At 41.3% G+C, this 144,179-nt stretch overlaps 2 protein-coding genes, 2 long non-coding RNA genes and 6 pseudogenes across 4 annotated transcripts; 7 read left to right on the top strand and 3 right to left on the bottom strand.

Moving 5' to 3' along the window:
- The window catches only part of LOC131401983 (serine/threonine-protein kinase MARK2-like), a 17,686-nt pseudogene extending 14,315 nt beyond the window's left edge, over positions 1–3,371 (top strand).
- Positions 3,372–4,389: 1,018 nt separating this feature from the next.
- LOC131401997 (olfactory receptor 2V2-like) lies at positions 4,390–29,722 on the top strand (annotated as a pseudogene).
- Positions 29,723–42,727: 13,005 nt separating this feature from the next.
- Positions 42,728–43,863, top strand: LOC131401985 (uncharacterized). The gene is made up of 3 exons (XR_009218163.1): positions 42,728–43,167; positions 43,370–43,470; positions 43,777–43,863. It is a non-coding gene; the product is annotated as an uncharacterized LOC131401985 (long non-coding RNA).
- Positions 43,864–61,201: 17,338 nt separating this feature from the next.
- Positions 61,202–71,131, top strand: LOC131402037 (uncharacterized). Its single transcript, XR_009218210.1, has 3 exons — positions 61,202–61,219; positions 63,347–63,511; positions 70,985–71,131. It is a non-coding gene; the product is annotated as an uncharacterized LOC131402037 (long non-coding RNA).
- A 24,010-nt stretch (positions 71,132–95,141) lies between these two features.
- On the top strand, positions 95,142–96,075 carry LOC131401996 (olfactory receptor 9G19-like; annotated as a pseudogene).
- A 5,188-nt stretch (positions 96,076–101,263) lies between these two features.
- LOC131402033 (olfactory receptor 9G4-like) lies at positions 101,264–102,202 on the top strand. The gene has a single exon (XM_058537020.1). The coding sequence runs from the start codon at positions 101,264–101,266 to the stop codon at positions 102,200–102,202; it is 939 nt and encodes a 312-aa protein (XP_058393003.1).
- A 1,443-nt stretch (positions 102,203–103,645) lies between these two features.
- On the bottom strand, positions 103,646–104,780 carry LOC131402040 (olfactory receptor 9G19-like). The gene has a single exon (XM_058537022.1). It carries the CDS (start codon positions 104,626–104,628, stop codon positions 103,693–103,695), a length of 936 nt encoding a protein of 311 aa, XP_058393005.1. The 5' UTR covers positions 104,629–104,780; the 3' UTR covers positions 103,646–103,692.
- Positions 104,781–114,770: 9,990 nt separating this feature from the next.
- Positions 114,771–115,823, bottom strand: LOC131401969 (olfactory receptor 9G1-like; annotated as a pseudogene).
- Positions 115,824–130,361: 14,538 nt separating this feature from the next.
- On the bottom strand, positions 130,362–139,371 carry LOC131401995 (olfactory receptor 5AR1-like; annotated as a pseudogene).
- Positions 139,372–143,044: 3,673 nt separating this feature from the next.
- On the top strand, positions 143,045–144,006 carry LOC131402036 (olfactory receptor 5AP2-like; annotated as a pseudogene).
- The last annotated feature ends 173 nt before the right edge of the window (positions 144,007–144,179 follow it).

Genomic DNA, 144,179 nt, shown 5'->3' with positions numbered 1-144,179 from the left:
TAGTTTTGTCTTTTCCAGAATGTCATATAGTTGTGATCATACAGTATGTAGCCTTTCTAGACTAGCTTATTTCACTTAATGATATGAACATTCACATTTTTTACCACAGCTCTGTGCTTGATATACTACTGTTTACTTAATGATTTTCTTTCACAGTCAAGTCTGAGGACACCTGTGTACCTGAGTGTGGACACTTTGAAGAGGGGAAGAGGGATGTGCTCCTTAATGTAGCATCTCAAGAGGGCCCTATGTGGGGGGAGGTGCCCAGCCCATCAGCTGTCACTGTTCAAAACTTTCTGGCCTTGCCCAGGGAGTTACAAGGTGGCCAGGAGTGCAAATCCACAGAACCTTATCCAGTCCCCCCCCACCACCACCAATGCTGTACCATTGTGTCTAAAAGCAGCTATAGCTGGGATATACTAAGTAATAAAAAGGAACAACCTACTGATACACGCAACACTTTGGATGGATCTTAAGGACATTACATTGAGTGAAAAAAAGCCAGTTTCAAAATGAAATTATACTGTATGATTTCCCTTACATAACATTCTCAAAATAACAAAATTATAGAGATGGAGAATAGATAAGTGGTTGCCAGGCTTGGGGAAGGGGAGGGAGGGATGACAATAACGGGGCAACAGGCAGGTGATGGAACAGTGTCTTGATTGTTGCGGTGCTTGTGCACATCTACAATTGGAATAAGTTGCCTGCGGCTGCACATGCGCACACAACACAAATGACTGCATGTAGAAACTGGTGAGAGAATCAGGCCTGTAATCTAGGAACAGTATTGTCCCAGTGTCAGTCTCTGGCTTTTCATTGTACTGTAGTTGTGATGTCACCACTGGACAAGCTGCTTGAAGGGCACTCAAGAGTCTGTACTATTTTTGCAACTTCCTATGAGTTAACACTTATTTCAAAATAAAAAATACCTTTTAAAAAAGCAGCTTAAGTTTACAATTATTTCAAAATGAAAAGTTTAATTTAAAAAAGCAGTGATCAGCTGAGTTGCAGTTCATTGTATATGACAACTAAAATAAGGAAATGTTAAACAGTTTCAGAGATTCAACTAGTGTTAGCCCACATCAAATAATAATTTAAAAAATCCCTTTAGCTTCAAACATCAGAACAAATAACTTCAGCTTATCTAAACTGCAGGATGCCATCCTGTGCCATTCAAAGTAAATGAGGATTAAAGTCGTGAACAAGAAACTGTCAAAGATAAACAAAGCTGGACACTAGTTAAGATGGTAAAGACAGATTTTATTTATTATGTCTTTTAAATGGTAAATATAGATTTTATTCAGGAACTATTGCAATACAGGAAAAGAGACCTCAGTTTAGCACTGGGCTCCATTCCAAATAAAAGATAGGCAAATGGGGATTTATAGCCAAGGAGCAGGGTCGGGACACTGGAAGGAAATTACTAAGAGGAAACATCAGGGATAAGGGGTTCTGGTTAAAGAGACCCAACAGGATTCCTGCTGGAGGCAGACCAGGGTGATCAGATACCAAGGATTGGGATGAGGAGTTTGATCAGATATCAAGGGTGTGGGGTTCTCTCTAAACTGATTTGGCAAGATTCTTGCTACAACTGGACAATTCAGGCCGGACACTGACAGATGCCAAGGTTGAGGCCTCGAGGGCTTAGAGGAGCCTGACTAGAGTTTAGTCAAGGAGAGAGTCTCTGTCAATGGTATTGTGAAGCCAGTAAAATTGTGGTATCATTTTGACACTGCTCAGAGTTTAAAGAAAAAGGAATTGAATTATTTTAAGTGCATGCATTAGGAGCTCTTTTAAAGCCAGAAATTACTGTAGATTTTCAAACTTGAAATGAAAAGGCTAATGAAGCATCCCACAGGTTATAATTTCTAATAAGGTAAATATTAATCTCTACAACCCACATAAACAACAAGCTCTTTAGGGGTCCCTTTATGTTTTTAAAAAAGAGATCTTGAGACAAAAAGTGAGAAAACCACTGCTAATAATGCCTAGTCATGATAGGTCCATTTCTTGTTCTGAGCTCATAAAGACCCATTGTGAGGGAATCCCAAGCCCGTATGTAAGTCCCTGGCTAGGCCTACATTTTTGGTTCTTTTAGCCCAGGACAGTGGTTTTTGGTGACCTCAGGGACTTTGATCATAGTTGGCTTATTTCCTCTGTTCTTTTTTTTTCATTTGTTTATTTTTCTTTATTCTTTTTCTCTTTTTTTATATAGTTTGTTAGTATTGTTAGTTAATATTGTGAGTAGTGCTAGCAGTAGGTCACCATGCTGCAAGGCCTCAAGGCCATCTCTGCTGATAAGGAGACCCATATGGACAGTTACTGGTGCCTCAAGACATTGGCCAGTGCAGCTTTGCTAAAGTGAAGTTGGCCCAGCACATACATCCTGACTGAGACAGAGGTGGCCATGAAGGTTATCAACTAGAGTTAGTAGAGCTCTTTCAGCCTCCAGAGACTGTTCTGTGAATCACCTCAACATGGCAAAACTATGCGAAGTGATTGATTCAGTGGAATCGCTATACCTGGTCATGGAGTACATTAGCAAAGGAGAGGTGTTCCATCATCTATTGGACCACGATGACATGAAAGAGAAAGAGGCCTGAGGCAAATTCTGGCAGATAATGTCTTCTGTGCAGTACTACCACCAGAAGGGCATTGCCCACAGGGACCTAATGGCAGAGAACCTGCTTTTCGATGCTGACCTGATCATAAAAATGCCAGACCTTGGCTTAAGCAATGAGTTTACCTTTGGAACAAACTGGATTCCTTCTGTGGCAGTCCCCCTCGTGCTGCCCTAGAATGATGGATGTGTGAAGTCCGCAGTCATCTTCTTACACGTTCACTGGGTCCCTACCTTTCAATGGACAGAACTTCAGGGAGCTGCACTAATGGGTACTGAACAGAATATACCATATTTGTTTCTTCATATTCATGGAATGTGAAAATCTGCTCAAGAAATTCCTGATCCTCAACCCTAGTGAGAGAGGCACTTTAGCAGAAATTGCAAAGGACCCGCAGATGAATAGGGACCATGAAGAGGAACTGAAGCCTCATATCAAGCCACCTCCTGACTATAGGGACCCCTGGCTGAGTTGATGGCATTGACCTTATCCAAAGAGGCAGCCAGTTATGTCTCCAGCAAAAATGAGTTTATTCGCAATCAGCAAAGAATTACAATTTGAGGTCTGCAACCATGGCAAGCCATGTTCAAGACTCCAGCAGCAAAGGGAGGAGAAACTTGTATAGAGGGGAAGAAGAAGTTGGGAGGTCTATTGTAAACAAAGAGTCCATTGGAGGAGACTGGGAGTGTGAAGTGTAGTGGCTGAGTTGTGACAGTCTCACTGGCTGAGCTTCTTGCCAGTCAAGAAAGGAAGTTTCTTTTCTTCCTATTGGGCTCTGCTATCAACATAGGGTGTGAGAGCTCCCCCTTTTGACCTCCTGACTCCATTGTAATGAGGTTTCCATTAATTAATTTCCACAATGGTGTCTATGGGCTACACATGAGATGAGATCCAGGACTCATTGATGGGCCAGAAGTATGATGAAGTGATGGCCACTTATCTGCTCCTGAGCTACAAAAGACTAGAGCTGGAGGGCTACACCATCACCATAAAACCCCTGCCATCAGCTGGGCCAGCCAACAGCTGCAGTCCTTCCCATCCTGCAAGCCACAGCATAGGGTGTCTGCAAATCCAAAGCAGAGAGTTTAAGCCATTTCCACCTTTAATTCCTACTATAAGAGTTTGTTAGTGATGTTGAATGGATTCCGACTCCTAGTAACCCTGTGTACAGCAGAGCAGAACCCTGCCTGGTCTTTTTACACCCTACTCTTGCCTTCTGGAGCTATATCAGTCAATGCTCCACTGCTGTTCATAGGGTTTTCATGGCCAATTTTTTCAGAGGTGGGTGGCCAGGCCCTTCTTCCTAGTTTCTCTTCATCTAGAAGCTTTGCTGAAGCCTGTCCATCATGCGTGACCCTGTTGATATTTGAAATACTGGTGGCATAGCTTTCAGGATTGCAGCAACACCCAGCCACCACAGTATGACAATTGACAGATGGGTGCTGGGTTCCCTGACTGGGAAACAAACATGAGCCATGGTGGTGCACCAAATCTTAACCACTAGCCCACCAGGGCTGGCTACTATAAGAGAAGCAACACAGAAAATCAACAGCCTGGGGAGGGCCAGGAGTCAGGGCTGAAGTTCATCAGCATCACTTTTCAGAAAATCAGTGGCCTTCATAGGAAGACATCTGTGTTTCAGGTCAGCCGGAAAGACCAGGCAGGAAGCTCAAAGAGAGTGAAGCTATCAAACATCCAGTGGTGGTCAGCTAAGACAAGAAACAGTGTGGGGAATTCAAGCCATGCTTCCTGTACTTTGTGGAGCATGAATATCATAAGCTCCATGGAGCCCAACAACATGGTGCAGGAAGTCGACCAGGTGTGGGACACAAATAGTGTGGGTAGAAGCAGTGCAAGAAATATATGCTGCTGTTTGTGCATGGCAAGCCCAGCTGAGAGGACTTTGTACAGTGGAGGATGGAGGTGTACAAATACTGTGACATTCTCTCCATGGTTTTCAGACTAAGATGCTATCTGGCACCTCTATGGCCTTCAAAAGCATTGTGTCCAAAATAACTGCTGAGCTTAAAGGATGGCCAGGATCCACCTGGAAGATAAGAGGAGAGGTCCATTGGACCTAGGTGCAGGCCAGTCCCTCCACCCTCACCTGGGCAAAACTTCAGAGACTAAGTTGTTTTTCCTTCTCCCTTCTACTCTTGTCCCTCTTTTCTTCCGTGTTTATGGGTGAGAGGAGATGGTTCAGGGTTTCCTGCTAGGCAACTGAGAGGACACAGTGGAATGACCCCATAGGGGAAGGACTCATTACTCCTCGGCCTTAGGGAAGAGCTGGAAGGGAGTTAGCTTCACCAAGGACTTTCAACAGCTGACTCTGGTTCTGCATTCACAGCAGCTCCATGTGCAGGAGCAGGTTTCTGCTGTGTTCAGCCTCCAAGCTTCAAGAGTCCAAAAGAGCGTTTGGTTGCTGAAGAGTAGGAGTCACAAGCATTTCTGGTAGTCTATCATAGGGTACAGTAATCTTCCTACAGCTCAAAAAAGAGGTTTCAGGAGAATTCAAGGGCATGGGTGGATCATCTATTCTTCTTGAGAGCCATTTTTCCCATTTCAGCTGCTGATGCCAGTTTCCACTCTGCTATCTGAGGACAGTTTTGATCTTGTAGCCGACACTGATGGATTTGTGTGAGCTGCCTAGAACTCTAAATAGCTTTGTTTCTTCCAAATCTTATAGTAAAATTGATGCTCCAGAAAGATGTACTACAGATATTATGCTCTTTTGAATCCTCTGTGCACAGAATTGGGGATGTGCCTGTGTGGCTGAGTTTCCTGTCTGTATAATGTAGGAATTGGGCCTTCCACTGTGATGTTTTCTCCTTTTGATAACAGTGGCATGGAGCATTGGCTCTAAGAGGCCTGCAAAGGTATGGGTTATTCAGCTAGTCTGAGGGTCCAAGGAGCACTCTGAGGTAAGCCGGATGTCCTGGGGGTCCAGAGGGAGGATTTATGGTAAGAGACGGCAGCGTGGCTAGACTGAGGGGATAGAGGGAAAGGCGGCTTTGAAAGGGCAAGTTCTAGGTTCTCAGGTAGTGGGTATTTTCATTTTAGGCCATGAATTGATGGTTTCAGATGCCCATCAGGGAGCTTCTGCATGGGTTCATAAGAAGCCCAAGCAACCAAGACAGATTTTATTCAGTAATAACTATTGCAGTATGGAAGTGTGGAAATTAATAGTAGAAATCTTAACACAATTGGTGTTAAGGCCTGTAGGGGGAGCTCTCACACCCTATCACACATCCTCAATTAAACCAAACAGGAAGAGATGTTTGCATATTGGACAGCAAGTAAAACTACTTTACTATTGGAGGAACATTTCTCTCCCCACCTGGCAACAGCCCAGCCAATGAGAAATGCCACAGCTCAGCCAATGAGAAGCCATTGCTGCCTTGAACTGTTACTCTCCCCTAATGGACTTTCCTTTACAATAGCCCCTCCCTACTGCCCCCATTTTCTCTATAAAAGGAGCTCGCCTTTTGTGTTTTCTGGATTTGCCTACGGTTTGCCATAGCATGCAGATTCCAAATTGCAATTCTTTTGGCTATTCCCAAATAAATTCATTTTGAGATGAAATAACAGGCAAATTTCCTTTTTAAGTTGACAGAAGAGAGTCTAGTGTAAGTTCAGCCCAAATTCAACTAGTGCAGAGGTAACTACATGTTTTAAAGGGAGGATGAGGGAGTGGGGAGAGAAAGCAGGGAAGTGGAAATTTACAAAAAGCAGGAAGGAGGATTGGTCCATACGACTAGGCTATCTGGGTTTGCTAACTGCTTGTGGACACTGGCTCCCACTCTCCTAGAGAGACTGGGAGACAGGGACCCTATCGTCAAGTGTTGGCTGACACAGATGGTAAATTCCTTTGTGAGCTCTGAGTTTTCCCAGGTAGGAACTTCAAAGGAGAATGGGTCATCCCAGGGACACAGCCTTGAGTTGTTAGAAATGATGCCAGAGTTTGTTCAAGTCTCTTAGGCAGGGTGGTAAAAGAAATCATTTGTGCTGGGAAACTGCAGTCTTTATAGGCCAAGGTTGATGGTAGTGAAGAAGAGGGCTCAAAGGCACCTGATTTTTGTCAAGGAATCTTTGTCAAAACTTCATATGAATAGGTGAAAAAGTTAACATCAATGCAACATGGTAGTCAGATTAGAAAAATGGGTGCTAATGTGCACCTCCCTCCAAAAATCCCAACCACCACATGCTTTTCATAATAAAAATGAATAAAACAAAACCAGCAGCCCTGGCAAGGACAGCAGGCCCCAGGGGCTATTACTGGAGCCCAGGATGGTGTCGGTGTCCAGCCACCGCAGACCTCGGCTGCTGGAGGCTCAGGAGACCTCGCCTTCTGCGGCAGTCTTCTGAGCTTTCCCGCCTCAGGACAGTGGTGGGGAGCAGCGCTGGAGGTCCTGAGTCAGCAGCGAGGCCCACCGACTGTGCCTGGGGAGGAGGCATGTCTCCTGAGGAGCCTTAAGGAGAGGACACAGACTGGGTTGCAGAAGATGGACGGAGTCCAGGGGGCCGGAGGGAGCAGGGGGTCTCAGAGCACTGGGTGAGTGGCACATGTGAGGGCTGGTTCCCTGTGTGTCCTGAAGGGAGTAAGAAATATGAAGCCAAGAACTGGCAGAGGACCGTCATGAGGGATACGTGGTGGGCTGGGTCAAGGGGTTGTTATCTAGAAACAAAGTGGTCAGCCCAGAGGACACTGTGGAAGGAGATATCAGAAATTTACCTCCTGGTACGAAAGGAGAGAGAGAGCCAGCGAGGGGCTGGGACAACCAGGGAGGGCCTGGCTACACACATGCACATAGCCACTCACCCACACATAGAGGGGTGTGTGTGTGTGTGTGTGTGTGTGTGTGTGTGTGTGTGTGTGTGACCTTCTTTAAGAAAAAGAGGCAGTTCCAAGGCTTGTTTGTGTGTATGGTAGGAATGAACAATAGAGTGAAAATAGATTGATGTTTCCAGGAGCCGGGGTGTTCCTGTGGAAGATGGAGAAGGAAACTGGAATGGGGGGAAAAGGGAGAAACCTGATTGGATTGGATTAGAGGTATCAGTTAATTTGTATATTTTTTGTATATATTTTCTAGCTCTACAAACATCTAGAAGCAATGTCACTTCTTAAGCAGTGAGTTCATCTAGGGCTCAGATCCTAGTCTTAAATGTCAGTCCCCACTAAAATGAACTTGGAGAAAGCTGATCCCGGGGCTGGGGCAGAGAAAGCACGGTGTGCATCTGGAGCATCTTGTGCCAGAAAGTACAGATGTGCTCATAACTGATGGGGTCTAGCAAGAGGACAGAGAGGCTGGGCTGAAGAGGCTCCAACTCATCAATTGTGGGGCAATCTGAACATTAAAGTAGAGAATGACAAGAATTGCTCAACAAGCAAATGAGAAAATTCACCAAGCGTGCTGAGAGTCAAGTTTCTCTGTCAGAGAAAGGAAATTACAAAAAATACAGACAGGGGAAAGGAGAGAATGAAAGAAGAACTCTGTGACCTTGTGGTTTTTACTTTGTATAGATAGATGGAACACACGCATGATAGATAGCTAGATGATTGATGAATAGGTAGATAGATGGTGCATGATAGATAAATAGATAGATAGGGAGTTGGATATGTGTGCATACAGATGATTCCTAGCTCTAGCTGCTTTGAGAGCTTAAGAAACAATACTCCTGTACCAATGAGCACTCCTAGCACCCAGAACTTGGTTTTTAGTATTATTTTCCACTGAAAGGAACCAAGGCTCCTTACAGAAATGAAGGACTCCAGGGCTGGGTCAGAGAAAAGATGGGTGTGATATTCTCATTTATAATAAGAAATATATATTTAATCTTCAACCTAAGTTCTGGAACAGAGCTCCCAAAACCCTTGGAATTTCCTATGTGATAAGGGTGTCTTTTCATATTCATAACAAGCCCCTTTCAACCACACCCGAGTTTAAATTATGCCATAACTTCTGAAAAGTCCCTAAGGATGGGGCTGGTTGCCAGGGGAAGCAACTATGTGATTAGAGGGTTGTAATTTAGCCCCACTCCCCTCCCCTGGAGGGGTGAGGGGCTGGAGATGGAGTTCAATCTCTGATAGCCAATGATTTAATCAATCATGCCTATGTAATAAGGCCTCCGTAAAACCCAAAAGGAGTGGGTTAGAGGAGCTTCCAGGTTGGTGACCACTTGGAGATGCAGGGAGAGTGGCATTTGGAGAGAGTAGGGAAGCTCTGCACCCCATCCCACATGCCTAGCCCTATGCATCTCTTCCATCTGGCTGTTCCTGAGTTATATCCTTTTATAATAAACCAGTACTCTAGTAAGTAATCTGTTTTTATGAGTTCTGTGAGCTGCTCTAGCAAATTAATTGAACCCAAGGAGTGGATTGTGGAAACCTCTGATTTATCGTGCATTGGTCAAAAGCACAGGTAACAACCTGGACTTGCAGTTGGTGTGTGAAGTGGGGGCAATCTTGTAGGACTGAGCCCTTCACCTGTCAGATCTGACACTATCTCTAGGTAGATGGTGTCAGAATTGAGTTAATAGCTTGGTGGTGTTGAAAAGAACATACCGGAATGAGTCTCCAACATCCTCTACCAGAAAGTAAGGAAATGTTCAAGGAATGATGGGGAGATGCCAATTGTACAGAAAAGTCAGCTTTAAAGGACTCCCACTGGCCAAATTTGAACATCAAATAATTAATGGTGGTTACAGATTAAGGAAAATAGGAATCCAAGAGTATCTATATCTACACTGATATACATAAATAAATGAATGAATAAATGAAGGAGAAGAGAAAGCTCTACCCTACAATAGAAGTCTGAAATATTTCCCCACAAAATACTAATTACTTACTTATTAATTTAGAAGTACAAAACACTTATCAATCAACTTTATAGTGGAGGAGTCTGGCAGACACCATATTAACCAAGTGACGAAAGTTAACATTACCAGATATGACATAAATTTACACTATGTGCCTCCTGATACAATGCGGTGAAAAAAACACAGCAGCATCACTTTTGAGGTGTTCCTGCCCCCAACATTCATAAATCATGAGGAAACATCAGACAAACTGACTGATACTCTTCAAAAATGTCAAGGTCATAGAAAATAAAGGCAAGGTTAAGGAATTATTTCAGATTGAAGGAGACGAAAGAGTAAACACAACAGGTGATGGTAAACACAACAGGTGACCCTGGGTGGGACCCTAGACCTATAGAAGACATTATTTGGAGAAAAAGAGACATTTTAAAAAATGGCTGTGGATCAGATAGTAATATTGGACAAATGTTAACTTCCTGATTTTGATGTATGAGAATGCCCTTGTTTTAAGAAATACACTCTTCAGGAGTAATGGGCTGGCCCGGTGGTGCAATGGTTAAGTGCGCACGCTCCGCTTCGGTGGCCCGAGGTTTGCAGGTTAGGATCCTGGGCGCGCACTGGCGCACTGCTTGTCAAGCCATGCTGTGTTGGCGTCCCATATAAAGTGGAGGAGGATGGGCACAGATGTTAGCCCGGGGCAATCTTCCTCAGCAAAAACAGGAGGATTGGCAACAGATGTTATCTCAGGACTGATCTTCCTCACACACACACAAAAAAAGTATTAAGGAGTAATGGGACCTGATGTTTGTAACTTATTCTCAAATGGTTCATTCCAAAATATAGTAATATATAAAGAGAATGATAAAGGAATGCAGTGGTGTCTGGAAAATGTTTAATAACTGGCTGTCTGGGGAAAAAAGTCTGTAGCATTTGCTGATTTCCATGGTGTAAGTAGTCCCACCGTGGCTGACCTCTGGCTGCCAATGTGACATTGCTAGTGGAGTTGGAAGGAGATGCACATGGTTGGCTCTCGGAAGACACCAGCTCCCGCACAGGACTCGTTTTATACAATTCCAAACAGGGCATTGGGCCATCTATTGTGATTTGTTTCTCTAACAAATCAAATAAATGCATTTTTGAACTTAGGAAAGTATGCTTGGCCACCTGTTATGATAAAATTATAGCCTTATTAACATATTGTGTATGATATTCAGAAAAATGAAGTTTCATTTTCTGTAATGATTTGCATTAGTTTGCAAATATTTTGGGATCCTACTCACAAATGTTTTTGTGATAACATTAAAGATATGTTCCTTGACTGTATGCGACCATTATCTATTCCTTTGAGATCATTTTTGTGCATTAAATAAGAAAAGCAGGGGCTGGCCCCGGGGCTTAGCAGTTAAGTGCGCGTGCTCCGCTACTGGCGGCCCCGGTTCGGATCCCGGGCGCACACCGACTCACCGCTTGTCCGGCCATGCTGAGGTGGCGTCCCACATACAACAACTAGCAGGATGTACAACTACGACATACAACTATCTACTGGAGCTTTGCGGTGGGGGGAAGGAGGAGGATTGGCAATAGATGTTAGCTCAGAACCGGTCTTCCTCAGCAAAAAGAGGAGGATTGGCATGGATGTTAGCTCAGGGCTGATCTTCCTCACAAAAAAAAAAAGAAGAAGAAAGAAAGGAAAAGAAAAAGAGAAAAGAAAACATATAGCTGATACAAAAGGCAACATTAAATCATTTTTAAATGACCAGTAGCTCCATCAGCACATTTTAAATGATGGGAAGCCTGGCCTTAAATTGGAAGGGATCTTAGACATTCAGCTACATGTTTTGTGAGCCACAAAGACTGTGCTGGAGGCCGTTCAGGAGGCCAGAACATTCAGAGTAGACACCCATCTCCTTCCAGCCCATGTCCCATGACCCTTTTGCAAGTTTCTAAAAACAGGGCATGATATATTTAGTCCTCCCTACTGTTCACATTTTCCATGCCGTTATCCCTCAAGACTGGGAACCGGTGAACCCAGCACTTATGGGTGGATCCCAGTCCAGTGAACAAACACACCTGTGAGGAGTCTGCTTGTGAGGCTTCTCCTGCTTGAGGCAGCCTGGGGACACTAACTCACAAAGGCTGAGAGAGGACCTCAACCTCCACTGCAGGTGCAAGTCAAGTCATCATTGGCCACACAGGAATCTTACATGAGAAGACAAACATTCCCATGAATTAGGCACTCCCACACATTTTTGCCAGGCTTCTAAATTGGTGCAGCCATATTGAGGTCAATTTTGGTACTGTCAACCAATTTATAAATGTGAACATTCCTGACCCAACAGTTCCACATCCCGGAATCTGTTCTACAGAAATATTCACACCAGTACCTAAAGTTACTGAGGCTGCTCACTGCAGCAGTGTAAGGTTGGAAACCACCTACATGCTACTAGGAAACCAGATAAATAAAGTATGGGGTACTGTGGCACTGTAAATTTTTGTGGTGTACATAAATTTTTACAGGGATCATGTATTGCTTTTGTAATTAAAAAAGTAAGTCAGTGCTTCTTTTCTTTCTGCCTCATGTCGATGGGAAACAATCACAAAAAAATCTTTTTAAAATGTACAGTTGAAACCTTCTGATTTAACAGTCTTCCTACGAAGTAGTGACATGACATGTTTTTATGTCTTTTAGCGTTTTCACATCACTACCTTTGCTTGCCTCTGTGGCATCCTTCTTTCTTGTCCCTCAGTAGCATCTTGGGCAGGGCCCACAGTGTTCATATAAATTTAATTGTTAAATGATCTGTCCAGTTTGCAAACACTGAACTCACATCCAGTTCTGACCCCTGACAGGTTGGGGGCCTGCAATGGGGAGGGATTGTTCTGCCTCCAGAAACCTCTCCTTCCTCCCTCTGACAGGCTCTTGCTGTTCCCTCAGCACCAGAGGCAAGAGAGAGAGATGAGGGAAACATCGTGCAGCCACAGCCTCCTCTGGGTCCTCCCCATTCCTCAGTTCCTGCAGGTTTGGCTGAACCCCTAACCTCTGCTCTGCCTTTTCATTCCAGGACACCCCAATGCTCCTGTGATGCTGGACCTGTCACCGAGCAGAGAGCGTGCTTAGAAAGGATGCAGCAGGGCCGGCTCAGTGGCTTAGCGGTTAAGTGCGCGCGCTCTGATGCTGGCGGCCCGGGTTCGGATCCCGGGCACGCCCCAAGGCACCACTTCTCCGTCCAACCCGAGGCCGAGTCCCACGTACAACAACTAGAAGGATGTGAACCTATGACATACAACTATCTACTGGGGCTTTGGGGGGAAAAAATGAATAAATAAAATCTTTAAAAAAAAAAAAAAGAAAGGATGCAGCAAAATGGCTCAATATGGCCAGCTTTCCAGATGTTCTTTGACCCACAGGAAACTCACACCTTGTTGTGTGTGCCTTGTTGGGGGGCTGGGCAGATTCTCTCCAAGGGCTAAACCCCCAGTTTTCCTTTGGGCAGATCAACAGTCTTATCAAATAAGATGCCAAGCTCTTCTTGCAGGTATCCCCCAAAGTTACCTAATGTTCTTTTAGGGTTGGCTTAAGGGAGTGGCAGTACCCCCCTTCTCTCCGTGGAGGGCAGGAACTTGCCTCTCATGAGCATTACATTCCCAAGGCTGGGAGACCCTCACATCCACCCCATCTACAGTTTTCTTCCCACCCCGCCCCCATTCATCAAAGGAAATCCGCTCCTCTTTTAGCCACTTATTTCACACATTTATTTCTTTTATTTATAGCTTATGGTCAATGCAAATTAATTCTATAAAATGAGAAAGCATGAAGAATCAAAACATAATTATGCAAATTAAAAATAGATATTCAACACAAAAAATACAAGTATAAAAGGTTCTTTCATGCACACACAGCAGCGCGAGATTCACCAGCTGTTTCAAAGGACAGCAATGCTTGCTTTTTGTCTTGAAGACCATGGCCTACCAGTTTCTAACGTCAAAAAACTGACTGATACATAGTGTTCCAAATGTAGCCATTTTGATTCTTAAAGGTTAAAGTATTTTCAAAAATTATGTAAAAGAATTATTGCAAACTTAATGATGCTGGTGTTCTCCCAGCATTCCTCCACCATGGGCATCTCTGGTTTGGCATCTGTGGCCCTGGGCCCAGCCTTCGCCCTACTCCCAACACTCCACTTGCTTCCTTCCTGGGCTCTTCCACTAGCAGCTCTGGACTGACTTCAGGCCATGTCGTGTCTGGTGGTGATGCCTACTTCCAAAGTCCTGGCCTGGAACTCAGTCCTGGAACCCCCCCCCACGCTGATAAGACTTGGGGGACTCTTCTTCCAGCCACCGGACCCCTGTGTACTGGCTGCCACAGTCCACATGAGGCCAAGGAACTCTTACAGTCTTCCTCTTTCCCAGCAACAATTTGGAGAAGACTTTGCAGACCAAGGTCCAAAACCATGTCATTTCTGGGGCTCTGTGTATCTCTCACTGCTGCTGCCTCCCTGGGATGCTCTCCAAACCTCCCTTGGAGGGTGGATTTATAGAAGAACAGTCAGCGAGAGCCCTAGGACTGGGAAACAGAGAAGCAGCAGGTGACCTGGGCAGGATGGGGGCGCTGGGCGGAGTCTTTGCTCAGCCTGGAGCTGGTTTTGGCAAGATAAGCCCCACGCAAGCTGGGGCCCAGCTGTCATCTGCCTTCTAGTAACCTGGAAGCTTACAACCTCATTGTGGGGCCAGGTACTGACCACGATTTCAACTGTCACCTTCTTGCTGGACAAGTTGCTTTCAGTAGGTCAAAGAAGCAAGAGAAGAGACCAATAGCATGAAAAAAATCAAGTCAATGCAAGGAAATGGGTCATTTAAGTGGAATTAGGTCCCTTTGTTGGCAGCATGAGAGAGAACCTCAGGCACAGTAGAAAGGTAACCTAGACTTCAGGTTTCTGCTCTGCAACATTAAAAGCTTAGACGCATCACTCCCATCCTTACAACAGAAAACAACCGAATAAACTAAAAAACAATATCTCCTCTTAGATCTGTCAGAGAATTGAGGTCACAGGGCAGACAACTACCCTGAACACTGGAGAGAGGTGGATACAGAGAATCACAGGTTACCAGGAGCAGAGCCCAAGTGGAGAAGTCCGCTGGTGGACCCAGTACCAGCAGGAACACAAACTGTAGTTTTTCAACTGCTGGAGGCAGATTGTGGACTAGCTGGAGAGTTCCAAACTCCAGGGGACCCCTACACTTTCTTGAGTTTTACCTTCAGGAGCCTCACTGAGTTCTCACTGTGAAGACTGGAGGAAAATCCCCTCCTGCTATGAGCAGGGACAGAGGAAACGCCACCATTTTGAAATATGTTGGAGCACCCTGTTCTTCCTCCAGTTCTCTGTAACAAAGACCAGCACTCAAGGGAAACTATTTCCTCTGACCTGAGGAAGAACGATTAGCCAACTCCAGCTGCCTCTAGCCTTCCTGTCATAGGTAAGGCAGGAAAAAAGCTGAGAATCATTTGTGAAGGTCATATCTCAGGGGCACTGGCCCATAAGAAGACTGAGACCTAATCATAGAACCATAGGCCACTCCCCCTCCCAACACCTCACCACACAGCAACAGGACCCCTGCACAATAACAGCAGATTGCAGTTGAAAAGACTGCAAGGCTCAAACGCTATTTATGAAGGACTTTCTGGGGTAGATAAAAACAAGGACACGAGAGGAACCTGAGCTCTCAGAGAGCTACAGCCACAGCAAACACAGTGTAACTCCTAGCCAGGTCAACATAAATCATCACACTTAATCACAGCCAGTTTACCTTGGTTCCTAATACCTAATGCGTTATGTCCAGTTTTCAACCAAAATTACAAGGCACGCTAAAAGGCAAGGAAAAACAGTGTGAAGGGAAAAAGAAAGCAGCAGAACCAAATTCAAATATGGCAATGATTTTGGAATGATTAGACAGGGAATTTAAAATAACTATGATTAATAGGCTAAGGGTTCTAAAGGAAAAAGTGGAGAACATTGCAATACCAATGGATAATGTAAGAGAGAGATTGAAACTCTAAGAAAGAATCAAAAAGAAATACTAGGAAACAAAAAGAAATACTAGAAATCAAAAACACTTTAACAGAAATGCAGAATGCCTTTGCTAGGCTGACCAGTAGACTGGATATGGCTGAGGAAAAAATCTCTGAGCTTCAGGATATGTCAATAGAAACTTCCCAAACTGAAATACAAAGAGAAAAAAGTGAAAACAAAACAAAACAGAATAGAACATTCAAGAACTGTAGGACAATTACAAAAGATACAATATATACATAATAAGAATACCAAAAGGAAGAGAAAGAGAGAAAGGAACAGAAAAAATATTTAAAGTAATAATGACTAAGAATTTCCCCACATTAATAACAGAGAGCAAACCATAAATCCAGGAAGCTTAGAGAACACTAAGCAAGATAAAAAACTAAAAATCTACACCTAGGCATACCATATTCAAATTGCAGAAAACAAAGACAAAAAGAAAAATCTTGAAAGAAGGCAGAGGATAAAAACACCTTACCTATAGAAGAACAATGATAAGAATTTCATCAGAATTCCGTGCAAGCAAGAATTGAATGAAGTGAAATATTTAAAGTGTTGAAAGAAAAAAAATCGTCAACCTAAAATTCTGTATCCAGTGCAATTATCTAGTACAAGATAAGAAAAAAGAAATAAAAGGCATACAGAGGGCCGGCCCCATGGCTTAGCGGTTAAGTTCGCGCGCTCCGCTGCTGGCGGCCCGGGTTCGGATCCCGGGTGTGTAATGACTCACTGCTTCTCCGGCCATGCTGAGGCCGTGTCCCACATACAGCAACTAGAAGGACATGCAGCTATGACATACAACTATCTACTGTGGCTTTGGGGGAAAAATAAATAAAATTATTTTAAAAAAGGCATACAGATTGAGAAGGAAGACATAAAAATGTTCGTGTTCACAGATGACATGTTTATCTGTGTAGAAAATCCCAAAGAATTGACAAAAACTCCTGGAACTAAGAAGTGATTATAGTAAGGTTACAGGATACAAGGTGAACATACACAAGCCTATTGCTTTCCTATATACCAGCAATGAACAATTGGGATTTGAAACTAAAAACAACACAGTACCATTTACATTAGCGCCACACAAAATGAAGTACTTAGGAATAAATCTAACAAAATAGGTACAAGATCTATATGAAGAAATCTGAAGAAAGAAATCAAAGAAATTCTCAATAAATGGAGAGATATTCCATGTCCATGGATAGGAAGACTCAATATTGTTAAAATGTCAGTTCTTCCTACTTTGATCTATAGATTCAATGCAATCCCAATCAAAATCCCACCAAGTTATTTTTGCGAATATCAACAAAACTAATTCTAAGTTTACCTGGAAAAGAGGCAAAAGAATCAGAATAGCCAACACAGTATTGAAGAAGAACAAAGTTGGAGGACTGACACTTCCTGACTTCAAGACTTACTATAAAGCTACAGTAATCAAGACAGCATGGTATTGGCAAAGAAATAGACAAATAGATCAATGGTAAAAAATACAGAGGCTAGGAGAGTGACGTCAGCATCATGGCGGAGTGAGTTTTCCCATGAACTCTTCCCCCGATAAGATACAACAAAAGGAACAGTCACAGACCAACAACGGAATCCAAGACAGTGAAAAGCTAGATCAGAAAGATCCACACTACAGCACATCTGAGAGTGGAACGTGCTGGGCCCCTGGAGGAAGTGGGGAGAGAGGACTCAAAAGAGTCACAGGGCTACCATCAACATCTGAGCACCCCAGAGAGCGGATAATGAGGGGCAAAAGAGAAGCCCCCCACACCAGGGACCCAGAGGGCAAAAGAGAGAGCCACCCCCTCCCCGCAAACTGGAACCTGCAGCTCAGCTGACCAGACCAGACCAAGCGATCAGCGGCAGACTAGACCAAGCAATCTGACCCGTGGATCTCAGCAGAAAAACCAAGGCAGAGTGCAGGAGGCTTAGATTACACAGCCTTTTACCACCACACAGTGGTGGCAGGTGGAAATTGCAACCAGAGATTTCCAGGATGAGGAAAAACAAAGCCAACACAGGACCCACAGTGCAAAGATATATGAAATCACCAGACCAGAAGGAAAATGACAAACACCCAGAAACCAACCCTGAAGACATAGAAATCCATAATCTAAACGACAGAGATTTCAAAATAGCTATCATAAAAACACTCAACGAAATACGAGACAACACAGACAAACAATTCAGTGAGATTAGGAGTTTCTTCACAAAAGAGATTGAAATCATAAAGAAAAACCAATCACTGCTGATGGAGATGAAGAACACAATGGAGTAGATAAAGGAGAATCTGGAATCTTTAAAGAACAGAGCTGACAATATGGAGGAAAGAATTAGCATTTTAGAGGATAGGAATACAGATATGGTCCAGATGGAAGAGGAGAGAGAACTAAGACTAAAAAGAAATGAAGAAAGTCTCCGAGAAATATCTGACTCTATTAGGAAATGTAACATAAGAATTATAGGTATTTCTGAGGGAGAAGAGAGGGAAAGAGGAACAGAGAGCCTATTCAAGGAAATAATAGCTGAGAATATCCCAAATCTGGGGAAGGAGCAGGAAATACCAGTAAGCGAAGCCAACAGGTCACCTAAATATATTAACAGACAAAGGCCCTCTCCACAACACCTAGTGGTAAGCCTAGCCAGAGTCAATGACAAAGAAACAATATTAAGGGCAGCTAGACAAAAACAAAAAATAACGTACAAAGAAACTCTTATCGGGCTCTCAGTGGATTTCTCAACAAAAACTTTACAGGCTAGGAGAGACTGGAATGATATATTCAAAATACTGAAAGACAAAAACTTTCAGCCAAGAATACTCTATCCAGAAAAAATATCCTTCAAATATGATGGAGAAATAGTAACTCTCCCAGATAAACAAAAGCTAAGGGAGTTCATGGCCACGAGACCCCCACTACAAGAAATACTCAAAAAGGCCCTCAGGCCTTAACAAAAGAAGAGAAAGGGAATACAAAGCTTGGAGCAAGGAGAAAAATAGGTAAACAAACTCAGAAAAATAGTAGATCTTTACCGGAATAGGTTAGCAACTATTTAAATACTAAAATCAAGGTCAAAGGAAGGAATTCACCAAAAATAAATTTAACCTCATCACTGTAAACACACAGCCACAACACAAGATAAAATAAGGTATAACAAGAACGACTTAGAAGGAGAAGAGGAAAGTGATTGAATTGACTTAGTATAAGGAAATAGGAGGCCATCAGATAATGGAATATCTGATACACAAGATTTTTTACACAAACCTCAAGGTAACCACTAAACAAATAATCAAAACAAAATCACAAATGATAAACAAAGAGAAAACTAGAAGAGTCATAAGACAGAACAACCAAACTGAATTGGCAGTCCAAAACAAATGGGACAAGAAACAAAGGAAACACAAAAGAACCAGAAAATAAGTGACAAAACAGCAACATTAAGCCTTCATATATCAATAATTACCCTAAATGTAAATGGATTGAACTCTCCAATCAAAAGATACAGAGTGGCAGGATGGATTAAAAAGCAAGACCCAACAATATGCTGCCTCCAGAAAACACATCTCAGAACTAAAGCCAAGCACAGGCTCAGAGTGAAAGGACGGAAGACGATATTTGAAGCTAATGGCAAACAAAAGAAAGCAGGTGTTGCCATACTCATATCAGACAAAGTAGACTTCAAGATAAAACAGGTTAAGAGAGACAAAGAAGGGAAATGTATAATAATAAAAGGGGCACTCCACCAAGAAGACATATCACTTATAAATATATATGCACCCAACATAGGAGCACCAATATACATAAAGTAACTATTAACAAACCTAAAAGGAGACATTAACAACAACACAATAATAGTAGGGGATCTTAATACCCCACTTACATCAATGGATAGATCATCCAGACAAAAAGTCAATAAAGAAATAGTAGACTTAAATGAAAAACTGGATGAGATGGACCTAGTAGACATATACAGAGCACTCCATCCAAAAACAGCTGACTACACGTTCTTCTCAAGCGTGCATGGAACATTCTCAAGGATAGACCATATGTTGGGAAACAAAGCAAGCCTCAATGAATTTAAGAAGATTGAAATCATAACAAGCATCTTTTCAGACCATAATGCTATGAAACTGGAAATGAACCATGAAAAAAAACTGGGAACGTGACAAAAATGTGGAGATTAAACAAGACGCTACTGAAAAACCAATGGATCATTGACGAAATTAAAGGAGAAATCAAAAACTATCGGGAAACAATCAAAAATGAAAATATGCCATACCAAACCATATGGGATGCAGCAAAAGCGGTCCTGAGAGGGAAACTCATAGTGATACAAGCCCACCTTAACAAACAAGAAAAATCCCAAATAGGCAACCTTAAATTACACCTAACAGAACTAGAAAAAGAAGAACAAACAAAGCCCAAAGTCAGCAGAAGAAGAGAAATAATAAAAATCAGAGCAGAAATAAATGAAATTGAGACCAAGAAAACAGTAGAAAGGATTAATGAAACAAATAGTTGGTTCTTTGAGAAGATAAACAAAATCAACAAACCCTTAGGCAGGCTTACTAAGAAAAAAAGAGAAAAGGCTCAAGTAAATAAAATTAGAAATGAAAGAGGAGAAATTACAATGGATACCACGGAAATACAGAGGATTGTAAGAGAATACTATGAGAAATTATATGCCAACAAATTGGACAATCTAGAAGAAATGGATAAATTCTTAGACTCATACAACCCCCCAAAACTGAACCAAGAAGAAATGGAGAATCTGAATAGACAAATCACAAGTAAAAAGATTGAAATAGTAATCAAAAACCTCCCAAAAAATAAAAGTCCAGGACCAGATGGCTTCTCTGGTGAATTTTGTCAAACATTCAAAGAAGATTTGATACCCATCCTTCTCAAACTATTCCAAAAAATAGAGGAAGATGGAACACTTCCTAAATCATTCTATGAGGCCAACATCACCCTGATACCAAAGCCAAACAAAGACAATACAAAGAAAGAAAATTACAGGCCAATATCACTGTTGAACATAGATGCAAAAATACTCAACAAAATATCGGCAAACCGAATACAGAAATACATTAGAAAGATCATACACCACGATCAAGTGGGATTTATACCAGGGACACAGGGATGGTTCAACATCTGCAAATCAATCAACGTGATACATCACATCAACAGAAAAAAGAATAAAAACCACACGGTCATCTCTATAGACACAGAGAAGGCATTTGACAAGATACATCATCCTTTTATGATAAAAACTCTCAACCAAATGGGTATAGAAGGAAAGTACCTCAACATAATAAAGGATATTTATGACAAACCCACAGCCAACATCATACTCAATGTGGAAAGACTGAAAGCCATTCCTCTGAGAACAGGAATGAGGCAGGGCTGCCCACTCTCACCACTCCTGTTCAACATAGTACTGGAGGTTTTGGCCAGAGCAGTTAGGCCAGAAAAAGGCATAAAAGGAATCCAAATAGGCAACGAAGAAGTGAAACTCTCACTATTTGCAGATGACTTGATTTTATATATAGAAAACCCTAAATAATCCGTTGGAAAACTACTAGAAATAATCAACAACTACAGCAAAGTCACAGGGTATGAAATCAATCTACAAAAATCAGTTACATTTCTGTATGCTAATAATGAACTAACAGAAGGAGAGCTCAAAAAGATAATACCATTTACAATTGCATCACAAAGAATAAAATACCTAGGAATAAATCTTACCAAGGAGGTGAAGGACCTATACAATGAGAACTACAAGACATTACTGAAAGAAATCTATGATGACATAAAGAAATGGAAAGATATCCCATGCACATGGATTGGAAGAATAAACATAGTTAAAATGTCTATATTACCTAAAGCAATCTACAGATTCAGTGCAATCCCAATCAGAATCCCAATGACATTCTTCACAGAAATAGAAAAAGAAATAATAAAATTTATATGGGGCAACAAAAGACCCCGAATAGCTAAAGAAATCCTAAGAAAAAAGAACAAAGCAGGAGGCATCACAATCCCTGACTTCAAAACATACTACAAAGCAATAGTAATCAAAACAGCATGGTACTGGTACAAAAACAGACACACAGATCAATGGAACAGAATTGAAAGCCCAGAAATAAAACCACACATATATGGACAGCTAATTTTCGACAAAGGTGCTAAGAAAATGCAATGGAGAAAGGAAAATCTCTTCAATAAATGGTGTTAGGAAAACTGGACAGCCACATGCAAAAGAATGAAAGTGGACCATCTGCTATCATCATTCACAAAAATTAACTCAAAATGGATGAAAGACCTGAAGGTGAGACCTGAAACAATAAAACTCATAGAAGAAAATATAGGCAACACACTATTTGACATTGGTCATAAAGGAATCTTTTCTGATGAAATGCCTACCCAGACTAGGGAAACTAAAGAAAAAATAAGCAAGTGGGACTTTATCAGATTAAAGAGCTTCTACAAGACAAACGAAACCAGAATCAAGATGAACAGACAACCCACCAGCTGGGAGAGAATATTTGCAAAACATACATCTGACAAGGGGTTGATCTCCACAATATATAAAGAACGCACACAACTGAACAACAAAAAGCCAACAACCCAATCAAAAAATGGGCAGAGGAAATGAACAGACACTTCTCCAAAGAAGATATACAGATGACCAATAGGCACATGAAAAGATGTTCAACATCACTAATCATCAGGGAAATGCAAATCAAAGCAACACTAAGATATCACCTCATGCCTGTTAGAATGGCTATAATCACCAAGACAAAAAACAACAAGTGCTGTAGAGGATGTGGAGAAACAGGAACCCTCATACACAGCTGGTGGGAATGCCAACTGGTGCAGCCTCTATGGAAAACGGTATGGAGATTCCTCAAAGAATTAAAAATAGAGATGCCCTATGACCCAGCCATCCCATTACTGGGAATCTATCCAACGAACCTGAAATCAACAATCCAAAGAGGCTTATGCAATAAAATGAAGAGTAAAAATCACACGATCATCTCACTAGATGCAGAGAAAGCATTTGACAAGATACAGCACCCATTTATGATAAAAACTCTGAATAAAATGGGTATAGAAGGAAAGTACCTCAACATAATAAAGACCATATATGAGAAACCCACAGCTAATATCATCCTCAATGGTGAAAAACTGAAAGCTATTCCTCTAAGAACAGGAACCAGACAAGGATGCCCACTGTCACCACTCTTATTTAACATAGTACTGGAAGTCCTAGCCAGAGCAATCAGGCAAGAGAAAGAAATAAAAAGGATCCAAATTGGAAAGGAAGAAGTGAAACTGTCACTATTTGCAGATGACATGATTTTATATATAGAAAACCCTAAAGAATCCACCAGAAAACTTTTAGAAGTAATAAACAAATATGGTAAATTTGCAGGATACAAAATCAATGTACAAAAATCAGTTGCATTTCTATACACTAGTAACGAAGTAGAAGAAAGAGAAATTAAGAATACCATCCCATTTACAATTGCAACAAAAAGAATAAAATACCTAAGAATAAACTTAACCAAAGAGGTGAAAGAGCTGTACACGGAAAACTATAAAACATTGCTGAAAGAAATTGAAGAAGACACAAAGAAATGGAAAGATATTCTGTGTTCTTGAATTGGAAGAATTAACATAGTTAAGATGTCCATACTTCCTAAAGCCATCTATAGATTCAATGCAATCCCTATCAAAGTTCCAACAACATTTTTCACAGAAATAGAACAAAGAATCCTAAAATTTATTTGGAACAAAAAAAGACCCCAAATAAGTAAAGGAATCCTGTGAAAAAAGAACAAAGCTGGAGGTATCACACTCACTGATTTCAAAATATACTACAAAGCTATAGCAACCAAAACAGCATGGTACTGGCACAAAAACAGACACACAGATTAACGGAATAGAATCCAAAGCCCAGAAATAAACCCACACATCTATGGACAGCTAATCTTGGACAAAGGAGCCAAGAACATACAATGGAGAAAAGAAAGTGTCTTCAACAAATGGTGTTGGAAAAACTGGACAGCCACATGCAAAAAAATGAAAGTAGACCCTTACCTTACACCATACACAAAAATTAACTCAAAATGGATTAAAGACTTGAATGTAAGACCTGAAACTATGAAACTTCTAGAAGAAAACATAGGCAGTACGCTTTTCGACATTGGTCTTAGCAACATATTTTCAAGCACCATGTCTGACCGGGCAAGAGAAACAATAGAAAAAGTAAACAAATGGGACTACATCAAACTAAAAAGCTTCTGCACAGAAAAGGAAGCCATCAACAAAACGAAAAGACAACCTAACAATTGGGAGAAGATATTTGCAAACCATTTATCTGATAAGGGCTTAATCTCCAAAATATACAAAGAACTGATGCATCTCAACAACAAAAAAACTAACAACCCGATTAAAAAATGGGCAAAAGACCTGAACAGACATTTCTCCAAAGAAGATATACAGATGGCCAACAGGCACATGAAAAGATGTTCAAAATCATTAACTATCAGGGAAATGCAAATCAAAACTACAATGAGATATCACCTCATGCCCGTCAGAATGGCTATAATTAACAAGACAGGAATCAACATGTGTTGGAGAGGATGTGGAGAGAAGGGAACTGTCATACTGGTGGGAGTGCAAACTGGTGCAGCCACTATGGAAACCAGTATGGAGATTCCTCAAAAAATCAAGGATAGAACTACCATATGATCCAGCTATTCCACTGCTGGGTATTTATCCAAAGAACTTGAAAACACCAATACGTAAAGATACATGCACCCTTGTGTTCATTGCAGCATTATTCACAATAGCAAGACTTGGAAGCAACTTAAGTGCCCATCTACCGATGAATGGATAAAGAAGATGTGGTATATATACACAATGGAATACTAAAGTCATAAAAAAAGTCATAAAAAAAGACAAAATCGTGCCTTTTGTGGCAACATGGATGGACCTTGAGGGTATTATGCTAGGCAAAATAAGTCAGACAGAGAAAGACAAATACCATATAATTTCACGCATACGTGGAAGATAGTCAATCACATAGATAAGGAGAACATATTCATGGTTACCAGAGGAGAAGGGGGTGGGGTGAGGGTGAAAGAGGTAAAGGGGCACATATGTATGGTGACGAATTAAGAACTAGACTCTCGGTGGTAAGCACAATGCAGTCTACCCAGAAACTGAAATATAATGATGATGTACACTTGAAATTTACACAATGTTATAACCAATATGACCTCAATAAAATAATACTAAAAAAGAAAAACTATGAAGGACGAGTAGACTTATCAGATATTAAAATATACATAAAGTGTCTTTAAGTAAAAAAAAACCAAATAGGTAGGGAAGGAGATTCTATAGTGGTCCTAGCTAAAAGTAAAGCTGTTTCTTGGTTGTATGCAATCAAGTTTTACCCGATCAGAGGACTAGAGGACTTTGGAGGAGGATATGCCACGTGAATGGAACAGCATGAGCAAACCAAAAAGGTCAAACAAAAGCTGTATTTGGCAGCTGCAGGTGTCAGATCATTTGGAATATAGGGCTTGTTTAGAGGGAGTTGGGGATGAAAAGCTGAAAAGGGAGAGCGGGACCACATGGGAACTTCAATCCGTTAGAGGTGGACGTGGGCTCAAAGTCTGACCTGTGAAGGGACCCACAGAGTGGCTCTCAGTACACACTGCAGTACACTGCAGTACGCAAGGAGAGGCACAGTCAGGGCCATTACATGCATGCTGGCAACGGTGATGCTCTGAACATAGCGGTGACACCAAGGATGAAAACAGAGGGCTGGTTGTAAGAAGCAAGAGTCTGTGTTAAGACAAACCAACAGGACCAGGAGAGTGTTTGATTTGGGGTACATGGGGTACCCAGCATGGATCTTATTGAGCTTGAATGGGGCAATAGGTATCATTTTAAAGAAATAAGATGGGAATAGGAAATATTGTTTTTCTGGGACATGCAGGTAAGAATTAAAGCTTAAATCGTTTTCTGTTTGAGGTGTCAGCAAGAAATGTGATTGCATATATTCAGGCAGGCAATTGGAAGTTGGAGTTGGGGCTGAGGCTTGGGAGGGGTGTCTGGGATCCAATGGGGATTTTGGTCTCATTTGGAGAGACAGGTGGACAGAAAGATTCTCTGACTCCTCCACCTCAGCCTCATGGTCATCACCCTGAGATCTTTCCCTGAGTTTCACAGGGCCAGAAATGTAATTGTGATTTTCATCTATGATTACGAATTCCACTTCTACTAACCAACACAAAAAACAGAAACTTAACCATAAATGATCATGTATTCATCTGTGATGTTAAAAGATACACTGAGGCACATTAAAAATTTTAAGAGTTTATTTGAGCAAAAAGCAATTCCAATTGTGCAGCATCAAACTGGAAGTGCTTAGGAGTGCTCCACTGACAGGAACCAAGGGAAAGACTTTTATAGAGAAAAGGCAGAAGAAAAGCAAGGAAGTTATCTGATTGGCTATACTTAAGCATTTGACTTATTGGAAATCCTAGTTGGCTATTTTTGGTTGATTGTCCTTAGGTTTTGATATCTTTGTCTTGAGACATTTACAGGCTTAGGTTTGGGTTTGCTTGGTAGGATGGTAAGGCATTAAAGCCACTCAGCCTATTGGCCTCCTTGTTTAATTAATTTAACAGTGATGAGAGTTATATCCAAAAGGAAACCAGTACTGCCCTTCAGTAAAAGGATCTCTAATGTTTAAGAGTACAGATTATGGATCAGAAGCCTGCTGAGAGAGCTAAGAATTACAGAAAGGGAACTGTAATTTCCTATCTGAGAATTTCTCCAAGATAAGGTAGCTTGCCCTTCTAAAGATATTTTTCCCTCAAACAGCCAGGTATAAAGTATCTGGAACTTACATTCCAAAGGCCCCTTCTCAAGTTTTGGGAAGGGGCCCATACTTACTCACCATGTAACCTTGGACAATCCAGCCAGCTCCTCAGAGCCTCAACTTCCTCATTTGTAAAAGAGGGGCTAATTTAATAATCACTGTACCTTCATTGCAGGATCACTATGAGGTCAAATGAGGAATAGGTATGAGCACTGTGCGATGCAAAAGTCAAACATTATTTTTACTGATTGTGTATTGCCTGTCACTAGACCAGGCAGATGAGAAACAGACTGACAAACTCAAAATCTTTGATTCTTTGTTTTCTAGGCAACTTGCATGGCACCACCTTTCTTACATGACAAGATCACTTGTTAAAATTATCCGAGTCCCATTTATTTATATCAGCAATCAGGGTATGAGACTAGAACATGAAAGGCTGTGCAGACAGCCTCTAAGATGGTCCCATTGGTCCCCATTTCCTGGTATTCATGCCCTCGTGGGCTCCCTTCCCAGTGAGCATGGGCTGGATTTAGTGACTCACTTCTAAAGACTAGAACTCAGCAGAGCTCACAGAGTGTCACTTCCAATTCCAGGTTATAAGACCACAGCTTCTGTGTGGGGTGCTTTTGCTCTCCCTCTCTCTTCCATCACTCACCCTGGGAGAAGTCAACTGCCATGCTGTGAGGGGCCTTTGAAGAGGGCCTGAGTCTGCCAACAGCCGCACGAGTGATCTTGGAGTGGAGCCTCCTCCAGTCCAGCCCTGAGAGGACTATCATCTGGCCAACAGCTGACGGTAACCTCCTGAGAGACATAACACCAGAGGCAAACAACTAAGCTGCACCCACATTCCTGATGCACAGAAACTGTGAGATAACAAATGTTCCCTGTTTTATTCCAAGCTGCTAAATTTTGGAGCTATTTGTTCCACAGCAGTAGATAGCTCATACAAACTTAAGGAAAAAATATTCACTGCTGTGCTACCTTCAGAACCATGAAAATGCCTGATAGTTCAGCCCTGGATGGATCATGAGACAAGTGAAATTAGAAGGAGGCTGATGAGAGAGAAGAGAGAGAATCCTATAAAAACCGTAAAGGCCTTAGACAGTGAAAACAAGGTTCACTGGGTGAGTGTGAGGACAACAATAAAAGAGTTGTGCCTAAATAATGGCAGTGTTTTCCACTCAGTTGTTTATAATTATTTATTCTGTTATTTGCCTTGGGTTCAGATACTGCAACTATCATATCATCAAGGGAGTTTTATCTTTTTAAATATGCATGACTTTTATTCCTCGATTTAGCTTTGTCCGTCTAAAATCAGGCCATGCCTCCTGTTTCATTCCATAGTAACATATTTAGAAAAAATTCTTGACCAAAGATCAAGGAAAATCCCTTTTCAGTGACACGCTCCAAATAAATTGATTGAAACTTTTATAAGGCAGTGAGCAAAATGTTCAGAAAGCCAGGTGCAAGTTTTCAGTCAGAAGGTTTTTATAAAGAAGGCTCTTTGATTTCTACTAAAAGTAACTTTGTAAGTAGGTATTAACTGTACTTGATTCCAGCCCACTTATACTGAAGCCTTGATCCTGGAGTTATTTAAAAGTCTCAGCACAATTAAAGACCTCACTGTTCTTAAGAGGTTTGGGAACCAAGTCACTGTTGCTCCCCATTGGATTGTGACTTTTTGTCAACCCAATATTGACAACAATGGCATCCAACTGCAGCTCTTCCTTCTCATATGGGGCACTAGAGAGCACTTCCATAATTGATATTACAAACATAACAGAGTGGCCAGCATGATAAACTCTCAGCACATACAGAAAGATATACAGACTAAAGAGAAAATTATGCTTGATTCCCTTCCCTTTCTGTAACACATAAATTATCTCATGGGAGTGAAATGGCCTAAGCCCTCTTAGAGATAGTTTACCAAGTCCATGTGGTCTCAGACAGTAGACTCTGTATCATACAGTAAAGCCAAGACTTTGCCTGCTAAAGGGGATTCTCCAAAGGTCCCATGACACATAAAATAACTCAGTTTCTACTCATCTAGATAAGGATACACACCAGTCCAGATATGTGGTCCAATTCCATGAGCTGGGAGAACTCCTATTGCTGTGTCATAGGGATATGAAGGAGTGTCCTCTTCTATGTCCCAAAGCTTTTGTTGCTGAGGCCTCATGAGTTACAAACAAAACAGCTAGCTGAAGATGTGGAATGCAGAGGTTAAAGAAATGTCAGTCCAACCAATATTTTTTGTCCATGTTCACAGGTTACCGGAAACATCAACTGAGCCACGGAGACGTGGTTGAACCAATCATCCACAGATGACTTTGTCCCATTGGGCATCTTTTCCCACAGTCCAACTGACCTTGTACTTTTCTCAGCAATCATGATAGTCTTCACAGTGGCCCTCTGTGGGAATGTCCTCCTCATCTTCCTTATCTACACAGATGCTTGACTTCATACACCCATGTACTTCTTCCTCAGTTCTTCCTCATGGACCTCATGTTGGTCTGTACCAATGCGCCAAAGATGGCAGTCAACTTCCTGTCTGGCAGGAAGTCCATCTCCTTTGTGGGTTGTGGTATACAAATTGGCTTCTTTGTCTGTCTCGTGGGATCGGAGGGGCTCTTGCTGGGACTCGTGGCTTATGATCGCTGTGTGGCCATTAGCCACCCACTTCACTATCCCATCCTCATGAGTCAGAGAATCTGTTTGGGATTGCTGGGAGCTCCTGGGCCTTTGGGATAATAGACAGTTTGATCCAGACGGTAGTAGTAATGACCTTTCCCTACTGTGGTTTGAGGGAGGTGGACCACTTCTTTTGTGAGATGCTATCTTTGTTGAAGCTGGCCTGTATAGACACATCCCTTTTTGAGAATGTGATATTTTCTTGCTGTGTCTTCATGCTGTTCCTTCCCTTCTCCATCATCTTGGCCTCCTATGCTCGCATCCTGAGGGCTGTTTTCCAGATGCACTCTGCTCAGGATGGTGAAAAGGCTCTGGCCACCTGTACCTCCCACCTGACAGCTGTCTCCCTCTTCTATGGGGCAGCCATGTTCATCTACCTGAGGCCTAGGCGCTACCGGGCCCCTGCCATGACAAGGTGGTCTCTATCCTCTACACGGACCTTACTCCTATGCTCAATCCTCTCATTTATAGCTTGAGGAACCGGGAGGTGATGGGGACCCCGAGGAAGAGGCTGGACCATTGCAGGGTTGGCAGGCAGGCCTGAAGGTCCAGAGCATCCTGTGCCTGGTGCTGCCACCTCCTGGCTATGTGATGTTGGGTAAGTAATCTACTTTATGTGAGTTTCAGTTTCCTCATTAATAATCAGGATTATGACACCCAAGACTTGCAGAGGTCTTTTTAAACCCTAAAGCAGTACTCTATAGCTCTGATGAAAAACCAGCTTTTTCCCCTCAGTCTTTTTTGGACTAATTCTTTTGTAAAATACATTAAAATGGAATACAGGACTTTGTGAACTCAAGATCTGTGCAGAAGTAACGCATTGGGATTGCTATTACTTATTATTCAAAATTGGAACTACATCTGCTATCAGAGGATGCCCTGAGCTTAACTTCTTAATTCTTATTGCTAACGTCAATTCCTACATGCTTGGAGATTAATAAATACATTTGTAAACAACCCATGATTAATGAGTAAACTACGATGGAAATTAGAATGTATTTCCAATTAAAAATACTATTCATCAAATCTTTTGGGGTGGAATTAAAACTATCCTTAGAGAGAAATGTATAATCCTAGATTATATATATTTATATATTATTGTGTATAATATAGAAAAGTTGAATTTCTAAGTTCTAAGCATTCATCACAAGCTAGAAAAAGAGCAGAAAATTAAACACAAAGAAAATAGACGACACAAAATGATAAATATTAGAGGAAGGCTTCACAAACTAAAAGACAAACATCGAAAGGATAAATAAAACTAAATTAGATTCTAATAAATGACAAATATACTCAATAAAATCCTAGTAATAATGTTCAAAAAAAGAGAAAAATTGCAACAAATGAATACCAAGGCTTAAAAGGGAATGAATTAGGGTCACTCTTTGTGTTGTACATTCTATGGGTTTTGACAAATACATAGTAATATGTATCCGCCATTACAGATTCATATAGAACTATGGTTTCACTGCCCTAAAATCCCCTTTGCTCCAGGGCCATAGAGGTGTGTGTGACCTTTGTCAAAGTCATAGATGTTTGGGGTGATGGTGAATACAAAGATTCCTTCCAGCTAGTATCCTCTGCTTTAGGGTGAGGAAAGGGAGGAATTTCTCACAACGGCATTAATAATGGAGGAAACCAATGTTGAGGGTGCAGAAGTGGATCATCAGAACATATTGATCCCGGAATGAGCATGGTTAAAAGAACTGAGGAAAAGGAAAGGAGGTCAATTTTTAGAAAATCAAAAATGCAACTTTATTTCTGCATTGATCTTGAGTTACTGATTTGGAATCTTATAAATTCAGCATGACTTTTGCTTCCCCAGGCAGGGCCTCATGGGCTTGAGGTGTTTCTGCACTCATGATTGGTGTGCAGCCATGCATGGGTCACACACAGAATGTCCTGTGGCTGCCCTGGGCCCTGGGTGTGTGAGGCTGTCCCTCCCTATCTTGCACTTTGAAGGCTGTGATGCTGGAACGTTCTTGTCTGAGCCCTGAGTGACATGGGCCCTTTCTGACCCTTGCACCTTACACCTGACATTGCCTCCTCTGATGCAGCTCATTTGCATCACTGCAAATGATGTTCATGCAAGTGACTTGTTGACTCAGGCTTGGGACCCAATCTGGCCAAGAGCAGATGGTCCCTGGAACCTTGTTATCAATGGACATGGATGAAATCATAGTGCTTAGGGCTGCCAAATAAAGGAAATGTGCATACCTCACTAAGACTCTATACACTCGTCCTTGGAGATTACATCCTGTGAGAGATGCATAAACACAGTCTCCTCCTTTCTTCCTTTTCAGGCACCTGAGAATGGCATCAAAGTAGACATGGTTTCATGTCTCCCCGTCCCACACAGCCTTACCTGTGGAAATTTGTACAGTTCCAGCAGTGTTCCAATCTGGGCAGAAATTGCACATGTTGTTTCAGTAAGGACTGCTAGAGACTTGCTCTCTCTCCTACAGGTGTAATTTGGGTTGTCTTTGCCCAGCCCTGAGACCCAAATGAGGGAACTCTCCAGTGCCTTCTGTTCACTGTGCAGGACATTATAGAGATCAACTCCCAGAGATATGTTGGGTAAAAGATGGGAGTTTCTGTTGATTTCCTCAACGGCAAAAACCAAGGCCAGAACATACTGATAGTTCTTGTACTGAAACCTGCTGAGAGGGATGGGGCTCCTTAGGGAAAAGACTCAAACCACAATTATCTTCAAATCCAATGCAACCACTTAATGAAGGAAGAATGCCCAGCCAACTCATTCCATCTGTGGCAACAGCTCTCCTGAAGCCTTAGAATTTATAGCTAAATCAAGTAACATCACCTGGGCTCTGGAACGTCCTTACTGAATTCCACACACATGGAGAAAAGTGATGAAGTTTATGAGAAAAGTTTAATGAATGGAAAAGCAGATCACATTCAGAGTGCGTTTGGTAAATGCTTCTTTGGTTCAGGATCCAAAATGCTTGTTCATTTGAACACATCATCAAATGCTTCAGAGAACAGCAATAATATCAACATGAGATTGGAGATAGCCCTGGGGAGGAAGAGTAATTACAACTGAAGCCTCTGGGACAAGCAGAGAAGCACGGTGTCTGTGGGTTGAGAATGGTGCAGCAGAAGGCTGGCAATCAAACTGCCTAAACTCCTGCCCCATGAAACTCATGTATCTGCCACCATCAACAACCAGGCAGCTAGGATGAGCTTCAGAGCTCCGATGAAGAAGGAATCACCATAAGGCAGAAACATCCGGGAGAAGTTTGAAGGAGTTAAAACTGAAAACACTTAGGAGTCTAAGAGACACAGCCTTGTAAAGTTTAAAAATTGAAAATGTGATTACCAAAACTGATTCAAATAGAAAATAAAGAGAGAATATTATACAAATGTGGCCATGTGGTTTCAAGAGAACATGTGAGAAAAAAAATTCCAAATATCCACCAGGCCTGGAAGAATTTACATGGGGCGTTGCCTGCACGCCAACTTGGCCAGGAACAAGGTCTCCTGAGCTGGTGTGAATGGAGAGCAGAGGAAAAAAAGAAAAGCATTCAGCCTCTCGTCCTGCCATGAGCACAAGCTCTCCCTCCAGCATCCAGGTGCCTGAAGTTGCGGGGACACATGAGCTGAGCTTGACTTCCGCCCCCAAGATATTCACCCCAGACCTTCCCTGACAACACACGTGTCATTATAAATAACATGTCAATACATTTGAACATTTAGATGAAATTCACAAATTGCCAGGAAAATGAAAGTTACCAAAACTGTCTCAAGAAGAAATGAGAAATCTGAATAGTCCCATGTCTGAAGAAGAAACTGAATCCATAGTTTAAAACATTCCCACATTTCATTGTGGCTAACACCTCTGCTGGCAAATTCCAGCAAACATTCAGGAGAGAAATAATACACATTGACTCTAGCTCTCCCAGAGAACAGGAAAAATGGGAAAAACTTTTTGATTCATTTTATAAGAATAGCTTAACTTTGCTACAAAAATCTTACAAGGTCATTAGAGGAAAGGAAATTTACAAGCCTCTTTTTTTCTGGAACTAAACTCATGTATTCCTAAAAAAAATTAACCTTGCAAATCCAGCTATATTTTTGAAGGAGGCCACATCATGACCAAATTTGCTTTATGCATTGCCATTCAGTGTGCTACTTCCTGAAAAAGGAGGAATAATAATCTGGGTAACTGCGGTTATTATCTATTCTATATATCATGTATAATCTACTATAAATAGAACTGGTCATGTTCTGTTTGTTGGCCTGGGTGGTGTTAACATATGTGTACCCTTTTTGATAACTTATCAATCTTTACACTTGGATTTGTGCTCTATTCTGATTGTATGTCATATTTCAACAAATATGTTTATTAAAAAGAGAAAATGAAAGCACAACAATGAATGAAAACCATAACAGTTATCCAATTGAGAAGTGCCCAGAGGACTAACCAGAAAGTTTGGGGAAAACAAACCAAAACGGACCTAACAAGTTAAAATGCAGAGTTATTTAGAGTCAATACAAACCGGAAATTTAGCTTATTGAAGGTGAAATTGTAGAGATATACACATGTGTATGTGAGTATTCTGTCATGTATACATACATGTATATGATATACATAGATACATGCATTATATATATGTATAAGTGTTTGCCAGGCAAATAAAAGCCAACAAATTGGTTCTGGTTACTCTGCTGGGAACAGAGGGCAGTGGACGTCTCATACATTCTGGCTTGGAAGCAAGACTACTTGTTCTCTGTGGATGAATAAACAACAAGAAAAGAGAGCCTGTGGTAGGTAAATACATGATTGATTTATCTGAAAAGCTCATCTCCTCCCCTTCAACTTGAAGGTTAGTGTAGGGCGAGAGCACAGGTAGTTTCCACTGTTCACCTTCTCCCTTAATATTCAGAACAGAGAATCAGTTTTATTTTGGGTGGCAATTCAACAAACTAAAAGATAAAATTCCTAACCCTTCTTGCAGATAAGAGTGACCAGACCAAATTCAGGCCAATGATGTGTGACAAGAAGTATGGAGTGGGGGTTTGTGGAGGCTGCACAGATGGAACTGACATAGATGGGAGGTTCAGCATTAGACACATGTGACACCAATCCACAGGTGTCGTAGGTATTATCTCATATACACCTGACGATGTTCCTAGAAAGCTGTTTTTAGCACCATCCCCATTGTGCAGGTTGGGAGACTGGGGAGATCTTGAGAGGCACAGTGGCTTTTCCAGGACACAGAACTGGTAGGATAAAAGAGGTGTGACTTCAGCTCTGTCTCCTCAAAGCTGGCCACTGGTTCCACTCCCAAGGAGCTGTGGGGAGGGTGGTGATGGATATTTGTGTACAGTGATGGAGATGACATGGGCAAGGAGGGAGAGCAGCCAACAGCCTAGCGGGGGCTTTAGGTGGGTCTGATTGAAGGAAGGGGCCAAGTAATAGAACCTTGAAGAAGTGACCTCACTTCCTTGGTGACAGCCCCCAACAGAACTTAGAACTCTGGTTACCAGGCACCCACATTGTAACCACAGCCTCCTGTCCAGTTCATTTGAGTGGAGACACTCGACACAGCAGGATGTTCTCGTGTTGTCCTGTGACTTTCCGAGGCTCTGGCTCCCGGAAAGACAAGAATGAGAGCATGTTAAGTCGCTTTAGACATTGGCTCAGCCCTCACCTCGAATGTCTGTGGCCTTTTGGCAGGAGGAACCATCAGGTAACAGCGTAGCCCAGGGCAGGCCACTCTAGGTCAGGCCACAACTGTGATCCCAAATGGACAGCCCCACACCCCTTGACCCTCAGTGTGTGTGTGTGTGTGTACGTGGGAGGTGGAGTTAGAGAAGGTAGTATGAGGAGGAACCACCCTGAGCAGGAGCAGGTAGCTAAATGGTGGAGATCTGGTGGTGTGTCATGTTCATACTGAAGATCTTGGCTGCAGGAGAGGATGGTGAGTGCTGGGGACCAAGCTCTTCTACCCACATGTGAATCCCAGGCCGTCCAGGTGTCATCACATTCCTTCCCTGATGGAGACTATGCAGATGCCCCTCTGTGCCTGAACTCTGGTGGGGTTTCCCTCTGTGGCAAAGTCCAGGCAGGTCCCTGATGCCTCCTGGCCTGACTTCTGGGCACTGTCACTGCAGAGCTGCACCCAAGTGATGGTTGAGGAGCTGGTAGATGGTTTCCAGTTTGCCATCTCCCTGGAGAGGACACAGGTGCACCAGTCCATCAATGAAGAGGGCTGGTTTGAGGTGAGTGTGGGTGCAGAGGGGTCTTCATACCCAGGACTCTGAGATGACCAAGGCACTACTAGAATGCAGACTCAAATCTGAGTCTCCCCTGGAACCCCCCAGGATTTTCTCATTAGAGTGCTCCACAGCCCCACTCCCAAAGGAATCTGGACCTCCACTCCTTCCCACCAGCTACACAGGAGGGTAGAAAGTCACCTCAATCCTCCCGCTGGTTCACCATGATGTCATTGAGTGTATGTACCTCCTCCTCTCCCTCAGTGTGAGGATGAGTCCACCGTGAATTTCAATGAGGCCTGCAGGATGCGGGCCCTCCAGACAGGAGTGATGGAGAAGCTGACAGAGTCCATCGCACCAGCTTTCCTGAGGAGGAACATCTCTAGCTTCACCACCTTCATGGTCAACTACTCGGCCTTAGACACATCCCACCAGGTCCTGGACCAGCTGTTTACTAGGTGAGTGCCCACTCCCTCCTCAACACAGTGGTGACTGTGCCCCCTGCCAGCTGTATGTCCTGGGAGTGTCACCAAATCTCTCTGAGCCTCAGTTTGCTCCTCTGAAAAGTGGGGTGGGAGAGGATAAATTTCATGGGGATCTTGCAGGAACTCATGGGATCAGCCATGGTGGGTGCTTACCTGGTGCCTGGCTCTGCAGAGAGGGCTGTGGACGTGCTGTGGTTGTTCATGGTGTTTATTTCTCTCTTCCCCGTGACAAGTAGTCTGCCTCACCCATGTCTGAGATGCGGCCTTTCTGAGTTTGGAAAAGCACATGGAAACCACCCTGTCAAGGAGTTGGAGATTCCATCCAGCTGGTCCTGGTCCTTTTCCTTGGGGTAGCCAGTCAAGGATCTCTGGGGCAGCAGAGAGGCCCTAGGCCCACTCAGGTGTCTGGGATGGTTCTGGGTGGATTACATTCATTGAACCATGTAGATTAAGCACCTACTGCATGCAGGACATTTGGAGACAGTAAACCCAGTGAATGAAGGAGACACAATGTGTGGCCTCAATTTCCGTCTGAGAGTCAGACATTGACATTCGACATCATTCGCAGGTCTTGTCATCCACCGTCCATCCCAAGGGATGCCCTCATAGCCTCCTTTACCTCTGAAGGCATCTCCCCTTATTCCAGCCAGGAGGGCAGAGCGCAGGACCACCTAAAAAAGTGAGTGGTCTTTGGGTGCAGAAGGACGGCCTCCTGTCTCTAAAGAACAAGCTGTGGGGGGAGAGATGGAGGCTGTGGCTGAGGGGAGCCTGTCAGAAGCCGCATCTCACGCATCTTTTGATTCTCATGGGAAGGCAGAGGCCCGGTGGCTTCCACTCCAGGAGGACAGGAGTCAAAGAGCTATGGATGGGTGCCAGGACCCCTGGGAACCAGAGGGGTGGCTGGGCTGAGTTCTCCCCTAGAAACCCATTCCCACCACAGACCCATTTGAATCTGCCTCCCCTTCTCCACATCTACCTCTTCTGACCACCGCCTCCAGGCCCAGAACAGGAGGTGTGTGAGCAACCTGGTCACACATCTGTCTCAGTGCTCAATCCAGTTGCACAAGTGCATGGAGGGCTGGGGTGGGCTGTGTCCCAGACCTTCAGGAGAAGAGTGTCAGTGGGAAGAGAGTCACAACAGACTCTGTGTCAACCTGCTGGATAAGCAGGCCTGCCACTGCCAGGACAGCCTCACAGGGGTCAGGGCTGCCATGTGGCTCTCACCTGGATGGAGAGGGGCAGGCATAGGGTCCAGTCACAAGCCAGGGTGCCTTGGGTGAGAAGCGTGGAGGGAAAGGCCAGGCCTCTGACTCTGTTGCCCAATTGCCTCCCCCAGTGCCATCTCTTCTCTGGTGGGAACCTGCCCGAACCCAGGGCAGGATTTCTGCGAGCTCCTGCACTATCTCTGCTTCAGCATGAAGCTGGCCTCTCTGCATCTCAGCTTGCCTTACTCGGGGCTGCAGGGCCACGCCTACCTTCTCCAGGTCCAGCTGGAGCATCCACGGCCCATTGAGGCAGAGCTGGAAGGTGAGGCGACTGCAGTCTCGGATGACAATTTGTAGAATGTTCAGAGGCTTGGTTCACTTCAAGGCAGTGGGGTCTTTCCTGGCTTTGACAGGCACAGGGGAAGTCAGCTACTTGAGTGACACTGTTTCTTTCTCCTCCTGCAGTACCATCTCCAGAGCTCCCTCCAGCTCCAGCGCCAGAGCAAGGGCCAGCTCCACGGCTAGATCCAGCTCCAGCTCTAGTTCCACCACCTGTGCTAGAGCTGGAGCCAGTGTCACCTCCATTAGTCCCTCCAGGGCCAGAGCCACCAACACCATCAGCTCCAGCCCCAGTGCCAGCTCCTGAGCTGGAGCCAGCTCCACCATTGGCTCCAGGGAGAATCCTTCCTCCACCTGGAGAGATAACAGCAGAGCCAGATCCAGTCCCAGAGCCCGCCTGCCCCTGGGACGTGACCACCAAGAACCTGCTGAGGGAGGAGAAGCCTGACTTCTTGGAGTTCCCTCCCTGGCTGGTGGCAGAGCAGTTGACACTGATGGATGTGGTGAGCAGCGGGGCTCTCAGGGCAGGTGGGGCAGGCCTTCCCTGTGCCATCAGCTGCCCCAGACCTGCCATTTCCTGATCCAGAATCCCATGATCTCGGTCCAACCTCTTGCTTCCCCACATACCCTCATGTGACCTGAGCAGCCCTCTTAACTCTCGAGCCTTTGCTGTCCTCATGTGGACAGGAGAGATTGACACTGAGAGCAGCTGCCATGCAGAGTGGCTGTGCAGATGGATGAGGTGGAGCAGAGAGGAAGTTGGGCAGAGTCTGCGCTTTGGTGGGGGAGGGGAGCACACTGAAGTGCTGTCTTGTCCTTGGGTACTTCACTCATTTGCCCAGGAGGCCTCAACAGCCTCAACACTAATTAGGCACTTAATGTGTACATGACTACAAGGCAGACAAACAAAGCCCCTGGTTGTTGCTGCCTTGGGGGAATGTGCATCTGAAAGAGGAGTCAGACCCTAGGATGGTCAGAATGGGTGGAAGATGCCCCTAGAGATGGTCATGCAGGAGCCGAGTTCTGGTGTTTGGAGGAAGTGAGACTGGGCTGGGAGCAAATGTCACTATCCCGCGCCACAGTATCGGTTCCTGGGTCATCCTGTGCTGGGTGCCCTCAGGGAACACAGGCAACACCCAGGGACTCCCACAAGCCTCAGGCCACATTCTCAGCTTCCTGAGCTCCAGCTCTCACCACTGACCCAGCCTGGGACTGGGGGCTGTGGACACTGAGCTGGGCTGTGGCAGGGCTGGGTGACACTCCCTGTCCTCCCCAGGAGCTGTTCAAGACAGTGAGGCCCCACGAATTCCTGGACTCCATCTGGTCCCAGGGTGACAACAGGGGCATTCAGCACCTGGCACCGACCATCCATGCCACCATGACCCACTTTAACAGAGTGGTCGAATGTATCATCACCACCTGCATTGGGGACCCGAGCATGACGGCCCAGGACAGGGCCAGGGTGGTGGAGCTCTGGATCCAGGTGGCCAAGGTAAGATGTGGGAGCCCTGGGAGCCCCTCTCTGGAGTCGGGGGAACTGCCCCTTCTCCTTTCTCAGCTCTCATGTTTGAAGTCTGTGGTCTGAGCCTTTGCACAAACCTTAGGCCCCTCCTGCCAGGCCTCGATGACCTGACTCCTGGTCCCAGTGGTGGGAAGCTCACCCCTTCCTGGGCTCCTTTCTTGGCTTGAGCTAAAATCATCCTCCCTGGAAGTATTCCTCATCTGGTTCCAGCTGTGCCTTTTCCGGGTTCCCTGAGCCGCTGTCTCATCCAGGACAGGAGACGTCAATGAGGGGACAGAAGCCAGAAGAAGCAGGGCTCCAGCTCCCCCTCACAGCTCATTCTCTTCCCTTCCCCAGGAATGCCACGGACTGAGGAACCTTTCCTCTCTCCATGCAATCTTCTGGGCTCTGGAGGGCCCCTCCATTCAACGTTTAAAAGAGTCGTGGAGACAGGTGTCCAGGTGGGTAGGCCTCTCTCCATGCGAGCACCACCTGGGTGGACCAGACACCCCCCACAGGGCTGGCATTGCCCTTCAGTCAGTTGGGACCTCCTGGGAGACAGCAAACCCTGGGGTTAGGGTCTGACCTGGTTGGCAGGCTTCAAGTCTTTCTGAAAACTTAGGCCAGTGGTTCTGCTTCAGGAATCAGTTTCCCTAAGTGACAGATCATGGCTTGAACCAAATTGAAGATTTTCAAGTGTTTGCAGCAACAGAACTCTCTGTCCACGTGAAATTAAGACTGTTTAAAACACATCTGCTGAGAAAATAAGAGAATGGAGGCCCCAGGTGACAATAGGAGAGCCCCTCCCCAGTCCCAGACACCTCAGGGCTCAGAGGACACAGTGAAAATGCTCATCCAGGCTTTCTGGATCTTCTGGGTTTTCAAATAAAAGGGATTTACCCTAAAACCACTCCACAGTGTTTCTTTCGTTTTTTCCCTCCTCAGGAAGAACTGTAAAATAGTTGAAAAGATCTTCCAAACATGCCACCGGGAGAGCAGGAAGCTTCTCAAGGAGGTGAGTGGAGGCTGGAAATCTGGAAGGACGGGAGGTGAGGTGGGGAGGGACCAGGCAGGATGTGCTTTGGTAAGTTTTTCACTTAAGGTTCCCCGAGAAATAATGGTCTGTCTTGTCCAGCTGGACAGGAAGCGGGGGTGTGAGCTGCAGGGGCAGGTGGGGACTGTTTGGGGCAGGAGGCCTTGGTCACGGGATACAGTGGTGTCGCCTGGACTGTTCCAAGAGGTGAGGAGCTGGCAGAATGAGCAGGTGTCTGGCTTCCATGGGAACCCATCAGCTGGCCCTCATCATCCTCCAGGCTGGCGGGTGGATGGAATGAGTGGGGGTTCCTTTCTTCCTAAAGCAGCCCAGTCTGTCCTCAGGAAGCCAGGCCCCTGCTGCTCCTTCTGTCTTCACTGCACCTCACAGGGGAGGGCACTCTGCCTGTCCCAGGGATGGGCACTGTGAGGTCACACAGGCCTTGTGAACATAGGAGCTGCACAGCCTTGGGCCAAATGGTGGATCTGGGACAGAACTGTGTGCTCTCTGGGACTGTGCACTCTAGCCCGATAGTGGTCACTGCTGACAAACCAGTGAGTCTCCCCCAGGGCGTTGTCGTCAAGGATACGCCCCAGATGGCAATGAGAATTATCAGGGAACCTACAGATTCTTAATGGACCTTCCTGACAGATTCTTAATGGCCTCCATCGAGGCCCTGGCAGGAGGGGCCTAAGGATTGTGCAAAGGCTCAGACCACAGACTTCAAACATGAGAGCTGAGAAAGGAGAAGGGACATTAGAAGTTTCCAAGTGAAAAAGGATGCAAATGTCACCATTACACAGTGCCGTGGTCACCCCCTACACTGTCACTCAGATGTGGCACAATGGGGTCCCCTTCCTGAGTGAATGAAGGAGGAGTTCTGTGCAGGGACCATCCTGAGGGGATTCTAGGCAGCTGAGGCCTTTGGCATGGCCTCAGGTCCAGCCTGGTGTCAGAAAATCCCTGGGGGCTGGAAAACACAGAAGCCACTTGCATGGGACACCGAGAAACCTTGTGCCTCTCCATCCATGGCTCAGGTTGACTGAGGGCCTCAACACACCCCGAGAGTCCAGAGGACAGGACATTGGTCAGAGGTGTGTCTGGAGGAGGAGTGAAGGCCGGGGGCCAGGGCCTCTGGCTGCGAGGGGCAGCGGTCTCCTCTGTGGGCCCCTTAGCAATTCACTGCCCCTCTGTGGGCCTCGGTCTCCTCATCTGGGAAATGGAGGGAGATGATCTGTGGTGCAGGCCTCACAGGGGTGATGAGGTACAAGGGGGAGAGGAATGTGCAGCAGCTTTGTGCTCCTCCTCCTCGATGGGGGAGGGGACAGCACTGGTGACAGTCAGATGACACTGAGTCCTCAGGGGACCCTGGGAGGCATGGGGAGTCCTTGTCACACTTTCCTGATGAGGAGAGAGGCTTAGGGGCCTGGGCAGGCCTAAGGGCACAGAGGAGGGAGTGTTGGAGCTGGGAGTGATCTAGCATCAGGGCACCCTGGAATGGGAGCAGCCATAGACACCAGATGGCCAGGGTCCAAGATCAGGGCCCTGGGAGACACGGGGAAGGGAACATGGCCTCCCTGAGCCTGTCCTTGACCCTGCAGGAGGTGTCATCTGTGAGGGCCACCCATGAGATGGATCCGCAGGGAGCCCAGGAGAGGCAGCAGCAGCAGGTGAGGTGGCCTGAGGGGGAGGGTCCAGGTGTCAGAGGAGGGGTCACTCTCCTCACGGCTGGAGGCCTCCCTAAGAGAGGGGTCCCTCCTCCTCCAGCCCAGCTCCAGGAGCCCAAGAGCCTGAAATGCCTGCCCTTGAAGTGACCAGGAGGAGGCCTGGAAGGGCTGGGCCCAGGATGGGTTAGGGAGGGGAGGGGCAGGGACCACATACCCTGGGATTTGCCAAAAGCCGCCCCTGGGAGGTGACTGGGGAAGTTGGGTGGTCCTGGAGGGGGCAACTGGGGGGAGGCCGCTGAGGGTCCTAGGCTGTTCTCTGTGGGAGTCTGTGGTGGGCAGGAGGCTGGGGTGAAGGGATTTGGGGGAGGGTCCATGGGGGCACCTGAGAGGTGGGACTCATCTCACCACTCCCACCCTGATTTCACAGGGTGTCGTCCCCTTCCTGGGCACGTTCCTCAATCACCTGAAGCTGCTGGACATTGGGATGGAGGATGATCTGGAAGTGAGTGAGCCTGGAGGTGGGGCCAGGGAGCAGGATCCTGAGGTTTGGGAGGCGAGAGCCCTGCACTGGGACCTGAGCTCTCAGTATCTGGCAAACCTCCTCTCATGAGAGCCCCATAGCCACCCCTGGGAGCTGGGGAGTCAGGCCCATCTTAGCAATGCGTGAATAGATGCTCCGCATAAGCCCCCCACCAGTCTACCTGGGCTGGTGAAGCTCATAGCTGCCTGCCTGCAGAGCTGCAGGAGGCTGTGTCTGAGATGGATTCAGCCTCCCCCTCGGGTCCTGCCCCTGGGGGAGTGCCATCAGCCCCTGCAAGTGAGGAAGCACTTCTGTGTTCCAGCTGTCCCTTCCTCCCTGAGGCCTCAGTCTCCCCGTCTGTCATCAGAGAGGGTGTGCTACATAAGGTCTCTGGCCTCAGCTCCCCTGTTCCTCCTGCCCTGGAGCCCAGAGCCTGGCCCAGTGTCAAGTTCTCTTTGTGGAAGGTCTGCCCTCTGCTGGGCCCTGACATTCCTGCAGCCTGAGAAGGGGTGGGATGGGGGTTGGTTATGGGCTTAGGGGGCTGTTTCTGATGGACATTGGCTGTCTCCCTTCCAGGGAAATTGGGTCAACTTCCAGAAATGGTGTGACGTGAGCAGTTATGGGGAGGGTGGGGATGTGGAAATCAGAGACCTCCCCTGGCAAGACTTTCTCTGGCCTCATCCCTTGGGTCTTACATTTATTGGGAGAGTCAGATCCACAAAGCTGGGCATCCCATCACGTTGGCGGGTGCGGGAGGGGCTGGCATCAAGGACACCTTCCTGGATGAGGAACTAATTCAAGCCAACTGTGAGGACAGGCAAGTCCTGAATGGAGTGGGAAGGAAGGAGGGTTCCCGAGTGAGCACAGACCCCAGACCAGATCCTCACTCCGCACAAGTCCCTGGCAGCGTTCCCCACCCAAGCCCTGTCTGCATCCTGTCCTTCCTCCCAGAAATTCAAAGTCATCCATAGGATCCAGCTGCTCCAGCAGGCTGCAAATCAGTATGACCTGGAGCCCGATGAGCGATTTGGGGCCTGGTTCCAGGCCATGGAGCCCATCAGTGTCCATGAGAGGTGAGGGGGACAGGAGTTGGGTGAGGGCAGGGCAGACTCTCTCTGATGACCAGCTCCAGAGCCTGTGGCCTGGATCGCTGATCAGCCTCAGAACTCGTAGCGTGGTGACTCATGGGGCACCAGGACTCAGCTGCTGGCAGACTCTGGGAGGGGCACCTGAGGTGTGGCTCCTGGTAGCTCACAGGTCCACTCTGTCCTGTAGCTACTGGGTCTCCTGCCGGCTGGAGCCCGCACACCAGAAGGCGAGCAAAATGCGGCTCTTCAGGAGAAAGAGGAACCGGACATCCTCCAGTTTAGGGCCGAGTGAGTGTCAGGAGCAGCAGCGACTGAATCCAGGGGCTCAGTACAGCTTCGGGCTAAGCATGGGCCTAGATCCCAGCTCCAGTGCTGACCAGGCCTGGGACAGGCCGCTCCCCTCTTCTCTCTGGGACTCGGTTGCCTCCTCTGAAATGGGTGATGCTAAATGATGCCTCCTGCATCAGGGACAAACAGGGTGCTGTTGATGGACTGAGCACTCGGCACAGGGTTTGGATAAGAGTGAAGGGGGGCAGGGAGGTGTGCCGTGAATCTCAGAGAGGCACCCCAAAATAGTCTGTTTCTTCTTTTCAGCCACCGTGCCCTTGGCGATGAGCCATAACCCTCTGGAGACCACAAGTTCAGCTCCTCCTGAGCAGCAGGGCCACTGGGACCCTCGGGGTGCACCAGGTCAGCTCTTCCCCCCCCATCCCAAGTAAAGGAGGACATCTGAAGACTTTCCCTGGTTTCCACTAAAGCCCCAGATGGAGGGCACGACCCCCCTCCAAATCCCTGACATCTCCACCCCAGGGACTGTTTATCCATTGAGGAAGAGCATTAGTATATGTTTAAGAGTAAATATCAGATTTGAATGTTGTAGTAAGTTTTGTTTCTGTCACAGCCTGGGTGTTGTGGTGTGGTTCTTTCACTTCTCATGCTCATGTAAATGAGACACAGAATCTCACATTCTGCCTTGAATTAAGAACTCATGTATGGTCAGAGCTTATGGTATGTGGGAGAAGGGAGGACGGCCAGTCCCCTCCCTGGCTACTGAATGACACTCTCAAGTCCCCCTTCCTCAGAGGACAGGTGCATTTCAGTGTGGTTCACCTGGGCCAGGAGCAGAGACAGCCCCTCAGATCTCCCTGGATGTAGAGGTTGGAGGGACTTTCCCAGGCAGAGCAACAACCACTGAAATGTGGGTGTCTTTCAAATACCACTTGCCAGGACCATGTCCGTCCCCAGGACAGCGGCTGTCTTTCTACAGCTTTCCAGGAAGAAGGAATGTTTTCTGCTTCTCCCATTGAGGTTTCTTTTGATCAAATATTGGAAGTTACCGTTTTCTAATCAGTCTCTGGATTTGCATCAACACTAAATGAGGAAAAAATGTAAAAAGATAAAAGTTTGCATGTGGAAAGGACAAGGTCAGAGGAAGACCATGTGCTGATGGAATAAGGGCCGACAGGATATCCCCATCAGGACGCCTCTAGGGCTCCCTGTTCACCCTTCGCCTAGACTGGAATCCTCCTGGGATCCTGGCCCATGCCATGGAAGTCCTTTTCCCACTTGTTTCATATCCAGAGGAAAAGATTCATGATGCAGCTTTTAAACTTACAACAGGACTTTCTTCCATAAACCTCACCACTCCCCGTGAACTAGGATTTCCAGCATCCCCGCACTTCCTTATATGATTCTTTTTGGGCAGAAATTCCCTAGAAGGCCCCCAGCCTCTCTGTCAGGTACATCGTGGCCATTCCTCCCTGGCTGTGCCTGATGGATCAGGGGTGAGCTCTGGTTTGCCAAGATAACAGACCTTAATCCTGGCCACTGAATGACCCACACTGTCCATTGCTGCCTAGGGTGACATCTGGGACCCTGGTGTTCTGAGGTCCATGGTCTCAGACAATCACTAGTTTACACACTCAGTCGTGTTGTTACTGACTTGTCCCAAAGGGGCAGCTGGGCCTGAGCGCATAGAGCACGTAGCCCCTGGGATGACTGTGTTCTTTTCCCCAGTCTGTGCTGTGGTTATGTGGATGTGTGTTACAGGGCTGTGAATCTTGCCTGTTGGGTGTTTTGAAAGATGAGGCACGAGAGCGGCAGGTATAGGAGTGGGTCCAGCAGGGGAATGCAACCCATCTTAGACAACACAGACACAACAGACACAATCTTACCAATTAAAATACTGAAACGCTTCCCACATGGGTAGTAAACAGACACTACTCTGAGCTCACCCCAAGAACCCACCCTACGACTAGGAGCTAAAGGGTTACCACCCGCCATTTTGAACATCATGCCCTGGAAACACCCTGTAAGACAAGGGCCATTGTCTTGAATTCCTTGGTACTTCTTCCCTCTCCTTTCTGAAGGCTGCAAGTGTCACCCAGGGACGCCTTTTCAGTTCAGCCAGATGCAGAGTAGAAATCCTGGTTCCCACAGCCCAGGCCCTTCCTGCCAGGGCACTGCCATCCAGGAAAGAAAGAATTCACACCTCGGTGTAGACATGTAAACACACACAGGCATATCCCACCCAAGCATCAAGATGCATGAACTAGTAAGAGAGTAAAAGGCGCTTCAGAAACACATCAACCAATTGCAAAAAAAGGGTTTTTTAAAGATCCTGACTCCAATAAAATGCAAAACCAGGAAATCACCTTGAGAAAACTGGGGGACTTTGGATACTGACCAGATAGTTGATTATAGGAATGACACTTTTATTTTTGTGTGTGATAACATTAGTGTGTTTGTGTTCAAAAAATCCCTCATCTGTAAGAGAAACTGAAAATATTTACAGCTGAAATGATGTGCTCTCAGTCATCTCAGCTGGTTAACTCTAGCGGGGTGGGTGTGAGGATAAACGAAGCCAGATGGTATACGAGTTGATAATTTTTGAAGCAAGTGACAGGTTCACAGAGGTTGATTTTCCTCTACTCTGAGATTTAGAGATTTTTGAAAACTTTCAGAACACAATTTTGATACAAATAGTATACTCGGTGTTCACGTTACAATGTTACAAATTAAAACATTGATTGAAAATATAAAGGAGTGCTTCTCCTTCCTGACCTAAGGAAGCTCTCTCTCAGTCTCGTTCTGTGAATGACCTGATGATGCCACCAACTGTTCACTTACCACATGTTTGTGGAGTAATTCCTATGTGCTCTGTGCTGTGTGCAAGGTGAACACATTTCCACGACTCTGGATCTCGTGTGGGAAGGAAGGCAATGAGTCTGCTGCCAAGGTTCTCTATGGGGAAAATAATGCCTCCAGGGGGTATGCTCATTTTTAAGATTCCAAAATCAAAGCTACACAGGTTTGCCAGGTAACAAACAAGAGATACTTAATTCATGATACAGAAATGACCTATGTCTGAATTAACATGTGACAAAGAAGAGAAAGATTGATGGATTTTATGTTAAAATTAGATGCAAAATCATAGTTCTGGCCCCTGGCCTAGTGGTTAAGTTTGGCAAGCTCTGCTTTGGCAGCCCACGTTCTGTTCACAGGTGTGGACCTACAACACTCAGCAGCTATGCTGTGGCGGTGACCCACATACTAAGTAGAGGAAGATTGGCAACAAATGTTAGCTCAGGGTGAATCTCCCTCAGCTAAAAAAAAAAAAAATTACATGCAAAATGAGAATAATTTATGGAATCAGATTTAATATATATTAAAAGATAAATCTCATTCAAGTAGGTATCATCTCTTCATTGAGTTAACACTCAATGAAAAAACAGATATAAGTTCAAAACACTAATTCCTCAGCATCGATTATCCTATCAATTTTAATATAAAAAGGAAGAAAAATCATGGTAAATAAAAATTGATGTTATCATGAAAGGTAAAGATCACGATGGACGTGACAAAGAGATGCTGTGAGAGTCAAGCCTGTCTCATGGGGAATTTCTCAACCACATCACTCTCTTTTTCTTCAGCACCGATGTTGCTTTCCTCACTGTGTTTTCAGGATGCCTTTCTTGGCTCCTTGCTCTCTCTGCCTCCCGGGCAATCTCGTCTGTCCTCGAGGCCACAGTCACTCCCTCCCATGCTTTTCTTCACTTTCTGTGTCTGTCTCCTGATATCTCCAAAAGATGCTCGTTGCCTGCAGAGGGGCTATGAGAGACCCAGACCCAAAACAGGACTCATCTCTGCCCAATATGGACACTGGCCAGGGGTGGGCTCTGGGCTGGTGTGCAGACCCCTCAGCTCCAGCCACGGCCCAGGGATTCACCTGGACCCCCCAGTGCAACTGTTTTTAAGGTATTTGTGAATCCAAAGGACTTAAGAGTTCTCCTTCACTGCTGCAGGCCTGGAGTCCCTACAGTCTCCTGTATCCACAGACTTGCTGGGGATTCTCCAAGGTCTCCTCCCATTGACTGCACATGACCTCACTGCCAGGATGGGAAGTGATTCTAGTAACTGACCTCTGGAATATACAGCTGCTCAGCCTTCAGACTGTATAGAACTTCAGTTTTCTACTTGGTTTTAGTTTCATGGTCTCGTTGTTTCTACTATGAAGTTAGGACATATTTTTTGAGCTTTCTCTTTAAAAACAGAATAAAATGCAAAATTTGAACAAAGAGGAGGATGAAGACTACCATCCATGGAGAATGTTCGCAGCTCATTTGGATATTGCACCCTCTTTCTCTCCCTGGAGAAACGTGTCTCAAATCATACTGTCCATTACAATCATTGCAGAGTTTTTATAATTCAGATTGCTGGAACTCAACCCAAGTAGGTCTGGGGAGGCAACGGAGAATTTTCATTTCTAAGACGTTCCCAGCTGATGTTGATGCTGCTGATATAGGCATCACACGTTGAGATTGGGATTCTGGGACACTATCAAGCTGATGTGTCACTATCAGTGCAAATCCAGACCAATTTGCCTCCTCCATCTTGCTTAAGGATGTTATTCTCTTCCCTTCTCTATCATTGACAACTGTACACATGCTGGTACTCTGTAACCTACGTTATTGGGACACAGAGATCCAAGGACTCCATAACTCCTTTGAGTGTCCCATCTCTAATGAAATCACGCACTCTTCCACCCTTAGATACTCACTTCCACACCCAGAGCCTGTTTTCACCCAAAATTCTCCTGCTTGCAAATCAGTAACTCAGAAACACCACATTCCCACCACACATTTCCACATTTCTAGTTTTTACACAAAGAACTCTACTGTATATAACCCTTCTTTAAGAAAATAGATTACTCCAGTTAGAGTATCTTAACAAGGCTCTCTTCCTTCTCTCTTCCTACTCCTCCCTATTAATCTTGGATTCTGTGGTCCATCATTTCAATAACCCACTGACAACGCTCCCTAATTCTTTACTCTCATCATATCTGCCCTGCAAGCCTCTGACTTTGGATGATTCCAAATACCTGCCAGGCCATGTTGACACCTGCACTGAGGATCGCCGCTGAAGAGAGAGCACACGAGGAGCCTGGGGGTCCCAACAGAGAATCAACAGCAACCAATGGGCCTCCATGCATTCTCCAATGCTTCCTGAATGCTCTGTTAATTTCTTTCCATTTCCTGAGTTCCATACAACTATTTTCTCTTGACCTACTTCATATCTCACAGACAAATTGTTAACCACCACACAAGAACTATTTCACACTCTAGTCATCAGATCTAGAAATTTTCCGCATAAGCAATTCATTTATCACACCATTTCTGTTGTTTTATACAGATATATTTCTTTCTTAGCTAAAACCATTCTGATTTTCATCTCATCTTTCCATTTCAATGACCTTATGCTTTCAATATTCGCAGTACTTTCAATCACCTCCCTACTGGGATCATGCCTCATGTTTCAAATATGCACAAATCTCTACCATCTACAAACCAATCCCTCATCCATTGTTCCTAATGCCCCTCACCCTCGATGTCCTCCCTCTCCTCCTCCTGCCAGGGACTCATTGTGAAAAGTTCACTTACATCCCAATGCCTCTGTTTCCACACTGGCAACCGATCCCATGTCCCCATTCTGTGGATGCTTCTCTTGCTAAGCTCACAGGTCACGGCTCTTACTATTCCAATGTGGCCTTTTCATTATTTGTCTGACATGTCCTGCAGTAGCATGTGACTTTGTGGCCTTCAAGTTCCTTTAGAAAGCTCATTTGTCCTTGGGATCCACCAGTGCTACACTGTCCTTCTCCTGCTCCAAACTTCCTGAGTCACTTGTTGGCTTCTCTTTATAACCAACCCACAATGCCTGATGCTTCCCAGAAGTCAGCCCTGCTCTGACATCTGCTGTCCACCTGCACCCTCCTACTAGGCAATCATATCCATTTCCCTGGCTTCAAATACCACTAATGAGCTAAAAATGTTCAAAGAATCAGCACAGATCTGACTCTGCCCCCCAGACCCAAATATCTACCTGCCCACTCAGCCCATCAGTGATGACTCGACTCACAGTGTCCAGGTTCCAAATTGAAAAAAACACTTTCCCAAATAATTCACTTCTCTCTCAGTGTTCCCAAATTCACTTGTTTGTGCTAATATCCTGTCTGTCCCTGAGTGTCATTCTGGACACTCTGCCACCCCACATTCATATCAATGACCCATCCATCCACCCTCCTGAATCCTCCTACAGATTCTTCACTTTTGAATCATTTCTAATCACCTTTCAGAAATGACACAAAATACCATTCCCACACAGTGAACTCTCCTGCTCTAGCAACCTAAATTACAAAACTCCATTTTTCCTCTTTGTTGATATTTTGTTCTATTTTACTTATATGTGCATCATCTCTTTCTTTCAATATTCAGTTCTCACTAAATGGGATACTCCATATAGACATGACTAATGTAGATTTTCTAGATGTTTCCCTCAACAGTGTTCTCATATGGCTTGGCACACAAAAAGAGCTCGTATATTATATGTGTCTATCTACCTACCTACCTACCTAACTACCTACCTACCTATCTAATTCAAATACTAAAAGTTCACTTCCTGAAATATTTTAAACCCATCCACTTAACTACATTTATGCAAAGATATCAAGTTTTTCTGGTATACTGCAATAAATTGGCAATTACAGCTTAAGATTTCCAAATCCTCTCTCCCTGTAATCAGCCTACGAGATTCTACTTACAGTGATCTGTTTAAAATGTAAAACTGATCAGTTCACCTTACCTTTTAAATCCTCAATTTCTGTCTTCAGCAGATATTTTTCCTGTTGTCCTATCATAATTATTAATACTACCCTTTTCATTCCTCAATATGTTCCAGTTTGGAGAGAAAACTATTTGGTCGTTCTATTTATAGAGCACCTACTACATGCAAAACTCTGGTGTAAAACCTGTGATCTACAAAAAAGCTAAACAGACTCACCGCCCCTGTTTGACCTAGTCTTAACGCGAGGAAAGACATAATAAACTGCAAAGAATTTATAACATGCCATGTGGAAATAACCACTGCGATGACCTATAGGGCAGAGAGAGAGAGTTTGAGCTTGAGTACATTTCTAAAGTTAGCTGTGTTTGTGTGTGTGTGTGTGCGCGCGTGCATGTGCTGATGCATGCTGCCAGGATAGGATGAGTTGCTTTCTCCTGTGGGGTGGGGGAGCCTCCTTTGCTTTGCGAAAGTTCCTCTCTGTGCACCTACTATGGACTTTGTCATCCACGTGTATTAGTCACGGTTGTCTAGAGAAACAGAAATAGAATATATATAAACATAGAGATGTGGAGATGTATTACAGGAATTGGTTCACGAGGTTATGGAGGCAGAGAAGTCCCACAATCTGCCATCTGCAAGCTGGAGAACCAGAAAAGCTGGTGGTATAACTCAGCTGAAGTCTGAAGGCCTGAGAACCAGCACCTCTATTGTCCAAGGGCAGGGAACATTGGGCGTCCCAGGTCAGGAGGAGAGAGTGGACTCACCCTTTCTTTTCCTTTTTGTTTAAACTAATTCTGGCTCATATAACAGTATTTTTGATGTTTCATATAGGAATCTAGCTTCCTTTCACATTACTCAACTTACTTACCAGTTGTAAACTTTATAAGTTATGTCCCACTCAAATAATAGATTTTCTTCTTCTCTAATATTAATTACCTCTTATTCTTTTGATTCTCATTTTTTCATGACTGTGCTCTCCAGTGCCACACTGAATCACAATAATGTTTGCCAGGAGCATTTTCCTCTTCTTAAGTGTAGCGTAAACACCAGATAAATTCCTTGTCAGGGCAGAGCAGGCATCTAAGAGAAAGTAAAAACGTGCAGGGGAATCACTTCTACCTGGAAGTCAACAGACTTGCTTCTCTTGGCTGTTTGGAGCTGGAGATGCTATGACAATGTGGTCAGCTGAGAATCAGAGGATCTCTCTCTAGTCCCAGGAATTAGTCCTGGTCAAATCTCTCAACCTCTTTAGACCTCATTTTCTTCACCTGTAACATGAAGAGTTGGATGAGTCTTTTTGAGTTCTGAAATCCAGTGATTCCAAGATACCCTTCACCCAGATACACTTAACAAAGATCAGAGAGAATTTTTAGTTGTCTTCTTCTGCATCAACATTATTATCCATATCACCACTTCAAGACATACCAAATGTCTACTTTTGCATGACACTGATAAAACAGGTTCCATACCAAATCGCTGTTCACTGGGATAACAAATCTATAGTTAATTATTTAGAGGTAAGTATAGAGATGGGCCCTGCTGGAACCAGCAATCAATGGGCCACAAAGTCTTGCTTTATTTTACAGCAAGGCTGTGGAAACATTCCCTAATACACCAGAATTCTTCTGTACTTCGAAAGTATGAAGTAAATGGGAGCCTTGAATCCATGGTTACGAGTTAATAAGGATATGATTTTCAAAATTTTACTAATGATGCCATTTGCCTAGTATGGGGCTGTTCTCTGGTGAGTCAAGAGCAGATGTATTCAAGGCCACTTTCATTCCTTTAATAAATATTTACTCAGAGCCTACCACTTGCTGCAAGATAGCAGTGATCTACCCTAAGAACATTTATATTCTAGTAGGGTGACACAGACCATAAACAAAAAGAGAATCTTGAGGTGATCAATAAAGTTACATATACATCAAACATTTTTCATTCTGGACTGTTTTTCACCCTTTCCCTTCTTTTACTCTTTCCCAGAACTCTAAGCATGGACTTGAAAACCCAGAAAGCATGGGTCCCATGTTTCTTCTCGCAACACCCCTGTTTCAAAGACATAGTGTTTATCATCTGAGAGTATGTCTCTTTAAGACTAAGTTCCTATGAATCAGCATTATTTCATCACTTTCTTGAGAGGATGGATGATATTATGAAGGGAAAACAAAATATCATATGGGATTTATACTCGAAATGATGTTTCCACTCTAATTGTGTTATTTAATGTGGTGTGATTTGGAGCAAGTCAGTTACTCCTTCAGGGTCAGTGGTAATAATACCCTGAAAAGCATTCTATAGAGATTAAATGAAACAAAGTATGAGAAACTGCTTTGTAAATTGCAAAGCCATCTTTTTCAGCTTATTTTTTCTAATAATATTTTCATTTATCCAATCCTTTTTGACTCTACACAACCTGCCTAGACTGAGTTTTATCATTTATTCAACCATAATAATGGGTCAAAATGGGTGAATATTAGAAATTTCATATGGTTCAACTTAATTAATAGGCCATCACAATATTTAATTTGGTTATAATTACAGTGAAATTTTTCATGTTGCCTTACCATGTGCCAGGCACATTCTAGGCATCTGACATGTATTCACTCATTTAATCCTCACAACAATGCTATGGAGACAATACTAGTAACCCCTATTGTATGGATGAGGAACATTAGAGGTTATATAAACGTCCAAGGTCACACATCTGGTACCCAGGCAGCCTACCTCCAAAGCCTCTTTTAGGGATCCATTAGAGGTTGTGGCACTCACATTGTAAAAGGATCACCCTGGTTTCTGGTTGGCGAATGGACCAGAGGGGACTAAGCAAGAAAGCACATGACTACTGAAATGATCCGCGCAAGCAATTCTGAATACAGGATTTCTTTCCTTTTTAAGGCTGAATAATATTCCATTGTACAGATGCCCCAGATTTTCTTCATCCTTTCACCCACAGATGCACAATTAGGTAGTTTCCATCTCTTGGCTATTGTGAATAATATTGCGGTGCATTTTGTCAGACATTTTCCTGGCACTTAGTGAGTTTGAAAAAATTCTCCTTCTACACATTAGTTACTGTAATGAACTACTTTCTAAATGTATAAAGTTTAAATATTTGTCATTCTACAGAAATACCTTGCCTAATCATGATTTGTGTTGTTATCAGTTCATGAATGATCGAAGATTTTTGTACAAAAACTTGTTATAATGGCTTTTTTTGCATGTATTCAGGAACCTTGCATAATATGGGTATTCCCTGATTCTTGATTTTTAGTAGAGTTTTCTAGTAAGCCTTTAGGATAGGAAATATATTCCTAGATGTGAGGCAGAGAGCAGAAAAATAATAAAGTGATTGTTATATTTAATTATATCAAAAGAAAACTGTCGTTTTGCTAAATTGTTTTTACACACTCTTTGCTTATTTGTAAGAATGGCATATATTGTTTTATTAATGAAAAGAAAATTCAATAAACAATTTTAACATAAAACAACATCTATTGAGAAATTATATGAAAATTTTAGCAATATGCTGTCACCAATTTCCTCATCTGCAAAATGGAGATAGATAATACCATCTTCCTATGGGTTGCTGTGAAAATACTCAAGAGTAATGTATGTCAAATGCTTATCACCATGTCGGTTGGAAAGTGATGCCCCATTCATTTTTCTACTGGGATGATGAGAGCTTTTTTTATGCTTGAAGTCTGTAGTTTTCAAAATATGTTCTACTGTTGTAAAGTGAATCCTTTTTACAAATTATTTGTAGAGTTCGATGATCCCTTTGGAATGGAAATTCAGGCTCCCGTGTGTGCGTGTGTTTGTGTCTATACGCACATCTCTCAAATAATACTTCAAGCCTTTTAATGAAATCTACCTTCCCCACTCTTGACTCTCATTCCAAAAACAAGTTCTTTAATTATCTGGTTGAAAATCTGTATTTCTATATTAGCTACTCATACACTTTTTCATTTTTCATCTTTTGACTATTTATAGTTTCTTTCTTCTCTGAAAAAATCAGCATGAAGAGTTCTTACATACATTAAAAACATAATTCCCCTTGCCCAATATAACTATTTAATGAATTAGGATAAATCAAAATTCAATGTCTACTGTTTTATGACATAAGTGTTTACCATTTTATAGCATACGAATCTTATCCAGAGATGTGCTACATCAGATATTATGAACACATTTTCTTTCTCACTTTTTCCTTTGACCTTTTAAATGGTAAAATTCCCTTATTTCTTTCTTGTCTTCCTATGGATTCATCACTAGTTCATCTCCTTCCACCAGAAATTTAAATCTCTTTTCAGTAACTTCTGACGCATGAGACAATTCATGGGCTTCAGGTTTTGCTTGGGGACCTCCCTCTTGGGCTTGAACATATACACAGGCCCACATATACACAGTATGTCTGGAAGGATAGAGGAGAAAAGGATGTTTATCTCTGTGCAAAAGGACTGGGAGACAGTGGTAGAGTGAGAATATTTTACTGACTTTGCACCACTCTTTAAAGTTTTCCTATACGTGCATCTACGACGTAGTGGCCTCCCTCCCCCCAGATTTTTAAATTAAAATTAAAGTAGCGTTATATACTGCTTGGGACAGTAAGTTGTAGAGAAATGTGAATATATGATCCAATTTTTTAATGAAATTAAGAACAGCAAACACGCACAAAAAGTTTATAATTCTAAATATGGGCACATCATTCTATGAGGCTATATAAACGTGAGGAAAGGAATGAAGAAAAGCTATTCAACATCCAGCTACCTGTACAGTCTAGGGGTTCACGTAAAGCCCCGCCTCCAGCCCCGCCCCTGGAGCTGATTTCCTCCCACTGTGAAGTTGGCCAGACTTATTCCAGCCCCACCCCCGCCTCTTCCCGCCCCTGGAACTGGTCTCTGCACAACGCTCGGGCCTGGCTCCGCCCACAGCCTGCTCCCCGCCCCTTGCCCCGCCGCCCTTTGTCCCCGCCCACATCCCCGCCTCTAGACCTGGTTTCCACCCACAGCCCCGCCCCTAGACCTGGTCCCTGTCCCTGGTGCTGACCCAGCCCGCGGACCGGTCTCACATTAACTCTAGACACTGGAGACCTCCCCCGAGGCTGGGGTGCGCGGCCCCGCCCTGCCCCGCCCCCCTGCCCCGCCCCCCACGCCGCCTCAACCCGGAGCCCCCAAACGTCCGTCCTCCCCGAACGCCCGCCCGAGACCGGAAGCGGAAGCGCGGGCGGCGCCGTGGATGGAGCGGGAGGTCTGCGCGGTGTGTCCAGTCTTCTCGGCGCGGACGGGATTCCCCTGGACCTTCGGCCGAAGGGGCGACGCGCGGTAAGCGGCGGGCGGTCCCGGCTCCGGTCGCGGTCCAGGGAGGGGCCTGGGCCGCGGGCAGCCCCGTCACGGCCCGGCGTCCCCCCGTCCCCCCGGAGCCCCGTTTCCCCGGGCTGTTCGCTCAGGGCGCCCGAGGCTGCTGTTCCTCCCGGCTCCGGGCGCCGCCGGCCCCTCCTCAGAGTCCCCGTCACCGTCCTCCGTGTGATTTTGTCCCCAGGGCGCTTATCCGCGTCTGGAGGGGGTGTTTGGGTTGTTACTAATGGGGGCGCTCCTGGCATCTAGGGGGGGAGGCAGGGATGCTGCTCAGCGTCCTCCGGGGCCCAGGAGGGCCGACAGAGAATCATCCGGCCCCAGATGTCAATGGTGCGGAGGTTGGGAGACCTGCTCCAGGGCCTGAAAATCTCCCCAGCCCTGTATGAAGTGTGGGAAATGTTTACAAGTCAGCGAGCTACTTACAGGGGCCATAAATGACAAGCTTGTTTAAAGGGTCCAGAGTCACCAAAAAGTGTCTGTCCAGCCAAGTGAGTTGAGCGACACAAGTGCACACAGCACCAAGCTGCTTCCTCCCATCTTGGGGAGCAGGTGACTGGATAGGAATCGGGAAAATCCAGTCACAGCCAACAGTTACAGTTAAATCAGTAAATACAAAAAAGAAAAGTGAATGGGGTGAACTTTCCATCCAACACCCTAGAAAAGGCCTCAAAAGCTTGTTTGCGCTTTTGTTTCCCCCCCTCAGACACGAAAACATCCGTGGAGCTCAAGTTTGAGGTGAAACCAGCCTCAGGGTCCACCTGTCCTCACTGATCCATGGATTTCTGTGTGACCAGGTGAGTACCCTGTCGACCTGGTACCAGCAGGTTCCGGCAGCCTCCGCTGTGCAGAAGACCTGCTAGTGGGCTTTCCTGGGCTCAGGTTGTCACCACATGGACACTGAGAGTGAGGGTATCTTGAGAAAAATTATCGATCTTGGATGGATTATATTCAAGGGAAAGACGGTAAGCTGTGTGTGGTTCTATGTGGTAAATATTTCAGTAAGTACAGTTATATGCAAATAAGAACATATAAAACAAGTGTAAATAACTGCAAATGTGTATTATAGTAGAAAATATAGATTTACTGGCATTGCATAATACTCAAAAATCAGGATTTATATGTAATATAAATACAGAAATGTTTTGCGTGTGTATGTAGTATTAGAAGACGTCCCATTAAATATTAGCAGGGATACTCAGCAACATTCCTTAGACCCATTCAACTTGACTTCTAAAGTCTTATAAATCCTCCACAAAAATTTGAAATATAGGAGCATTTAGGGAAAAAGATGATTGGAACTTCTTTGTATTAATAACAAATTTAACATTGAATTTGCCAGTAGCCAGATTTATTTTGAGCATTTTTTTCTTTATGCCATTTCAAATCATTGGGAGGAGTACTAAGCAACACTGTAGATTACAGGGCAGGGCACTAGTCTCTAAAAAGACTGTCCTCACCACTTTGCCTTCTAAAGGGAATTAACTTTGTTTCTTGAAACTTTTCTGAAATACCAGTCTGGTGATTCACGTTGCAGAGAATCTTGTTAAGTAATTTTGTATTTAGTTGTTGGCCTCTACTAATTGTGTGTGTATGTGTGTGTGGCTTTTTCATTCTAGCTTTCCTGTGATGTTCTTGAGGGGAATGTGTGCTTGTCATGTAATAGATAGTCTTTGAGTTTATAATTTATGGTGACCCACCATCCTCGTTTATTCAGGACAGAGGGGATTTCCAGGACACAGGACGTTTAGTGTTCAAACCAGGGCAGTCCTAGACAAACCGGGATGGTTCCTCATCTGACGAGCCAGGCCCTGGGCCACATGCATGGGGACCTGGAGAACCAGAGAGACCTTGTCCCACCTCCGTGGAATTTATCTTGTATTTGGGAATTTGGATTTTAGACAGTTCCTGATGAGAGTGATGTGGGAGTTTGGCACAAGGTGACTCAACCTGAGGGGGCAGGGAAGCCCTCTTGAGAAGGACTGATATTTAGTTTGAGAGCTAGAGTTGGGACTGGATTTAGCTAGTTGGAGGGTTAGACTGGAGTGAGGGTGTGGGAGTGTGTTCAAGAGAGCGTTTCAGACAGAGGGACCCGCATGAGGACACCCCTGAAGCAGAGAGCCTGGTGTGTCCGTGAACTGAGAAGAGGGATGGCTGAGCCGAGTCAACACAGGGGGAGGGGTGTGAGCCACGCCGGCGATGGGGGACAGGCAGGACCAGATCAGGGGTGACTTGGGACTCTGTTCCAAGACCAGTGGAAAGACTCTGGAGAGATGCGAGTAGAAGGATGATGTGATTAGCGTTTGGTCTAAGCACGTGGGTTCAGATGGACTTCATGGTTAAGAATGTAGACTGAAGAGGCAAGATGGGAGGTGCTGCGAATAAGATGAGGAATAAAGTGACTGTTCCCTAGGCCTGGGTGATGGCTGTGGAGCAGGAAAGAAGTAGAAAGAAAAGACCTTGGAGTGTGGAACCGAGAGAACGTTAACGGTACTTTCTTGCCTGCATGTGTCAGATGGCACAGGGCACTGACTGTGCTCCTCGCTGCTGTCCGTGCAGACCTGCAGGCGCCCCCTCACCCAGGTCTGTGTGTTCACCCCTCTTTGTCACTCACAGGCCCCCCTCCACATCCTAAAGGAAGTCAGGCCTTACTTGTGAGGGGGTTGTCTCACACGGGAGACACCGAGGAGAGCCCCTCCAGACATCAGAGCAGCCCCTTCAGCCTCTCCCTCAGCCTCCTCCCTTCCCCTCTCTCGCTTTCCACACCCAGAAGAACCCCTGCTCAGTATTCCATGTCCCCAGGTTCTCCCTCCCCCAGGCTTGAGAAGGGTGGGCAGCCACTGGGGTGGACATCATCTGCACCTTCCACTCTGACCCCCGCTGGTCCTGGGCTGGACAGAGAGTGACTCTACTGGGAGCCGCGCCATGAGACCCAGCGTGTCACCCACCTGGCCTCCTTCACCCTGGACGGGGACAGCCTCTACGTCAGTGGTGAGGGGCTGTGCTACAGCCACACTCTCTCTCCCAGTCAGAGTTCTGTGTTGCCTCCGTTGCTCTAAAGTGAGCTATGATCCATCTCTCTATGCTCCTGGTCTGGGATCAGTCTTCTCATCACTGTGTGATCACTGGGTCCAGCCACCTTCCATCTCGTTGCCTCCCCCCTGAACACCACTCCCCTCTTCCCCTCTGCTTTCCCCGCTGCTTTCCCCACAAAGCTCCCTACACCCTCCCTCTCCCTTAATCCTTTATGTTCACCCCAACTCTTGCTCAGCTCCTCTCGCCTTCTCTCCACAGATTACACCTATGGAGCCGCAGCCCTGACGACCACCGGTGAGTATTCCTGGCCCTGATGTCCTGGGTCCCGTCCGCATTTGGGGTTGGGGAGCACTTGTTCTCCTTCACCCACTGTCCTTGGTGAGGGAAGCACCTGGAAGGGCCCTAATTCATCCCTTCTCTCCCTCCCGGGTTCTGGTGGAGAGTCCCAGCCCAGTGTGAGAAAGCCTTAGACACAGACGTGTTCTCCACCACATTCTGACCCCACGTGGTTTTCACTTTAATTCTCCTGAAGCCCCGCCCTTGGTCCTCCTTTTCCAGGTATCCCATCCGTCTGTCCAGTTTTCTGCCCGTCCATCTGTCTCTCCTCCGAGTTCAGTCTCTCTTGTTCACCTATCTCTCTCTCTTGGGCTCCTCTCATCCACAGGCTTGCTCATCCCTCTACTCACACAGTCACCCCTCCGCTCACTCTCATGTATGCTTCACCTGTGAATGGTGGTCCTGGCACAGCCACTGCTGGAGCCCGGGTGAGCCTGGGGGCTCCTCCCACTCTGTCCCTCCCTGAGACAGCCCTCGCCACAGCTCCCGAGCCAGCCACCACGTCCCTGCATACTTCATCATCACCTGTGCCACCAGAAGCCACCACAGGTGTCTGGGGGCCCCTTTTCCTTCCCAAGAGAAGCTCTCCAGCCCCACACCTCCACCAGCCAGTTGTGATCCAGGAGCTGGGAAGCCAGGGTGTGAAATTCTGGTTTTAGGGCAATCATGCTCATAACAAGGATTATACCAACGATTCAGTCTAAGGCCAGCCCTCAGAGAGCCCCTAGCCTTGTGAAATTAACACACCAATATAACACTGTGTGGGAGGTTTCGGGAAGAGGCACCTGGCATAGTTTGCAGAGGAAGAGCTTGCTAGAGAAAGTTGCACCTGAATAGAGTCTTTAAGAATGAGCAGGAGAGACCCAGGCAGGTAGAGGATGAAGGGTTTTCCTGGCAGAGGGGATTCCATGAGCAAAGGCTGCGGCCAGAAACAACATGCCGTATGGGGATAATTGAAACGAATTTGGGTTGCGTGAAGCATGAAGTTTAACCCGCGGTACATGGATAAAATGAGACTGAAAGGTGAGCAGGAGCCAGATTGAGTAGAGCCTTGAGTGCCAGGTCAAGAAGGTTGAACTAGACACTGAAGGCCATAGGGAGCCATGGGTGGTACTAGAGCAGTGGTGGCCCTAGTGAGGTATTCATTTCAGAAAGATCCTTCTAGTGGTCCATGTAGAACATCCTTTAGACAGAGCATCCAGTGAGCCTGCTGGGGTGTTGGTCCAGGTGAAGGAAGTTAACACCTGAGCTGGGACAGGGATGGAGAGAGGGAGTGTATGTGAGGACCAGTGTGCAACTGGAATTTGTGTTACTGGGAGGGAGGAGGAGCTGAGCAGATGTGCTGGTTCTGACTTGGGTGACCACACGGGTGGGTGGTGGTGCCACTGGGAGAGAAGACGACAGATGATAATGAGTGCAGGACTCTGGTGTGGTCTCAGGCCAGCTCTCAGTGATGGCCATCGCTCTCCCTCTCGTCTTGCAGCTTTGGGGCACAACCTGAAGACCCTCACAGTCCCCTTCCCCATCTCCACCCTCCGGTATTCATAAGACAGGAGCAACTGCTCAGCCATGTTCAACTCCACTGAGAGGGTCCTGCAGAGCCTGGGGAGACCCTGGTTCCAGCAGCTCCTGTTGGGTTAAATCCCACCCAGCCCCTCCCCCACTCCCTGTCCCTCCTCTCATCCTCCTCCTCCTTCCTCCCCAGCTGGATCCTTGTTCAAGAAGAGCAGCCTGGGCCTCTTCTCCTTGAGTTGCAGACTGGTCTCCCTCAGGTGAGACCCTCCCCTGAGCATTTGCCCCTAATGACCACTTTTGTCACCACCCCTCTCTGTCTCCCCCCTGTCCTCCCATTTCCTCCTTCCTGTTCTGGCCTGCACCCCAGAGGTTTCAGGACCTCTCTCTAGAGTCCCCACATCCCTCTCTCCCCAGGCCTGAAAAGGATGGGGAAGCCAGCAGTGTGGACGCCGTCTGCACCTACCATCCTGACCCCGTGGGCCACCATGCCTCTGTGCTGGGAGCGGAGAGTCTCCACCTGTCTGCTCTTCCTCTCGGTGGCTCCAGGCTCTGCATCCCAGAGTTTATCCATCCAGAGAGAGCACCAGCTACATTTGCACATCATCAGCTGGAACCTCAGCAACTCGGAGCCCACATCCTCGGAGTACACCGTCTTGCTGAGGGACACCCAGGACCAGGTGGGGTCTCCCCTCTCGCATCGCTCCTTGCCCTGAGGGCACCGTCATTCCTCTGTCTGACTTACATCTGTTACGTGATTGTTTCAACCCTTCACTTTCCCTGCGTGCCTGGGTTCTCTCAGTGTCCAGAGGTGATGTCCTAGCTGCCTCCCCCATCTCTCACATGGGTAAACTGAAGCTCAGAAAAGGGATTATTGTGCCTAAGGTCACACAGTGAGTTAGGGGCAGAGCCAGGATTTGAAGTCAGGTCTCCCTTGCCCCAAGGTCTGTGATCTTTCACTGGCTCCAGTGGCCCCCTGCGTCTCCAGGAGACCTCCATCTCACCCACTCTCCCTCGCGTTTGTTCTAGGTCACCAAGCTCTACAGAGGCAGCCAGCTGTGAGACATATTCCACTCCTGTCTGGTCACCGACCTGATGTAGGTTGAGGAGATTGGAAGCATTGGTTGAGCTGGTGGCTGATGTCTCTGAGCTCCCGTGACACATCCTTGATCTGGAAGTCACTGACATAGTGCCCATTCTGCCCCACATCCCTGTCAGCTAATCCTACCATCTCCTTCCATAGGTTGTCGGGGGTTGAGAAAAGCATTAACATTTGGGGCCACCAACCTCCAGCATCCTCCTCCTCCTCCTCTTCTGGAAAAGTTCAACAAATATTAGTGGTCTACCTGTGCTCTCCAATATTGGAGCCACTAACCAGATGGGGCAATTAAAATTTTTTATACACCTATTGGGATACGATGCACATATTGTGTGTGTGTGGGGTGTATTTTTTAGGTTTTTCTAGATACAATATCTTCTCATCTGCCAAACAAATAGTTTTACATCTTCCCTTCCAATCTGGGTCTCTTTTATTCCTTTTTCTTGCCTAATTGCCCTTATCAGAGCCTCTGGTGCCTGTGATTAACATGCGAGATGAGGGCAGACATCAATGTCTTGTCCCTGGTCTTAGGGGGAAATTTTCAGTCTTTCACCATTGAATATGGTGTTATCCATGGGTTTTTCATCGATGCTGTTTATAGGTTGAGAAAGTTTTTTCTATTCCTAATTTGTTCAGTGTTTTCTGTTTTAGACATGAAGGGCGCTGTATTTTGTGAAATTCTTTTCTGTATATGTGGTCGAGATTGTGTGGTATTGGCCGTTATTCTATTACTATGGTGTATTACATAATCAAGTTGTCAGATATTAACCCAACTCTTCAACTAGAGGTGAGAGATTAAGATGTTCTCAATCTTTCCTGGGCGTGCCACAGGCCTGAGCCCTTGTGGCCTTCTAGATGCCCGCAAATACCCTGGAGATTTTCAAAGCCCCCTGTGGACATCTCATTCCCCCAGTTTTTCTTCTAAGTTGTTGGCTCACCTCTTGCCTGCCTCAGCTGGTATCACTCCCTCAGGCAGCTACAATAGAAAACAATTAGCGCTGATTGTTTTTAGCAAGTGCCTTGGGGACAGACTTTCCTCCCTGGGCAAGCTCTGAGTCTAGTAACGACAAGCCCTGAACATGGGGCGTTTTTGGGGAGCTGCCAGGCAGGTCAGCTAGTTGCAGTTGGGTGGGGAGGGGTCTTTTCAGAGCTCCACACCCATTATGGCTGCTGTGCTGCTGGTTGTCTCAGCCACCATGGTTCTGAGACTGACGGTTTTCACAGTTATGGAGGATGTTGTGAGAGCAGGATGGGAATAGTGCAAGTTATAGTGCCACGAAGTTTGCTCCCTTTATCAAGATTCCACCGTGTGTCTTCACTAAACCCTCCTCAGATTCTTACAAGCCTTTGATTAATTTCTAGACTTCTGAAAAGTTGATTTTGACCATTTTTACCAGTGTTCTCATTGTTTTTATGCATTTGCAGGCGTCCTTACTCCAGAGTTTCAAAAATGTTCTCCCTGTGGTTATTTATTTATAAATTAATTACTTGAAATGAAATTACATGAGAAATTCAGTTCCTCACTCACACACACTAGCCACATTTTAAGTGCTTGATGACAACATGGGGCTAATAATGAGTGTATTTGGTAGTGCAGGCAAATGTTGACATTATTGCAGAAAGTTCTCTTGGACAGGACCCAGAAGCAGGGAATCTAGAATCAGGGTAGAATTCCAGACACCCTTGTTCATCCCTTGTGTCCTTCCAGGTTGGTCCCCCATGGTAACCACACTGCAATGGATTCACTGTGTACCCAGCCGCCTTGGCACAGAGACTGGACAGAGTTGCCATCTATGAGGAATTCCTGCGGCTGACCAGAAGGGTACCCAGCTGCAGAACTTTACCCTGGACGGAAAGAATGTCCTTGGGGATGGTAAGGCTCCCTGGTCATTGGGAAAGGAAGTGAGGCCTTTCTGGGGACTCTGGAGGCCTGGGGCTGAGAGAACATTGAACTTTCTCAGGCTTGCAGGATGTGGCATAGTCCCCCAGTCTTTAGCCACCATTGAGAGAGAGAAAAGGACACCAGTGTAGTATGGGAGGCCCTCACCTTCTCCTAGACAGCTCTGTGACCTCAAGCTAGTCACCTCCCCTCTCTGGACTTTTGTTTCCTTATCTCTGCACTGAGAGCCACTGGGCCCGATGGTCAATGAGGGCCTCCAGCTGTGTGTGAAGCAGACTTACAGGTTTGGGAGTGGATGTGGTTTCTGATCCACAGGCTATAGTTTGCCAAGTCCCGCTCTAGATGAGCACCAATGCACTAGAACTTTCTGCAGTGGTGGAATGTTCTATATCTGTGCTGTCCAGTGCATAGCTGCATGTGGCTGTTGAGTGCTTGAAAGATGGTATTGTGACTGGTCTTTATTGTTACTGATTTTTAATGTTACTGAGGTTAGAATTTTTATTTTATTTAACTAAAATTAATTTTTTTTTATTTTTTTATTGATGTTTTAATGGTTTCTAATATTGTGAAATTTTGGGTTGTACATTTTTGTTTGTCCATCACCCCATATATGACTCCCTTCACCCCTTGTGCCCACCCCCCACCCCCACTGCCCGGGTAACCACAGTCCAGTTTTCTCTGTCCATGTGTTGGTTTATATTCCACATATGAGTGAGATCATACAGTGTTTGTCTTTCTCTTTCTGGCTTATTTCACTTAACATAATACGCTCCAGGCCCATCCATGTTGTTGCAAATGGGACGATTTTGTCTTTTTTTATGGCTGAGTAGTATTCCATTGTATATACATACCACATTTTCTTAATCCAATTGTCAGTCGAGGGACACTTAGGTTGCTTCCACTTCTTGGCTATGGTGAATAATGCTGCAATGAACATAGGGGTGCATAAGCCTCTTTGGATTGTTGATTTCAGGTGCGTTGGATAGATTCCCAGTAGTGGGATGGCTGGATCATAGGGCATCTCTATTTTTAATTCTTTGAGGAATCTCCATACCGTTTTCCATAGAGGCTGCACCAATTTGCATTCCCACCAGCTGTGTGTGAGGGTTCCTGTTTCTCCACATCCTCTCCAACATTTGTTGTTTTTTGTCTTGGTGATTATAGCCATTCTAACAGGCGTGAGGTGGTATCTTAGTGTTGTTTTGATTTGCATTTCCCTGATGATTAGTGATGTTGAGCATCTTTTCATGTGCCTATTGGCCATCTGTATATCTTCCTTGGAGAAGTGTCTGTTCATTTCCTCTGCCCATTTTTTGATCGGGTTGTTTTTTTTTTGTTGTTCAATTGTGTGAGTTCTTTATATATTATGGAGATCAACCCCTTGTCAGATGTATGTTTTGCAAATATTCTCTCCCAGCTGGTTGGTTGTTTGTTCATCTTGATTCTGGTTTCATTTGTCTTATAAAAGCTCTTTAATCTGATAAAGTCCCACTTGTTTATTTTTTCTTTAGTTTCCCTAGTCTGGGTAGGCATGTCATCCGAAAAGATTCCTTTAAACCCAATGTCAAATAGTGTGTTGCCTATATTTTCTTCTATGAGTTTTATAGTTTCAGGTCTCACCTTCAGGTCTTTGATCCATTTTGAGTTAATTTTTGTGAATGGCGATAGCACATGGTCCACTTTCATTCTTTTGCATGTGGCTGTCCAGTTTTCCCAACACCATTTATTGAAGAGACTTTCCTTTCTCCATTGCATGTTCTTAGCACCTTTGTCGAAAATTAGCTGTCCGTATATGTGTGGTTTTATTTCTGGGCTTTCAATTCTGTTCCATTGATCTGTGTGTCTGTTTTTGTACCAGTACCATGCTGTTTTGATTACTATTGCTTTGTAGTATGTTTTGAAGTCAGGAATTGTGATGCCTCCTGTTTGTTCTTTTTCTTTAGGATTTCTTTAGCTATTCGGGGTCTTTTGTTGCCCCATATAAATTTTAGTATTCTTTTTTCTATTTCTGTGAAGAATGTCATTGGGGTTCTGATTGGGATTGCATTGAATCTGTAGATTGCTTTAGGTAATATAGACATTTTAACTATGTTTATTCTTCCAATCCACGTGCATGGGATATCTTTCCATTTCTTTATGTCATCGTGGATTTCCCTCAATAATGTCTTGTAGTTCTCATTGTATAGGTCCTTCACCTCCTTGGTAAGATTTATTCCTAGGTATTTTATTCTTTTTGATGCAATTGTAAATGGTATTATCTTTTTGAGCTCTCTTTCTGTTAGTTCATTATTAGCATATAGAAATGCAACTGATTTTTGTAGATTGATTTTGTACCCTGCAACTTTGCTGTAGTTGTTGATTGTTTCTAACAGTTTTCCAACAGATTCTTTAGGGTTTTCTATATATACAATCATGTCATCTGCAAATAGTGAGAGTTTCACTTCTTCGTTACCTATTTGGATTCCTTTTATTCCTTTTTCTTGCCTAATTGCTCTGGCCAAAACCTCCAGTACTATGTTGAACAGGAGTGGTGAGAGTGGGCAGCCCTGCCTCGTTCCTGTTCTCAGAGGAATGGCTTTCAGTCTTTCCCCGTTGAGTATGATGTTAGCTGTGGGTTTGTCATATATGGCCTTTATTATGTTGAGGTACTTTCCTTCTATTCCCAATTTATTGAGAGTTTTTATCATAAATGGATGTTGTATCTTGTCAAATGCCTTCTCTGCGTCTATTGAGATGATCATGTGGTTTTTATTCTTTGTTTTGTTGATGTGATGTATCACGTTGATTGATTTGCGGATGTTGAACCATCCCTGCGTCTCTGGTATAAATCCCACTTGATCATGGTGTATGATCTTTTTAATATATTGTTGTATTCGGTTTGCCAATATTTTGTTGAGGATTTTTGCATCAATGTTCATCAGCGATATTGGCCTGTAATTTTCTTTCTTTGTATTGTCTTTGTCTGGTTTCGGTATCAGGGTGATGTTGGCCTCGTAGAATGATTCAGGAAGTGTTCCATCTTCCTCTATTTTTTGGAATAGTTTGAGGAGGATGGGTATTAAATCTTCTTTGAATGTTTGGTAAAATTCACTGGAGAAGCCATCTGGTCCTGGACTTTTATTTTTTGGGAGGTTTTTGATTACTATTTCAATCTCTTTACTTGTGATTGGTCTATTCAGATTCTCCATTTCTTCTTGGTTCAATTTTGGGAGGTTGTATAAGTCTAAGAATTTATCCATTTCTTCTAGATTGTCCGATTTGTTGGCATATAATTTCTCATAGTATTCTCTTATAATCCTCTGTATTTCCATGGTATCCGTTGTAATTTCTCCTCTTTCATTTCTAATTTTATTTACTTGAGCCTTTTCTCTTTTTTTCTTAGTTAGCCTGGCTAAGGGTTTGTCTATTTTGTTTATCTTCTCGAAGAACCAACTCTTTGTTTCATTAATCCTTTCTACTGTTTTTTTGGTCTCAATATCATTTATTTCTGCTCTGATTTTTATTATTTCTCTCCTTCTGCTGGCTTTGGGCTTTGTTTGTTCTTCTTTTTCTAGTTCTGTTAGGTGTAATTTAAGGTTGCCTATTAGGGCTTTTTCTTGTTGGTTAAGGTGGGCTTGTATCGCTATGAGTTTCCCTCTCAGGACCGCTTTTGCTGCATCCCATATGGTTTGATATGGCATGTTATCATTTTCGTTTGTTTCCAGATAGTTTTTGATTTCTCCTTTAATTTCATCAATGATCCATTGGTTGTTCAGTAGCATGTTGTTTAATCTCCACATTTTTGTCACTTTCCCAGTTTTTTTTTCCTGGTTCATTTCCAGTTTCATAGCCTTATGGTCTGAAAAGATGCTTGTTATGATTTCAATCCTCTTAAATTTATTGAGGCTTGCTTTGTTTCCCAACATATGGTCTATCCTAGAGAATGTTCCATGCGCGCTTGAGAAGAATGTGTAGTCAGCTGTTTTTGGGTGGAGTGCTCTGTATATGTCTACTAGGTCCATCTCGTCCAGTTTTTCATTTAAGTCTAATATTTCTTTATTAACTTTTTGTCTGGATGATCTATCCATTGCTGTAAGTGGGGTGTTAAGATCCCCTACTATTATTGTGTTGTTGTTGATTTCTCCTTTTAGGTTTGTTAATAGTTGTTTTATGTACATTGGTGCTCCTATGTTGGGTGCATATATATTTATAAGTGATATGTCTTCTTGATGGAGTGTCCCTTTTATCATTATATATTTCCCTTCTTTGTCTTTCTTAACCTGTTTTATCTTGAAGTCTACTTTGTCTGATATGAGTATGGCAACACCTGCTTTCTTTTGTTTGCCATTAGCTTGGAGTATTGTCTTCCATCCTTTCACTCTGAGCCTGTGCTTGTCTTTAGTGCTAAGATGTGTTTCCTGAAGGCAGCATATTGTTGGGTCTTGCTTTTTAATCCATCCTGCCACTCTGTATCTTTTGATTGGAGAGTTCAATCCATTTACATTTAGGGTAATTATTGAAATATGAGGGTTGAATGTTGCTGTTTTGTCACTTATTTTCTGGTTCTTTTGCATTTCCTTTGTTTCTTGTCCCATTTGTTTTGGACTGCCAATTCAGTTTGGTTGTTCTGTCTTATGATTCTTCTAGTTTTCTCTTTGTTTATCATATGTGGTTTTAATTTGATTATTTGTTTAGTGGTTACCTTGAGGTTTGGGCAAAAAATCTTCTGTATGAGATAGTCCATTATCTGATAGCCTCCTATTTCCTTATACTAAGTCAATTCAGTCACTTTCCTCTTCCCCTTCTAAGTTGCTCTTGTTATACCTTATTCTATCTTGTGTTGTGGCTGTGTGTTTACAGTGATGAGGTTAAATTTATTTTTGGTGAATTTCTTCCTTTGATCTTTGAGTTTAGTATTTAAGTGGTTGCTAACCTATTCCGGTAAAGATCTACTATTTCTCTGATTTTGTCTGCCTACTTTTCTCCTTACTCCAAGCTTTGTGTTCCCTTTCTCTTCTTGTTTTCGGGCCTGAGGGCCTTCTTGAGTATTTCTTGTAGTGGCGGTCTCGTGGCCATGAACTCCCTTAGCTTTTGTTTATCTGGGAGAGTTACTATTTCTCCATCATATTTGAAGGATATTTTTGCTGGATAGAGTATTCTTGGCTGAAAGTTTTTGTCTTTTAGTATTTTGAATATATCATTCCAGTCTCTTCTAGCCTGAAAAGTTTCTGTTGAGAAATCCGCTGAGAGCCTGATGGGAGTTCCTTTGTACGTTATTTTTTGTTTTTGTCTAGCTGCCCTTAATATTGTTTCTTTGTCGTTGACCCTGGCTAGCCTTACCACTAGGTGTCGTGGTGAAGGCCTTTGTCTGTTAATATATATAGGAGTCCTGTTGGCTTCGCTTACTGGTATTTCCTGCTCCTTCCCCAGATTTGGGAAATTTTCAGCTATTATTTCCTTGAATAGGCTCTCTGTTCCTCTTTCCCTCTCCTCTCCCTCAGGAATACCTATAATTCTTATGTTACATTTTCTAATAGAGTCCGATATTTCTCGGAGTCTTTCTTCATTTCTTTTTAGTCTTAGTTCTCTCTCTTCTTCCATCTGGAGTATATCTGTATTCCTATCCTCTAAAGTACTAATTCTTTCCTCCATATTGTCAGCTCTGTTCTTTAAAGATTCCAGATTCTCCTTTATCTCCTCCATTGTGTTCTTCATCTCCATCAGCCCTGATAGGTTTTTCTTTATGATTTCAATCTCTTTTGTGAAGAAACTCCTAATCTCATTGAATTGTTTGTCTGTGTTGTCTCGTATTTCGTTGAGTGTTTTTATGATAGCTATTTTGAAATCTCTGTCATTTAGTTTATGGATTTCTGTGTCTTCGGGGTTGATTTCTGGTTGCTTGTCATTTTGTTTCTGGTCTGGTGATTTCATATATTTTTGCATTGTGGTTCCTGTGTTGGTTTTGGTTTTCCTCATCCTGGAAGTCTCTGGTTGCACTTTCCACCTGCCGCCACTGTGTGGTGGTGAAGGGCTGTGTAGTCTAAGCCCCCTGCGCTCTGCCCCAGTTTTTCTGCTGCGATCCGCAGTTTTGTTTTGTTTTGTTTTGTTTCTTTTCCCCACTGCGATCCACGGGTCCAGTCCAATTTATTCAGGTCTGCCTCGGACCGCTAGATCTGGTCGAGCTGCAGACTCCGGGTTGTGGGGAGGGGGGAGCTCTCTCTTTTGCCCTCTGGGTCCCTGACGTGGGAGGCTTCTCGTTTGCCCCTCTTTATCCGCTCTCTGGGTTGCTCAGATGTTGATGGTAGCCCTGTGGCTCCTCTGAGCCCTCTGTGCGGGAGTTTCCCACTGGTTGAGAGCGCCCGAAGAGCTGCAGTTTCCCGCCGAGGGCCGCCCCTCCCCCCTCTCTGGGAGCCGCGCGGACCGGATCGCTGATCTGATGGGGAGGGAGCGGAGTTCTCCTTACCTCTCCCCACTTCCTCCGGGGGCCCAGCACGTTCCGCTCTCAGATGTGCGGCAGTGTGGATCCCTCCGCTCCAGCTTTTGACTGTCTGGGATTCCGTTGTTTGTCTGTGGCTGTTACTTTTGTTGTATTTTGTGGGGGAAGAATTCACGGGAAAGCTCACTCCGCCATGATGCTGACGTCACTCCTCTTAACTAAAATTAATTTTAATTCAAAAAGAGACTTGTTGCTGCTCCATATCAGACAGCACACCTCTAAGAGGTTGTCTGGCTAGAGGTACAAGTAGGGGGACCTGCACCCCTCCTCCCATGCCCATTGGGTGCTGCGTGTCCTACCCTCCTGGAGTTTACGTTGTAGCTGGCAATAACAAGAATAGAGAATTGAAAATTATCAATTATTTGATGTGAACAAACTCATACTTGCAGGTGCAAATCAGAGAAGACTTCCTGTAGGATATTACATTGTAGGTTAATCCTAGAAAATGAATATTAAGCAAATAGATAAGGGAGAAGGGGATGAATGTGTTTCTAGGCATGGAAGAACACTTTTGAGTGGGAATTTACAAATTTAGAGAGATCCCATAGGCTTGCCAACTGTGATGACCCATTCTCCCCCCGGCCGTCATAAGAAAGTCCAGCCCAAATTCAGGCCTCTGTGCCCAGAGGTATGAATTTGGTTTAATTTATTAAACTTTTGTTCTGTGATAATGGTCTTGGATTTTGTAGCAAAGTGTGCTCACTTTTTAGAGATGGAAACTAAAGTGGGGTGAAACATGATGATGTCTACTTGACTTTAATATTTCATTGAAAACATGGGATGAATCAAGGGTGGCAAGTGTTAATAATTTATACATTGATGAAATATTGTTTTAATTGGATGGAATATACATGGTTAAATTAGATGATGTATGTTTATGAGACTGTTTCCTTTATTTTTCTATGTGCAAAAAGTTTTATTAAAAAGAGTGAAACACACTCACATGCATTCTCCATTTCATTCACTTCCAGAATATTCTGCCAACAGAGATGACACCTTGACTGAGAAGCCTGGTAAACCTGCAGGAAGCCCCAGCCCATGGTAGGGGGCGAGTATCTTGATGCTGTGCCTCATTGAAGAGAACCATGCGCACAGGGTCTTGGATGATGAGGAAAGTTGGCCAACCCTTGTCAAGGACGATTGAGGCACAGTGGGGTCAGCAGGAGCCCTGGGGTGATGACAGGAGGTGGCTCACCCCAGCACTTGTCTCCCCAGACCACCCCGTCTGGGCCCTCATCCTGATCTGCTTGACAGGAATCCTGGTGCTCATCACAGGCCTGGTCTGCTGTCTCCTGGTAAGCCATGACGTGTTGCTTGTCTTCTTACTATTGGGTTGTAAGATCTCTTTATATATTATAAATACACGTCCTTTTCTAGGGATATGTTTTGCAGATGTTTTCTCCCAGTCTGTGTGTGGCTTACCTTCTCCTTCACAACATGAGTCCTTGGGTAAATGAAAGTGACAGTCATCATGAGATTCCACCACACTTGAGAATAGCTAAAATTAAAAAGACTGACTATAGCAAGTGTTGTTGAAGATGTCAATTCACTGAAACTCTCATCGAGTGCTGGTGAAAAATAGCTTGGATGTGTCTTTAATAATTACATACGTCTACCCAGCCGTATAATTCTTATGTTGCTTTTATAATTGAGTCATATATTTCTCCAAGAATTCCTTCATTTTCTAAAAATCTGAGTCCTTCCTCCTCGTCCACTGGAAGCATTTCTGTATTTCTATCCTCTAAATCACTTATTCTTTCAACCATGATATCAGCTCTATTTTTTAAGGATTCTAGATTCTTTTTTAGCTCATTAATTATGTTCTTTATATCCAGAACTTCTGCTTGTTTTTTTTTAATAGTTTCAGTCTCTTTGATGAAGTATTCCTTTTCCTCATTAATTTTATTCCTGAGTTCATTGAACTGTCTGAACATCCTTGTAACTTGGTGAGTTTCTTTATGACAGTTATTTTGAATTCTCTGTCATTTAGATTGTAAATTTCTCTGACTTCAAGGTTGGTTTCTGGAGATTTGTCATTTCCTTCTGCTCTGAATTGTTACTGTAGTTTCTTATGGTGTTTGATGAACTAATCTTTTGCCTGCGTATTTGTGGTAGTATCAGGTCGCAGATTCCACCTGCTACTGCTGTGGGGGAAGCATGAGCTGTGTTTCTGATCCCCCCATATGCTGGAAGTTGTGTGGGTACAGTGGGTGTTCTCACCCGCTGGGAAAGCATTCACACTGGGCTCAGAGCTGCCGCCACACGGAGGCAAGTACCCAGTTGTGAGACCGCAGCACTACTATGGGTGTGTGTGCATCTGGGAAAGCATCTGCATGTGCGCGTGTATCTGCTGCTGCCTTTTCTCATGCTCATGGCAGCCTCTGTGCTTGGTGGGTGGGGCTTCTTCATGGGTCTGAGCATTGGCCGATCATTGGGACTCCAGTGGCACGGTGGGCTTTCCAGCCATCCAGGAAAGCATTCATGTGCGGGTCCAGGGCTGCCGACAACCCCTCCCAGAGTTGCACCAGGCGCATTCCTACTTTTGGGGATGCAGCAGTACTATTGGCTCTCACGCCAACCTGGGAAGCGCTCGGGCGTGTGCACAGTGCTGCCAGGGAAGGGTTGGGGATAGGAATGACTTCATAGTACGTCCAATGACAAGCATAAATCTCAAAATAATTATGCTGAGTGAAAGAAGACAGTAAAAAATGAGTAGTATATGATCCCATTTATAAAAATTCATGGAAAATACAGGAAAATCTATAGGGACATATACCGGAACACTGGTTGCCTGGGAATCAGAATGTGTTTGCAAACGGCAGGGAAGGAGGAATTAAAATGAGCATGAGGAAATTTGGGGAGGATGGGCATTCCTTTTCTTGATTGTGATGATGGTTCAATAAGTTATAATCAAAAGGTATCACATTATTCGCTTTAAATGTATGCAGTTTACTGCATGTCGTTAATACCTCAATTAAGCTAGAACATGCAGGGGAAAGAGAGGGAGAGAGAGCCGAAAGAGGGAAAAGGCAAGGAAAAGAAGGACTGAGGGTGAAAATTAAGTGGACAAAAGGAAGAGGGAGACACAGGAGGCATCGGGTCTCTGTGGCTTTGGCATCTCCTTCCCCTGGAGTCTCCCATACTGGGCAGCTGACTGGACCATTCTGATGCGCTCTCCTCACCTCACAAGTCACTTGTCTGCTGGCGGAAGAAGGAGGGCGACTGTGAGGTCCAGTGACGACGCCTGGTCTATTACCTGCCTCATGGCGACCTACGGAAGCTGCGATGACTAGATCTGACTAGATCTGAGGTCCCCTTTTCCCAGACGGGGTCTGGAGAAGCTTGACTGGAACAGAACGAAACCACATTGGACGGACACAGGCTCCGAGCCTTTCTAGACTTGGCCCCTGACTGGCTCACAGGGGACTAAGCTGAAAGGTTTCAACTTTCTTAAGTCCTGAAAGTGACTGCAACTTCTGTCCTGTGGTGTCACACCAGTTCATCCCTCAGGGACACCAGAATTGGTGAAACCAGCACAGACATTGCCATCATGTAAAATCGAATCCCCACTTCAGTGCAAGTTTTCCCTTCTTAGGAAACTTTGGAACATCCCTCCCCTTGACTCTGTGCAGCCATCACACCCCTGTCGGTTCCTCCATATTCCTCCCCCACTGAAGCCCTGGCAGTCTCACGTTCCCCTTTTCTGCTTCATTCTCTGAAGCTCAGATTCACCAGGACTTCCAGATCAATCTCCCTCGATGTTTCCTCTCCCCACTCATGGGTCCTCCATGACGGGAAACAGGCCAAGATGAGAGAAGTGTGTGAGACATGACTCTGCAGTCACCTTGGACCTTGGGAGCTGAAATGACTAGGTGTCTGGAGACCCTGAATCCCAGAGTAACACCAAGGCTCTGGGAAGAGAGTATCTGCTCTGGATGTAAAAGTGAATAAAAGTCAGGCGGGGGGAAATCTGAGGAAAAAGAAAGAGTCTTTTTTCATCTTTCTCTGTACAGAGTCCAACTAGCCTCACAGCAGAGGCTCCCCAACAAGCAGCCCAGAGCATCCCAGGCATGAGGCAGGCTGCGCTGTTCTGCCGTGGCTCTGTGGGAACAGATTACATTATCTGTACACACTGTGCAGATGACCACAGCTGAAGATACCCAAGGGCTGAGAATTAAAGTCACAGTCATGACACTCTCTCAGACTTCTTGTGTGTGAGCTTCACATTCTCAATCTTAAGCTGTGATTCTCTGAGAATGCACACTCTGAAGCTTCTAATAATTAATAATATTAATATATTATTATTATACATTGCATACATTATACATTATACACTGTACATTATAATTATAAATTAATGTATAATTATTATACATTAATATATTATTACTATATATTACATTATTATAATAACATCATGATAATGATTAATAATAGTTACCATTATTGACTATTTAATTTCTGCTAAGCAGTGTGACTGGCAAGCTCTGCGTCTATTATCTCAGTTACAGTCACCATTTTTAGGGTTTTATTCCCATTTTAAGCTAAAGATATGGAGGCTCAGAAATATTAAATAACTTGACAAAGAAGGAAAAAAATTACTCCAAAGCTAAATTAAACACCTATTCAAACTGTGTCAAAGAAAGAAAGACGTTATCTGACCCACAAACAGACTCAAAGTTGACCTCCCACAGGCCTGCAGTGAAAGAAGCGGTAAAGAATGTGCATCAGGAAGAAGAAATGTGAACCCAGGAAAACATGACAGGAGTCAGGAGGAAAGGAACAAACAGTCTGTCTAATTTAGTATTAGTTTTAAACCAAGACATTAAAAACACATTCGAACCAAAATTCCAGATGATTACCACATGGAAGAATAGAGGAGAGAAGATTTAGCTAAAAAATAACTCATTTTTAGGGAAAATATAAATACTAAGATACTCTATTATTGTTTAACACATTGCTCTCAGAAACTGATAAATCTGTGGGGTAAAAGTAAGTAATGATAAAGAGGATTTGAAGAGTGCAACATGCTCGATCAGGCAAATAGACAAATCCCAACACACTGGCTTATTGTGAGACTTGTGATGCTGAAAACAGTCGTTCTCCTGACAGCATGATACCACAATGGCATATCAATTTTCATCAATCAAATTTCCAACACATATAAATCTAAAAACAGGGAAAATCCAGTATTTCATTATATGCAACTGTGATTCAACGTGCAACAAATACCAGAAAAATAGAGACCCAGAAGTAGGCGTCTTTTTTGAGAATTGTTTTAAGCCAATGAAATAGAGGTCTTAATTTTGGGCATACCATCCAGAGGCAAAATATCACACGTATATAACATACATAAAGACTCCATAGCTATTATTTTAAAACTTTAGGATAATGTATCGCACCTTGAAAAGTCTGCACAAATCATTTAACAAAGGCCCTCTTTCTAAGTGTGCAATTTAACCCTAGACAAATTTGCCCTGGGGGTTGGGGGTTTATTATCTTTTTTTTTAATCACCTGATATTAGCCTCTAGTTTTTATTTCATATCATGTGTGGGCTCAGACAACTCTATTGACTTTCTTTTAGTATGTTGAATTAACATCGTCTAAAGTGCAGATTTATATGCTGTCTTATAATCAGGCAGGGGAAACATTTGCCAGTGATACACTATGTCTATCACCACAATACAATCTATAATACAATCAAGCATAAACAGATGCAATCACTTCACATAAAGTCTAAAAATATATCAATTTACCTACAAACTTTTATCTGATTTCCATCAACTCTTATACCTCTAGTCATAGCTATCTTTAGGACTTTATCAATAGGTCTTGGTCTTATAATTTTGGATACGGGAAGCATTCTCAGCCAGACGTAATGTCCATCTTCAAAATGCATTCAGGCAAAGTTGATACAACCTCTTCATATAAAATGAGCTTAAGCATTCCAACCTTCATAATCTTATCAACACATTTTTATATTTTCTCAATTTAATTGTAACCTGAGTCAGAGTCTTAAAGTTAGTCATTATTTTATTTTTGTATTTCTTTATTAATTTAGTCTTTTTATAGGTACCAATAAAACAATTATGGTAAGAACTCTCAAATTTTTTTTTTTACAATTTAGAAGTTTTTCTAATTTAAATGATCCGTCATCTGACCACATTGACGAGTAGGATCTTAAGAGTGACTCAAACCAACAAGTCTTTTACAGCTTAACCATGGACATAAGAGCTGTCCCCAAAAGAGAGTGCAAAAGAAGCAGTCCTCATAAGATCCAAAAAGTTCACTGCCAAAAATAGTCTAAGAAAACAAAGGCCTGTATTGCACAGGCAGAGTGCACTAATAAGCAATGGAGGGTGAAACAACAAAGAGCCCTAATGAAAGAAATTGGGACCCCTTATGACAAACTCCCCTGAGAGCTGACACAGCCAGACAAAGAGAGTGCTTCCTGGAAACCCAGTATATTCAACTAGCCACCGAGATGTACGTGCATCCTCTTGATGGCAGAGATCAGAAAGGTCACAGAGCCAAGCTCTCAAGACATAGACGTTTCATTATTTTTTTAAGGATCATGTTATTACAATAAACAAAATACAAAATAGTAGGTAAGATGTTTTGAATTTATATAAAAATTACAAGGAAATTTTTTCCAAATTTTTGCGTGGGGAACTTGAATTTGCTTCCGTGAGCATAACAGTTTTACCTCAGGTTTTTGGCTGAAATTATTATGAACAACTTCTAACAAATAATTTTTAATAATAATCTGAAAATTAATTTTTACAGCATTTATATATTTAAAGGAGTTGAAATTAAATTTAAAGAAATGATAGTAAAGCTATTCTTTTGACAAATGTCGATATTGAAATTTCTTGTTAAAATGAAAATAGAATTCAAATCCAGTTGAATGTTTACGTTACATATTTCAAAATCAGATAAATCTCGAATTTTCTGAATGTTCATGCATTGTTGGATAGTCATGTTCCAGCCTACACATCAGTAAAATAACAATTAGCAGAAAGGTACAGACATATAGGATAAATATGAAGACAGATTTGGGAGCCGGCATGGAGCTGCTTTTTCCAGGAGATGTTGCCAGTCCCACCTCTCTATCAATTCTTGCTTGACTGCATCTCCACGGACACCTGGAGCATGTGCCATCCTGCAGCGTCATGACTCCTTATCCACAATGAGGCTGTTGAAGTAGTTGTGCTCCCACAGGCCAAACCAGCAGGTTGTGGTGAAGCAGAGAGCAGAGCAGTGGATGTTGGGGTTATTCTCTGCGGGGTCCGTGGGGCCTGCCATCAGACCTTCTCTGCATGGGCTGCTTTCTGAAGAGTGCCTCGGGAGGCTGCCCGTGGTCAGAGCCTACCAGACCAGAGTGGCCAGCTGCCTCACCTTTGTCCCCATGTTTCTTGGCACATATATACTTCGCACTCTGATTGCAAAGCTCTTTTTGTTCACCACTGTTCCACTAGAAGAATGTCTGCTACAGAGTAGGTGCTTAGTAATATTTGTTGAATGAATGACAATAAACTGTCCAATATGTTATATTACCATATTCATCTTTATCTCAACATAAAACCTTTACTTTGTCTTTGTATGTCTAAAAAACTGACATTTACAGCAGCACTATTTGCCATAGCCAAAGTTGGAAACCACCCAAATGTCCACTGAGGGATGAATGGATTATCAAATGTGATATATCTATATATTGGAATGTTATTCAGCCTTAAAAAAGGATGAAATTCTGACACGTTACAACCAGGATGAACCTTAAAGATATTATGCTTAGCGAAATAAGGCAGATACAAAAGGAGAAATATTACATGATTCCACTTATAAGAGATACTAAGAGTAGTAAAATTTATAGAGATAGAAAGTAGAATAGTGGTTACTAGGGGCTGGCGAGAGGAGGTAACGTGGAGTTATGATTTGATGGGTACAGAGTTTCGATTTGGAATGATGTAAAAATAATTCTGGAGATGAATGGTGGTGATGGTTGGGTGAATGTGAATGTACTTAATGTCACTGAATTATAAACTTAAAAATAGTTAAAAGGTAAATTTTATGTTTTGTTTACTTTACTATGATTTTTTAAAAAGGTGACTGTCAGGATTTGTGTAGAATAAGGGAACATGTTTCACCTCAAAGAAGTATCCAGGTCTGTACCTTAAAAAAAAAAACAGAGAACTTCAAAATGTTTTGAAAATGGCTTCTTATGACATTCATCATTGAAAGTAAAAGTTGTAGAGGCCAGGTGGCCCTAACTGCAGATGGAATGATGAGCTATTGAAACAATAATTTCCCTCCAACAAACATTTAAGGCTAGTGACTTGTCACATTATGTCCTTTATAAGGAAATATTTTTAAGCTATTACCAATCTCAAACAAATTTCTGTAAAATCATGAAAATATTATTTTTTCCTCTTGTTAAGAAATAAAAATAAAATGTTATATATGTGTTTAAAAGTACTACACAGGGAAGAAAGAGTAAAAAAAAAGGAAAAAAAATAAGTCATCTAACTTAGTAGCAGTTATATTTGTGTAGTGAGACCACAGATGGCTGTAAAAAAATTTCTCTCTATGTTTCTGTATTGTTCAATTTTTCTGTAACGAGTGTACTTTTAAAAACATCTACTGAAAAAGGACCTTGGAATTCTCTTCAGAATGTCCACTTATATCTTTTTCAAGGATAGTAACTCTCCTCTTATTTATTTTTAATTGAGGCTAGGATTTTGGAATAAGCCTGTTTCAAACTATTTATTATCCATTACCAGTCAATAACAGTGTTTTAAGCATTGCCTTGCCAATCTATAGACTTCAAATATTTAATTTACTATTTGCTGGAGTAAAAGATGCATTAACTACTCCTGCCCCATATCTTCATTTTCCTGGTTGTAAACCTGAGACCCTGTGCCACAGATTTTGCCCCTGAAGAGGTGCTTCTACAGGCTCTTAGGAGGTTCTGGGTCTGTTGACTCTCTGGTGGGGAAGACTGTGCCAGGGAGGAGTGGGAAGGAGCAGAAATGGGGAATTGAGAATGGGGCTGAGGAAGTTAATGCTTATAATTTTTACTTCATTTTGTTTTGTAAAATTGAGATCCAACGAATACTCCGGCAAATATGTAAGTAGCTACATGGGAGGCCCAGGTGCATAAGGACCAGCAACCACATTGACAAAGGACCATTGATCTTGTCCACATAAAGTTAAGAAAAAATTGGGCTAGGAAGATCACTGGATATGAAGTCAGAGAGCAGAGTTTTATTTATTTATTTTTTCAATTTTTATTATTATTATTTTTTTGTGAGGAAGATTAGCCCTGAGCTAACATACGATGCCACTCCCCCTCTTTTTGCTGAGGAAGACTGGCCCTGGGCTAACATCCATGCCCATTTTCCTCCACTTTATATGGGACACCGCCACAGCATGGCTTGACAAACGGTGCGTATGTCCGCTCCCGGGATCCGAACCTGCGAACCCCGGGCTGCCACAGCAGAGTGTATGACCTTAACTGCTATGCCACTGGGCCAGCCCCAAGAGCAGAGTTTTAGATTCAACTTTGTCACTAACTTTCTGTGTGATCTCCAGAAGCTACCTTGCTTCTAGGAGGGCCTCATTTAGAAAATAGAATTATAATCATTTGTGAGCAATGAAATAAGGGTTATTTTATCAAAATTAAAATAGAATACAAATTTTTTTGCATTTATTACTATTATTCAAAATAACCAGAAAGATATGGTCTCTATCCTTAGGAAATTTCCAATCTAATAAAGCATAGCTAATGTATAAATGACTAAAATGTATGACAGAATATAATAGCCATAAGAAGCAAATACATGGTTTGGTGGAGACTCAGTAAATAAAGAAGGAAGGAAAGAAAGAAAGAAGCTTCATATTGGATTAGGGCAGTGAATGGTTTCGTGGAGGAGGTGATCCTTGAGATTGGCAGTGAAGGTAGGACTTGGACATCTAGCAATGGTGAGAAGAATACCAGGTAGAGAGAATGGCACAGGAAGAGCATGACGATGTGACAAACAAGTGGTCTGATTTAGCTGGGATTACAGGAATTATGAAGTAAAGTGGTGGGAGATATGGATAGAAAAATCGATGGAGTCAGATTACGGCCTATTTAGTTTGGGGAGTTGGGGCATTATTCTTTCTGTAGGAAGAGGCCACCATTTATAACATGTAGGCCTACCCACCTGGAGAGGTGGCTTTGTGTAGGATAGTCAGGAAGGAAGAGCGACTAGAGGTGAGGGGACCTGGTAGGAGCTGGTGCAATAGCCTGGGTGAGAATGATAGCGATGACTAAACAATAAGGACAATTAATATGTATTGAGTTCTTACTATGTTCCAGGCACATTCTGTGCATTATCTCATTTCATTCCACACTGCAGGTACTATTATTTAACATGCTGTTGCATTTGAAATAATTGAAACTCGAGAGTTTTAATAACTTGCTCAAGATTAAGAGCTGGTGTTCAAACCTAGAAATGTCTTTGTGCAAGACACATGTTCTTCAACAGAGCAAAGATTTGAATTATAGCCTTTCTTACAGCTTCTGATTTTTATAAATTAATTTAATCTCCTGGGTTTGCCAGGTTTTGTTGAATTGGAACACATTTTTGTTTTTTTTTTGTTTTGTTTTCTTTTGTAGGGCAAGAGATCAAACCCCAAGAAGACAGGATAGCATCCAATGAACAGATAACGCTAGAAAGTGGCCCTCCTGTCTTATATCAATCTACGGAGGCATTGCTCATCCCCAGGGTCAGTGCTTCTTTGCTTCCTGACCTGGATCAGGCCCTAGGAGCTAACTTTCAGAGCTGAACACTAATTATCACCCAGGAAGTTTTGTTATTTTAAATTGCCTTGATTAATTAGTTCCTCTGACATTGTTTAGGAATGAACTAATAATTTCTTTCAAGGTTAGTAATTGCCCGTCTCTGTGCACCCATTCAGTCTTAATGATGCTCAAGGTGTCTTGTTAGAAAGAGGATCAGTAACCATGTTGGGCCTTGGAGCCTCAGTCTCACACTGGCAAGAATAGTTTGTCAGCATTTTGCTGTAATGGTTTCTCTGAAGAATTAACTACTCATTGTTCAGGCTTCAAACTCCTATATAGTTTTTTGAGTCACAGAAATGTTAGAAGTGAAAACTACCTTACAGATAGCCTGGGCTGAGCCCTGTCTTTGTCTGGTGAGGGAGCTAATAATCAGAGTGAGGAACTGATCTGTTCAAGGTCATCGAGTTAGAAGCACAATCATGTTAAGAACTCGATCCTCCTGATGTTTAGGGCAATTACTCCTTCGAGGGCCCCATGGTACCTGCTCATACAAAAAGGAAGGAAAGAAAAGAGGGAAGGAAATGAAGGAAGAAAGGAAATCTCAAATAGCCATCACACTAAAAGGGAAATTTAACATTTTATGATTAACTCATGACTATTCCCAAAGGAGCTTCCGATAAAAAAAAATAAAGATGATTACATTCTTGAGGGATTTTAGAAATTTGCAGTAGAGAAGTACAAGAGATTTTTTTTGGAAAGAGAGTCAGTGCTTCTTGGTACTTTCTGATGAAGACAACAAGGGAAAGGAAATAGTTTTGAGCACTCAAATAATGATCAATATAGCACAGGGAAATAATTAAATTTGCTCCCCTTTTCTTTTACTCTGTTCTCTTCTACTCCATTTTTTTTTTAAGTGGATCTTTCCTCTGAGAGATGTTTGATTGATATAATCTTCTGAATGTATATAGCTATGCTATACACACACACACACAAAATAGAGCAAATATACGACAGAGAAAACATTGTACTAGCTTGGGGGGAGGCCCTGAAATATTGAAATGATAAGTTTAAATAGTTAGATATTACAATGCTAAGATTTAAGATAAAAATAAGAGGATTGCAATAAAAAGTCATGTGGAATTATGCAAAAGAGTGATAGGGGACCCCAGTCTTACAGCGTACACGGTAGTAAACTCAAAATGGATTAAAGACTTAAATATAAGACCTGAAACCATAAAAACTCCTAGAATAAAACACAGGGGAAAAGATTCTTGACGTTGATCTTGGCAACGATTTTTGTATATGGCACCAAAAGCACAGAAAACAAAAACCAAGATAAACAAGCAAAACTACATCAAATTAAAAAGCTTCTTCAGGGGGCCGGCCCAGTGGCGCAAGTGGTTAAGTGCGCGGTCCAGTGCTGCGTGTCAGGGCCCAGGGTTCGCCGGCTCACATCCCAGGCACACACTGACACACCGCTTGTCAAGCCATGTTGTGGCGGCGTCCCATATAAAGTAGAGGAAGAGGGGCATGGATGTTAGCCCAGGGCCAGTCTTCCTCAGCAAAAAAAGAGGAGGATTGGCAGATGTTAGCTCAGGGCCGATCTTCACAAGAAGAAAAATAAAATAAAATTAAAAAAAACTAAAAATCTTCTTCAGGGGTCGGCCCCGTGGTGTAGCAGTTAAAGTGCACGCACTCCACTGCTGGTGGCCCAGGTTTGGATCCCGGGCGTGCACCAATGCACCGCTTGTCTGGCCATGCTGTGGCAGGCATCACATATAAAGTGGAGGAAGATGGGCACAGATGTTAGCCCAGGGCCAGTCTTCCTTAGCAAAAAGAGAGGAGGATTGGCATGGATGTTAGCTCAGGGCTGAGCTTCCTCACAAAAAAAAAAAAAAACCTTCTTCACAGCAAAGGAAACAATCAACATAATGAAAAGGCAGCTTACGTATTGGGAGAAAATATTTGCAAATCATAAATCTGATGAGTTAGTATCCAAAATATATAAGGAACTCAAACAACTCAATAGCAAGAAAAAAAGACCTAATTAAAAAATCGGCAGAGAACCTGAATGTTTTTCCGAAGAAGATATATAAATGGCTAATAGGTATAGAAAAAGATGTTCAACATCACTAATCATCAGGGAAATGCAAATCAAACCACAGTGAGATATCACCTCACAACTGTTGGGATGACTATTATCAAAAAGACAAAAGGTAACAAGTGTTGTCAAGGATGTGGAGAAGAGGACTCATGCATTTTTGGTGGGAATATAAATCGTTACATGCATTATGGAAAACAATGTGGAGGTTCCTCTAAAAATAGAACTACCGTATGACCCAGCAATCCCCACTTCTGAGTATATATCCAAAGAAAATGTAATCAGTACCTTGAAGAGATATCTGAGCTCCCATGTTCATTGCAACATTATTCACAATAGCCAAGATATGGAAATAATCAGTGTCCATCAATAGATGAATGGATAAAGCAATTGAGAGATATATATCATATATATATCACCAAATATATATATAACTTGCTTTAAAAATGAAGGAGACCCTGTATTTTATGACAACATGGATGAATCTGGAGGATATTATGATAAGTGAAATAAGCCAGACTGAGGAAGAAAAATACCACGTGATCTAACCTACACATAGAATCTAAAAAAGTCAAATTCATAGAAGTAGAGAGTAGATCAGTGGTTACCAGGGGCAGGGAGGTGGGGCAAATGGGGAGATGTTGGTCAATGGATAGAAAGTTTCAGTTATGTAAGATAAATAAGTTCTAAAAACTAATGTATAGCATGGTGACGATAGTTAATAGCATTTTATTTTATACTGGAAATTTGCTAAGAAAGTAGATCTTAAGTGCTCTCACCATACACACAAAAATAATAATGATGTGAGGAGATGCCTATGCTAATTAGCTTGACTGTAGTAATGATTTCACTATGTATATGTAAACCAAAACATGATATCGTGCACCTTAAATATATACAACTTTTTTGTGTGTGTGTGTGAGGAAGATCAGCCCTGAGCTAACATCCATGCCAATCCTCCTCTTTATGCTGAGGAAGACGCCCTGAACTAACATCCATACGGATCTTCCTCCACTTTATGTGGGATGCCGCACAGCATGGCCTGACAAGCGGTGCGTGGGTGCGCGCCCAGTTTCCGAACCCCGGCCACCAGCAGCGGAGCGTGAGCACTTAACCGCTATGCCACCGGGCCGGCCCCTATATTTAATTTTTATTAATAAAATAAAATTTAAAAAAGACATGGATGTTTATTTTCTCTCTTTTATATAATGAAATATACAGGTAATTTGTTGTCTATATTGGGTAATAGTTATACTATTTATTTTTTGGTTTATGTTTTTATATTGAAAAATAATATATGTTCATGGTAAACATTCCAATAAGATATGCGAATGAGTACACAATAAGAAGTGATCATCGCAGCCCAGACCTCCAGCTTCCTTCTCTAACATGGATCAATATTAATAGTTCCTATCTTTCCTTCCAGAGGGTTTTATCAATTTACAAGAATTTACATGAATATATCTTTGCACACACAGGCAAATGGAAAGATATTGTACACACTGTTCTGTCCATTGCTTTTTGTAATTTCAAAAATAACCCAAAGATGATTAAGTTTCAGCACATTAACTAATCAATTAACTAACTCAACAAATATTTACCAAGTGCTTCTGTGCTGAGTGCTATGCAAGGGACTACGCTAGGGAGGGCATATAATACATTGGTGAGCAAAAACAGATATGGACCCAGCTTTCTTAGGGTTTACAGATTAGGGAAGAGACAGGAAACATATGACCGCAAATACATGTAAATTCTTCAACATAATTAAGTGCTGCAAAGTTGGAATTCTTACTCACGGATATTTTGAAAGATATGGATTCTACAAAAGCATTTAGTGTAGCAGAGCCTGGCTAGTAGAAGATGCTTCTTCCTGAACAAATGTGTGGATATATTAAATGTGTGATATTACTTTTACACACCACAAGGTGGCAAAAATTCTCCAAGAAAGATGTCTTTTCCCTGTTAAGCTATAGTTGGAACGTATTTTTTGCCTCTTCATGTATGGATAAACGATTACATAAAAAGGCAAAAGTTTTAAATATATCATTTATAAGCAATGTCATTAATTATATTTAATATATTTATAAAGATAGACAAACCATTTTTAATTCTTTTTTATTTCTATTACATAGGTTACATTAACACATGCCTGTTACTAAAAAAAGTCAAAAACTGTAAAGAATATAGAGGAAAAATGAAAACCTCCTTCAACCTTCCCCTTCATCTTTGGACCCCTTCAAACTCAACACTCTTCTCATGAGATAACAACCACCTACTCCCACCTTTTTAAATAAACTATGTTTTTTTAGAGCAGTTATGTTTTCACAGTAAAATTTATTGGAAAGTATAGACAATAATTTCTTTTTAACAGATCTTTTTTCCCCTTTCAATTTGCCTCTAAACAATATTGTAATATATATCTGCTAGCAATTACATTTTCCACAATTAAATTATCTTCCTTAAAGGTAGGGGTTACATTTTTGTTTGTTTTTGATTTTTAACAATTGCAATTCCTGTTTAGTTGTTGGGTTTTTAATATATATTTTTTTGATTTTTAAATGAATGACCAATTTTAATTGGGATGGGCTAGACTATATTCCATTTCAAGTTCTGGGACGTGTCATCTTTCTGCTAATTGGTGACTTGGAGAGCCAGTTTTCTTCCTTCTTTCGGCATCACCGTCACCGAACATGGCCGCTGGGATTTGGCAGAAGGGGAGGAGAAAGGATGGATGATGTGGATGATTGTGTATGGGGTTTTATTGTGTATTTATATTTCCAGAAATAGAAATGGTGTACCTCATTTTTGTCAAATCCTATTGGCCAGAATGTAGTCACATGATCCTAGCTTAGCTATAAAGTTGACTGGGGACTGTGATCTTCCTCTGTGTCTAGAAGAGTAGATGGGCTTGGTGAACATCTAGCCTGTCTATATTTAGTAGAAGGTAAGCTCCTTGAGAACAGGGGCACTTTTTTCCCTTTAAGATAAAATTAAATGGAAGGACAAAACATTACCCCACAAACGTTTGTTTACATTGATGCTGTTATTCACACTCACGATTCATAATCACTTTGCTTTGATTTGAAATTCTTTCATATGAAAACCAGTAATTGTTCATTTAGGATGTCTTCTCTCTCTCTCTCTCTTTTTTTTAATCAAAACAGCAATATAAAATATCAGTATACCCTTACTTACTTCCTTTTCTTGGCAGTGTTTTCATAAGTTTTACCTAGGTTTCTTCTTCTGGATATGTTCAAAATGATAAAATGAGACTTGATTTTAATGTTTGGCTGACAACTCTTTTCAGCAGTCAAATCTAGAAGGTCAGAGTTCTAAGGTACTCTAAAGGAAATTTCATCTAGCTTACCCTTTCTTGCCCAAATTCCTTTGGTAAAATCCATTTCAGAAACTGTCTACATCACTCTAGAAGTCCTTCATTTTGAGGGATACAAATCTGAAACCTGTAGCCCAATGGCTCTGAACCATGGACCCTACGGAGAATCTAACAGACCCTCTTGAACACATAAGCATGCAAACAAGATTTCTCCTGAACATTTTCAAGGGTGAATCTTGTACCCTTTGAGGCCCATCTATGTTTTTCCTAGTGAACAATGGACCCAAATTTAGACCTTCTGCTCCAGTAGAGGTAGAGAAAACCATTTTGGTGAAAAAAGGGGATAGAGGACTAAGTTTTAGAGCATCTAAGACTTACAAAGTGTGTTGCTAGGAGTTCCGATTATGCTGGCTCTGACATGAACTCTCTTCATGGTCTTGGGCAAGTCTTGCAACTTCTCACAATCACACTAAGCAATTGCTTTGCTCCGTAGTCATGACAACCTGAACTATAAGCAGCACAAGGACTCTTTCTACGTTGTTCACTTGTTCGCTGTTGGGTCTCTAGTGATTAGCACATAATTGGATAAATTGTCCATAGTCACTGTTCAATAAATATTTGGCCTGTGGGCTAAATGAGGCCTGAAATATTTCTATTTCATTCTATTTCTGATTTTGTCTAAAGTCAGCATCATGAAAATAAAAAGAGGAAAATTGGGCAAAAATAATTTCATTTATTCAGTCACTCATCTATGAACACTGAGCAAGTCTTCTTCTACTATCATTAGAATGGAGGTGAGGAAGGAGCTCCTGGAAAAGGGCATCATCAGGGCACAGGTATCTAGAAATGTGGCCTTGGTCACACATATCTGGTTCATGGTACACTGTGGGGTAAATGGACAAGAGAGATACAGACTCCCTAAAAGGATAGAAGGGGTTTTGTCACTTGTCACACTCTCTCTTCAGCTTCCTCCCCTGAGAAATAAAGCTATTTCATAAGTGCAAAGTGCAGAAAAGGAGTTAACCATTCACAAATACAGAAAGTCTTTCTTATCTAAGGAAGACAGATATGAGGAAAATGTCTATTGATGTGAATACACTAACATGGGAAACAAAACCAACATTTTCTAGCATATTATAATGAAGCATTTCACTGGAATAGATCTTGGAATATAAAACAAAGATCTTGAAATGCTACACAGAATTTCAACTATGGACCAGTTCATACACCTAGATAGTAAGAAATTAAGTATTGAAAGGGACATAAAATTTTCAACACCTCATTATGGTTATTCATGGCTCATTCACAAAGAGTGTTATTTTCACAAAATCCATTGGAGAACTTTCTCAGTTTTCTCAAAGGTTTCTCTTAACTTGTGTATCTCAATTCTCTTTGAAGCTCTATTAAAATGTAATCCATATTGGTTTTTCTTCAATTGTTAAACAGCCACATGTCAGATCTTCAGAGCTCAACAGATATATCTGCAATTTGAACATTTTTCTAACATGACAATTTCATTGTCATCAATTTTCATTATGTCTGTGTTGTATTTTCAGAAGATAACATTAAGAAGTAAACAAAATTCTGACCTTCAAATAAGTTGGCTTCTTTGTTGATCAGGTTATCTATTGTGAAGCCAAGAGGTATGTTTGAGTGTCCAGCATTTTCTAAGTTTTCATTTCTGTGAACACTTTTTGTGTTTTTATGTGTTTCTCAGCATAATCACAGAGTAATTAGGATTTGGATCATAAATACACATACAGAACCTCTATTTTACTCCATTTCCTCACTCCTCCAGGCTGGAGGTCTCTTGCATTTGGGAATATCAGAACAGAGCCCCTTTTCTTGGTGGGTGGCTGAATGTTATTGCCAATTTTTCTCTCCACTCTCCCATCTCTCATACTCTATTGATAGTACCAATGGGTGGAGATTTGTGAATAATGAGAGAGTGATTTTGCTTACCATAAAAGCTGCAATTCCTGAAATTTTAGTGCCCTGTCTCCCAAAAAAAGATACAAAAAACACATCAGGGTTCAAAATAGAGAAATTAAATGATAACATTCATACTAATTCTAAATTTATATATTGATTATTATATATTTTAAACAAAGTTCTAAACTTTACATGTATTAACTTATTTACCAAATTATTCAGAGAATGCTTAAACACAGTTGCTGTGCATTTTCTGTTTTTTAAAACAATTTCATTTTTTTGTGTGTGTGTGTGAGGAGATCAGCCCTGTGGTAACGTCTGCCAATCCTCCTCTTTTTTTTGCTGAGGAAGACTGGCCTTGGGGTAACATCCATGCCCATCTTCCTCCACTTTATATGGGACGCCGCCACAGTGTGGCTTGAAAGCAGTGTGGCGGGGCACGCCCGGGATCCGAACCCGTGAAGCCCAGGCCGCCACAGCGGAGTGCGCGCACTTACCCGCTTGCACCACCGGGCTGGCCCCCCAATTTCATTTCTTAAAGAAGTATTATTATCTCATACATTTTTCATTTTTCTCAATTGCATTATGTTTAGGAAATTTCCCCACTGCTCTGGACAGATTTTATCTCTTTGAACTGTTTGAAGTTTGAAGGAGATAACAGCCGTAACATGCTCAACCCTGTGCCAGGCATTTAGCAAGCACTTAGAATTGTAACTACTCCTTTGTTAGGATCTGAGAGTGGAGGACAAGTGTGGAGGGAACCCTGAATTCTTGGTGTTAACTGTGCTCTGTACAGAGTGTACTGCATTGGGGATCACCTGGTGCAAAGTGGGGGAAGTGACTAATTCTGTTTGTGCAGGGGTGCGGGGAATGTAAAATGTTTTAGGTTAACTCTTGACTTGAATTGTGTGGCATGAATAGAAGCAAACCAGATGGAGTAGTGTGCAAGAGCACTGCAAGCACGAGGAGCAGCATGTAGATATCTAAAGAGAGGTGGTCATGGTGGAGGCTTTTCTAGATGACAGCACAAGAGTTCTGAGGGTCTGCACCATCAACAGCATGGTGGTGGGGAATACCAGAAGATGTGGCTGGAGAGGAAGGCTATAAATTATGAGACTTCAGTGTCTTGTAAAGGAGCTTGACCCATTGTCTTGTCAAGTTGCCATATTGGTCTTAGGTTGTTGAGAGGGGCAGGTGATTTATAACAGGGCCACAAACAACAACAATAACATTTTTACCTCTTTTAGTTTCTACTTGTAGAAATGAAAACAACAAAGCCTCAATCTGTCTAGTCATTTTGTTTTGAATCTCCTCTATTACACAAGAGTCTCTAATAAATTGAAGAACACAGTCAGTGAGTATGAATCTGTTTCCTCTTCCCATCCTTCCAAAAACTGGCCTCTGGCCCCTGGTGCCTGACACAGTTGACCCAGCTGCTGAGATCAAAAGATGTGAGAACTGCAGGTTTAGGAGATGGTTAAGTAGGTTGCACATGATTGATCTACACCAACATACGTGTCTCTCTAATTTTTTTGACTCCTTCCTTTACAAAGAATGTAAGCGATGGTCTTGCATCTCATTTGTATTGAGTATAGGCCTCTGCTGATGTTATTTCTTGGTTTATCTTCTTTTATTCAATTTCCTGGGTACCCATTCCCCACAAGCTCCTCAGACCCTGACAATCAGCACAATCCCACATCAGGTGTATACACATGTCCTCCAAGAGCCGTCCTTCCACTCCACATCTGGATTGTGCTCGGATCTAATTCTCTCTTCGACCTGGAAGCAAAGAGGGATGTTGAGCGTAGGAACAGAGAAGATATTGACATATCCTGCAAGACATCTGTCCCTACAATGTCATTAAAAGATTTTTTTCCCTGAGAGAGAGGAAAGTGGCTGTTTTCAAAGACAAGGAAATTTCAGAGATATTTGTGTGTTAAAGGTTTCATCACCAACTCCTATATGTATATTACTTCCCAATTATCTCTCAGATATGACTATTTTTCAACAAATTGTTTACTATCACCCAGTCCAAGTACTATCAGCTATTGCATGGGTTTCCAAAATAGTCATCTGAACCTCTCTGCCTTCACACTTCTATTTTTCATGTTGTAAAGAGAGTTTTATTTGACCACAGCATGCATCTGATTAAACTCATCAGTGGCTTCCCAGTGCACTTAGAATATACTCTGAATCATTAACATGGACGCCCAGTCCCTATGCTGTCTGAACTTGCCCACCTCTCCTGCCTAATTCAGTGCAGCTGTATTTATCTTTCCAAAGTCCAGCCACTATGAACTTCCTTCCCTTCCTAGAATCCATGGTGCTTTTTCTCAAGTGGGATCCTTGCATTTCCTGTGACCTCACAAGACTACTCTCCCTACCCTCCCTGCAGCTGCCACCCCTACCATCATCACTCACTATGACTGGTGACCTCCTATTATTGTCATTCCGTTCTCAGTTTAATATAACCTCCTCAGACAAATCTTCCCTAAAGTCCCACACTATGTCAGATACTGTAGTAAAATCTTATGGCACCTTAATATTATGACTGCAATACTAGTCATAATTGATAATTATAAATGTATTTAATTATTTGATTAACTCCCCCATGATGCCATAACTTCCACAAGGGCAGGCACTGTATCTCCCTCTATTTTATTTTCATTTTTACTTCTGCTTGTTTTTTGATTTTTTTCACTGATATTTATTAAAACCTTTATATATGTTATCTCATTCAATCTTCACAACAACTTTATGAGGAAGACAAGTTATTTCCACTTTATAGATAGTAAAACTGAGGCTTGGTGAGTTTAAGTGCACTGCTCTTGGTCACACAACTCATGAGTTGTAGACCTGAGGTTCACTCTTAGACAGTCTCTGTCCTGAATTGTCTCTTGGCAATAACTAAGCCCACCTAAGACCTTACCTCGCCTCCCAGATGTATCTCCCCCAGCTTCTCCCTCAGTGCTGTGTACCTAGGTGTTGCATAATAAATATGTTTTGAATCAATGAGTATAATCATGTTCTGATGTAGAGATGAAGCTTCCTCTAACCATATGACTGGATCTGTCTCTCAAATTCAATTTCTCAAATCCTGTCACTCAATTCATTGATTGTAAAATGGGCTCTTTTTATTAAATGATAGTCAACATGTCTCAGCACTAAAATTCTGTGGCCTTTTCATTATCATTATTGTTATCACTGTGGATTGCAAATGATTCTTGAGTATCTACTGTGTGCTGACGTTTCTGTTGGCTGTTCTTTTTTGCAGGTTCCTCTTTCATCTAAAATGCGTGAATGAAACTCACAAAGCAAAGGGCTTTACAGACTAATTGGACCAATTATATTCATTTTGAATGATTTCTCCCTGCTGCATTCCAGAAAGATAGCTGAGCATTATGATTGGTCACTTAGTGCTAGAATAGCACGTGAGGATCCTCTTTGCTTCCAGCAGCATATCCCAAAGGGGTGCTCAGGCTTATATACTCTCCAGTGTTGTTACTGTTGGAAATTGGATTCCTGTGACATGAATAGAAAGCACTTTTTATTTAAGATAATGTGAGAAATTCTAGACTTGAGTTGAAATTCAAATGAAGTGTCTCCTTTTCTTCACGAAGTATTGCGTTAAAATAACCAGAGGAAAAGGTTAGGAAATCACAATAGCGACGAAAGACAAAACAATTCTTATGTAATCAAACCGTAACATAATTCTACATTGTGAGATAGAATAAAGTTTTCTTTCTTATAATTATATTTGATGAAAGAAGCAGAAATGTCTCCAAATATATTTTCCTCCAGGCTTATCTTCTCTTTCAATGAAACAAGCAATGAGATGTGTCCTTGATGGATGTTTTCATTCTCATAAATCCTCTGTAGCTGTATGTGGCCCAACATTGCCTCTTCTGTTATCTTGCAGGAAATTTATTAGTCCTTAGATTAGGACAAGTATAGAAAAATTAAAATGGGTTCATATTATCATGAGTTTAAAATGTTTATTATTCTATGTTAGGCATTGCGTGGTACACGAACTCCTTAAGAGATGGAGTGCAAATATAATATAAATCTTTGGGATTATACTGTAGACTTATAATTAATATGTAACTCAAGAAGCATCTGATTAACATATCAAACTGAATGACAGAAATGGCAAGTTCATTATGCCTGGAGAGGACTGAGAGATCCCTGAGAGTTCAGCTCCTTCTGAGTGACCACTCCCAGAGGCATCTATCTTTTAAAAATGCCTCTTGGTAAAGAAAGATGTGTGGCAGATGGGGAGGAGAAATATTTTGTGGGGAGAAGGGTCTGAGTGTCTCCTCCAATCTAAGAAAGGATGTAGCCAGGTTTAAGTCTGCAAATTACTGGCAAGTAAATGCAGCTCAAAAAACTCTGTTGTGAGTCTACATATGTAATAGCATTCAATATATTATGCCTTATATTTCAAAACTCATTGTCTTTACAAGAAATCTTGGGAGAAATAATTTAAAATTAGTATCAATAATGATAATATATTGCCCAACCTTTTGGTTGGTTTGCTTGTCTTTTGGATGCTACTGATTGTATATATGGGCTGCTAGAAAGTTTTGATCAGATCTGTGGTCTGCACAGAGTAGTGGATTGGACTGGTTGCTGTGCAACAGGTTTATCCTTGCTTCCATTTTAGGTCCAGGGCTTGTTTTTCCTTTTCACATTTTCTTAATTTATATTATTTACCTGCATCTTATGTCTTACACCAAGATAACTTCAACCCATGTTTTTTGTGAAAGCGTTGATATACATATTCATATACATAGACATTCACACTTAAGTTTACTTAATTTTTTAATAACTGTAGAGGAAAAAATGATATTAGGTAGGAAAATTCTCTTGAAATTTTCATTCCCTGTTGTAATTCTGCAAACAAGCCCAGCAATTGCTCAACTTGTGTAAAAGCCACATATTAAAGAAGAAGAAGTTTCTGCATGAGAACGCGTGAAACTCTATGGAGTCAATAGCATGGGTAATTGGAAATTCTTGGGAAATAAAATAAATATATCTGAAGGGTAGACTACAGCGATGAAGAAAACATAGAGAAGGCAATATATAGTTTTAACTTCTAGTTTTCACAGTGCTTAATCACATCTGTGATCTCATAATGTCTCACTGAACTAAGAAAACTAGGTGAGAAAATAGAGTTTGGGAGGTTATAATTTTATTTGAATTTGGCAGCAGTCAACTAAGGTCAAACCCAAATTTCTTGGTACTTAGTCTTAAGCTGCTTTGTTAAAAATGACTTAGCATCTGACAGCCTTGAAATTCTAAGGGAATTCAAAGGTAACCTATTCCAAGCCTCTTTTGGTTGTTATGAAGAATTTCTGCTTTGACAATAAGTATAGCATTAATGTTTATTTTACAGTTAAAAATTATAGATTTTTACTATCAAACAAATACAGTTGCAAAAGAGCAATTCTTCATTTTTATAGCTCAGTTTTAAGTCCATAGCCAAGCATATGACTAAGATTAAGGTTTTTTTTTTTTTTTTTTTTGGTCCCCTAGCAGAAGAGATTCTAAAGCCTTGGATCTAATAGCAGAAATATCACACCCTCTGTCAATTCAGAACAATGACAATCATCATTCAGGCCTTTTTTAATTTTGGTGTGTTATAATAGGGGCCCCCTGGGTTGTAACATAATAAGCAAAGGGAGTGCTTCCTTTAATGCTGGCAATAATTCAGTCTCCTATCTTTAAGGAAAAGAAGATTGTTAGAGGTTGAGTTCCATAACTTCCTTCATTAACAAATTACCAAAAACGTGGCTGCTTAAAACAACAGAAATGCATTCCCTCATAGTTTTAGAGGTTAAAAGTCCAAACTCAGTGTTGCTGAACCAAAACCAATGTGTTGGCAAGACCACACTCCAACCAGAGGCTGCAGTGGTGAATCTATTCCTTGCCTTCTCTGTCTTCTTGAGTTGTATCACTCCAATCTCTGCCTCTGAGTTTCCATTGCCTTGTTCTCTTGTGTCTGTAGTCAAATCTTCCTCTGCCTCCCTCATATAAGAATATTTGGGGTTGCATTTAGGGCTCATCCTGGCAATTTACCCATCTCAAGGTTCTTAATTTAATAACTCTTTTTCCATATAAAGTACCATTCTCAGGTTTCAGGAATTAGAACATAGATATCTATAGAGGCCCTTATTCAGCCTACCATCCATCCCAAAATCATTCAGTTTGGACAGTAGTTTTTTGGTTCCTTTATTTTTCTAAAATCTTGGTTCTGTAGGAAATTCACTCACATTATGAACACAATTATCCATTCATTAATATAATTACTTCTTTATAGGTTATATTGAGTGTCATACAGGTAGCTATTATCTCAAATTCCTATTATCTAAGTAAATCTATTCTTTTATTCAAGTTACACATTTTCAACTTTATGCAAAGCTGTGTTCTTGGTTTTGTGGGTAAAAAGTTGAAGAAAATATAACTATTGCTTTTGAAGAAATTACAGTAAAATGCACTTCTAAAGATATTCCAATATATAGTTAAAATAATATAGGTGTGCTTCTATATGTAACTCTGTGGAAAAAGACAAAAGGATTAAAAGACCCAAAGAGAAGTCAGTGCGTCTTTTCAAATTCAGTTCTTCATATCTTCCACATGGTTCCCAATCACCCTAAGTGCAAATGGAAGAGAAGATACACAAATTACTCCCTCCAAAAAGTAGGAAAAACTAGTTTAAAAATATAAGGTGACACACTATATTATGTACACAGTAACTGATCTCTCAAGGCAGCAAAGAAGGATTTCCCATTTATCCAACAACAATGATACCAGTTCAGCATAAACATGTCTCACAATTTACAAGGTCAATACATAAGTTGGGTTTTTCAATCATCTTAAATGGCAAATGATGGGGAAGCTGATATACTCATATCTTAAACCATGACATATTCATTAATCTTTTCACAGAAAGAGACCAGAGAAACCCCAAACCAATGGATGAGCAAAATGTCACCAGAGTGAAAGTGTTCATACTTTTGGGGTTCACAGCAGACATGCGGTTACAGAGAGTGCTCTTTTTCATCTTCCTCATCATTTATGTCTTCAGTCTCTCAGCGAACATTACCCTGATTTCTCTGATCTGTGCTGATTCTCGGCTATACACACCAATGTATTTCTTCATTGGAAACCTGCCATTCCTGGATCTCTGGTTTTCTTCTGCCAACGTGCCCATATCCTGATGACCTGCATCTCTGACGACAAAAGCATCTCCTTTGCTGGCTACCTAGCTCAGTTCTTCTTCTCAGCTGGACTGGCTGAGAGTGAATCTTACCTGTTGGCTGCCATGGCTTATGATCGCTATATGGCCATCTCTAACCCGTTGCTTTATTCCCAGGCTATGTCTGCAAGGTTATGTTCCAGTCTTGTTGCAACCTCATACATTGCTGGCTTTCTTAATTCAACCATCATCACTAGCGAGACATTTACCCTGAGCTTTTGTGGCAACAACATCATTGATGATTTTTTCTGTGATCTGCCTCTCCTTGTAAAGTTGGCCTGTGATGTGAAGAAGGGCTACCAGGCTGTGCTCTATTTCATTCTTGCCTCCAACGTCATCACCCCTGCCATGCTTATTCTTGCCTCCTACCTCTTCATTATTGCTGCCATCTTGAAGATCCACTCCACCCAAGGCCACCTCAAGGCCTTCTCCACTTGTGCTCGCACTTGACAGCTGTCACCTTGTACTGTGGTTCAATTCTCTTCATTTACTCCCGACCAAGTACTAGCTATGCACTAGAAAGGGATAAAGTTGTGTCAGTGTTCCATACTGTGGTGATTCCAATGTTGAATCCCTTCATCTATGGCTTAAGAAATAAAGATGTTAAAAATGCCCTGAAGAAAATGTTAGCTAGACCAAAGATTTATTAAGTGAAAATATTTGGTGAACAATGGCTATATTTTATTTCACAGATTATCTCCCTATCATTGTTATCAGCCTGTCCTCTCAGAAATACATAAAATAAGAAAACAAAAAAATCTTTGGATATTGTTGAAACACTAGTCTGCATTTGTTTTTTCAAGTTGGCACTAATGTACATGAATGTGTTTTGAAAGTAAATGAGGCTGGGGCATTTGGAAAAACTGCTCTGCCAGCTGGCTTGAAATAAAGTCTATAAAATTACTGGGATTCTAGAAGGATGAAAGAGAGCAGCTTTTTTTCCTTCTAATTTTCACTTGACAGTTTATAAGTTCCTTGTATGTATAATATTGTAATCTATAAACAAGAATAATAGAACTGGTGATGGAAACTTAGCCTCATTTAGATGGATTAAATGGCTTCCTTCAAATCATGTCGTTCGTAGGTGAGAAAATAGGAGTGCGGACCCAGAACTTCTGACACCAAAGGTTCTTACCCCAATTGTTGGCAGACAGAGTCAGTTAGGAGGTCATAAGTAAAATTTCTACTGTAAAATGCCATTGGAAATAAACTTATTTTTTCTTTCTGACTCTTATTTCTTGCCTTACCGTGATAACAAAGATTTCCCTGGCAATAGATAGAGGAAGGAACAAATATCTTTACTAGAGTCATTGTGAGCTTTTCAATAAAAGAGTATGTTTACCCAAAAATTAAGGAATTAAGGGTAAAAGTATAGCAGCTGTATGAAATAGACAAAAATGGATCTATAGATAGACATAGACAGATAGCTAGAGAAATCAAGGAAGAAATTTCAAAAAGCTTTGCATCCACAAAAAGATTCAAAGTGAAAATATCTCCTAGGTGAAGCAATGACTGATAACAATTAAGGGTCTATGAACATTTATATTTCTTTGGTTGGTCAGTGTTTTGTATGTATTAATGAAAAATTGGAGAATATTTCATTATGATGCATAACATTTCCTAATTTAATTGTCTTTCTACCTGTAAAACACGGGACTGCACCAACATAAAAAAGCCCTAGTGTTGATAAGCAAGTACATTAGTTTGCTAGGGCTCCCACAAAAAAATACCATAGACTAGGTCACGTTAACAACAGAAATTTATTTTCTCACAGTTCTGGAGGCTAAAAGGTCAATAAGAAGATGCCATCAGAGTTGATTTCTTCTGAGGCCGCTTTCCTTGGTTTGCATATGGCCACCCTCTTGCCACGTCCTCAAATAGTCTTTTTTATGTTTACATCTATCCTTGGTGTCTTTTTGGGTGTTCAAATTTCCATTTCTTATTTTTTACAAAGACACCAGTCTGGTCGGTTTAGTGCTCACCTTAATCAACTCATTTTAACTTTAATCACCTCTATTAAGGCCCTATCTCCAAATATAGCCGCGTTCTGAGTTACTGGGCATTAGGACTTCAACACATGAATGGTTGTGGGGTAAACTCAACCAGTAACACCAGGGATAGACAAGAGTTTCTTGATGAATGAGACAAGAAGGGGTAGCCTAGAAGAGAGAGAAGAGCATATGGCAAGAAAAAATTATCACCAATATGATACATTCTAGAAAACTATAATTAGTACAATTTGGAGAGTTTCCATGATCAGACACATTTAATAATTGTATTGTGACTTAGATCCAATAAGAGAGTCAACATTTAATGAAACACCCTTTATTTCACCATATCCTAATAAAGATGTCATCCTCACACTCCAAATGAACTCTAATTGGTCTTTGGAGAGTGAGGTACATATTTCTAGGCTTGTGAGGAAGGTATCTCAAAGGGCTGTTGAGAAAATAGATATATCAGGCCCCAAAAGAGCAAGCCAAAGTGTGACAAGAGAGGGAAAAGTGTATCACTTCCAGGACTGTCCTTCCTGATCAAGGGTAAGTTACTGGAATCTGGGGCAGCTGGCTGGTTTGACCTCGCTATGATCTCAGCTACTCTCAGCTACTGCAATTTGAAGGTGGATAGAGTCTGGCCTGGCTCTCATAAGATCATTGTTGTGCCAATCACACACACACACACACACACACACACACACACACAGACACTATCCTAAATAAGATTTCAACCAAATATATGTAACTCTTATCTAGAGTTTGAAATTCAGTGTGGTGGTTATGCTGGGTCATCATACATTCACTTACAGAGTAGAGAGATCAAGAGGACAAAAAAAGGTGACATGCTTTTTGCCTCTAGTAGTTGTGGCACTCTGAGATATCCAAAATACTAATGTATGATATTTTTATTTCTTGGTACTCATTTTTAGGTGCTAGAGGGACACCTTCATCCACAGAATTTTAAGTCCTCCAGGGAAGGGAGCAGGGAACAGAGCTTCTACAGGGGAACACACCTCTTTAGAAGCCATTCTATATGGGATGCGTTAGCATAACTGGCTCTGATATTTTGTCTTTTATTTCACAGTCACATTTTAATTGTAGTTTATTTCAAATTCAAGATGGATTTGAGATGTGCTTATGTGTCCTCTCTTTATTTACTCTTCCTTCTTATTAGTGATACAGTACACTAGGCAAAGAAAGTCCATGTGAGGGCAGATAAGTCCTGAATAGTTTGAGTTAAGTTAGAAGTAGATGATACTTTGTGAAAAACAGCTTCAAGGTATAAAGGTGAGTACCCATTTATTTGTTCTAGAAATATATATTAAGTGCCAGTTAGTTACTAGGAACTATTATGTATGGTGGGATACAGTAGTAAACTAAGTGGAGAAATCTTTCTGCCCCACAGTTAATGCATTATGGTGGGGAAAATGGACAATAAACTTAATAAACAGGAGTTAGAAGGTGACAGTAGGTCTGGGGGAAAATAGAGCAGAGTCTGAGCAGAATAAGAAGGATGAGGATTGCTGGTGGGAAGAGGGCGTGGAATTTAAAATAGTGATAAGGATGAGCCTTAGTCAGAAAATGATATTTGAATGGGACTTACAGGAGATGAGAGTGTCAGCCTGGCAAATATCTGAGGAATAGTGTTTCGAGCAGAGAAATAGACAGTTCAGAAATCTTTGGTGTTAGAGAAGGGCTGATGTTTCTTTGTGAAACAGTGAGAAAGTTAGCAAAACTGGAGCAGAATGAAGGCGGGGGTGAGTCTTAGGAGATATGGACCTGTAGGTAATGGAGGGTAGGCTCTTGGAAGACCTTTAAGCCATTGTATGGAATTTGACTTTAACTTAGAAAAAATTGGGAGTATTTTAGGGTCATTTTCATTTTAGCTCATTTTTCAGGTCTCATTTAAATACCTCTTCTTCTGGGAAGACTTTGAATTTAGAGCAGAATATGTATTTTATGAGTTATTTGCGTCTTTAGAGGGTAATAGTAGAAGAGTAACAATTAGATCTGGTCAGAAATTTCCATTTTTCCCCAAATTATATTATATTAAAAATGTGCTCAATAACGCCCAGATATGTTGCCTTATATAGACATATGATATCATAGCAGGGAAAGTTCAAAGTAACTACTGAGATGGTGGCTATCCCCCACCACTTTTACATTACCAATATAACAAACATACATTCCCGTCAAGTATTTATACTCAAGCTTGAGTAAATTCTGAAAAAAAAATATAGCATACACATGAATAATAGCATAGAAATATAACTGTGAAGCTCCCAGGATGTGTGAGATTATTCTGGGGACATGAATCATAGAGGAATTTAGTTTGGTTGACGTCCTAAATTGATGAAGAGAAGTGGTGAGAGAGGTTTATAAAGGTAAGTTAGAACTAGCTTATGGAACGTTGGGTGTAGGGCTGAAGCATCTATGCTTTGTGTGCAAATAAGAAAAGATCTATTATGCAGTAATAAAGAAACGAACGGTCTTCAGGACTTCGAGCTGCTTTTACCACAGCATCATCAATGCAGTTATGACCTATCATAACATCATCAGCTACGGTTGAAAGATTTGGACACCATACCTCTCTTCCTAACAAGCAGAAGCACCAGAACTCCAGGTAGAAGACTTGAGTTTGCGTTCTAGTTACAACACTGACCCTGGCTTAGCCCATATGTAAGTGTTTTAAACATCAGAATAAATTACAATTCTCTCTTCGTTTTAGCTTTCTTTCACCAACTTTATAGTTAGAGGGATATCAGCTCTAAAGCTATTGGGGCATCAGCCCTAATTATGTAATGTTTTAAATTCGATACCTCCTTGTAGCTTCTCTCTGCTAGCTTTGGAGTTTCAAGGTAGGAACTTTGAAGGATTCCTGGTTTCTCAATGAATCTTTGACACCAAAAATTGGTTTCTTTCCAATGTTCAGAATCCACTATATTAAAAAAAAATTTCTCACTTATGTATATAAATCTTACATCTAGTAGCGGAAAGTGGAAAAGAATGCATTCTTTTAAAAAAGTGATTTTTTAAAGGTCTTTTTAATAGGTGAAGATATTCAAGTTGTCATAGAATTACAAGGTTGCCTTAGCCAGGAAAACAGGGGAAAAAATAATTCATCTATAAAAGACATAAAAGCTTAACAATTGAAAGCATATACCCTTGATAAAAGAAATTCTGTGTTCAAAAACCAGTTCTGCTATTGAATAATTCTGTGACCTTGGAAATGTTTCTTAAATTACATGAGCAACATAAATACCTACCTTGTAAAGTTGTGGTAAGGATTAAGTGTGTTAAGATTAGGACTCAGAATACTAACTGGCACATAGTGAGTAACATATCTATTTATTTATTCATTTACTTATTCTATTTGTACTAAGAGCCGAAGGAATAGGACAGTATATTGGTTTTTGTATAATTATCGGGATGATGCTTGACACATAAGTCTTAATAATATATGAAGTATACTAAAATTTTTTGAGTGCTCACTATGTACCAAGCATGAGGCCGGGTGTTTTGATGCATATCTTCTTTATTCAATCAGACAACCAGTCAGGGGTCATCATTTTGTTCATCTTTTTGGTGAGAATTAGGGACTGGCCTAGCATTAAACAATTACTAAGTGAGAGCCATAATTTCAGAATCAGATCCTACTCCAATTCCAGTTGTTCCTAAGTATGAGACTGAAATTATAGCATTCTAGAGAGTAAGGGATAAAAGTCCATATAAGCCTCTAGTAATTACTGACTTAATTGATACCTTTGCTTCTTTCTTTCAGCAGTAAAATCACTGAATTTTTTTTTCTTGTAATCTTTATTGGGCTTTCTTCTGTCTGGACATGGAAGTTGGAAATCGCACTGTCCTGACTGAATTCATCTCGGTGGGCTTATCCGCAGACCCCAGGTGGCAGCTGATTCTATTTGGAATATTTCTGATGCTCTACTTGATTGCCATGTCAGGGAACATGACCATGGTCATCTTAATATGTATTGATTCCCGCCTGCACACACCTATGTACTGTTTCATTAGTAATCTGTCTTTTCTGGATTTCTGGTATCCTTCTGTGTATATTCCCAAAATTCTGGCCATATGTGTCTCAGAAAATAAACCTATTTCCTTGGCTGGATGTGGAGCACAGCTGTTCTTTTCTTGCCTTGCCGCCTACACTGAGTGCTATCTCCTGGCAGCCATGGCCTGTGACCGCCTAGTGGCCATCTGTAAGCCGTTACTTTATTCAAGTACAATGTCCAGTTCTCTCTGTACTGGACTCGTTGCTGGCTCCTACATCGGAGGGTTCTTGAATTCCATCGCTCATATTGCTAACACTTTCCGCCTGAGTTTCTGTGGTAAAAATATCATTGACCACTATTTCTGTGACGTAACACCATTGGTAAAAATGTCTTGTACAGACATCCAGGTCTATGAAAAAATCCTCCGGGGTCTGGTGGGCTTCACGGTCGTCTCCAACATTCTTGCCATCCTGATTTCTTATTTCAACATCCTTCTGTCTATCTCGAGGATCCGCTCAGCCTCAGGAAGGCACAAGGCCTTCTCCACCTGTGCGTCTCACCTTATCTCTGTCATGTTCTTCTATGGATCCTTACTCTTCATGTATTCAAGGCCAAGTTCCACCTACTCTGTGGGGAGACACAAAGTGGCTTCTCTCTTCTACACCCTGTTCAACCCATTGCTTAATCCTCTCATCTACAGCCTGAGAAACAAAGACGTCAAAGCAGCCTTCCGGAAAGCAGTTCAGAGCATAAGGCCACAGAGGTGAAGGTTATCTTTTTGCAGAATACCCTTATCGTATTTTCCAAATTATTGGCTTATAGACAATTTGTAACACTGTAATATTTCAAGTATATTCAATGAGTTGTATGTAAAACAATGACACACTGATCAAACCATTTTTAACTCTTTATTATCATTTTATTGTGATTAATAATATTAACTTCTAATATTGAGTTATTTGATGGTTGGATGGTTTTCATGCACATAGTTTGAATTTGAATCTTAGTCTGAAAACTTTATTTGTTGAGAATAAGATTTGGAATGGTGTAACTGTTGGAAATTTACAAGCATTTATTTTTAATAAGTAGTTCCCTCCAAATATTTTCATAAAGTTCTAATTGAGCATATAGAATACATCTCTGTAAACATTGTGTCTTCTACATCAATTGAATATTAGGCAAATTTTTGAGTTGTTTCTATTACAAGAAAATAAAAAAGAAAACACCCAAAACACCTTTCTGAATCCGTGGGGAAACAAGTGTATTTAGGGTTGTATAACTCCATAAAAGAGTGATCTCTTCCACAGAGAATGAGTAGTCTGTCATACTCTCCCTCATTCCATACCACTATATACTCCCTATCGAGGAAAATAACGACATCCAGGGGAACACACTGAAACAACAAACCAACAAACAAAATCTACTGTATTCTAAATTCAATGCTTGTTTTTTTTCCCCACTAGAATTTTTCAATTTTAAGAAACTTACAGCTCAATATTCAGTATGTGGCAGGTTTAGTTGACTTTTTCTCCATACTCTTTACAATAAAATTGCAGATTAAGGATTATTAGTCACATTTGACAAATGAGTAGCTTGAGCATAAAAAGTTAGAATTTGTTATTGAAAGATTATAGTTATTGTTGTAATGAGCACATTTATAAACTGCATTTAAATTAAAATTTTAGAACAACTAGCCATAGCCACCTCACCATTTATATTAGCTCTGACTTTTGTGATCTTTCTTTTCATCTACGTGTATTATCTAACACATCACTTCCCTCTCTTTTTTAATCACAAAATTCTTAACATTCCTTATTCTTCCATTACCACGGAAGTTCTGTGTGTACTGGGCAATAAGGATTTGGGATATATTCCACAAATCAAGTATCCATATAACATTTTCTTCACATTCCCACAATGCCTACTATAGGGAGAAAAAACAAGGGTCAATCTCAGGGTAAATAGTGAAATAAAATGTAATCCTTTGATCCCAAAGTAACATATATTCTTCTATTTTGCATTAATCCCTAATGCTGTTTTTCAAAAACTATACTAATATTAAATTGAATCCATATTCTATAGTATAAATTTTAGTTTGATCACAAAAGAAAAACAAACACAAAGAAATAAGTCTTTTTCACTGGATTTCTTTGAATAGAAAAAATGTTTGTTTACTTATTTTTTAATTCACTTCTCCAAGCTTACCCTGAAGAACTTAATTTTGCACTTAGCACTCATTTAAGAAATTTATGTCAATTTAGACTCCTGATTGTGTCAAGCTGAAAAATTTTTTCAGAGCTTCTTTCACATCTTCATTTCTCAAACTGTAGATCATGGGGTTCAACATGGGGAACAGCACAGTATAAAATGTGGAAACCATTTTGTCCCTCTCAAGGGAATAGCTGGAACTTGGGCGAGAGTAAATGTAGAGAATGGAGCCACAGTACAAAGTGACAGAGATCAGGCGGGAGGAGCATGTGGAGAAGGCTTTGAGGCCGCCCTGGGTGAAGTGGATCCTCAAGATGGCGGCGATGATGAAGAGGTAGGAGGCCAGTATGAGCACAGCGGGCGTAATGACATTGGAGGCCAGGAGGAAGTACAGCATGGCCTGGTAGCTGTCTTTCACATCACATGCCAACTTCACTAGGGGCGGGACATCACAGAAAAAGTCATCAATGATATTGTCACCACAAAAATCCATTGTGAATGTGTTGCTGGTGAGTATTATTGCATTGACAAAACCTGCAGTATAGGAATATACAACTAAACAGATGCACAATTTCCTTGACATGGACTGAATATAAAGCAGGGGTTTGGAAATGGCCACATAGCGATCATAAGCCATGACAGCCAACAGGTAGCACTCACTGTATGCCAGCCCAGCAGAGAAGAAGAACTGTGATGCACAGCCAGCAAAAGAGATGCTTTTGTCTTCAGAGATGCAGGTCACCAAGATCTTTGGGGTGTAGACAGAGGAATACCAGAGATCCAGAAAAGACAGATTCCAAATGAAAAAATACATGGGCGTGTGCAGCCAGGAGTCATTACAGATCAACACTACGAGGGTGGTATTTCCTACCACAGTCACGGAGTACACACAAAGGAACACCGTAAACAGGACCAGCTGCATCACGGAGTCTGTTGTGAAGCCTAACAGGACGAACTCTGTCACTGTGTGATTGCTCCTCTCCATGGCTTAAAGAGATCTCACCTACAAATGGAAGAGTGAAGAGTTTAATTCCCCCAACCAATACCAAAGGAGGGCTTTCTCTGTTCCAGTCTATAGATTTTAGAGTAAGTGAGATCTGAGTAGGAATCTTGCCTGACTTGGACAGGTAATAGGAGTTTTCTGAGCCTCAATAGATTTCCTTTCAGTAAAATTATTTTAATAATAATAAAGCCTTAGTGCTGTTGGTGGTTTATTCATTTTTTCAGAATATATTTCTTTGCTTCTAGGTGTTATCTAGGCATTGGGATACAGCAGTGAGGGTGATATGGCTGACACTTATTCTGTGTAGCTTTTATTTAGAAGGAAGAAACATACAATAAATAAATAAGTATAGAAATACTTTCACTTAATTTTAGATGATATTAAGAAAATAATACTGGATGATGGGTGCAAACTGAGAGAAGAGGTAATTAAATTTTGACACTGAGAAAGAACCCCCTTTCTAATTTCTCATCCAGAAATGGACAAGATATTCAAACCCATGATAATTGAGAAAGTTCTTATGGTTTGGAAGGTGGTGACATCTGAAAGGTGATAGAATACAACACTCCAAAATATGCTGCTTTGGCATAAGTATTATTTTGAGCTAATGGCATTTAAAATATCTGCAGATACAAAAGGGACACTCTGATCTCCCCCTTTCCTTCTGAAAACAGGAGATGAAACTCTCGTGTGAGAGCTGTCTTACTTTTACCAGCAGCAATAAGAAACATCCTTATTATCAAGGATAGAAGTTGAGACCAAAAGAATTCTGCACAGACTTTGTTAAAATGATTCCTTTTTTTTTCTTTTTCATCTATGTTTTAGCATATATCATTACTTTATTCCTTTTATTGTGAGTAATATTCTTTTAAATGGTTGTACCGTAGTGGGTTACCTACTCACCAATTGATGGACACATTGCTGCTTCTACTTCTTGGCAGCTGCTATGAACATTCTTGTATAAGTTCCGTATGGACACATGTTTTCATTTACATGTGTAGATATGTAAGATAGAATTGCTGAGTCACATACTGAATCTATATTTAACATCTTGAGGAACAGCCAAACTGTCTTCCAAATTAGCTGTAACATTTTTCAATTCCAACAGCAAGGTACGAGGGTTCAAATTTTTCCTTATCCTCACCAAAACAAGTTATTTTCTGTCTTCTTGATTGTAACAATCCTATTGGGTATGAAGAGGCATAATATTGTGGTTTTGATTTACATTTTCCTAATGACTAATGATGTTGAGCATCTTTTCATGTACTTATTGGCTATTTGTTTATCTTCATTAGAGAAATATCTAGTCAAATTTTTGAATCACCTTTTAATTAGGTTTTTTGTCTTCTTATTGTTGAATTGTAAGGATTCTTATATATTATGTATACAAGCCTTTATTAGATATCACTTGAAATATTTTCTCCCATCATCTGGGTGATCTTTTTCCTTTCTTCATAGTCTTTACTGATGTATGAAAGCTTTTAATTTTGATAAAGTCCAATTTGTCTGTTTTTTCTTTTCTTGCTTGCTCTTGTGTCTCATCTAAGAAACCATTGCCTAACACAAGGTCACAAAGATTTGCTCTGTTTACTTCTAAGATTTATATAGTTTTAACTTTTACAGTTAGGTCTATGATCCATTTTCAGTTAATTTTTGTATATGGTGTGAGGTAGGGGTCCAGCTTTATTCTTTTGTATATGAATATCCAGTTGTCCCAACACCACTTGTTGAAAAGGCTATTCTTTCCCCATTCAATTATCTTGGCATCCTTGACAAAAACTAGTTGAGCATTGTTTTAGTTTCCTGTTGCCCCTGTTACAAATTACCTCATGCTTAGTGGCTTAAAACACCACAAATATATTGTCTTACAGTTCTGTAGATTAGAAGTCCAACATGGGTCCTCCTGGGCTGAAATTATGATGTTGGCCCCGCTATTTTCCTTTCTCAGGGCTGTAAAGAAGAATATATTTCCTTGCTTCCAGAGGTTGCCCACATTCCTTGGTTCATGGTCCCTCTTTTTCATCGTCAAAGTCAGCACCATTGTATCTCTATGACAATTCTTCCATAATCATGTCTCCCTCTGACTCTGAACTCTTCTGCCTCTATTTTAAATTTTAAGGATTCTTGTGATTACATTGGGTGCAAGAGATAATCCGGGATAATCTATTTTAAAGTCAGCTGAATAGCAACCATAACATCCACTTTCCATGTAACCTAACGTAATCACAGTTTCCAGGGATTAGAACATAGACATTTCGGGGAGGCATTATCCCTACCTACCAAATCCATAAATGTAAGGGTTTATTTCTGGACTCTCCATTCTATTCCATTGGTCTTTATGTCTATCCATAGGCCAATGTCATAATTGTTTCAATTACTATAGCTTTGTAGTATGTTTTACCATTGGGAAGCATGAGTCCTTCAACTTTGCTCTTCTCTTTAAAATAATTCGCATCTTCCTTTAGCCTCTCCATATATTTTAGTTACTTTTCCACTATTGCTTCTCTTTCTTCAACCTATTATAAAAACATTTATGTTTTGCCACATCTTTGAGGCTCTGTTTCCTTATGAGGGCTCCCAGGTCACGTAATACTTATGCTAAATCAGTTTGTATGCTTTACTCCTATTAATCTGTTTTATGTAAATTTACTTTTCAGGCCCAGTAGAAAACTCTAAGGTAAAATATTCTCTCTCCTACACAGTTTTATTCCATAGTCACAGAGAAAGTTTTCCTCTCAGCTACTGTGCAGGGGCTTTTGGCACATTTGTCATAAATCTCAGGGAGAAAAGCAAATTGAGAATCAGGGTGAAATTTCAGAATGAAGACCAAAAAAATTAGTCCATCTGATTATGCTAAGTAGAAATAAAATGGAATGTCATTGTAGGTCTTTTGGGGTCTAAAAACCTGAAAAAGCATTTTTTCCAGTTTTTATAACTAGCCATGTACACTTCTTAAAAAGACACTTAGCCCAATTTGATATCATTTGTAGTAATAGTACTCAATTTTATCACATTCAAAAATTTCCACTTCATAACAAACACTTTTAATGCTTCCTTCATAGTCCTAAGATGAAATTTGTTGTTAATATAATGTACCTACAAACATACGTATGCATAGGTAAATAAAATATTCTAAGTCTAATGTAAACGTGATAAAAAAAGAAAAGTAGTTGATAATACAATTATTATATAGTAATAATTATAGGATCTATTATAAAATAATGTGATTTTCAATATGTCAATGCTGGAACACAGTGTAATGAATACATATCTATGTAGAATCATCACGAATCTATTGGTGACTCAAATACCCAGAGTGACACTTACACTCCGTGAAAAGATTTTTTGACAAGGTGAATAATTCTTGATAAAGTTCCAAACAAAACAAATCACAACCTTTGCTCAATTTTTAGTTCCTAGGCAAGTTGATGTATAGCAAAAACTTGTAAAATATACTTTGCGTTTTTTCATAAAGTGGAGTAAATTTCAAACTCACATAATTATGATTTTTTTCAATGCACCATTGTCTATCAAGACATTGGATGTAGAGGGTGGGACGTTTTTCTTTGGATGGGACTTGCTCATGGTTGCAAACGATTTTCATCCTTGTCTGCTACATACTAAATGGCCAGGAGTGTCCCTGATCTTTGTGACAGTCGAAAATCCACCACACATTTCAAAAATGTTTTTTAAAGGATGTTATGACTCTATTAAGAAACTCTACTCCACAGCTTTGTATTTTACTTAGTGACTCTTTATAGGATTCTTCTAGGGATTATATGAAGGGATAGAAAATTAGTGGAGAGTATCGTTGAGTGGGAAAATTACCTGTGGTTATATAGCACTCTGTCTAGATCTTCATGAGCCTACTGGGTGAGTGAGGTCAAGCAGAGATAGAAGGCCACTAGAATGTAAACTCCATGACTGCAGGATTTTTTGTCTATTTCATTATTTTTATATGCCCAGTGCTTAGAATAGTACCTAGCATATAATACACATACAATAAATATTTAATGAATAAATGAGTGAATGAATGAATGGTTAGCCTTGGATTGCAAGAGAACCAAGTCAATAGAATCAATTTTCTGGGAGGTATCTAATGATGTCATTTACTCTTAAAACGTCAGCAGAACTGTCTGATATCTCACATGCATTTCCTGTCACCAGTAATCCCTCGACCACTCCTGCAGACAGGAATAGGAAGAAACAAATCTGCCTATGAAATAACTTTACCCAATACTTGTTTGCCCAAATAGAGTGGGTCTTTGAAGAAGGTGTTTTTTATGTCAGCAACAGATTTTCTGTCATTGTATATGATGGATATATGATGGATAGGAAGCATGTCTTAGAAATCAGAGCTGACTGCTCAAACCAGAGAGAGCCTGGGCATCATACAAAAAGCATTTGACTTTCAGGCAGTTAACAGGGATTCAAATTCTCCATCATTAGTCAACATTGTAAAGCCTCAATTTCTTCATGTGTAAGACGGGGATAACTTCTATCTCCTTAGGGTTGTTGTAAAGCAGAAAATTCAAATAAGGACTAAGCACAGTGCCTGGCACATCATACACACTCCAGTAACCAGTGGTTCTGGAATTCAGCACACACAAGGATTTAGCAGTCTGTGTGTGGGGCCCAGGAACCTGCTTTCATTTAAGTAGCCCAAGTCTTGTAAAACAGGTTGCTTGTAATCACATCTTTGAAATGTTGATATAAATATCAGTTGTATTCTTACTCTTATTCTTTATTCCAGGAGTCCTGCCTGCATTACAATGTGGGGAAGACTCAAAGAGTTAACAAAAGTAAAGATGTGTTGCTTAATGTTATACAATTAAAAAGATGAGCTATAAACAGATCTACTTGGAATCCTAATGCCAACACAAAAACAAGATAGGGCACACAATTCCTTGGGTAGAGACTGGTTGAAGAATTGAGTTCTGTAGCTGGTAATCAGAACAGGATGACTATGGTAATCTAGCTTTGTTTGCTAAGAAACTAACATATTATTCTCCACAACAAAAGTTGTGTTTTTGTATAAACTAAACAATGCATTTTCCATCAAAATTATTAAAATATAACTTTTTGTGTCTAGAGATAAGCATCTCTTGTCTGGAATTCTCAAAAATATTATATGCCTTTGTGCTTTCTTAAAGAATATCAAACTGAAATAAATTAAAACTTTTCTTGATATCTTTTAGCCTTCAGACTAGTAATCTTTAGTAATCTTTGCTACTTCATTCGGTTGCCTCAGTTGCCCTTGAGATATTGACAATCATGTTTCTTTTGTAAGTGGTTCCTGATGATTGCTTCTTTGTTTGTGTATTTAGTTTCTTTTTCTCCCTTGTCCTTTTATGTAATGTTAATTTTTTTGTCTGTAATAGTGAGAAATGCTACTTCTCCTTGTGAACTCTCAGCAGTTTCAGAAACTGCAATAGGAAGATGGTGAAGATATTTCAAAAGGCCCTTTTTTTAGCACTTATTGTATCTTAAGATGTAAATGACCTTTGGACTGGTTGTGAGGAACAAGTAAAATTTTCCATCTATCTGTAACATCTGAATTAGGCAATTTACCTAAAATTCCCAGCCACACCATCACCTCAACAGAATTCAAATCTGCCTGTTCCAGAATTGTTTTTATCAGTTTCTGGTTTCCCAGGGTGGTAGATTCCTGCAACCCCTCAGGATTTCATAGCTTGGGAAATAACTAACAAGACAATTAAACAAGACTGTATATTGACAAATTGGGTATTATGTTATGATGCAGAAAAATTTTTTGTGACTACAATTTCCTGGTGAAAATGTAATAAGTCTGAATTTTCATCCTCATTCTCTCTTGAATTATGTAGAAGCTAAACTGAACATATGTGTGCACATATATTACATATACTATATCTATTCACATGCATACATCACACATTAAAGCACATATGTTCAATGATACTGATATTTTTGTTATATGTTGAAACTTTTCTATTGTCCTTCCAAATTCATTCTCCACATTTTGAACCTCCCCTTTGCTCCAGGATGCTCAACTGTGTTAACTCCATCAGTGGGTTTCTTTGATCTCTATCTACTTAATGGATTTAGCCAGTGGTTGTCACTGGCAGGGAAGAGAGTGAGGTCAGAGTAATTGTCCCCAGGCTCCTTGCTTGCAGACATGTCACAGCTGGCTGCATCCTTGGGCCTAGACCACAGCTCCTTCCAGGTGACCCTCCTTCAAAGCTCTCGCTCCAGCGCTCACCATGTCTCTCTCTTCTTGCACCTTCAGGGATAGAGGAAGAACAGCTCTCAGAAGTTAGTGGTCCTAGGATTATTACCCTTTTCCTTGGGAATTCTCCACACCACCCACATTCCTTTGTAATAATCCCTTTATTAATCCCTTCCCAAATTAACCAGTTTAACTAGCAATCTGCTACCTGCCAGGTTCATAATTGATACTCATCCTAGAAGTAGTCTCGGAAGATAAACATTCAAATGGTATTGGATTATTCACATATTTAAAGATTAGATTTATAAACCCATTGAAGTGGGAAATGGGACCCTGGAAATCTATGGTCTTTAGTGACATCCAACTTAACTGATCACCAATGGCATCATGGAATGAAGGAGGGGTGAAGGGAAGACATTGAGAGATCAGCTTTCTGTGGCACAGAGGCATGAGCAAATAGAGCTTATAAATAGCATGTGGTGAGTTGGCTTCTGCTGAAATTTAAACCTGTGTAAAAACAAACAGGCAGCCAAAAAGCCGATTGCACTGCATATGTCAGAGATGAGATGCAAACAATTACCCATATACACCACAAACTCTAGACGCTAACCAAGTATTTTGTTGTCCAGACATTTGTGGCAACATCTCTTGGATTAGGTGGTTCCTAATGATGAAGTAGATGGGAAACCAACCAACGTGCTATTTTTCTTATAAACAAAAACCATTTTTACTTGGACAAAACTAGCTCAAGATGTTCTAGCAGGGAAGTACAGCCTCTTACATAATTCTCTGACCTAAGTTAGTTTACAGCCACTGAAGCCATAGACTGATGGGGAGGCATGGTCCCTTTAAGGAAGAATCCTGAAACTAGGCCAATGTGTACACTGTGTATCTTCCTCCAAGCCCTCTTGTGGATGGCTTGTAGCCATTTATGAGGGTAATCCTACATTGGGAAAGGAGAAGTACTCAAGTCTTCTGAGGGTTATTAGATACTGGCTCTGAAGTGACACTAATCTCCAGACATGGACAAACACCAGAGGTACACACTCACCGGTGGGTCTCATGGAAACAATGTGAAAGATAATTTTGGCCTGAGTGCATCTCTTGGTATAGGCAATGGGACCAGATATATAGCTGATCGTTATTTACCCAGATCCAGAAATCACATAGGGCATAGACATACAGAATAAAACAGAATCTTCATTCTAGTTCCTCCTCCTTGACCCTTGGAATGAGCATTATTACTGTTGGAAGGCTCAAGTAGAAGTCCCTGAAATTGCTCCCCTTAGACATCCTCTGCTAAGATAGTAAACAAAATGCAATATCACATCCCTGGGGGAAGTGTAGAGATTAGTGTTTTCATCAAAGACTTGAAAGATGCAAGGGTGAGGATCCCAATTGATCACCTTTAACTCGTCTCTTTCTCTGAGAGCAAAGGAATTGAGGATCTGCAAGGTGGAGATCATGAGTGAACGAGTTTTATAGGTAGACAAGTTGGAGAAAGGATGCAGGAATAGTAACTTTTGTCTTGGGGAAAAAAATGGATGGAATCAGCTTGGAGTAAAAACAAATGTCTAGCCTCAAAAACTGTATAGTTGCACAGGCTCACATTAGCACTAAGCAGTTGTAGGCTTTGAGGGATAAACGATGCATTTTGATGTCACTGGGTTTGTGGAGGAGGCTGAGAGACTGTCATATTTTATTGAACCTTCAAAGTCATAGACTTTCTTTAGAAGATGTCCTAAACCCTTTATGTTCACACATATGTACACAATTATATCCAAACATGCATATATTGGGAGGCTCTCACTAGTCAGGTGGGTGAGGTGACATAGTCTGTGAATGTTAGTCAGCCTCCCTCCCCACACACAACAGTTCGTGTTCAATGGGCCCTCATATCAAGTGGCCACAGCGTACGGCAGGGGCTCAACAACATGGTCTTCTTCTCATTAGAGTTTTTTTTTATTAAAACATGTAAGTTCAAGAGATTTTCTGCATGGAGGAGAACACCCGTAAACTATTTGTACTTTTAAAAAATGTTTATTAAAACTCATATATCTAAAAGCCACAACTTAGAAACTACTTTTCTGTAAGACTTCAAACTTCATTTGTGATTTGAGTAATAAAATTCCCTTAGGAATTTATATTGTAATTTCAAATTAATATGGAAGATTTTTTTTAACGTTTCACAACTATAAACTGGAGATGAAACCTTCCCAACAGTGAGTAAAACATTTACTGTCAAACTTGCACGTAAACGTATTCTAAAACATTTTCTAAAACATCAATGCCACTTGTTTAATTACATTTTTATTAGGTTCTTATTTATGTTTATGTCTCCCTAAGATTATTATTAGCTGTACTTTATCTTCTTATTAGGGTCTTGGTAATGTTATTTAGACTTGATTCTGGAGTTAAGATTACTTATCAATACACAAAAAAATGTAACCATACATTCAGGCCAGTGAAAGTTACAGTATCTGAGTATATATTGATAATGATTTGAAGGATAAGACTTGGCTGCTTCTCCTAAAACACTTAACATAAGAATTCTTGACTAGTAGTTTGAGCATCTTTTTTGTAGTTAAATATCAGGACTTATGATACTAGGATGTTTTAAGAAAAGGTTTATTACACCAATTTTATTTTTTATAACTGATATTTCCCTCTGGAATGATATATTTTCTAGTTTCATGTAAACAGCATTAAATAACTGATTTTATGCCACTGTAATACACCAATTAGATGTGTTAATGTTTCTTAAAAAGAATATATGTTATAGGAATTCTATTATTAGTGGGAAATATAGAGATCTCTCTTTTAGATAATAAGAATCTGAGTTGGCATAAGTAGCTTTCTATTTTAGAAAATTGTCTAAATCAAGCGTCTTGGACTTACACTGTTGGGCCCTGTGTCTATTGGATTACTGTGTGTTACAGCTAGTACTGATTATATACCTTGGATTTACTCTTCAGGTTAATGTGTGTCACTGCCAGTGCAGATCAATCTCTCCTGCTCTTCATGGAGCTCCTACATTTTTAGGGAATTATTTGATTAAATTTCACTTTCTTGCATTTTTTTTTTTCAGTTACTGCTTATACAGATAGAAACAAGGACATAGTCATGTTTTATCAACACAAATTATAGCAACATTGCCACACTTTTAAAAATTAAAATTAAAAGCAACTCATCATATCTGCCATTTTGCTTTATCACTACCCGTATATATTCTCTATATAATTTTTTCTCTTTTGAGTAATGTGTACTCATAGACTTTTATTTCTCAAATTGTTTACCTCACTACAGTTGTTATTATTTTTATTATAATAATTGTGTTTTGATTGTCACAATTTGGATGTAGAAGCCCTTGTAGGTTCACTCCTATAAAATAAAAGAAGAGCCCTGGGAGTTATACAGTGATTCATAAAAATTATATCTAAGAGGACTTTTCCTTAACTGAGGAACTTATATAAGAGACATATAGATGGGAGAGATCATGCTTGCTGAGTCTAGTTGTACTAAGTTATTTCAAGGGTGCCTCTGGGTATTTGTGCTAATGCTTCTGGGGGAAAAATGTACGTATAAAAACGCCTAAGAAATTCTGTTAAGGGAATGGAATGTGGTGATTACAACTAGTTAATAGCAATAGGAAAATATTAAAAATTAATTCAGCGTATCTGTTCCTATTTCTTAGAAATAATTATATAGATGCTATTCGATGTATATCAGTCAGCCAGACATATTCTTATGCTAAAGGAGTGGGCTGTTCTGTTACTTTACGAAGGCAGAGGACAGTTTCCGGTTGTAAGTTTTTGTTTATAATCTAGAGTAATATGAAATTCAATACAAATACTTATATTTTACACTTAAATTTTATATCGTAAATTGCCCTGATTTTCTCATCTTAAGTCTCGTGAATGGTCATATATCAAGACTGAAAACTCTTTAACTTGCATTGTAAGAATTCTTAACCATGTGGGAACACAATGACAGCTTTTCTTGAAACCTAGTAACCTGATCAAATACTGTCTTTGCATTTCCTTGGAAGGAGAGAATCCTGATTTATTTGGAGAGTTTATTCAGAGCCTCTTTTACATCCTTATTCCTCAAGCTACAGATCATGGGATTCAACATGGAGAATACCACAGTGTAAAATGTAGAAACTATTTTGTCCCTATCAAAAGAATAGCTAGTTTGGAGATGAGAGTAGATGTAGAGAAAGGAGCCATAGGGCAAAATGACAGAGATCAGGTGGGAGGAGCATGTGGAGAAGGCTTTGAGGCGGCCTTGGGTGGAGCGGATCCTCAAGATGGTGGCAATGATAAAGAGGTAGGAGGCAAATATGAGCACAGCGGGCGTAATGACGTTGGTGGCCAGGAGGAAATACAGCACAACCTGGTAGCCACCTTTGCCGCCACAAGCCAACCTTGCCAGGGGAAGCAAATCACATAAAAAGTCATCAATGACATTATTACTACAGGATTCCACAGCAAAAGTTCTTTTGGTGTTGATGGAACAGTTAATAAAGCCACCAAGGTATGAGGCTGCTACCAAAAATGCACATAGCTTTATGGATATGGACTGAGAATAAAGCAGTGTCTTTCAGATGGCCATATAGAGGTCATAAGCCAACAGATAACACTCACTGCAGGCCAGCCCACCAGAGAAAAAGAACTGAGCTACACAGCAGGCAAAGGAGATGCTTTTGTCTTCAGAGATGCAGGTCATTAGGATCTTTGGGGTGTAGACAGAGGAATTACCAGAGATCAGAAAAGACAGATTCCCAATGAAAAAATATATGGGCGTGTGCAGCTGGGAGTCATTACAGATCAACATTATGAGGGTGGTATTTCCTACCACAGTCACAGAATTTACGCTGAGGAATACCACAAACAGGATCAGCTGCATCGTGGGGTCTGTTGAAGCCCACCAGGACGAATTCTGTCACTGTGTGATTTCCCGTGTTCATGGCTATAGGGAATCTCACCTAGGAGAAGAGAAAAGAGAGTTCAGCTTGAATCATTGTGCTGAATAAATAGAAAATATGGTAAATAAATAACATTATATCACTGGTAAACCTAGAAATCTAGGATCCAACAAAGTAAGTGCTCATTTTATGAAGAATTTTCATTTTGCAACAGACCACTTAGACTTTATGACTATATATTGTTAAAAGATAAACATAGGCACATTAAAATTTCTTACAGTTTGCTTGAGCTTACATCGATTTGAATCCAGCAAATGTCAAACCAAAAGTGGTCAGGAGCTCGCCCCCATCAGGAGGTAGGGGACAGGTTTTTATAGAGAAGACACAAAAGGAAAGCAAGGAAATTATTTGATTGACTACAGGTTAAATGATTGCTCTATTTCAGAAAACCTAGCTGGCAGTTTGTGATTGGTCTGAGGTTTCATTTTCTCAGATTCAAGTGCATTAACTCTGTCTTAGACATTGGTTTGCTTACATAGGCTACCAGGTATAAGAGCCCCCTCACTGTAATGGCCTCCTTGTTCAACGACTTTAACAATATTCAATTCCAAATTTCTGAAGTTGGTTATTTATTTTTTCCCTTAGGAATGATTGTTCAAGTAAAGGAAGCATGGCCTTCTAATTTCCATTTTCCTATACTTTGGTCTACTTCATAATGTCAATTTGCTTTTTTTGCTAAATATGTGACTTCTTAGCTTAAAGTGTTACTTATTTGTATCTGAAATACTGAACTTCACCTATTTTTAATATATTTTTTAAAGAATCAACTATTTTTATTTCAGTACTTCCATATATTGAGACACTCTACAACCATTATAAATTCATATTTCATAATAATATCTATATGCATAAGAAAATACTCAGGAGATTATAAGGAAAAAAGAGGATATATACAAAGCTTTGGAAAAAAGTGTACAGAAGAATGGTATACTATGATGGCATTATAAAGTATACAGTATTTACTGTATTTTATCTATATTATAACAATAAAATATATACCAATAATCTAAATTGCCAATTTTAAGTAATTCCTGTGTACTACATAAGTAACGTAGTACTAGAAACTTACACAGGATATTACATTTTTACTTCTTTTATAATTTTTTATTATTAAGGATTTTTTCCTTAATAATAATAACAGGAAGAAAACATATGTCTTAGAATATGATGATGAGACTTGGTATTCCATCTGATGACAAAGAAATCTGCCCACCTTCTTCAAGATTCTCTGCACATAGAACTATAAATATTCCACTGAAATGGATATGGGGAATATATCTAGCAACAGTACATCTATATTACACTTCATGGGCAATTCCAGTCACACTAACTTCCCACCAACCTAAGTGGTTTTGTAGCCAAATAAAACTCCCAGTGAACATGAGTATGTATGCCCCTCCTCTTGGAATCCACAAAAACCCTTGGTTCCTATTAGACTGTCAAATTAATGTTAATAAATATCAAAGTTACTAAATTGACTTATTTCTGAGTAAAATATAGAACAACAGATGATTGTTGCACCTAAGCTTTTGCTACTATTCCTCCACTAAAGGTGCCCTCGTCTAGGTTCAGGGACCACATGTAACTCAATCCAATGACCGCGTTTCAGTCCTCCTCTGATTTGATTTATCTGCAGCATTTGACGTGGTTGATCAGTCCTTCCTGCTGGAAATACTCTCTTCCCTTGGTTTCCAGGTCATCAGAGTTGCCTGAGTTTCCTTCTGCTTCCATGGCTGTGTGTTCTCAGCAGCATTATTGCCTCCAGCTTTGAATTTTGGAGTGCCCAGAATCAAGTTGTGGATCTCTTCTCTTTTCCATCCACAGTCACTCCATGTTGAGTTATCCAGTCTAATGACTTTAAGTGATTTCCATATGTGAATCTTATTATTTTTTTAATCTCCTGACCATTTCTCCTCCCTGAACTCCAGCCTCCTGGATACAAATACCTACTTAATATCTCTAACAGGATGTCCATTGGGCATTTCAAGAAAAACAGAGTTCCTAACAATGCTTCTTAAGCCTGCTTTTCTCTCAGATTTCTCCACTGCAGTAAATGGCATTATCTCAGTTTAGGGAAAACCATTGAATATTTTTGGTTCCTCTTTGTCTTTTACATTGTAGCTGACTAATCAGAAACATCTTGATTCTACCTTCAAAACAGATTCAGAATCTGACCAACTTTTCCCAGCTCCCGTGGTTCTAGAATAACCCACTATTACCTCACATTTGCATCATTATAGAGCTTCCTAATGGTCTCCCTGCTTCCTCCCTGCTTCTGTGCTGACCGCACTTGAGTCTCTCAACAAGGCAGCTAGAGTGACCCTGTTAATATACCAGTTTGATCATTTTACTTTTCTTCTTCAAACACTCCAATGACTTCTCAATGTATTCATAGTAAAAGCCAAAATCCTTACAAAGCATACAATCTTATTACTTTTCTGCATCTGACTCTCCTGTTCTCTCCTCCACTGTTAACTCCACTCCCGCCACGCTGCCCTCCTTTCCATTCATGGGATAAACAGCACATGGTCAGAGCCTTGGCCGCTGCTCCTCCCTGTGACTAGAATGCTCTTCTTCAGATATCTTGATAGCGATCTCCCTCACATTCTTCAAGACTTAATTGCCACTAATATTACCCCTTTTCAGATGTTCCCTGATCAACATATTGCAATCTACTTCTCTGATATTTCTTATATCTCTTTTCCACTTTGTCAATCTCCCTAGCACTGCTCATTATCTAATATTACACACATCCCATTAATTTAACTTATTTTCTTTTCCCTTCATTAGAGTATACTCTTTCCCATCTACTTTTGATGGAAAAATAGATCAGTTCAATATTTACCTCATTTTACTTAGTAGGCTTATTATGAGATTTTGTAGGCTGTTTATTTTAAATGAATCACTCGTTATAAACTGAGAACAATTTTGTGGCTGAACAAAATCTTTGAAAACACGAATCCACGGGATGAAAGGGGTTTCCTGTGGGAAAAAGTTGAGAACTCCTGGACTCAATCTTAAACTTAATGTCTCTTGATTCTCTTGTTCTCTGATTCTCATAACTATCCCAGGATTTGATCATTTATAAAAATAATAGGTAACAATTTTGAATACTTTACTCTGAGTTAAGCACTGTGCTTAGTGTTTCACATGCATTATTTTATACTCCCACAGCATCCATCATAGGTATGTTTAAAGATTAATAGCAATAATTTTACAGATAACCAAACTGAGTTTTAATATGTAGCTAGTAATTACACAGTTAAGAGTGGTGTTGTCTTACTCCAGAGACCTGGTGTTTAACCACTAAGCCACATCCTTTCATATTTGGTATTAGGTTAACCGTTGCTTGGGGGTTCCATGGGTTCCTCTCTTCTAGTTATAACACCTTAACGAAATGATAGGATAATGCTGAGAGAGGCAGATGCTGTCCCAGGTGAGTACCTCACATATGTAGGTTCATATGAATGCTTCCAAGTGGTGCCCAAGTCATCTTCTGGCAGAGTCCTGTGTCTCTTACATTTACAGCCAACTCTGATTATGAGTGCACAAACACTCTGCTCACCTCACCCGGGACCAGGACACTGACCCGCAACTCTCACAGTCCCAGCCAACAAAGGACCACGCCACGGATCCAGATAGCTTGTGCCTGCTCAGGCTCCCCCGCGTATTTGATCCACGCCACGGATCCAGATAGCTTGTGCCTGCTCAGGCTCCCCCGCGTATTTGATCCACGCCACGGATCCAGATAGCTTGTGCCTGCTCAGGCTCCCCCGCGTATTTGATCCACGCCACGGATCCAGATAGCTTGTGCCTGCTCAGGCTCCCCCGCGTATTTGATCCACGCCATGGATCCAGATAACTTGTGCCTGCTCAGGCTCCCCCGCGTATTTGATCCACGCCACGGATCCAGATAGCTTGTGCCTGCTCAGGCTCCCCCGCGTATTTGATCCACGCCATGGATCCAGATGACTTGTGCCTGCTCAGGCTCCCCCGCGTATTTGATCCACGCCATGGATCCAGATAGCTTGTGCCTGCTCAGGCTCCCCCGCGTATTTGATCCACGCCATGGATCCAGATAGCTTGTGCCTGCTCAGGCTCCCCCGCGTATTTGATCCACGCCACGGATCCAGATAGCTTGTGCCTGCTCAGGCTCCCCCGCGTATTTGATCCACGCCACGGATCCAGATAGCTTGTGCCTGCTCAGGCTCCCCCGCGTATTTGATCCACGCCACGGATCCAGATAGCTTGTGCCTGCTCAGGCTCCCCCGCGTATTTGATCCACGCCACGGATCCAGATGACTTGTGCCTGCTCAGGCTCCCCCGCGTATTTGATCCACGCCACGGATCCAGATAGCTTGTGCCTGCTCAGGCTCCCCCGCGTATTTGATCCACGCCATGGATCCAGATGACTTGTGCCTGCTCAGGCTCCCCCGCGTATTTGATCCACGCCATGGATCCAGATAGCTTGTGCCTGCTCAGGCTCCCCCGCGTATTTGATCCACGCCATGGATCCAGATAGCTTGTGCCTGCTCAGGCTCCCCCGCGTATTTGATCCACGCCACGGATCCAGATAACTTGTGCCTGCTCAGGCTCCCCCGCGTATTTGATCCACGCCATGGATCCAGATGACTTGTGCCTGCTCAGGCTCCCCCGCGTATTTGATCCACGCCACGGATCCAGATAGCTTGTACCTGCTCAGGCTCCCCCGCGTATTTGATGCATTAGGAACCTCAGGGGTTCATAGCTTTGACAGTCTCTGAAAAGGCAATTAACCAAAAGTGTGCTAACTTTATTTAGGAGAATCTTTCTCAATGCAAAAGAAGAGAATGACTTAAAAAAAATGTAATAACAATAATCACTATATTTTGAGAAATCCATCCTTGCAAAACCCCTCCCCAGGAAGTTTATTTAATTGTCAAACAGCTCTGTGGAGTATGTGTTGCACCTCCTGTTAAAGGCAGGAAAATAGATCCAGAGCAGTTAATTGACTTTCTGAAGATAAACTCAGAAATAAGTGCAGGCAGGATTGAAACTCAAGGAGATCTGATTATAACGTCCATAGTCCTTCCTCTACACCACGTGTACTTCAGAGAGTTGTAATCTTTGAGTTTCTATTCACCTATGACTATATTGTTTTAGAAGTCGATTTCACTTATCTACTATTTCACTGAGTGTCTATACAGATAGATTTTGTAACAGACATTCAGCCTCACTTTTCATTGACTCATTACCCAATTTTTAAGTGACCAGAATGATGTCAGATTGGCTAATGTCCCCCAAAGCAACTTGTCAAGTTTCTCTATTATTTATCATAATACTTATTGAGTACTTAGTATGTGCCAGGCACTCTGCTGAGTGCTTTAAAAGAGTCATTTTATTTTAATCTTCACGATAATCTTATGAAGTAAATGTGATTGTTATTCCCATTTTGCAGACGAGCTAAGACATAGAAATGTTTGCACATACATTGTTCAAGGTCACACAATTTGAGGATTATAGAGCCAAGATTCAAACCAGTTCTCTCAGTGCTCAATATCTGTCCTCAAACCTGCATATCTACCTAGCATTTACTGTATTCTAAATACTCTGCTGGGTACTACGAGCAAGAGATAGAACTAAGGCATGGGACCTGACCTCAAGAAGAGTGTAGTTTATTGAGAGAAACTAAATCTTTGTAAACAAGTGAGTACCATAGGTTATGATAGAATTATCTATTGTACCCGATAGTGGGAGGCAGGCCAGAGAAGACAGCTTGCTAGGAGCAATGAGGGAAGAGTGTGTGCTGTGAAAGATTTTACACAGGAGAGAAAAACATGTTGGTGTGCTTGAAGGTGCATGGACAGTTACCAGGTGGGAGGAAGATTTCTGGCAATGAAAACGAAACTCCAACTATCAACACGTAGAAGCAGGGAATGGAATGACTGGAGGGTGGAGAAACTGTTGAAACTGTTGTCAGATCCATCTGGAGTATGTCGTGTATTTGTTGGAATGATGGCAGATGAGGTTGCAGAGGGCTTTTAATGTCACACTCAGAACACTCTCTGAGACAATGGCTTCACCTAGACTGATATTAATGCTTGAAATGTCAGGGGCTGTGGCAAAAAGCTTGGTGGTGTTAGGCAGGCAGCTAACACCTCTCAAATCCATATGTGTGCGGCAAGCCTGAATAATGAATGCACAAACACTCTACTCCACCCCTACTTCCTGATCAGAAAAATGAGGAAAGAGAGACCTCCTAGAGATGCAAAGTGACTACTGGGAATTGTAAAGCAAATCAGTGGGTATGACTGAGTCTAAAACTCAGTGCCTCTGACTCCTCATTCTGTGCTCTTCCTACCACAGCAAGTTCCTCCTAAGCCTCCTCCTGCCATGACATAAATCCTCCTTCCCTTTAGGCGTTTTTGCTGTTAGTCACAACACTTAGTTCCAACACTGTAGCATATAGGGCACTTGATTTTTGTCTTCAGGTGAGTGGATGTTTCTGGAAGAGGGAGGTGGTGTGAAAAATGGATATGATAAAAATAAACTTCACAGTGACTGAAGTTGTGATCCTAGGACTCTCATCTCAGCCAAAGAGGAAGCTCATTCCTTTTATTATGTTCCTGTTCTTCTTTTTATTAACAGTACCTGGTAATATTATTATTATCACTATTATCCAGATAGAAACACATCTCCAAACCCCCATGTAGTTTTTCCTCACTAATTTATGCTTTCTGGATATCTGCTACACAGCCACCAATGTCCCACAAATGCTGTCCAACATGGTGGGAAAAAAGACCATCCCATTGTCCAGCTGTTCTGCTCAGATGTACTTCTCCCTCTCTGTTGGAATGATGGAATGTGTTCTCCTTGGTGTCACGGCTTATGACAGATATGCAGCCATTTGTCATCCTCTTCCTTGTACCATCTTATGAACCAAAGCACCTGTGTCCAACTGGCAGCCATTTCTTGGTCCAGTAGCTCCCTGAGCTCCTTGATGATCAGTGTCCTCACTTGAGTTTGCCCTACTGTGGGCCCAATGTCCTGAATCCCTTTTTTTGTGAGGTGCTTTCCGTCCTGAGGTTGGCTGGCGCTGACACCTCATTACTGAGCTGGTTGTTTTCATCTTCAGTGTCATCATTGTCTTCGTTCCTTTTCTCCTCATTGCTGTTTCCTACGCCCGAATCCTTCTATCAGTTCTCAGGATGCGGTCAGCCTCCGGGAGGCACAAGGCACTGTCCACCTGTGCCTCTCATCTGCCAGTTGTGACCTTATTCTATGGAACTGCCATCTTCATGTACATGAGACCCCAGTCGAAGTCCTGCAGGGCTGGGGACAATGTCATTGCGGTGTTCTACACTGTGATCACACCTGTGCTCAACCCTTTGATCTATAGCCTAAGGAACCAAGATGTGAAAGGAGTTTTAAGGAGAGCTATTGCAAGAGGACATGAGAGCTCTTAATGTGACACTAAGGTTAACTGTTAATCTAAGATAACTGACTTCTGAATATGAAGTGAGAGAGTGAAAAATAGCCTAGACTGTCAACATCTGCCCTGTCATTCATAAAAGACACATAAATCCAACTGCAAATACAATAAGAAATGTCTCCCCCAAGAACAAACCACAGCTTTAATGTATCAAAACAACTCCCCTCGTTGAGTGAGTACTATTTCCCTACTCTTTGAGAAATCTTAGTTCTCTAAAATTATAGACTATATGGAATTAATTGCTTGAAATTATATCAGTAAGATGAAACTTCTTACTCCTGCCTGGAGGATCTAAAGCACCTTGACGTGGAGAAGCATTCTTAATTTTCAGTTCAGGAGCAGGACTTCAGATAAGGGTTTTTGGATGCAACATTTCACATCTGTCTTAATTTTGTAGTTTCCAAGAAAACAAGACCCTACACCTACTTTGTGGTTTAGACCTGATTTTGACCCCTTTACGTACAGCCCTGCTTTGCAATGAATCTGTCAAAATACCGCTTCATTTAAATTTCATCTTATCTCCACCCTTACCTCCAAATCCTAGTATGTGATATTCCTGTTTGCAATGGATCAATAAATCTGATTTTACCTGTCTGTAGGTTTGTTCCTGGCGGTCTTAGGCTGATTGTGTGGACAGGAGGATAACAATGATCAGAAACAGAAGATTTAGTCAAATGTTAATTAATGGATTCATTCATTCATTCACTACATATTATTGAATGACTATATAACATAATGTTAAATAAAATAGAAACACTTTCTTTCCTCATATATACATAAATATGTATACTATACATATATTATACATACATATAATATACATATATATAATATACATAATATATACACACTTATACTGAAAAATTTTGATAAATGCCAAAAAGGAAATAATCATCAAGGGGCACTGACAGACAGTAATAGGCAGGGTGACCTTCTCTGAGGAGGCTGCATGCAAAGATCAGAAGGAGAGATAGCAGTGAGATTGAGGAGACAAACTTTCTAGGTAGAGGGTAGTTGTGAATAAAGACCGTGGAGGTGTGAGAGAGTTTGCTCTGTTTGAGGGAATAAAGGAAACTAGTGAGAAGCAGGGCAGAGGGACGTGTGGCTGGGAGGGAGGCAGCAGCCAGATGATGCAGCGCTCAATTGACTGAGGTAAGAAGTAGGGATTTATTCTTGGTAAAATGTAAGTATTATGAAGAAGGGTGATATCACACAACTTATGTTTTTAAAGGACTCTCTGGATGCTGTGTGGAACACAGGCAGATATATATATAATCACAAATTTGTGGAAACATATTTTCTGGTTTTGAAGCTTTTCAATCAATGGTATCTTTAAAGATAATTATTCTTTGAATTAAGAGAAAAGCAAAATATAATTTAGCATTAATATACTTAATAAATTTAAATATGGCCTTTGATTAACATGTTATTACATTATAGATAAATTGTTTCTAAAATTTTCTCACTTTATTTCACAATTTAGAATAAAATAAAAAGAATGTAATTTTCCTTTCATAGATATACAACAGCTAAAAAGCAACCATTTCTTCTGCTTAAATATATAGGTCATATACAATCAGTAAATGAAGCATCTCTGATGGGATAGGGAAAGTAGACATCACTGATTTAAAATTGATTTAAAAAGTAAAAAGCAAAATCACTAACCAAATAGCCATATTCATTAAACAGTAGTGGTTTTCTTGTGTGTACTTGCCTTGATATACAAATGACTGCATATATTGTATATTGACTCAATATGTGAACGAGGATTAGAAACATATACTTTTAACCAACTTTCTTCTGAACTATTTATTTAAGTAAAAAGTAACATTTAAAATTCCCCCAAATACTGGCAAATAAGAAATACATGCTTAGTTGGCTATTTATAAATTGGAAACATAATATTAAATTATGTGTGGAAAGAAACATGAAATGACTAAAGGTATACAAAATGGAAAGTTTTTTTGTTTCACAAAAATTACCAACCCTTCTTACCTCTCAAACTCTATAAATGGATTAATTAGTTAAAAATGCAGAGGGCCGCCCCGTGGCTTAGCGGTTGGGTGCGCTCGCTCTGCTACTGGCGGCGGGATTTCGGATCCCGGGCGCGCACTGACGCACCGCTTCTCTGGCCATGCTGAGGCCGTGTCCCACATACAGCAACTAGAAGGATGTGCAACTATGACCTATAACTATCTGCTGGGGCTTTGGGGGAAAAAAAGGAGGAGGATTGGCAACAGATGTTAGCTCAGAGCAAGTCTTCCTCAGCAAAAAGAGGAGGATTAGCATGGATGTTACCTCAGGGCTGATCTTTCTCAAAAAAAAAAAAAAAAGTAGAAAAAAATTACAAAATTCTCATAGGGGCTACACACAGCCAAAACATGTAAAGAAGTGTGAATAAATATTTTTGTGTTGTTTTTCTAAAAAGTCATTATTTAGACCAATTGCTTGACATAATCAATTCATTTTGACTAGTTTGTTTTGATCAGTAAGTTAGAGTTAGATAAATTAAGAAAAATAATGCCATCCAAATAGCCCATGTCCTATCCTAGTTCTGTCTAGCCTCTTGAAGCCAAATTTTCTTCCTTTTCTATATTTGCTTCTTTTGACATAAAAGGAAAACATAGCACTTAAAGATATTTAACTAATATTTCTATGTACTATATGCTACAGTCATTGCTAGAACAGCAATAATAAAATTTTAGACTAACACAAATAATGGTGCACTCAATAATTATTGGTCCTTTACAAGATCAAATGTTCTCTTGAGTTATTCACTCTCTACGTTTGTTTGGGATTATGGCAACATAAAGACAACATAGCTAGGAAATACACTAACAAATGCTTTGTTCATTTTTAAATAAAAGTAAAGCCTAGAGGAGACAAAATAATTAGAGAATGGACTACCGTCATGAACTACACTTTTTCAGTGCTTGACTAATCAGTCTTATTGTGTATTATGAGAATGCTTTTCTATGAACCTCATTCCTTTTTACAAAATGGAACCGTTGTTGGATTAGATGATCTTTAGGTATCTATCAATCAATTAATCAATCTCTCTATTTATCTATATCTAGCTATCTCTATCCTCTCTAGATTTATTCTATATTTATTATAAAATTTGTATGTTATAAACCTGTCAAAATTTGTTCTGAAATGGCTTTATATTTTCGCTTTTTGGATTTGGTTGGTTAATTTTAAGGACAATAATGCAATGTTGAAAGGTTTAATGTCATCACTGTAGGTGCAGAGGATATAATAACCACTACCATCATACATCACGTTGCCAACTTTCCTAATGGATATGTTCGCTCTTAAAGTAAAAAAAAAAAAAAAAAAATATGAATTTAGTATTACAGGTAGTAAGTATGAGAATTGGTAAAATACTAAATAATTATTCCTCATCGATACCACTCTTTCCACATAATCTGAAAGCCGAACTGCTTCTTTGATGTTATCTCCTATTTTGTGTCTTTTCCTCACGTATTCACGTTATGGTGACTTCTCTAGCCCATTGGATCTTGCAAAGATTCAGCTCGCCATAGTCATAGGCAAATGTGAGTCTTTCAGCAAGTGCTTTACAATACAATCCTGTCTAAATTCTGACTACTCAATCTAATTAAATCATCAGACTGAATATAGCCATAAACTAGACCTTTACAGAGGTTCTCCAAACCTCTTCCTCAGTTCTGATTATGCCTTTCACTTTCTATAATGCTGTACATTTCCCTATTCTATAGAACCCTGGACTAGGAATCAGTAGCAATTAGTTCTAATCCCAGTGGTACTACTTATAAACTAAGAGCACATTAGCATGCTATTTAAACTTCTAAAGATCCAGTTTCATCATCTTAAAATATGATGCCAATAATGCCGTATGAATTTTGGTATCTTATGCATATTTTCAATAGGTTTCCTGAGACCCAGAATTGGGACTAGGTTTCGGTAGTTCTCTAGTTCAGCAGGTGGTGGTCATTCATTTGTTCAATGAACATTTGTGGGTCACTTATCCCAGGACTTGAGGATAAAAAATGAGACTGCCTTAAAGTCTCACAGGCTACCAAGGAAGCCTTCATGTTAAGGAGTACAGTCATGAGCTGCATAATGACACTGCAGTCAACTCAACTTAATGTATCCCTGTTGTTAAGTGATGCATGACTGTATAAAGGTTTTAATGTTATAGCAGAATTCTGTTTACAGTAATTCTCTAACACAGAGGAAAGCTGCCATCTAATTAAACCCCAAAGTGCTTAAATATACTACTTAGCTTTTTCATATATTTTAATATCTAAACTTGGGCACTGTTGAGAGTAAAAGGTAGCACTACTGATGCTTACTCCAGGACAATAGGCGAAAAACAAAACTGCCTTGAGTAAGAGGGACAACTGGCCATGGTAACAATGTCTTCCTTCGTTCTCACTGCAACCATTTGTTTAGGTATTATTGGTACCATTTGACAGGTAAGAAAACCCCAGAAGGTGAGACCAGAAATGATTTATAGATGAGGTGATGATTTATTTGTGACTTAAAACAGAAGTATGAGTTTTCTAGGTGAGTTAGTGGTGTCTGAAGCATAGGACTAGGATAAGCAATAGTATACAAAGTGAGACATTTCATGGTGTACTTGAGTTCAATGGGACTTGAACTTCTGAGAGGTGGGATATGGAAGGAAATGTCTGGGATAAAGCTGACAGTGTAGAATTCCAGATGTCATCTGTGGATGTCATTCATAATGTTGATTTCATTGTGGGCTCCTATTCCAGTCTTCTAGAACCAGGCCTGGTGAAGGGACTTGTTAGTTTCGTTAACACTTATTCTAACAGCGTTAAGCACACAGACACCAACACAGCTGCTTCCAGAGTCCCTCATGTGGCTGCACATTTTTGTAGTGCATGTAGCTGTTTGAAACATTCTAGCCACCAAACATTTTGTCTGACTCTTTTCTTTTCATAAGCATTCTTTAGGCGTCCATGGTGATCTCGCTATTGCAATGGGAGAAACCCAGAGACATCTTAAGCCGTGTCTGCCTTTTAGGAATTTGCACATGTATGTGCATCACTGTAATATCCACACACAACCATAAGAAAGCTGTAAATTAAAGGATGTTGCTGTTCAGAGGAGAGTTTTTTAACCAGTCCAGTAGCTCAGAGAGGGCTTTTCAAGGAGTGGTATTTAAGCTGGTCTTTGAAGGAAGAGAAGAATTTGGACATTCTGAGAGACGGAGTTAGGACTACCAAGGAAGGAGGGAGTGGAGAGAGGAGAGAATTGGGAAGGATACGGAGGTAGAAAAATGTGAAGGTCATTCAAGAAATAGTTTTACAAAAGAATCTGTTGCACAGTGAAAGCAGGGAGGAATAACATCAGCAAGGTGATTTAAAGAAGAGGAGGGACTAGAATGCTAAGAAAAGGATTTGGCAATTTTATAGCTCCTGAGTTATGGAAGAAGGGTAGCTATGGGATAGATAAGAAATCTTAGACCCTAATTCCAGCTATCTTCTCTAACGGAGAGATTTAAGGCAGGGACTTAAGTTTAAATTTTCCCCTGGGAGAAGACCAGAAGTAAGGTTGAATGTACGAGTTTTATCCAAGCCCAATTAAGAAAAACACACCATCTAAAACCTGCTTGAAGTATCCAGAATCTACTCAGATTTACCAGCCTACAGGCTGTGATGGCACAGTGGTTTCTCCAAAGGTTGCTCTGCTAATGGATAAGTGACAGGATTTCAGGGAGCAAAGAGGAATCTTCTCTAGAATCCACCAGTGATAAACTTCCTGCTCCCCAAGCAATAAAATCATGTGCCCCTAAATTGGTGCCAGATCTCGAGCTACATTCCAGCTTTACTATCAAACCCTTCCACTGGACACCCAGTCAAAATGGCCCATGGACACGGGCCATGGTTCCAGCCTTTTTGCCTTTGTTCACTATATTTTCTCCTTCTGGAATTCCCTGTCTCATTTGCCTCTTTAATTTCTGAGCCATGCTTCAAAAACAACTCAGTTGTCCCCTCCTTCATAAAGATTATCTTGATCTCCCAGGACAAAGTGCTATTTTTCTATTGCGAGCTTCCACAGCACTTTGACTGCAATTCTCTTTTGGCATTTACTCATTTTTTTTTTCCTGTGAATCAAGGTATTTGCATTTATCTTATCTCCTTATGGATATAAATTGCATGAGGTCAAGAAATGCATCTATATCAATATCTATCTATCTATCTATCATCTATCTATCTATATTTCTATCTTCCTTTAAAATCATATTGTCCACCAAGTCTTAAGCATGCATTGTTCAAAAAAATCTCACCTGAGGTTATATAGGTTATGCTTATCCAAGGAGGAATCATAACTGAATTTCAGCTTTATCTCACTCTGATATATCCCTTCTTAGCCACTTCCGCATCAATTTTTGCCTTTCTAAGCCTGTAGTACAGTGAATACCAACTCTTTGTTGATTAAAGAAAACACCAACTCATGTGATTTTTGCAGTCTACTATAGAGAACGTGATTGACATATTTACCTTTGTTATGATTTTATTACTGGACAAAGTTTTTAATGTATGAAAGACAATTCAGGTCTTTTCAAACATAAGGGGTTTATCACTTAAACTAATAGGATAGATAAGGTATAAATAATAGTCCTTGGGCTGGCCCAGTGGCATAGTGGTTAAGTTCGGCACACTCTGCTTTGGCAACCTGGGTTTGCAGGTTCAGATCCTGGAAGTGGACCTCTACTACTCATCAAGCCATGCTACGGTGGTGACCCACTTACAGAATAGAGGCACAGATGTTAGGTCAGGGCCAATCTTCCTCACCAAAAAAAATAAAAAAAAATAATAGTCCTTGTTTTACTGATGAAAAGACTGAAGTACAGAGACATTAAGGCATTTATCTGATATAATTATTGGTGAGAGTGAGACTAAGACCAAGGTGATCCAACTTTATGCATTTTTCTGTTGCCATTATAAGTTGATATGCATGCTCTACCACAAACTACACGGAAAAAAATTAATTTCCTCTCTTTATTGCATCATATTGGTAGCATAATTATGGACAGTTAAAATAGAAATGAATGAAAAATAAAAGCAAATAATGTTTCTTAAGTATTTTTATTTGACAGATTCTTTACAGAGATTACAGCGTATCCTTTGAAAAATACTAAGAGATAAACATTGTTACTCCCATTTAGTAGATGAAGAAACTGAGGCTTACAGAGATCAAGTTGCCCAAGATCACATAGCTAGAAAATAGCAGAGCCTAGATGAGGGCTTCTTTCTAAATAGTCCAAAGCCTGAATGTTTGTCATTAATCAAAATGGAAAGTGTAAACCTTGGATCAGTTTTTTGATTCTATCACTTAACTTTGACAAATTTGTTTAACTGTCTGAACTTTATTTTTATCACGTTTAAAATGAGGATAATGGCTATCTCTAATAATTGTTGTAAGAACTTAATGAGATTTAAAGTGCTTTGTTTAGTAGTCCTCTAGCAACAAGGTCACTGATTAGAGATGTGATAATGAGATTCAAAGATCTTCCTGATTCTAAAGCAACTGCTCTTTCAATTATAACTTATAATGTATACTTGCTCAGCATGTCTTTCAAAACATTAATTTTTATTTCCTTCAGAGCATAGGGTTAAGAGTTACCAAAAACTCTTTAGGAATTAAGATTCACTCAGCAAATAGATGATGATTTGGGTGGTGTTCATTGGAAAGTTATTTGCATTTCCTATCTCCTTCCACCATCCTTCTACTACTACCATTTACCTGTGGTGATAACATATTTTCATTTTTTGTTATTATTGAGGTTTTCTTCCAATTAGTTTTTTGAAAGCAGCTTTTACATCCTTGTTCTGTAAACCAATCAGGGAGATTCAACATGGGGATGATAATCATGTAGAACACAGAGGCCCACTTGTCTTGGTCCAGGGAGTAGCTGGATGTTGGCTGCAGATACGTAAACACGACTGTGCCATAGAAAAGTGTGACGCCAGTGAGGTGAGACCCACAGGTGGAGAAAGCCTTAAGGCAGCCGTCAGCTGAGCTCATTCTGATGATTGCAATGAGGATGAAGGCATAGGAGATGAAGATGATGAGGATGGTGCTGAATTCAATGAAGCCACATAGACAAAATAGCAAGATCTTGCTGATGTAGGTGTCTGAGCAAGAGAGGGCCAAGAGTGGTGGGATTTCGCAGAAGAAGTGGTTGATGATATTGGAACCACAGTAACTCCAACTGAAGGTGAGGGAAGTGTGGGCAACTAAACTCACCAGACCAGCCAGGTAAGAGCCCAGCATGAGAGCCAAGCAGACTCACTTGGACATGAGAGTGCTGTAGTGGAGGGGTCAACAGATGGCCACAAAATGGTCATAGGCCATGGCAGCCGGGACATAGCACTAAGCATCCACAAAACCCACTAAGAAAGCAAACTGGGTGGCACAACTGGCGAATGAGATAACTTTGTGTTTTGTTAGGAAGTCAGCCAGCATCCTGGGGACAATGGCCGAGGAGTAGCCCAAGTCCACAAAGGAGAGGTTGCGGAAGAAAAAATACATGGGTGTGTTAAGCTGAGTGTCTGTCATGATCAGGATAATCATACCAACATTCCCCACTACGTTGATCAGGTAGACCAAGAGGAAGACCACGAAGAAGATGATCTGCATCTGAGGGTCCTGAGTGATGCCAATAAAGATAAACTCAGTCACCATTGAGTGGTTTTCTTTATCGATCTCTTCAATTTTTTGTGTGCCTGGACTCAGTGCATTATTTGGGGTGATTCTTAAAAATCTTCCCAATAATTAGATTTTATGACCCTTAGGATAATTCAAATGACTTTGGTGAAGGTGATGATCGTGTGTGCTCTCCAGGTGCCCAGTAAAAATAGGAGAAAGTGTTAGCGTCTTAGGGATGGTATATTCTGCTTCTCCAAAGACCTTGATGCTCTGAGGTCATTTATCATGTGGTACCAAATGTTTGACCTGATCCGTGTAATTATCTGTCTTATCAATTAGTAAAGAAGAGCAGTTTTGAGTGTCCCTTCCTTGTTTCTAAAACAAAGCAAATATAAATGCAGATAATGAATAAACATCAACTCTCAGTGCAGGTCGGTGCAAAAAGAAAGATGAAAGACTCAGGGATCTCAAAGTATAATATACCATACCCACATATATACAGAAAGTGAAATACTTGGGACATAGGGTGAGAAATATTTAAAAAGGCAATGGATAATAGTAATTTTTAAAAAGCTAAGAGTGACTGAGTTAAATCTATGCCAGAACACTGAGTGCTTTACACACATTTCATCATTTCATCCCCACAACACTCTATGAGGTAGCTACCACCATTATCTGAATTTCATATCTGAAAAGAACAAGACTAAATATTAAGTAACTTCAACACAGTCGACACCCAGTAAGTAGCAGAGCTGGGTCTGTCTAACTCTAGAGTCCGTTTCACTTTATTGTCTTCTGTGTATATGATTTGGTGGAGGTTAAATCTCTTTATTTTTGTGTCTGCCTTTCTTCTTCCTGTCTTGCCTATCATACATGGACAAAGAATTAGTCTTTTGGTTTCCCTGATCTTTAGAAACACCCAGAGGTTTGGCATGGGACATGATCAGGGTGAAGCCACAGCTGTGTCTTTAGATAATTCTACTGTCTAACAAACAGGTTGCTGTACAGCTCAGTTCAGAGTTAAGATTCAAGCATCCCTCACTCAAGGGGAATAGAGAGAGCATTATCCAACTCTGTGGTCACACAGGAGCATGCACTTGTTCAACTTTTTTCTCTTTGGTTGGATAAATATCTGGTCCATTGAAGAATTCTAAGAAGGAAGTAGGCAAAACTAAACCAAAACAAAACACAAAGTAATTTAGAAATAAGTAGCATCCTCTACCTAAACCTGAAGTGAGAACTCAGGCTGTATCGACTTTAACTGGTTTCCTGTTTAAGAAAGATAGAAAGCAGAGTAGTAGAATGTGTCTTTCATGGGGGTGTGAACATTCACAATAAGTTGTCTTAAATCCTGGGGTGGTTGACAATAGTGCCCCCATCTCTCAATTTCTGCACCGAATATAATCAACTGCAGCAAAGAAGGGGCTCTAATAATGAGTAATCAACACTATCTATATGCCCAAGAATTTATAGTTTATAAAGTACTTATATCTACTCTTATTCAATTCATTCTTAATATGTAGTGAATGTGTTCATCATTTCATACATTAGGTCAATTAGGAAACAGAATGAAAAGACAAACCTTGGAGAAATTATTTTAAAAATATATTTTTTGTAAAGAACTGGTATCTATCATATATAAAGAACTTTAAAACTCAATAAGAAAACAATCCAAGAAGAATGGGCCAAAGATTTGAACACACACTTCAGCAAAGAAAATATATGAATAGCAACAAATGCTTGAAAAATACTCGGATCAGTTGTAGTAAGGACATACAAATTAAAATAAAATGGGATGTCACTACACATCTGTTAGAATGATTAAAATTTAAAAAGACAGACCATACTAAGTGTTGTCAAGGAAACGCAGGAACTGGAACTTTCAAATAGTACAACTGCTTTGGAAAACACTTCGGCAGTATAAAATTAAGCCTACACATATCTATCCTATGATCCAACTGTTCTAAAACACCTGGGAACAATCCAAAGGCCCATTCTTAGGTGACAAGATAAACAAATTATAGTGTGTCCATAAAATGGAATACCACTCTGCAATTAAAAGGAATAAACTATTGACACATGCAACACGATGAATGAATCTCAAAATAATTAGGCTGAGAGAAAACAGCCAGATAAAAAAGAGTATATCTTATTTGATTCCATTTATAAAAATCTAGAAAATGTAAGCTAATCAATAGTGAAAGTAGATCAATGATCGCCTGGGTAGAGGTGTGTGTGAGGAGGAGCAGGAGAGAAAGAGTACCAAGGAGCATGAGAAAACTTTTGGCGATAATGGGTTGATTGGGAGCATGGTTTCATACATATATCAAATCATATCAAATGTTATACTTTAAATTTATTCAATTTATTGTATGTCAGTTATACCTCAATAAAGCTGTTAAAAAATAGCAAACTATTTTCACCTCCCCCACTTCAGCTCATTCTCACTACACATGAATGAATATATCACTTTATAGGTTATATTAATGAGGAAACAGAAGCTTTGGGTGAGGGGTTTTGCAAAGTCACACAGTTTGTTAGTTATTTTGTTAGTTGCAGAATCAGCAATTGAATCTGGGACTGGCAATTTCATATATAGTGCTGTGTTTTTTTCCCCCACTTCTTCACATAGAAGTTTGAAAATAATTCACCAGGAACAAAGAAAAAACAAAAGATCTACCACAGTCCTTGCATTCCTCCTCTGTTCTTCCACTTTAGTGAGAGAGTAAATAATCCTGTTGTTGACATGGGAGGGAGTCGTTTAGTCCAATCTCATAATTTTATAGATGAGGAAATAGACCCAGACACCAAGTTTGCAAATGCAGAGGTGATACTTAGAGGAAAATGAGACGCCTGGTAAGAACACGGCACAGGGCGTCAGGACGAATCCACAGCTGAGTATGTGCTGATCAATTCATTGTGCTCAGTTAGAATATGTGATTAGAAAATCATTCTCTCCTCCCTGACAGAATCAAGGTTCCAGCTAAATGAGGAAGGATATGAGAATTATTTCACCAATTATAAAGCACCCTGCCTGTTCTCTCTTATAGTGTACAGACAAATCCAGGCTTTGCCACCTACTACTATTGATTTCTAGCACACTACTTATCTTCTTGGAATCAGTTTTTTATTTGTTGAATGAGATTGATGCCTACCTTAATAACTTTCAACAAAAAATTGGTTAGAATATACATACACACACACACATAGTGCAGTCATTCAGTGACTGTGATGTCCTAAGTGCTCAATGCATTTGGCCATTGTATGTGAGTATAGATGATTTAATTCGGTAGATGCGTGCACACTCATAACTCCCAGAAAAAAAGATGTTCAATGCTTATTCCGTGGGGTGATGAATCACGGACTGCCTTAACCTTTAGGAAAAACGTGGTTTTAATTCTACAGCGCTTCTATTAAACAATAAAACAAGTAGAGATGTAGCTATAAAATTCAAAATCAAGGCTGATTAAGACAAAAGAAAAGAAAACTTTTATATTTTTCTTTTTAGTCTCGTGTAGCTAAAAGTCAGCAGATCTGACTCTTGAAGAAATGGTACAATAGTGAGTAGATAAGCATATTCCACAGTTACTAAACTTGGATATTTCTAAAAGATCAGCAAAAGTATTGCCTTACAGAAGCAGATACAGGCCAAATATATTTTAGATTTCTAAGTATTACCAGCTTTTGCACGTTTATAGGAAAGGAATACTGGAGTAAGAGTCTGGAATCCTGGCTGTAGTTTTGTTTTTTGCACTAATTAACTGATGAATTGCTGTATTAGTTGCAGTTTCCTTACCTGTGAAATGAATGGTTTGGAGAATAAAAACTCTTTGGAACATTCCAATTCTAGTATTTTCTGAATTCAGACTTCTTATGAGATACCTAAAATCCAAACCCATAGTCCATTTCTCCTTTTGAAACTTTAAAATGGCATGGATCTGGTGTCAAGCAAATGCATGCTCAAAGGAGCACTGGGCAGTGTGATGCTCCACTCCCAGTAGGTCACATCTCTTTCTCTTTCTTTGCCAAATATTGACCTGTGACTTGAACGGTTTTCTACCTGTTGGTGGGGTTGACTGTCTCCTGTTCTCTCAATGAACTCTACTGAACGTTATTCTGAGAAGAATCCAATGATGATGAACCACTCTGATAGTGGTCTCTGAGCTGCTTGCTCATCCCACCTTTGTTCCCTTGTGCAGGAGGTATTTCAGTCTCAGAGTCACAAGTAAGCCTCAGAAGAAATGTGATGAAATGCTTTCTGCACTCATAGGAGACCCAAAGATTTGATGAACTGTCATCCCCTGAGGAATTTCACTTTCTCCTCCTTAAGCCTTAATGATAAAAGAAGGAAGCACAGGGGGATTTCCAGTCACTCTGGTGGTGATGATTGAATCAACCATAAGTGCTACAGGGATATTTTTACCAGCCCAAAGCTGCCTTGTTGTTGTTGTTAGTGCCTGGAGTCGATCCTGACTCCTAGGGACCATGTGCACCTCAGAGCACAGAACCCTGCCTGGTCTTTTTGCACCACTATATCAGACAGTGCTCTGCTGCTATTCATAGGATTTTCCCAATTTTTTTGGAAGTGAGTGGCCAGGTCCTTCTTCCTAGTCTGTCTAGTCTGGAAGCTCCGCTGAAACCTGTCCACCATGGGTGACCCTGCTGATTTTTGAAATACCAGTGGCGTAGCTTTCAGCGTCATAGCAACATGCAGCCACCACAGCATGACAACCAACAGATGGGTGGTCTGGTTCCCAGATCTGGAAACGAACCCAGGCTGTGGTGGTGAGAGCACTGAATCTTAACCACTAGACCACCAGGGCTGTCTCAAAGCTGCCTCTATGGTGTGATTTTGACAGTAATTTAGAAAGATCTATTTTCTGATGCCTGCAACTCCTTTCAAAGAGGCTGATTCTTTCCATGTTACATCTATATACATTTATATGATTATATTTATTTAACTTCCATGTTGCATATCCCTATTTAAACTATCTTAATACAGTGTAAGGGACATGTGTCTGAAATTTAACATCACAAAACAAATTAATGAGATTTAAGCTTTTTTGAGACCATAATTTGGTGAACAGGGAAAGGAAACCAACAATTTTTGAGAAGATTTATTTGCTAGAGACACTGCAGGGACTTTCACATGTGCGATCAATTGAATCTTCTGCTGATAATATTATTGCCTCTGGTTTCAGATGAAGTGAATGACTCACTGATTTAGAGATGAAGTGAGTGCGAGTTATTTAATTTTTCCAGGACCACACAACTTAGAAATGGTAGGGATCGGTCCAGTGGCTTAGCAGTTGGGTGCGCGCGCTCCACTACTGGTGGTCCATGTTCGGATCCCCGGCCCGCACCGACGCACCGCTTCTCCCGCCATGCTGAGGCTGTGTCCCACACACAGCAACTAGAAGGATGTGCAACTATGAGGTGCAACTATCTACTGGGGCTTTGGGGAAAAAAAAAGGAGGATTGGCAATACATGTTAGCTCAGAGCTGGTCTTCCTCAGCAAAAAGAGGAGGATTACCATGGATGTTAGCTCAGGGCTGATCTTCCCCACAAAAAAAAAAAAAAAGTGGTAGATTGAGAATGGAAACACTCATCTGTCTGAGTGTGGTGTTCATGCTTTTTCTCCTTTGATAAGAATCGTGAGAAGACTGCCATTCATAAGGCAAAGATTCTTATTCCAGGAAGATATCTAGGGTAGCTTACCAAAAAATTTTATTTTCTTATCTCATGTATATATTTGTAAGAAAAATAGGATGAAGGAAAGATAAAATTCAAACATTAAAAACGAGATTAAGTTAGTAAAAAATATGTGTGCTTTACCTTTATTTAATTTCAAGAGATGGCATGCAACTTTGTTTCAGCTTCCTGTTGTATAAAGAAAAACAAAAATGGGCAGTTGTAAAATCTCCCTACCTATACAATTTTTTTTAAAAAGCCACTTAATTTGGAAATGCTCTATTATTTGAGAGAAATTTTCCTTCTAAAAAAAAAGAGATTCAAAAATAAAATCATTGAAGTTAATAAAAAGAATCTTTGTGATACCTTTCTCCGTTCCTTCACTTTCAGCCTCTGTATGTCCGGAAACATAAAGTGGGCTCCTATAGACAGCATGTAGTTGGATCTTGTTTTTTTTCAATCCAGCTACTTTAATTTTATTCTTAAATCTCATTTTATGATGAAAAGTTAATTCCTAATAACACTGACATGTTCTTTTACCTATAATACTTGTTTTCTTTTTCGGTTTTTTTTTTTTTTTTTTTTTTGTGAGGAAGATCAGCCCTGAGCTAACATCCATGGTAATCCTCCTCTTTTTGCTGAGGAAGACCAGCTCTGAGCTAACATCTATTGCCAATACTCCTCCTTTTTTTCCCCCAAAGCCCCAGTAGATAGTTGTATGTCATAGTTGCACATCCTTCTAGTTGCTGTATGTGGGACGCGGCCTCAGCATGGCTAGAGAAGCAGTGCGTCGGTGCACGCCCAGGATCCGAACCCAGGCCACCAGTAGTGGAGCACACACACTTAACCGCTAAGCCACGGGCCGGCCTATAATATTTGTTTTCAAGTCAAACTTTGGTTTGAAACAAATATTTGTCTCTCATTTGTCTAGCTGCATAATAATCCATTGTGTGGATGTACCATTGTTTATTTATAAAGTTTCCTGTTAGACATTTGAGTTGGTTCTGATCTTTTGCTATTAGAAGAAAAAAATACAATAATAAATAGCCTAACGCATATGCTTTTTCCTTCTTTGACCAGTACATCACCTGAGTGGGTTCCTAGAAGTTGGATTGTTGGGTCAAAGGGAAATTTAATATGCAACTTGCTAAATATTCCAGTTTCCTTCCAGCTATGTACAAGAGTGCTTATTTCCCCACAGTCTTTTCAATAAAATTGGTTGTCAACTATTTGTATTTCTCATCTAAATTTACCTACCTATTCTCTCTCTCTCTCTCTCTCTCTCTCTCTCTATATATATATATATATATACACACACACACATATAGGACCATCTAAAATTTGGAAAATATTCTCTGAAGGTAGTCGTAATTTGCATTTTTTCTCATTGAGAATAATATACCAGTTGTAAATTTTTTGTCTCTCAGCTCCAAATCCATCCACATTTGCCTTGCTTTAGTGATATTGGACCTGGACACTATAAACACTTCCCCTTTTGCAGCTGGACAATATTAAGCTAATCAGTGGAGAACACTGGAGGGACACTGCGGAAGGAAAAGGCTCTCTTTCTAATACTGATGTCTTCTTTCCCTGTTACTCGATGGCATGTAGTAGCCAGTAGCATGTGGGATACCCAGTGGTGCTCACCCTTCATAAAGGTTGACCAGCACTCCCACAAGTAGCTTCCCATCAAGTTTCATCAGCACACCAGAGGTGACTTTCTAGTAAGTCTTGCTGGCACCCCAGGGGGTGGCTACCCAGTGAGTTTCAGTGGAACCCTACTGAGTGGTTTCTTGTTTGGCAGTCCTGGCCAGGGAATGTCTCTGCCATATAGCAAGCTACAGCCACACCCAGTACAACCACCTCTAAAGGAGCCTTGGAGATGGGGTCCTCTTCCAAGTTTGTTCTCCCTTGGTGCTCTGCCTCAGCCCCAGAGGTAGTAGCTGCTCCCTGTATCTGTTCTTCCTGTATACTTTGGACTTTTCCTGATCACTTGATAGTGAATCCCCTGTTGCCAGGTAGTAAGTCTTTATATTAAATTTTATCTGATAGAATTACTGTGTGGTTTTCTGTCTGCTAGCTGGATTCTGACTGATATAAAGGTTGAATATATTTTCAAATATTTAAGGGCCATTTGCATTTCTATTTTTGTGAAATGTTTATTCATATTTTGTGTCCATTTTTCCAGGGCATGTTTCTTACATAATTTGAATTTCTTCACAGATCTTTTTCTTATTAACTTGTCATGGAATATATATCCTGCAGGGATATATTGTTTATTGTTTATTTTGAAATGTTATTTTACTCTGATTTAACAAATTGGGATACTTATCTTTAAGGAAAAGTAAAAGAAAGTTACTCTGCTGAATGCAGAGTAACTCTCCTACCACAGGGAAGGTGTAAAGGGTTTCAGTTTTCCCATCTCTGTTAACGGATGGTGTCTAAAGTCCATTCCAACTGTGCCTCCTGCTTAACCTGGGAGAATTAGAGTGAGTTCCTCCTCTAAGAAGAAGGCTTTATTTACTTTGTTTCTTTTTTGCTGATTTTAGGCACTGGACAGGAACAAGCAAAGGGATCAAATAGAAGTCAAGCAGTTAAGAAAGGTAAGAAAAAGCTATAAAGGGTTTTGCCCATGTAACTTACTGACCTAAAAAATAATTCGCAATCTTGTTAATTTCTCCAATCACCCATAGGCCCAAAGTTCTGAGAACACTGAATGGCTAGAAAGTATGATAAATAAATACTCTGTTGTTTTTTATTATTATAAGATTTGTAAATCATTAGGAGAAATAAAGGCAGCAATAAATAATGTGATTTTCAGGCCTTTTTAAACACCAGATTTTTCAGGAAATCTCATTATTATTTTCACAAACTCCTAGAAATTAAAAACCCAGATCAAGAGTCTCTGGACTAGAGGATTGACTGCAAAATCTCACCAGGAGTAAGGGTATTCCTGCAGAGAAGCAGAGAAATATATTTGACAAAGTAGAGGGGAGGAGAAAACATGCAATTCACAGCACCAGATGTAAAACAAATGGTATTTTGCTAATAGTGCAAACTAATGAACATGAATTCTACAAAAGAAATTTTTAGTAATTGTAATTATATTTTCTCTTAAGGAGATTTTTTAATGTAACTAAATGTATTCTAGCACATTAATGAAGCTCTGAGAATTACAGTATCAACTGCTCTGTGTATTAGTGCTCACATCTGTTACTGAGAAAGTCATTCTAAATTACCTCAAGTGTTAAGAGACTAAGAGTTGCATTGGCTGGGTATAAATTAGACTCTATTAGGCTAACTCTGTGATTCTGAGAAAGAGTCACAAATCTTTTGTACCTTTTATGTGCAAAAAGAGGATTAAAATGTTGTCTATCTCATAGGATTTAAATAAAACACTGCAGGAAAAAATACTTAGCACAGTGCTTGTAGAGCATAGGAAATGCTCAACATATTTTAGTACTTGTTACTTTTACTCATCATTACCTTTCTTTGTGTGTCTAGCACACACACAAAAAAATGTCTGTGGCATTTTATTTTTTTCACTATTTCTGATAAAATAATACTCTTAGGGAAACTTTGTGGTTGAGGATGGGAGAAAAAGATCCATTCCTTATTTTTACTTCCTTTCTGGAGATGCTGTTCTTTTGAGGCTCAAACAGCAAGATTATTCCAAGGAAGAGGACCTAGGCTGTATATTTGTCCAGTGAAACAGGGAGAGAGTTGATGTAGTGTTGAGGAAATAATGCATGCATGCATTATTGCATGCAAATGCAATAATGCATATTGCATGCAAATAATTTTGCATCAAGAGACCTATGTTCCTGCTCAGGATTCACCACCAATTATCTGAGAAAGCCCTATACTTCACTGACTTCGTCTAACAAAAGATGATCTTATTAATACTCTTGGGATAATATCTGCTTATCTCCTTCACTGATTTGTGGTGAGGCTCAGATAAGATAATAGGTGCAATAACACTTTGAAGCATTATAATACTGTATAAAAAACCCAGGTTTTATTATTGGTTGGGATGTTGAGCCCCTATTCCAACGGAAACTAGATGGAGCAGAGCATGGATAGGCACTTCTGTGTACGGCAGTGTCTGTGAGAACGGAACCAGTTCCTGCCCGCTCTTCTCCCCAGTTGTGCTCAGTAGATCTATTCTCTCCAATGTTAGCACAGCCATTGTGTTACTTTGGTCCTATGTTTTAATTTTATACAGTATCAAATAAATTTCTCCAGTGAGTGATAAAGGATTTAACACTTTGTCTGAGCTATGATTTGACAGGTAGCCTAGTACAGTTTTATCTATTGCTCGATAATCTGAAGTCAAGGAAGGGATAGGGGATTGGAGTGAAAGGGGAGAATTCCACTGGAGCTGTTGCTTAAACTTTTCTTTGGAAGACGTAGGCTGGGCATCTATTTTGAATTTTATTTTTCCTTTTCTTTTCTTTTTTTTTTTTTTTTGGCCCTGTATTCAGCTTCATTACACATTGCAAGGGGTGACTCTTATTCCCACTTAGATGACCTGGTGGTAAATTATTCCTCCAATTCAGTATGGTGGCTGGAATATTCCATGTGCTGCTGCTGGTGTTTTCTGGTTCTGTTGTGATCCTGTGAATCAGAGTGTTAAGTAGGGGTTTCCACTGCCGTGGCTTGTTCTATTACTTTCATCTGGAATGTCTACTTATTCTTACAATCGGATTCTCTAAATATTGGAGGGAGTTATTCAAAATTCTTGATACTTAACTGACACTTTTTTTTTCCTGTAGATGCAGATGCTGGGAATTAGGGCAAGGTTGGAGCCATGCTAGCTGCATGGGACCATCCTCTGTCTCTCTCCTTGGTCGTCAGTTTTTCAAGTTCTCCTCTCCCCCAGGAAATTCAATTATTTTCTTCTTGTTGGACACTGTTGATTAATTTTGCTAACTTTCAATAGTTTTTATACATTCCATTAGTACTGCGGAGGAATAGTCAGTGGTCTGAATTCACTTCACCTTCTTGCTCCAGAAGTTGTGTCTAGAAGGCATGTTAATAAATCAATTAATTTATTTATCACCAATAAAGAAGAGAAATACATCATAGAAATAAGATCCTGTAATTATTCGACAAACGGCTAACGCGAGCTTGGTCTTAGTTAATGGGTATGAAGCACTTATTTCAAGGTCATTAGTTAGTAGATAGCACACCTAGATCTCAGGCACAGTCTTTTGATTTGACAAGTCCAATACACGTTTTACTATGTTTTTCACGTTGCACTCTTCTGTTAGAATTTGTATGCATGTATGTCAGTAAAAAGATGTTTATAGCTCTGTCATGTATTCATGTGACCAAACGCCATGTTCTGTCTTCTCTCTTATTGCAGCTCAAATGATCGAATATATGAAAGAAGTCCAAGGCAGGAATCAAACAGAAGGGAGAGAATTTTTCCTCTTAGGACTCTCAGACAATTCAGATCTCCAAGTTGTCCTCTTTGGATTGTTTCTGTTAATCTATGTGGCAACCATGGTGGGTAATTTGGGGATGATTGTGTTAATTAAGATTGATCCCTATCTCCACACTCCCATGTTCTTCTTTCTCAGGAGCCTCTCCTTTGTTGATGCCTCTTGCTCTTCGTCCGTCACTCCTAAGATGCTGGTGAACCTTGTGGCTGAGAATAAGGCCATTTCTTTCAGTGGATGTGCTGCCCACTTCTACTTCTTTGGCTCCTTCCTGGGGACTGAGTGCTTCCTGTTGGCCACGATGGCATATGACCGCAATGCAGCCATTTGCAATCCTCTGCTATGCCCAGTGCTCATGTCTGGGAGAATTTGCTCCTTGCTAGTCACTACTTAATTCCTAGCAGGCTTTAGAAATGCAGCCATACACACAGGAATGACTTGCAGATTATCATTTTGTGGCTCTGATAGGATCAACCAATTTTACTGTGACACCCCACCTCTGCTCAAACTCTCTTGCTCTGACACCCACATCAATGGCATCGTGATCATGTCTTTCTCTAGTTTTATAGTGATCAGCTGTGTTATGATTGTCCTCATTTCCTATCTGTGTATCCTCATTGCCATCTTGAGGATGCCTTCGTTAGAGGGCAGGCACAAAGCCTTCTCCACTTGTGCCTCTCACCTCATGGCTATCACTATATTCTTTGGGACAATTCTCTTCATGTACTTGCGCCCTACGTCTAGCTACTCAATGGAGCAGGACAAGATTGTCTCTGTCTTTTATACGGTAGTGATCCCTTTGCTAAATCCTCTCATCTACAGTTTGAAAAATAAGGATGTGAAAGGGGCCCTAAAGAAGATCTTACAGAAACACATACTGTAAAGGCGTGTTACACATCATCCTGTTATGTAGAAGAAAATATATTTTCATATTAATTTTATTGTCTGATTGCTTAAGCTTTTTTTCTGTGTTAAAGTAGATTGTTTAAAATGAGGTCTGCTTCTTAATCTCTTGGTGTCTTAAATGTGTGTCAATAGGCCTATATGATGAATCAACACAGTGG

Source organism: Diceros bicornis (genome assembly GCF_020826845.1).
Source record: "Diceros bicornis minor isolate mBicDic1 chromosome 3 unlocalized genomic scaffold, mDicBic1.mat.cur SUPER_3_unloc_1, whole genome shotgun sequence".
Taxonomy (NCBI): Eukaryota; Metazoa; Chordata; class Mammalia; order Perissodactyla; family Rhinocerotidae; genus Diceros; species Diceros bicornis.
This window is presented reverse-complemented; position numbering and strand designations above follow the sequence as displayed.

What these genes read in the sequence shown, in the direction of transcription:
- LOC131402033 (XM_058537020.1), top strand. Translation starts at nt 101,264, where the DNA reads ATGGAAGTTGGAAATCGCACTGTCCTGACTGAATTCATCTCGGTGGGC.
- LOC131402040 (XM_058537022.1), bottom strand. Translation starts at nt 104,628, where the DNA reads ATGGAGAGGAGCAATCACACAGTGACAGAGTTCGTCCTGTTAGGCTTC.